Consider the following 113157-nt stretch of genomic DNA (forward strand, 5'->3'; position numbering starts at 1 on the left):
GTGTTTCTTGGGCTCACCTTCTAGCAGGGGAGGGAGACTCTAAATATAAAGAAGCTGATAAACTGACAATCACTGTGGTTGGGATGAGTCTTACGGTGGAAGTATGCAGGGGCTGTGGAGAGAAGAAGGGATGAGGGCGTGGGGTCATTGCTTTAGCCAGGAGGTCAGGGAGGGCTTCTCTGAGGAGGTGACATTATCTGAGAACGGCATGATAAGCAGGAGGCAGATACCGGAGAGAGAACAGGATGGGGGAGGGACTGAAGGTGGAAGGCTCTGTGACAGGGAGTGATAGAAGGTTGTGTGTCCAGAAGGTCATGAGTGAGGACAAGAAGGGCTTGGGGTGAAAGCTGGGCTTGAGGACATATGGAGGGGCTGGATATTGTCCTATGAGCAGCACAGAGACACTGAAGGTTTTAGGCATGGAGGTGACATGAGCAGATTTGCATTTTAGAAAGATTACTCTTAGCTGCTGCTGCTGCTGCTGTGTGTGTGTATGTGTGTGTGTGTGTGCGTGTGTGCATGCACATGTGTGCTGGGGGTGGGGTGGGGTTGCAGGTGAGTGTCAGAGAAGGCAGAGAGATGCTACTGTGGGGGCCCCAGCATGTCTGGACTAGGGTGGTGGTAACAAGACTGGAAGAAGGGGGCAGATTTGGGTCACATTTGAAAACAAAATTATCAGGACTTAGGGATGGTCTGAAAGTGAGCAGTGAGAGAGCAGGAGGTGTTCAGAATGACTTCCAGGCTCTGGGCTCAAGCATACAGGGTGTGGAATAGACCTTCTATTTTGGGGCTGTCAGGATGGGACCATGAGGGCAGGGACGGGGGAAGATCAAGGGCCCGGCTGGGAGGCTTGAGTTTTGAGTCCCACCCTGCCCTGGGAGCCCTTCCAGTAGCAACCAGACCCGTCCGCCCACAGAGCAGGCAGATAACCATCCTCACGGTGCCCAGAGCCTTCCGGGAGCCCCAGCCAGCCAGGCTCTGCAGCAGCCAGGGCACTGCACTCTCTAGATTGGGTTCCTGGAAAAACTGTTCAATTATTGATAAGGAGTCCTCCTGCCATCAGTGAAAGATGACGAAGCTCTCTCCTCGCTTAAGTAGTGCCTCTCTGCCCCGCAGATCTGGGTCCTCCAGCTGTGCAGTTGGAAGGTAGGGGTAGAGGGGGAAGAGGCAGTGAAACGGCCACAAGGAAACCCTCAGCACAGAATAATAACAGTGAGAATACTGGGATAACTAACAGCTTCTGAACACTTGCTGTGTGCTAGGCAGGGTTCCAAGGGCCACATGTTTGTTAAGAACTCTAAGAAGGAAGTCCTATAATTATTCCCACTCTACAGGTGAAAAAGTTGAGGCAAAGGGCAGTTAAGTAAGTTGTTCCAGGTCACTTGGCTTGCAAATGGCGAAGCCAGGTTTAAATCCCAGCAGTCTGGCTCCAGAGTCCCTAAAAGCCCCACTTCTCCCAATTGTCTCCATGTGCTAACCCCGGTGGGGAGCTGGAACTCACAGCTATGGGGACTATTTTGCCTCTCCTCATTTAAAGGGAATTCATTAGCTAGAACAATGTGGGAAATATTTAACTAGGCTCCTGTTAGGGGCTTATATTCACTATTTAATTTGATTTACTAGCCCTCCGTGAAATGAAGAATCTTGCCATGCCTATTTTGTAGATGAGGAAACTGAGGTTAAGAGACATAAGAGGTTTTATCAAAGATTGGGCAGCTAGGAAAGAACAGATCTAGAATTTGGGCCTTGGTTATTTAACTCCAAGAGCAGAAACCTCTAACTTCTATAGGTAGATGGATATCGCATCTATAAATTGGTCAGGTTCATTGAAAAGAATCTCACTGCTTGGACACAGAGCTAGGATATGCATTCTGATGCTGTGAGGTGGACCGCATGAGTGTGTCCATCCCCAGAGAAAGCCCAGGGAAAGATCCACTCAGAAGCTCAAATTCCAGCTGCTTCCTTGTTTTTGTTTTTCTGATTTTAGGGGCGTGCCTGTCTTTTCCTGGCCTTAGAAGAAAGGAAGTTAGACCCCAGACCCATTTCTCTAACCTTCCATCAATTTACTGCTTTGAAATAGCTTGTTGTTGCTCTTTATTTTGCTCTCTTCAACTATTTTCAATACCCCTCCTTCTCCTCCTCCCTTGCCTTCTTCCTCATTCAACCAAAGACACTGATGAAGCATTTTCTTGGCAGCAGCTTCAGTGTTGAGCAAAGATCACTCATAGTGGGGCTACACAGCCAGTGCTCAACTCCCAGCTCTGCCCGCGACCTTGGGCAAGTTCTTTCCTGCTCTGTGGCCTTGTGTAAATTCTCCCCCTCCTTGCTGCCCTGCTCCTAGCCTCAGTAGCTTCATCTGTAAGATGGGTTCATTGTACCGTTGTCTCCACATGGGTTGCTGCAAACAGGAAAGCTGGTTGTGACTGTGAAAATGTAGGATATGGAATGTGGTGTGCAACCAGTTCTCAGTCCGTGCTGATGAACGCTGAGACTGGGTGTGAGAGGAGACACAAGGGTCAGATACAGACACTGTCCTTGAAGAGCTCCCTGCCTGAAGTGGAGACAGGGCAGAAATTAACAAGGCGGAGTGTGACAAGGGCCCTAGGAAGAGGCACTTAAAGTGTCCTAAGGACTAGCAGGCATTCTCGTGGAAATGCCTCAGTTTCTAAACAGCCTAGAAACACATTCCTTCTCTCTCTGTGTGTGTGTGTGTGTGTCTCTCTCTCCCTCTCTGAGGGGTCAGGAAGATGTTTTTCTAGGCCAGATTCAAATCTGCCCTGAATCCTCTGTAAAATAGGGCAGAAGGTAATGAGCAGGAATCGAGGTGATCCTACCTGTGATTGGGGCCAGCAGGTTTAGAAGCAGCATAAAGCTCCCTTGGGCTGGTGTCATCTATGGGCAAGAGCCAGAAGTCCAGATCTGCTCTGAGTCCCCACTCTGCTGTGTGATGTTGGACCAAGAGCCCAGCACCCGGAAGCCCCCAGCGTATCACCTGTAAAGCACAGTTAACAACAACAGCTCTACCTACAGGGTTACTATGAGGATTGTGAGAGCTACATGCAAGTCCAGCACATATGGAATATGCGTAACAAGGACCACCTTTCATTCTGGTTTTGATGAGTGGGGGTGTGCCTGGGCCTCTTCTGAGACAGGTGGATATTATTGGCCAATTAGAATTTTGGCAGCTCCATTGCAGGACAACTAAAGGGTAGACACTTGACAATTTCATATTTTTAGTATTCGACAGAGGAAACTGTCAGCAATAGGTGTGCTCTGAATCAATGGGAGCAAGCCAATTATGCGACAGCCAGGCTCCTGTATCCAATGTAGAGCCAAGTTCAGGGGCAGAATCCAGCATCCATCTGACCTGATTTCATGATCATATTGCAGGGTGGGTTTTGGGGAGTCTAAACAGGAGGATACCCATGAGTAATGTAACTGGCAGCAGCCATCCAACTGGGATGAGCACCATGAACAGGCCAGCAGCATCAGTAATGTTCAGAGTTTAACAAAGCTCACACACACACACACACACACACACACACACACACACAAAAGCTCCACTGAGCTCATTCAAGCAGTCTGCTCATGCATAGGCATAAAGTTACTGTTCAGTGCCCAATCAAAGGATATCTTCCAAGCAGGAAAGGAAAGAGCATAGGCCAGGGAAGTGGAAGTCTGTTCGAATCCAGGCTCTACCTGTTTCATCTCCCTAAGCCTCAGCTTCCTCATTTGTAAAAATGGAGATGATAATGGGGGCTGTAGAGAATATTAAATTAGAGAATTGATGTGAAAATGACCTAACACTGAAATTGGAAAGTGGTAGAGATTTAATAAATGCCGGTTAAATTGGAACGCACTGAGGACTAGGAGGAGGACCTACAGATTTAACGAATATTTTTGAGATCCAACTATATGTCAGTTTCGTGTCGGGTACCAGGCATATGCAGATGAATAAAACATGCCATCGTGGGGTCTATATTTTAAATAGTGGGACACACGCATATAAACATCAGGAGAGACATCACAGAAGTGAAATTTATGCCAGGTTTGAAGGACACAAATGGGTTTGTAGTCAGAGACACTCCTACGCTTGTGTTTTGGGCTACTTCTAGCTTTTAAGAGCTCATAGCTGTAGAGAAAAAAAAAAATGAGGTTCAATAGTTGATTCAATTTGAACTGGTTAAGTGCTGACGGACAGAAGGTGAGGTCAGGCCCCCAGCCTGGCCAGTGGGAGTCTAGTGATGTACCAGCCATCCACCTCCACAGTCCCAGGAACAGACCATTAAGGTCCTAAACTATTCTTTGCCTTTCAATCTCCAGTCCTGGTGGTAAGGGGCAACAGCCTCTATGTGGTTCCAATTGAGAACTAGTGTTCCTGAAATCTTCCCTCTGCCCATCCAGACCACACTCCGCACTCTTTCACCCTGCTCTATGTCTGCTCCAGGTGGCTGACCTGGTGGATCTGAATCAATGAAGCGCCTTATCCTCTGGTTAGGCTACAAAAATGGGGAGCCTGAAGAGTAGATGGGGAGGCAGGAGGAAATTGAGGTTGGGGATATTTATTCCCCTGCCTCTGCCCTGCTGGGCTGTGTGGGTTGGGGGGAGTCCCTCTATCCAAGGCCACAGCTCCTCCCAGGTGGGACTCGCCACACAGTACTCTGTCTCAGGGTTCAGGTCACAACTTTGTCCCCTCTCCCTTCAGGCTTAGGGCAGGTGAGAGCACTCAGCTATTCCCAGCCTCCAGGGAACTGCACTATCTTTGTGGTTCCCCCACACCTTTGTAAATGGCTCCTTTATTAAACTCTCCTCGAGTCGCCTAATTTGAGCATGCCATCTGCTTCCTGCCAGCCCCTGACTGGCACCTCCAGGTTCTCAGCCTGGAGATCATTTTGCTCTGCGCATATATTTTTCCGGCCCAGTGGAAAATAAGGTTGGAAATTTGGCCTCGATGAAGCTGCCCTTCAAAATCTTTGCACATCCTGTTTGCTCTTTGGTTTGGACCAGCCAGAGTCTCTTTTCTTCCCAGCTCTAAGGAAAAGTGGTTTTCAAGCCTCGTCTGAGATTAGGAACCTCAAATGCGTGTGTGGACACAATTCACATGAACCACTGGGGCCTATTCAACTACCAAGCATGGATTCTCAGAATTAATTTGCAGTTATACATGCCAAGCCCTCAGGAGAACACCTGGTAAACAGTAGGCATTCTTAACCCGATTTGGTCGTATCACTGGCTTGACTTTATTCCCTAAGAACTCACAGATTCACACAGATACTGTCTCAAACATCCATTCTGCTCTGTCGCCTTGTCATTTTACATCTGCAACATGTAGAAATATAATTCACTTTTATTTGAACTCCTGTGGTAGAGTGGGATTGACAGTGACTAGACATGCTTACTCTACCCACTCCCTGCCTCATTTACCAACTTGTGACCTTGAGCCAGTTACTTAAGGCCCCTGTTAAAGCCTGTCTCCTCATGTGTAAAGTGTATACAATAAGGGTCCCAACCTTAGATTTGTGGTGAGGATTCAGTGAGTCAGTGTGTAGAAGAAGTTACATAGGCTTATTACAATTATTCAATCCTCACAGCCACCCCAGAGGTATATGTGATTGTCAGAGCTCTGCAGATCTCTCTGACTCCAAAGCCTGGTGATAGCACACTGCTTATAAGGCTGTGGGGATTATCTTTGGGAACAGAGTTCTAGGAGGGATGTAATGAATATATTAGCAATGGCTGCCCTACCATGCTTGCCAGGAATTATGCCAAGGACCTTGCATACGTTATCCTGATTTCAACTTCCAATGATGTAACCAGGAAACCATTATTAACCTCATTTTAAGTGAGGAAACTGGGGCACCGAGGGTTAAATTACACACGTAAGGTCATGCATATTAAGCAGCTCTGGCAGGATGATATCATGGTTTCCCTTGACTCAGACAGTCATGTTCTTAACCAAGAAACGACAGTACCATGCTTCTCAACTGACAAAACTCAGGGATCCTCCAGAAACCTGTCTGGGGGTATTCTGCCCTGCGAACTTGATCCTAATATAAACAAGGTTGGCATCAGCCTCTGCTGCAGCAGTGAGGTGCATAGCTTAGCACTGAGGCTGGCAAACGCAGCATCTGATGTAATCTATTCCATTACTGAATGCGCAGAAGCTCACTTTAAAAAAAAAAAAAGAAAGGCTGTAGAAATGGTACTAAGGCAGGAGGCCCAGAACCCAGCCAATTGCAGAGCAGCAGCTGGCATTATCCAAGCTGAGCATGATGGCCATCAAACAGGAAGCAGGGGAGGACCCTAACTGCCGAGCTCATCGTCATCACTGCCTGCAGGACAGTGAAGGATGAAGACACTTTGACAAGGCCCAGTTCAGCGGGGAGCCCATAGGCAGGCCCAGCTGTACAGAGCAGCGCCACTGCCCCAGAGGGGACCATATAAGGGGGCCCCAGTATACAGTCCATCCTCTGCGTGTGCCATCATCACCCCATTCTGCCTGCCTGGACCGGCTGCCTGTACCAGGGAAGGGGGAGATGACCCTGTGTCCCCCTGAAAAGCCTTCATTCACAGAGAACAGATGGACAAAAAGCAACAGGAAAATAAGATCTGGCTTCATCCAACACAAAAGAGGGACAGCGTGCGTCAATCCCAGCATGAGAGACCTGGGACAAGGCTGATAAGGGAAGGGCCCTCCTGCAAAGGAATGCCAGTAGGACCCAGCAGCGGGCAGCTGCCACTATGGAGGGCTGGAGTTTTGCTGGAACCAGCTCCAAAGGGGATGGACATCTTCCGGCCAGGTTGGCTTCAGGAACCGGAAGCTCTGGATTCCACAGCTAACTCGGCTTTCTGGCTGGGCTTCCAGCCATTGAGGTAGTCCTCTGTGACCCCGCACCTGGGCATGTTTGATTGGTCTAGGTGGGGAGAGTTCAGCTGACCAAGATAGACCAATCAGAATCTGGCTGGAAGGCACACCCCTCCCCCCAACATACACAAGGGCAGTGCTTGTTTTGGTTCTTTTCCCCCTATTTTGTGGATTGCTAAATCCCAAGTGCCTAAGATTATGCCAGGCACAGATACTTAGTATATATTGAACTGAATCTTTCTCTGCACTTGGAATCAGGCAGCCACGATCTGCAAAAGGATTGAGGACTGTGCAATGCAAAAAGGAGGAGAAGCAAAAAGCAGAAAGCAGGGATCCAGGCAGAGAGCATCGGAACAGGCTTCCAGAATATATCCCTGTATCCTTATGACAATGTTTCCCTCCCCTTGTTCTCCTTAAGCTAGCTTGAGTGGGTCTTGATATTTAAAACCAAGTCATTCTAACCCAAACATCATGTCCCCTTGAAGTCCTTCCCCAAAAGGATTTGTGAAAATTCCTGTGAACTCTTGAAGTATTTTTAGCTGCAGATACTTGGACAACCTTAGCCTTTGTCTGATCTGCCTCCTGAGACAGGGAGGTGGGAAGGCGTGATGGCACTCTAGAGCCTGACTGCCTGGCTCCCAGCCCTGGCTCCTCCCCATCCATCCTGCAACCTGCATCAGATTATCTAACTTTCCTGAACCTGTTTCTTCCCCTGCAAAATGGACATTATAACGGGACCTACTTCGTTGTGGGTTAGTCTGAAAATAGAAAGTGTTTTGCACAGTCCTTAGCCCATGGTTAGTGCTAGCTAAGTAAAAACAATGTATCTAATACATTGAACAAGCAGGATTCTTATAAAAGTAACTTGATTTTTGTCTCCAATTTTCCTTTAAACATATTCAGGGCATGCAATCTGTTCCTCACTCTAGAATCAGATTATGAGCAGTCTTACCAGTTTTCTAATCACTGTTAGGTAACAAAAAGCTCCTGTGGTCACTTCAAGTCAGGGCAACTGCCTTAATTCATTACTTCTCTCCTTTTTCTGCCAGGGCCTGGTGCCAGCAGGATCTTTTGGGTTAGGTCTATCTGCTCCTCCCCTAGCTGACTAACCTGATTTCTGGTCCCTGTAAGGATCACGTGGGGACAGAGAAGGAAAGTGAAGGGATAGGAAAATTCTCAATGGTCTGGTGTGTTGAAGACTGGTGTTCCCCTCTCTGAGTCTCACAGATGTTTGAGGTTGACAGTTTCGCACCCAGGTTTTCTGGAAAGGCTTCTGCTGGACCATCTATGATGACAAGTCCAAGCTTTCCACGTGGCCAGTACCTATCTTGGTCTCGGCCTTCAAGGACTTCCTTCAGGACAGGATCTCTTTCACAAAGTCCCCAGGCTGACATTCCTACTGCTGTTGTGAATGTAACAACTCCCCAGGCCCCAATACCCGGCCCCCACTTGTCTTATCTCTGACCTGCCATGGGCCATGTCCCTCCTTGCCCTTCTCTGCTGCCCCTGGAGCTTCCGTGAGCACAGGTCAGGCCCACGGGTGCTGCCTGACGCCTCTTCATTGCAGCACACAGCTTCCTGGGGAAGAAGGCTTGTGAGGGCTCTGTGCCTTGCCTTCTGCTGCCTGGCACTTGGGCTGTGGACCTTCCATGGCCCAGGGACACTCCTGACTCAAGGGATGTCCTAAAGGCCTGCCTGGAGAGGCAGTAGCCTCCTCGATACAGAGCTAAAGCACAGACGGGAGACTTCCTTGAAGCGGCTCGAGGCAGCCAGCTCTGTGACTGGCAGCTGGGTTCAGAGAAGCAGCCAAAGAAAAGCCTTGCTTCCTTTACACATAAAGCGTCCATTCTCAGCCACACACACTGGCACAGATACTCACGGACCAGCGCCTCAAAGGGCCGGACAATGAAACAGATACAGGCAAGAGCAAGAGACTTTTTTTCTCCCTTCCAAATGCAAAACTCAGAGAATACAAAACACATATACAATTTGCATGTGAGCTGACATTTTTATAGGAAAGGCAGAGATTTCTTGTACCAGAGTTTTGGGGCAGATGGCTGGGGGAGGTGTCTATAAAGACAGCTTTATAGCCTGTGGCCACTTCCTCATAGTGATCAGCACATGGACCAAAAATACACACCACAGCAGCTCCCTTTCTCCCCAGGTTTCTGATCTTCTACCCATCTCCCTCTCTCTCCATTACTGGTACTTTCTAGTGGCCAGCCCTGGGCTAGCTTTAGAGATGCATGACTTTCAAATTTGCCCTGCAGGGGCTCACAGTTATGTAGGGGAGATAGGAGAGGAAAAACTGAAGATGAAAATGCAGGATGATGAAGTAAAGATGGAGATGCATGCAGAGTTCTGTGGGAGCTCAGAGTAGGGTAAGGGAAGGAGGGACGGGGTGGGGCAGGGTGGGGGGAGGATTTTCATGGTATTATGAGGGCTTGGTCATTAGACAAACATACTTCAAGAGTGGGGATGGCGAGAGATTGAGGAGAACTATTGAGATCTCTTTATCTCTGGTCCCTTAGAGGCCCAGAGTGGTCAGGAGACATTTGTTGAATGAATGAAGTGGAGGCAGTGGGATGGGGAGGCATAGAGGATGATACTGAAGAGCATCAATAAGACAATAAGAATCCTGGAGTAGGTAGCCATTCCCTTCTCCAGAGGATCTTCCCAACCCAGGGATTGAACCCAGGTCTCCTGCATTGCAGGCAGATTCTCTACCGTCTGAGCCACCAGGGAAGCCCAAGACAATAATGGAACTGCTGTTTATTGTTGTCTACTGTGTTCTGTCTTGCCTGTCAGAGGGCAATGAATTGCCAAGATTAGAGGAGCGAAGATACATATGAAACACCTAAAACAGTCCCTGGCACATAGTAAGTGTTATATCGGTGTTAGTTACTGTCATTCCAAAGTTACAAATACACATGTGGAAACAGAGAAATATGATGACAGTCTGGACAGCTGGGCCTGTCTGACATCAAATCCCATTCTCTTAGCCCATACCCTGCAGTAGGACTGTTTCACGTATGTGAATTGTACTATACAAATTAAAACAACAACAACACTTTGATTTTCCATGGCCTGCTCCCTGGAGTATCTATGGGGTAGAAGCCTGACTCATCTCTGTTCCTACAGGCCTCTCATGGCCAAAGCAGTTCAGTGTGATTTCCACACAAGCTCCTAAATGAAAACCTATACTCCATTTGGGGCTCAATCAAAGAAACCATGGTTTGGCCCCCAAATGGAAGCTAAGCCATCTTACCATACTACGCACAAGTAAAGGTGTTTGCTAGGGTGGTTTTTACAATACACACTGCAGTACGAACTGTCACGTATTGTTAAGGGGCAGCTGTTCTGTGTACAGCCTCCTGGGTTAGGAATGGTCAGCTGGTACTGGGTTAAAGGTCCATGGCTTGATGATCATCCTTACCTGTCTTGGAGTATCCGGAATCTTCTGATTCCAAGTGGCCAAAGCACTTAGATTTTGTCTGAAACCCGGTATTGGTTTTCCCAGCTTGGGAATACAATGAAAACCTAATGAATCCCACCTGGATGCTACCCCTGGTTCTCCACTGCCAGTCTTTTTGTTATTAACCTTCGGACCTCAGAAATGAAGTCTCCTTAATGGAATTGGAAGATCCTCTCCAGGACAAGAAGGTACTTCTGGGCTGACACTCTTTCTCTTGACAATCTGAACATCAAAATTCAATCCAGGATTAATAGCCATCACCTGGACTCATATTTCCAAAGTGACTCAGACTGAGAGGCACCAAATAACATCCAAATTTTACCCTACATGGTGAGAAAGAAATAAAAATAAAATAAGGCTACTTCAACATTAGTCTCTCATGAATGTATCTTATATTTTTCTTTAAAAGACTAATGTGCGGAGGACCCAGGAAGCCGTATTTGTGTGCATTCATTAAGTCCCCTACTCTGAAACACATTCTGGGACTAATTATTTTTTAACTAACTAATCAGCATGTTTCATTCATAAATTGGGATTTATCAGTATAGCACATGAAAGCAGAGAACATATTATTCTTTTAATTTGGTTAATATGCAAAAAACACCCTGTGTTTGTAATGACCTGCTTTCACTGAATAGAGGCAGGCTGGAAATAGTAGCAGCTTCCTCTAATGAGGGTGCCAGCTCCAGGTCCCAGCTGTTCATCACCAGACGCTCCACGTGCTCCCTGACCTATGCATGCACGTGTTCCTCTGATGAGGATGCAGGAGCCATTTCCGCCGCAGGGGAAGGACTGGAAGCCTGTGTTTGCTCTGCTGATGGAACCAGTTATACCTGCTTTGTTAGTGGGGGGAAAAGGCCTAGGGCATGGGGGTGGAGGGTGGTGGGAAGGAGTGTTCACACACACAGACACACGCACAGTGGGAAGCACTGTACACACACACACCCCAACCTGTTCACACACACACACAGTGGGAAGCAGTGTTCACACACACACACACACACACACACACACACACACACCCCGCCCCTGAACCGTAACCTGTCAAGAGTTAGGTTCCAAATCTATTAATAAGAGATTCCATTGTGATATAGTAATTCTTGTCCTCGTGTGCAGCTTGTCTGCCACGCAAATAAATCCTCCGTTCTGAAGTCCCCTGATAAAGGGATTTATTTATCAGCCCGACCCGAGTGTCCCATTTGTTCCTGCAAATTTGCTCCTCCTGCTCTTGCGCACTCTGATTTAGAACCCGGGATGCAGGTTCCCCCGTGTTATCGGGATAATCGCCCCACCCCCTCCGGATCTGGCTTTGAACCCGAATCTTCTTGCCCCTCTGGCCTGCGGAACTGCTCTGGCCTCACCCAGAAGAGGTGGGGAGGGCGGGGCGGGCCTGCGTCGCGCTGGCCTTCCCGTGACACCCTGGAGCAGGGTCCAGCCGCATTCTTTCTGTCCAGCCCTGGTGCCAGCCTGCCGGAGGGCTCCGCCTCGGGACATCCTGAAGTGGCCCATTCTCGAGCCAGGCACTGCTTTTGTGTTTTAAAGGAGGACACTTCCTCTTCTGTTTTTTCGTGTTTTTGTTTTTTCTCCTGTTTGTGTTTAAAATTTTAACTCTAGGAGCTATCTTTTTATTATTATTATTGAAGTTAGTTAATTTACAGTGCTGTGTTAGTTGCAAAATGTACAGCAAGATGGTTCAGTTATACATATATATGTTTTTTATTATAGGTTATGACAAGATGTTGAATATAGTTCCCTGGGCTGTACAGTGGGTCGTTGTTTGCCTAGTTTATACATGGTATATACAACATATACATATTAACATGTATATGTTAATCCCAAACTCCTAATTTACCATGCTCATTGTAGAAAATTTAGGAAAAACAGAAAATGCTCCATTAAAAAATAATCTAAATCGCACTGCCAAGAGCTTCTACACTCCCATTTGGGGGTATTTCCTTCTGATCTTTTGTACTTGTGGCAGAACAGGTCCCTTCAGCCAGTGAGAACAGTCTGGGCTTCCTCTATTTGTGAAGCAAATGCTCAGGCAGGATGGAAAAACACATTGCTGTATTTTAAATATTTATATGCAACAATCAGAGTCACATGATATTAGCAAGAGTATATCTGTGACTGTGTGACTATGAGAGTATCCCTGTGTTTATTTATAGAACTGTATTTAGAGATCCTGTCAAAAATCTAAATTTGAGACCTTCAGTGAATGTGAGGCCAAGTCAAATCGCTCTCCTGGGTCCCTTACCTCACCCCCATGGGTCTTAGCTGTGTGTATTTGTGCTTATATCGTATTTGAGATCATTCTACCTTCACTTTTTATATTGATATTACTTTGGTCACATTTTTATAAATCAATAAAATTCCTCTTCAGTAAGTTTTGATGGCTACTCAGTATTCCATTATGTAAACTTACCATTTAAGCTTTTACCCATTATTGCACATTTCAGATAATTTTTTTTTTTACTATGTAAATAATACTGCATTGAACATCTCTCTATCAAAATCTTTGCAACTCTCTGGGATTATTTCCTTTGGATGGACTCCTGAAACGAAAATTACTGGGTCATAGGGTAGGAATATTTTAGTGTCTTGTTTCATGTTGCCCAATTTGATTGTAAATAAGTGGTACTGATTTACTCTGAAAGAACATTTTCATCATTTCAATTAACCTTTAATTGCAGAAGTCATTCACAGAATACAAGCTCCTTGTAAAAGGTTTTAAAAGGTAAGTCCTAGATCTCTTATCACCACTTCCTCTAGTCCCTGAACTCCTCAGAGGCAGCCATGGTTTTCAGTTAAAAAAGCCCTCAATCAATGCTTTTATATATGCATTTATAATGCATGTGCTTATATAAAATGTGTGTCTACAAACTAATACAAATTTGCATATCTCTGTAACTATGCAAAACATGGTGGTTTGGTGTGTGGATTTTTTTTTATGTGAATGATACTGTATGTATACTATGTGACTCCTTTTCCTCAGCTTTCTCCATAGCCTTTGCTGTATATATGTTATATAAATCAACCTATTCTTTCTAACTTTCCATACATTTCTGTGGGATAGATTCAGCCTCGTTTTGACAGCCATTCACCTATGCATAAATATTTGGGTTGATCCAATAGTTTTTCATTTTGACACAAATTACTGCAATGTACACCTTTTTTATACAAGTGATTTGAATAGGATTTTCCTCTATAGTAGAAATGAAGGAAGAGAATTTCTGGGTCATGTGCACACTTTTTATTTTTAATAGATATTCCTAAATTGTAGAGGACATTTTAAATTATTTTCATTAAGGATCTTCCAGAATGCCTTGGATTGGGGCTTTATTATCAGGATGTAGTTCTGAAGTGTTGCATCAGGTAGGATGTCACTGAAAGGTCTGCTCATGTATTCATTCACTAGCCTACCCACCTCTGTCTTCTGAGGATCCAGCATGGCCCCTGAAGAGTCCGTAAGTGCAGAGTCCATAAGTACCAGTTAGGTCCTTTCCTCTGCACCACCACACCCTCAAGGGGCCTCAACCCAACACCCGATTCCTTTCTGCAGCTGCCAATCCGCAGCTCATCTTTCCAGACAGCGCTCAAATATCCCCTCTTCTTGGAAACTCTCCCTGGAGCTGACTGAACATGGCAGCTTCTCTCTCATGTCCCCATGGCACCCTTATTTATTGACCTGTCATGCTTATTGAAATATGGAATTTAGTCACCTCATCCCTGTTACACTAGGTAGTCTCAGGATTTCAGTGGTGCATGACATTCAGGCATCACCTGATCAGTGTTTGTGGACTGTTGACAGAAAAAGCCTGTATGCATGGTAGTCTGTTGGCTTTGAAAGAGAGGGGGCCAAGTGTATGCAGCATTTTTCATATCAAGCTTAACAGCAAAAGGTTGTAAAAAATTAGATGGTGAAATTGACCCTTACCAGTGAATATGTTGATAAAAATGATGAATGGTGGGTAAGTAGGGTAAATCACAAACTCTTACACACAAATGTAGAACCAGGTCATTCACCTCTTGGGAAAACGTTTATAAGTCTCCTCACATCAGTATTTCTCCATGAAATCTAGAAGTTTTCTTATGCAATTTATCTTTTAAAGTGCATCACAGGGAGTGACAAACAGCAGCCAGAAAGCTGTTCAAATAGTTGGAGTATGGCAGCTTATTGTCATAAATCTCTGGGTAAGATCTCTACATTGAAAAGAAACATATGAAAGAAGACTGAAATAAATATGTCAACATGTTAATAATGGCTGCACCACTGAAGTTAGGGTGATGATGTGTGATGTTATTTTCTTTATCTTTTTACTCTTTTTTAAAAGCCTTCCAGATTATGTTATCACGTACGTACATTTTATGTCAGAAATACAGAAAAAACCAAAACCACTCCTAGCAATTAATGAAGTTTGTAAGGAGACGATTTGAAATAATTTGTGATGTGTGGACATGACAGAAGATAATTCCAAGAGGGCTCACCCGAACTAACCTCTCAGGTTAGATAGTCACTCATTCAGTATGAATCGGGTACCACAGCTGAGCACCATGCTAGGGATGAGGGGATAAGGTGCAACATCAGGTACACTCCCCACCCTCACAAAGCTCACAGTTCTAGTGGGAACTGCAAACTCAGGCAGGGATGGGGGCCAGGCAGCAAGGAGAACAAAGTGAAGTCCACCAGCAGACCCACTTCTAATATTTGCTAACATTTACAGGCCCTGGGAAAAAGTTTAAATGGAAGTCCATTTACCAGATAACTCAATACTTAAGTTAGAAATTAAGTTAACAAATTTAAATAACTTCTAGCCTCCTCCCTTGACAAATGTACCTTTATAATGACCTGGAAGGCCAAGTTCAAATGTAGAATTCTCAGACTCCTCAGAGTTCCTTACCTGAAGATGATGGCGAACACTGGTACCCATGCCAAAGGCCTCCCCAAGCCCGCTCAACACAGCGTGTCTGCTCTTCTTCTTGTCTCAGGCCTGACTTCATCCGCCACAGCTAGGAACTGTGTACAGGTGGATGGACCCTGGGACCTGTGCATTCAAGCTTCGGTCCTTGCCTCCACCCAACTTAGTCTTGGCCACCCCTTGGGAGAAGTAACTAAGGAAGAGATCTCTGCAGGCTCTGGAAGCGGGCTTGGGTCATGTGGGCAGGGAATCCCAGGTCTAGAAGGGGTAGTGCAGGGATCCCTTGGCTACATGGGGCCAAGGGCAGGGGCCCCGCGTGCCTGAGCCTTAGGGCAGCACCTCTGCCTTGGGAAGGTTGGGACTGTGTTGTGCTATAGAGCAAAAGTCCCAACAGCAGCAGCTGTTCAACGCTAGCCCTAAACTGCCATATGTGGGGAATGGATTCAGATGGCTGCCTCTTCCACTTTTTTAAAAGACAGACCACCAATCTGGGTTTTCTTATGAAACTGCCTAATTTTTACATTACCAAGTAATGATAATAATTTAAAAAAAACACAAAAATCATTCTGCCGGTCAAATTAAAAATATCTGTGAGCCACTGTGACCTCTATGAAAGGAAAGAAAATTAAGATTCCATTCACAAGTTGCTTGACCACCATTTGGTTTTGAAAATGATACACACCAATTCATTAATGTCACTTTAGCCCATAAGTAAATGATATGCCTCCATCACCATATATATGTTTGAATTTCGTGTACTTTCTGTTCCCCAGCAGAAATCTAATTTACTTGGTACCTCCTAGAACTGATGAATGTATGTCCCCTTAAGCTATCAGGAAAGGCCTGATTTTTGGATCTCTACTTTTTTTTTTTTTTCCTGACACTGACTTTCATCACGTTATCCTCTGGCATGCCATAATAACCTGCGCATATACCTCTCACTGTCATTAGCTCTATATACATCTGTCACTTCCAGAGTTACCTCCATGTCCCTAGGGCCTACCACAGAGCCCGTCATATGGTATATACCTAGCACATTTGTTGGTTCTGGACTGAATTCATTGGTGGTTGGTTCTTTGTGATGACCCACATCTCCCCAATCACAAATGAATAATCGTCATAGGTGACATTTCTTGGTTCCTTGCTATAGGTAAGCACCATGCTAAGAGCTTTACACGTATTACCTCATATAATCCTCTCAACTAATTTTTCTTCTCCATTTTCCAGATACAGAAATTGTGGCTCAGAGAGATGAAAAAATAAACAGATAAAAAAAAATTGAGTCCATTTACAAATGATGTTGGGTGAATAACAAATAAGATGGACATTCAGCTGACAAACGTCAGAAGTTGACTTGAACCAATCTTGCCTGATTTGAAATGAACTTTGTGCGGGTGGATGGACCCTGGGACCTGTGCATTCAAGCTTTAGCCCCTACCCTTCCCCCAGCTTTGTTTTGGCCACCCCTTGGGTACAGGTTATCCTCCTTAGCAGTACTATTACTCAACCAGTAAGCCAGGCTTCCTTAAAAGTGCCACTGACCATTCTCAAGATGTTTTTAGACAGCACAGAGGAACTCTTATTTCAATTACTCGGCATTTTCGGACTCAAATATGTATTTAGTGTGTGTTAGAAAAAAAAAATAAAGGACAGCATCTGTCTATGGCATGGTGTATTGATTTTTCTCTTTACGTTAGTGATACAGGATTTTCCTTTTAAATTTATTAAGTTCTAAAAAAATTGAGTCCATTTACAAATGATGTTGGGTGAATAATAAGTAAGATGGATCATATAACAATAAAGCAGAAATTATATGTCTTGAGTTTATATAAAGACTAAAATTTGAAAAGCACGCCTCATAAACTGGCACAAATGGATGAAACACACACACAATGAAACTAACTTTTAAACTCACACCATGCACTTTCAAGTTTGCAGAATGTTGCTTAAAAAACACATCCCAGAGCCTACCTAAGAGGACTCCAACTAGCCTCTAAAGTTCTAAATTTGAAGCGTGTTTATTTCTTTTTCCTCTTTCTATTTTTGGAACTTAAATAGCCAAATGGATGAAAAAAAACTGCCTCTAAATAAAAAATGAGCTAGGGGCCTGGAGCTCTCCTCTGCCTCATTTCAACTCTGAGCAAATGGTGAATTACAACACGCCTGGACATAGTGTTTCTAACTACCAAGCTGCCAGGCTTTTAAATAACAGCAGCACAGAAGTGCAGCCATAATGCTACCTATTTCCCTTGCTAAATTATTTATGCATTTATTATACTTCACATGGGCTGTTGAACCTGAAGGTACTTCTGCGGGGGCCAGGTCATTTCAAGAAACCCATTACTGAGAATCAACTCAGCTACATTAGAAACTGGCACATTCAATTGTATGAGATATTGCTCGTTAATATTACATAATTACCACCTCTGCTGTTGTTCTCAGGTGATAACTTTGTATATGTGTACATGTGTGTATGTGCACTATTTAATGGCTTCTAGGCAATTTGCTTCATTAAGAGGCGGTTTAACACTAAGGTATATCAATAAAGACTAGCTTAATGCAATCATGGAACTACACCTAAGATGACTCGGCCAAATGAAGCTATTACCCTGTATAATGTGCTTTACACGAGACTGAAATGGTTTACTAAGTTTATGAAAATCACCCGCCAGGATTTACAGTGATGGATTTGCTGTAAGATGAGCAGCATTTTAGAAGTTTTATGTCAGTAGAAACTTGATGTACATTATTAGGAAATTTCCCAAATTTTCCAAGGCTTGTTGTTAAAAGTCGACCTAACGTTCATTACGTTGAACTTTGTTATGACTCATATATCAAGAAGAAAGAAAATCGATTAATTAAACCTTAATTCAACAAGCACTCATTAAAGGCCTACTGTGTGCTGGGCATAATGCCAGGCTCAGGGGATACAAAAGAGAGAAGTTCCTGACTTGGAAGAGCAACTCCAGTGGGTGTGATCTAGTCAATTAAATAATATTCAGTTATGTGACCAAGTGTCTGTGCCAACCTAGGAGAAGATACCCACCTCTGCTGGGGCGGGGAGGCGGGCTCAGGGAAGGAAGTGGGGCTGCTTGAGTCCAAGCTTCCCTGGTAGGTGTCTGCTTAAGGAAGTTGTATGGTGAGCATAGGATATATTTGTTGATTCCTCCAGAAACTTTCCTACTCTTTTGCTAGGAGAATTCTGATTTGTTTATTTCACATTGGGGTCCTTGGATCTCAGGGAAGGTGGGCCCAGGTCTGGTCTAGATCAAAGCATGTGACCCCATCTTGAGCATAAAGATATAATAGGAAGTGTGCTTGGAGGGTCCTTGAGAAAGACCTTTCCTCCCTGATCAGAGGACAGCTCTTGACCAGAAATGCTCAGCTCTTTGAAGCCCTGTGTCTTGCTTCTGAATGCCATGGTGTGATGACTGGGGCTGTGGAAGACATCTTAAGACCCTGAAGGCAAGGGCAAGAACATCCAGAGATTCCAGCCTACAGCCTTGTCACACTTGACCAGCCAGCATCGGCAACTGCTCACCTCTAGACTTCTTCATGTGCAAGGAAAATCACCTCTTATTGTCCGTCTTATTCATACATTCTGTTACTTTCAGCAAATAGTATTCCTGACATTAAGTTCACGGAACCTCAGATTTTTCAGAATGGCTGGAACAGTGCTCTCAGAGAGTTGCAGGTGATGCTGCTGAAATGTCATGCAGGTACTAGTTCACCAGGTGCCTGGGGTACCACCTTCAGGGACCTGGCAGTGCTTTTCAGACAACGGGTCCCTTCCCACTGGCGCCCATGAGATGGTTGTAAATGGTACACAGACAAGACAGTATATAATCTTGAATCACACAATGAGAAATTTAGTTCCTTTTCCATTCTTTTTCAGACCTTCACAAGTAAAGACCTTTCCAGATTGGGTTGGCGAGTCTTTAGCACCTCTCTCTAACCTTATTAATCTTCCCTTTTAACAAAGAGAAAGAAAGTCTCAGACTTATGGCCTTTGATATATATACAGGATCTAGGAGCAATTCAATACCATTATTTTGTTTTCATTGTTTTAAATGTGATAATTACCTTTTGATTATAGCATTTTGGGTGGCAAATCAAGTTGCCTAGACTGTATATTTCTTTGCTTTTTAAAGCCAGTTTATAAACATGTTAAAGGAATGACAATGTAGGAACTACATCCATATCGCAAGAACTGGAAGGTTGGGATGAAAAACATTGAAGTTTGAAGAACAGAATTGAATACATCAGGAAGCTACTGAAAGATTTAAGCAATAGAGTAAGGTCAGTAGACTATTTAGAAAAATCCAGTGAGCAAGGCCAGGTATTAAACCTGGCTTCTGCAAAAAGAAAAAAAGAAAAAAGAAAAATTCTGGTGAGAAATAATCAGGTTTGAACCAAAGCAGAAGGTGGGGAGAAAAGGGAGATGCTGATGTAGCAAAATGAAGAAAACATGGGACCAATTATTAGCTGATGGAGAAGTAGGAGGAGCTTAAAATGACTCCTAAGTCTGGCTGAGGTAACCCAGAGAATGATCATGGCACCATTGAGTGAGCTAGAGAAAATGGAAAGAGCACCAGGGCTGGGGCGGTGGGGCGGGGTAGGGGAGTGAAGTGAAGGGTTCGGTTGGTCACATTCAATGGAAGGAGCTTGTTAAATTCAAATGGAGATGGCCTGTGGACCAGGGGCTCTCACAGTGATTTCAAGACACCAACAGCATTAGCATCACCTGAAAAGTCGTTAGATAGGCAGATTTGTGGCTTTACCCCAAAAGGAATAGGTTTTACCTCGTATCTATTCAATCAGAAATTCTGATTTAACTTGTTTTCCAAGTGATTCTAATGATTATTAAAATCTGAGGACCATTGAATAGAGGGCGGAGTTTTGAGTCAAGATACCTGGGCAAAATAACCTAATTATTTTAGACAAGGCCCTCCCCTGGACCTGTTTCCTCAACTGCAGAATGAGGTCATTGATTTGGCTCTAAGACCAAAAGCAAGTCATGAAACCTCTCTGGGCCTACATACCCAACCCCTGATATCTGCCTCCCTTTGCTTCTTTGGTAATAAAATATCACTTTTTAACATAATGCATACAGCATGAAATAAAAGACTATATTTCCCAACCTCTTTTGCCATTAGCTGTAGCCATATGCCAAATTCTGCCCAGTGAGAAGAGAATGAAAGTGATGTGTATGTCTTTTGAAAAGTTTCCTCAAAGAGAAGCATTGTGTTGTTCTTCTTTTTTCCTTTGGTCTGGAATACAGATGTGATTGGGGGCAGGAGAAGGGGACGACAGAGGATGAGATGGCTGGATGGCATCACCGACTCGATGGACGTGAGTCTGAGTGAACTCCGGGAGTTGGTGATGGACAGGGAGGCCTGGCGTGCTGCGATTCATGGGGTCGCAAAGAGTCGGACACGACTGAGCGACTGAACTGAACAGATGTGATGGCGGAAGCTTGATCAACTATCTTACATCCCAGGCAGAATTCCAAGCAAGGAAGAGCAATGAAATAAAAGGAACGCTGGTTCTGATGATTTCTTAAAACTACTTCACCAGCCCTATTATTGACTCTTGCAAACTTCTTTTATGTGAGAAAGGCACTTTTTGTGTTATTCTTCTTTTAGATTTTCTGTGCTCTTACATGATTATGAGAAAATCTTTTGTACTTTATAACTTTATGAGAAAATACTATGAAAAAACTTAATCAGAACATTGTGGGGGCAGGACCTGAGAATTTGCATTTGATGGGCTCTTATGGGGACTGATTGGAGAAGGCAATGGCACCCCACTCCAGTACTCTTGCCTGGAAAATCCCATGGATGGAGCAGCCTGATGGGCTGCAGTCCATGGGGTCGCTAAGAGTCGGACATGACTGAGCGACTTCACTTTCACTTCTCACTTCCATGCATTGGAGAAGGAAATGGCAACCCACTCCAGTGTTCTTGCCTGGAGAATCCCAGGGACGGGGGAGCCTATGGGCTGCCGTCTATGGGGTCGCACAGAGTTGGACACGACTGAAGCAACTTAGCAGCAGTAGCAGCAATATGGGGACTGACTATACTTTAAGGTTGGATGATTACGAATCTGGCTTCCCTTCCCAGGTGGTGGAGTGGTAAAGAATCCACTTGCCAATGCAGGAGACACAAGAGATGAGGGTTTAATCCCTGATTCAGGAAGATCCCCTGGAGAGGAAATGGCAACCTACTCCAGTATTCTTGCCTGGAAAATTCCATGGACAGAGGAGCCTAGTGGGCTGCAGTCCATAGGGTCGCAAAGAGTTGGACATGACTAAGCAGGCACAACATATAAATATACATACATATACATACACTCCAAGAATAGAGAATCAAGAAATTTGGACATAAAAGAAAAGGGCCATCTTTAGTGTTTTTTAGAAATATATATTAATAGATGACTTTCTTTGAAACTTTATTGCTTACCAGTTCCAATATGAAATTCCTTTGGTAGTAAATATTCTGGCTGAAAGGAAATCATCAAACTGGACCAGTGCCTGTTGGGTTCAAGGCTATACTGGGACTAGAATTTTGGTCTCTGACTCCTAGATCTCTGACCTCTGGACTCTGCATTCTCTGCAAGCTCCAAAAAGCTCTTCTTTTTCCAGCATTGCAGGTGAAAATCCCCTAGTCTAGCCACAGTGTGTGAGATGGCAGCAGTTCGGCTGCCTGGCTGTGGTTTTAATACAGGGAAGTGAAATGTGTCCAATTAAAACAGCCAGGGGTAATCTAGGTCAACTGCCCATCCACATAGGTGACTGGAGCCACAAAAGAATCCAAGTCATTCCATGTGATACAAGTCACAGTTTGGAAGGTCAACCTCTAAATCTCTGCCAGGATTTGGTGATTTCAAGTGAAGCATGTCTCTGTCCTAGACCTTTCCAAATCTTTCGTTCAGTAACAGTGCACTGGAAGAACTGGCTTCATCAGTCACCACACAATGGGTTGTTAACTATGGACTTCATATTAATGATAATATCAGAAATGGGAAAGTAGGAAGAAATAGTATTTAAAAAGCAGAGGGCTTGTGCAGGGTTATAAAACAATAAACAAAAGGAGAAAATGTAACCTAGCAATTAACTGCAAAAAAAAAAAAAAAATAATGGTGCTTTCCAAGTAAATATACCCACTTTCCAATACTGAAACAAGGTGAAGATCAGAGGTGAGTTTAATAAAATTTGCTTTCAGGACCTGGTTCTATTTCTGTCTAGGTTGCCTTCTGGTAGTGAGCTTCTACTCTTGGAAAAGAGGATATTCCACAAGTAATTTCATCTTTTTCTCTTCCCCTAACTTCACAGGACCTGCTTTAGAATGTAATTATTATATATATTTTTGTTTCAGTAACATATATATTCCTCTACTACATTAGAAAGCTTATTAATGCTGCTAGGCAAAATAACTGCTAGGTATTAATCTCTTAGGGGACTGGACCATATACTTGCCCGGACTTGTCTTCTCATTACAGCTCCCCACCCAGGACAACACCAAGGACACCGTGTCCTTCAGTTCCATTACAGAACTGGGCCACCAAATCTAAAAAGATCAACTGCTTTACATATTTCCGCATGTGATGAGCACATGTTCATGTAATATATGGTAGTATCTGTTGGCCTTGTGTATGTGTCATATTTCCATAATGTGCCTTGGTGTCTCATGGAAATGAACCAAAGCAGACCGCATTGTGCAACTCCAGGGGAGTGGCATTCACATCATAGTCTGTGGTGCTTTATGGAGTTGCACAGTGCACAACCTAGGCAACCTTGGGTGGTTGCTCTGATTGCTAGTCATCAAGACAGGCCCCTGAGGAGCTTGGGTGTGTGCTGTTGGGAGAAGACCATGTCTGCTTCAAGGGCAGTGGTGGAAGACATTAGCTAGCATGGGGCAGAGTTCACGCTGTGTGATTATGGGGTGAGGTTTATACTACTTGTCAAGTTTAAAAGAGACTGGTGAAGGAAATATTAGGGGGCTCTGAGTTTGGGTAAGGTTGACCTCAAACCCCAAAGGGGGCTGGGCCAGCAGAGTCCATTCACTAGCCTACAACTTCTTGGAAAGTATGTTGGCTCTCAGTGGACAGGAAGGGAGAGTTTGTTTTTTTTTAAGTTTTAATAAAAAATAATCTGGTAGCTCCTTAATGTTCAGGGATAGCTCCCTTTCTCTGCAACCTGAAAGCTTCCCAGTGAGCATGTTTCATGGGAGGGGCTCTCTTCTGCTAACAGTTTTCAAGCCAGCACTTATCTGCAACTGTTGATCTCTTTGGAAATCCTAAATAGAGCTGCTGAATTGTTGTCATGGTTACCTGGGGCAGTTTCTGAGCCAGAATGTTCTCAAGGAAGGCAGCCCTGAGCTCGGTATCCTGGGTTTCTGAGTAGTCAACTGACTCAAGAGAATTGTTTCCCTCTTCCTTCTCCCATGCTCTTAATTGCTACCCAGAAGTCTGATGTCTCCAGAGATCATCTTAGCTTCAGCCCAGCCCAAACCCTGATTTAGCTTTAAAAGATCAGGCTGACCAACCAGCATCCTGACTATGGTGCTGGTGTGCCTCCTCCCTCTACAAAGTGACCTAAGTTCCTAGATCACTCTGTAGTTCACTCATGCATGCAGCTTCTGGGAAAAAGACACTATTGAAGTAGTTCTCTATGCTTAACATGTCAATAAGGAACTGACATTTTTGAAAACCTCCTATGAGCCCAGCACTTCACTGTAATTTACTACTTTCTAGCCAGGGAGGAACTATCATTCATATTTTATTGATAAGGAACCAGGGTATTGTAGAGGTGATTCCTGCCCAGAGCTCTACAATTAGGCAGTAGAAGATCTGGGATTCAAATAATCAGTTTGGATAACCCTCTTTCCTTCAAGCATGGCAGCCATTTCAGCCACTAAGAATTGGCAGCCCCAAAAGATTCTCAACCATCTACTGAACACTGAACATTCATTCATTCATTCAATAAACGTATTCTGAGTCCACTCTGTGCCAAATCCTCTGATGGCCACTAGCGACACACAGATAAACCAGACAAAATCTCTGCCTGTGAAAAGAAACTAACTGACAACCAGCAGTAACCAAATGAGAAGAATCTACAAGATGCTACAAAAAGGAGAGTCAGGGAAACCATTCTGGAGGAAAGGACACCTAATTAAACCAGCTCAGTCTCAAGGTATGACCAATTATGGGGAATAAACAACAGAGTAAGACCCAATCCCTATCACTCAAGGAACTCAAAGAAGAGTTACAAAGACTCATGTTCAGGACATAAGACAATAAATAAATAAATAAAATCACTGACTAAGATCCCAAACGGGTGTTCTACATGGAAGTATGGGAGGATTGATAAACTGAGGCAGCAGAAGTTGGGGCCATTGAGGAAAGGCTAGGGAAAGGAAGTGGAAGTCATTTCTTTTCATGAGATCTTTCTTAAAAGTCTGTAATCTCTCCTTTTTACTCACTACTTTTGCCATAGTCACTTGTGGATCTACTCTGATTTCTTCATTTTTCATTTTCTACTAAAGGAAAACACTCACTATTCAACATATTTAGAACCTTTGCTGAGAGCAAGGCGTTAATCTAGGTCCTGATGGTGGTCATGTACAAATATGAACAAGACAAGGAACCCTTGAGTAGCAAAGGAATAACCTAAATGATGAAAGTTTGAGAGACATTAGCCCCAAACCAAATGGCAGACCTGAAAAGAGGATTCAGGAAAGACATCATTCTGGTTGGTTTGTTCACTCTTTTTTTTCAGCATCCATTCGCTAATGATTCCTATCTATCAATACAAGGTCCTCTCCTCAAAGAGCCCACAGGTGATCACAGGTCCAGGAGACATAAGTTACCATTACAAAGAGGGTGACAAGCATGAGAAATATACTGGGCCATGGATATTCATTCAAGAGGAATTTCAGAAGACAGAGTTGGTAGCTTTTGAACCGATTCCTAAAACTAAATAAGAGTTTACCTGGTGGAGGAGAGAGGAAACGGAAGGTAAAAAGGACCTGAGATTATATTTGGAGGAGCTTGGTGTGGGACGTTTGGAGGAGATGAGATGTTAAGATATACTGCCCCCAGAGTGCAAAACCCTTGAATATCAGGATAAAAAGTTTGGTCTTTTTCAAGGAGGTAGTGGGCAGTCGTAGAGAGAGCAGAACAGGTGAGGATCCTGGTTAAGATTCTTCGTTTCGGAAATGTCCCCCTAATAAGCGGGTAGGGTACATTAGAGCGGATAGGGACAAGGAGGGCTCGGCCACGGACGCCGACAGGAGCTGTATTTTTGTGCCTGAAACACTGCACCGGACGGGAGCCTAAACCAAGCAGGAGGAGTGGGGGTGGGGGGATGGAAGGTGAAGGGAGAGTCCCGTTTAAGATCCATTTTCAGGACAAGCACATACGCAATTCTAGACACCTTACAGCAGCTAGTAAAACCCGCCTCCTCTTCCAGATCCCTCTGGGGCGGAGCTCCAGCCAAAGCACGAGATGCCTGGGGAACCACGTTTACTCTGGGCAGTCCTCCTGTTCATCCGCGGTGTCATGGGTAGCCACTCCGATCTCCTACTCCTGGACTCTTTTTCACAGTGCTAGGGAAGTCCGTTCTCTTCCGCGCGTCCCTGTACGCTCCACCTGCAGAGCGTGGTTAAGCGAAATAAACAGCGCAGTAGTCCTTTGCCCACACTAAAGATGGCGACTCGCTGGGCTCCCTCTGGGTAGTAGAGCGAGTTCCAGGCTCCAGGCCTCACTGGGCGAGGCGCAGACGGAAGGGGCGTCTCTCGACGTAACTTTTCGACCTTCCTGGGAGGGGACCTGGGTTGTGGGCGTGGCCTTATCTGAATTCTAGCAGCTTATTGGCCTTTAGGCAGGTGGGCGGGGTGTCTGCCCTAACCCACCCCTCCCTTTTCGAACCGGAAGTGTCTCTCGGTCTTTCCAGCTGGTTGTCATTTCACTCGGCTAGGTCCTGAGGAGAAGGACTCAGCCGCGGCTGCTGGACCCGGGCACCGGGAGGCGGCGGCGGCAGCAGCAGCAGCGGCGGCGGCGGCGGCGGCGACAGCAGAAGAGGAAGAGGAGGAAGAAGGAGAGAAGAAGTAGAGCCAGGCGGAGTTCGCAGCTACGACAGCGGGGACTGCGGGACCGGGGTAAAGCGGCGGCGACGACGACGGCCCAGCAACCGTGAGGAGAAACAAAAGCCTTCTAAATTATAGTTTTAAAAAAAATCTGGGGGCAAAAAGAGAGAGAGCAAAGTAGGGAGGCCCTTCTCCTTTAGAACAACTAAGCTAGTGGGGTTTTCTTTTTTCCCCTCTCCCTCCCCCTCCCCGCACCCCCCACCCCCACCCCCTCCGCGGAGAATCGAACTGAGAGAACTGAACAAACCGCCCCTGGGTCCCATGAGGGAAAAAAACCCCGGAGCCGCAGAGAGGGGAAGAGGCCGAAACCGCAGGACCTTCCAGGTCGCCCCCTTGGTCCCCGCACCCCCGGGCCGCCAGCTCGTCCTCGTCGAGTGTCCCTAATCCATCCTGATCGCGACACCCCCACGAGGGAGAAACGGGTGTGTTTCCAAACCATTTCATGGGGGAGAGGAGGCCAGGGGGAGCCCAGGAACAGCGACCGCAGCAAGATCTGCACCCAGAGCTTCAGGAACAGCCCCAGAGGCCAAAACTGCACCCCGTGAAAGAGCAGAAACAGGATCAGGAAGAGCAGAAACCTCCCTGCAATCATCTTTCCATTAGTCAATGCTGATTTCCTCTCCGGCAACCAGGAATTTGCCCCCCACCCCAGATAACCTAATATAATCTATATATATAAATATATAATATATAATGTTCTTAAATTATTCCTGATTTTTTTTAACCAAGCTGCCAAGAAAAGAACCTATTCTCCTCATACCCTATTCTAATTTTTATGTGAGTGAATCTAAACTGCTGAAGAAGACCATATGTGATTGTTAAATTATATATATATATATATTTTTACTCCTCGCAATGCTTATTCTTCTACATCCATAGATGCTTGAGAAGCTGTGTTTTTGTCATTCATGTACGTTTTCCTTTGGAAAAAGAAAGCGCCTATTTTACTAACCAAAGACTTGATTTTTACCCTCTTCATTTTTATTCCCTTCTAGAAATAAGCCTAGTTGGATTCATGTCAGTGTTTTAAGGTTTTTTTTTTTAGTTTTTTTTTTTTTTTTTCTTTCAGAGACCAGAATTCCAAATCTGAACTATTTAGGGTGATAAGCTGCATTTTTGAGCTAGGTAAAAATAAGACGTTTCAAACAAGCAACTTACATTTGGAGTAGAGGATACAAAGGCTTGAGATACTAGTTTGTTGTTTTTTATCTTAAGATTCTGAGCCTAAAAATAATAAATGGGGGATTACGGGTTTGGAGTGCTAGTGCAAAGCAATACTGGGAATAAATCTGCTTTTCCAGTCAGATTCCATCCACATCTGCAGCCTCCACACCATCACCAAAATGCCACCCCCAGCCCTGCTGCTTTTATAAATAATAACACAGCTGCCAATGGCAGCAGTGCCGGGTCAGCTTGGCTCTTTCCTGCTCCGGCTACCCATAACATTCAGGATGAGATCTTGGGATCAGAAAAAGCAAAAAGTCAGCAACAGGAACCGCAAGACCCTTTGGAAAAGCAGCAGCTCTCCCCCAGTCCAGGTCAGGAAGCTGGAATACTGCCTGAAACTGAGAAGGCTAAATCTGAAGAAAATCAAGGGGACAATTCTTCAGAAAATGGCAACGGGAAGGAGAAAATAAGAATCGAATCACCAGTGTTGACAGGGTTTGATTATCAAGAAGCCACGGGGCTAGGTACTTCGACCCAACCCTTGACATCAAGCGCATCGTCTCTCACTGGTTTCAGTAACTGGTCAGCAGCGATAGCGCCTTCCTCCTCTACAATCATCAATGAAGATGCAAGTTTCTTTCACCAGGGAGGGGTCCCGGCTGCTTCGGCTAATAACGGTGCTCTGTTGTTTCAAAATTTCCCCCATCATGTCAGCCCTGGCTTCGGAGGCAGCTTCTCTCCTCAGATTGGGCCTCTCTCACAGCACCACCCTCATCACCCTCATTTCCAACATCATCACAGCCAGCATCAGCAGCAAAGGAGGTCTCCTGCCAGTCCCCATCCCCCACCTTTCACACATAGAAATGCTGCTTTTAACCAGCTGCCTCATTTGGCGAATAATCTTAACAAGCCCCCTTCTCCGTGGAGCAGCTACCAGAGTCCCTCTCCTACACCGTCTTCTTCCTGGAGCCCAGGAGGTGGAGGATACGGTGGCTGGGGAGGTTCCCAAGGCCGAGATCACCGTAGGGGGCTGAATGGAGGCATAACGCCCCTGAACTCCATCTCGCCTTTGAAGAAAAATTTTGCAAGCAATCATATTCAGCTCCAGAAGTATGCTCGCCCCAGCTCTGCCTTTGCTCCTAAATCCTGGATGGAAGATAGCTTGAACAGGGCTGACAACATTTTTCCTTTTCCGGTAAGATTATGTTCCATTAATAGATTAAGGTGAAATAAGGAAATGGCATGGTGTAATATCTATGTAACTAAGAGAGTTTGAATTGTCTGTATTCATATCAGAGCTCTTAGAAAAAGAGTTCATTGTCAAGACATTATTTTGGCAGGAGAGCAGTGTAATTTGGAACAAAATATTCAGCTGTTCTTTTTTTGTAATTTTCTAATTGTTATCTTTCCATAGATAACCATATAAATTAGCATAATTGTGAATACCAGGTAGCTAGTGATGTCATGATTATTAACTGCAGTACCTTTCTAGCCTGACAAGAAAATCGTGGTAGGTTTTTCCCTACTTATTTAAGTGAGAATAAATAATATAAATATATTTCATTATGGAAACTGATTAGCATTTTCTGCCCATATGCATAACTATATACCCTCCCAAATTTGTTTTTCACCACTGATTTGCTGAAAACCAACTACTGAAGTATAGTTTTCTCTCTGGTCATATTTTAAACTTGAAACCTCTCTGAACCATGCAGTCTGAACAGTTTGCAATTATCAATTTGGAAATTCCTATTAAACCTTTTTGCAAATTCTGGCTTGCCTTGTGTCAGTAAGGACTGCTAGAGAAATGATGTAAATATTTTCTCGATCCCCAATTATTTTTGAATACTATGAAACTGTTGGTCTCTGAGTGACTCTTATGATGCCTTTTCACCCATTTGTTTATTTCCCAGTGTTAACACTAGGGTTGTAGATAATTAAACCATTCCTAAAAATAGGTCCAGACAAAGATTACTTGTCTTTTTTGCCACCAGTGTATTCTTATTCTCCAACAGTCACATTGTTTGATGTTTTTGAATTAATGAGCAGCCAGTCTAGTTGATAGATATAAAGGGAATTTCAGAGTTAAATGAGCATCAGATGCCCTACTAAATTTGTTTTTTTTTGGGGGGTATGATCATTTATAAGTGTTTAGGAAATTTATATGGGTTATAAGCTAACATTGAATCAGTCCTCACAGTGAACCCCACAAGGTAAGTTTTATTATTACCCCCATTTTAGAGATGAGAAAATGGAGCATCAGCAAGATATAATAACTTGCCCTAGAGCACACAGCTGATATACAAACTCTAGGCTAAAAAGCAAAGATTAAAACATACTGTGCTATATCTAAAAAGTTATTTGAGAGATCTTTCTGCAAAGGCTAAAACAGATTTCAAAATAGTGATACTGTATCCAGACATGATGTCAGCACAAGTGGGAATTATCTGTTTTAATTAATAATTTGCTCAGAGGGAGGGAAATTTGCTAAGAGAACCCTGTGTCATTCCCAGGAATTAAATATCCATTCTCTAAGGATTCAGGTATAATAGTTAGGATGTATCAAAATGTTTGGTGAAACCTGGTTTTGAATTTTTTTTTAATATTTTTTTTTGCCCAGGTTGAAAAAAGATGTTGGCTTTTGTTTTTAGAAAGGGTTTTTACTCAAACTGAAGAGAGCAATTTTCATGCTTTAGTGATCAGGTAAAAGGCTGTTTAATACATTGGCAATTCCATGAAGTCTGTTTTTAAAAAGTTGGTTTTGATAGTCTTTTGAACATAAATTTAAGGGAAGTTTAATGCAAAGGTAACTTTTGCAAATTATTCATATATTCCAAATTAAAAAAAATCCAAGATGGCATTCTCGACATTTTAACTGGGTTAAGATTAGCTCACAATTGCAAATACTTTTCTTTTTTATTTTGCTACTAATCAAGTGACAGAATGGATTTATGTGACTGCATAGTTTGTTTTCCATTCTCAGTTTAACGACTTTTGATAAAGATTTGATTTGGGAAATTAATTTCAAAGTGACTAAATTATACGTATATGCACATTATTAATATTTTTATGGGGCTGCTGAGATGTGTTTAACATGTGAAATTTTTTCAGTCAGATGATTTCTTAAGAGATTAAGCTGATGTATGAAATAATAATGTAGTAGACTAAGACTGATACTAAAAGATACTGTTAGAAACCAGCTCTTCTCTTAGAATTGTTGTCTGTTATGCTGAGGGTGGAAAAAAGGAAGAGTCAATATACCTGGTTCAAATATGGTAGGATTAGAAACTAAGTTGTAGATTTCTGTTTACCATCCCCACCATTTTTAGGAGAATGTGTGTATTTGTGTGTGTGAGAGAAGAGGAGAGAGAGAGGTTGGAAGGTGGGGAGCTGAGAGAATGGTGATTTGAAAGTCACAATAAATATAAGTGATATGAAAAAATTCTTTATGAAAAAAATTCCTAATTGAGTTTTGAAAATATAAGAAATTAGTAAACTGAGTACCTTGGTGCTTACTTAAATGAATGCAGAGGTGTGTATGTGTGTGTGTTTAAAGAATTATTCTTTAGAAAAAATTTTTGGCCAAAAAAAATGCCATTTTGAGTTGATACGATTACTTGGTTAAATTTGATATGAAAACATTTGAAGGAATGTTTATTTGACTGGGAGCTCAGACACCTAGTTTGCGGTCTTTGCCCTATCAAAGTCATAGCATCTGGGGGCCTCAATTTCTTCATAAAATTGGAGTGGGGGATGACCTAGGTGATTTCTAAGTTCCTTATGATCCTAAAGCAAGCTACTGTGAAATTTAAATTGCTGCAATCACAGTCCATACTTTTTTCTAAACACTGCTATCTTATTTAACTTTATTAACTTAAACTATTAATTTTAGGAAAGATGTTTTAGACATTAGTAATTCAATTTCAGTCGCTATTGAAAAGAATTCCTTATTTATTATAGAGAGATCTTAAAATTTACCGCAGAAATTACAGGATAGAATTTACATGGTTATATTATAATATTGGTATTCAAAGTCTAGCATTGAATTATTATATAAAAAGGAAATAATTTACCTGAAATGTAACTAATACTGGGCAGTGTTTATTTTAGTTTGAAATGAATCAGAATGGTTTTTACATTTGTTTAATACAGGTTTGAGCACATACAGTGAATTAAAATTCATTATGACATTTTAAATTAATTTTTTGGGGGCCAGTCTTAATCTTCTCTTTTATCCATGTTTATGAAACCAGGAGCAAAGATTGAAAATATTGAATTATCTTCTAAATAAGTGATATGACAGGCATATCCTAGCATTTTCTTTGTATTAGTATATGTGCTGCTGAAGCGAGTTAAAGTTCTCATTACGTGAATTCAGATAACGTGCCTCAAATCCAGTTTTCAGATAACTAATGTATATTTAATAATTGCATGCTTATGATAATGTTTTTACATGTATTAATTCATTTCACTCAATAATCCTATGAAGTAAATATTATTGTTATTATTACTATTCACACATGAGATTAGGCTTTTAACCATTATACTACAGTATCTTTTCACATAGACATGATGCAGATGAGGAGTTGGGGAGTGGGGGTAAGAAATGCCTACCAGAAGCATGTAGGTAAGAAGAAAATTTTTACAGTGAATAATTGATATCTGATGATCAAAAGCTAATTATAAAGTTTTGAAAGTGGAAAGTAGTAGAATATATTTGTCAACTTCAAAATATTAAACTTAGAGAATAGTCCTCAAATCAGTGGTTTTTTTTTTTTTTTTTTTTTAGTACATGCTAGATATCAGGCACTGAGCTAGGTGCTTTCACATTTGTTATCTCACTTCCTATATAGGATTTTTCAACCCTATGAGGTTTAATTTTATTGTCTTAATTTCAAAATGAAGAAACAAGGTCCATATCTTGTGAAAAGACATGATTTGACCCTTACTTCAAGAGGAAAAGAATCCTACCTGTCCTGCTGAACACATCGTGTAATCCTGATGTCCAAACCAAATAATGTATTGGGGCACCTGCCAATAATTATATTTGAATATAGCACGTTTTTGGAGGGGTGCCTAGATTTTCTGTCCTTACAGGAAGTAAATGAGAATTGTGTGCTATAGATTCTAGTATTCTCTTACATTCAGCTCAGTTACGTCCCCATCTCTGTTAGCTAAGAACCAAGAAGTAGGCCAAAAAAGAAAAAGAAAACAAAATGAAAGAGGGGAGACAAAATCTGTCGCAAAGATGATCTTAAAACTGGGTTGTTAGGGAAGCATTTTAGGATTTAGAGTCCATTTGCTTTGGTCACCATGGATTTGTTAAGTTGTCTTAACCAGGCAAAATAATTCATGTCACTTTAATAACTCTCCTTGTGTTGTCAGTTTATTGATCTACAAAATTCTACATGGCATCTTATATTTGAAAACAGAGTTACTGCATTGCTTTGTCCAAAAGTCATGGTGAATTATTAAAATTATCTAAAGTGCAACTTTATTACATTACATATTTATCATGTAGTCCCAAGAGAGATCTTTGCATAGGAAACATTTTCTTTGACTTATTATATCTATTTATATTAGAAGAGGGGAAACTCATTATTTTTAAATGTAAAGCATGGGTTGGATGGTTCTGGCTCCAGCAGAATTGATATATTGGCAAAACTTTGGGAAAAATCTATCAGATGCAATTTTACTCCTTTTTGTAGAAAGGCTTTTAACTAGGTTTAATTGCTTTTATGATGAAATCAAAACTTGGGCAGGGTAGTTTTGAAAATTTTTATTTTCTGTTGTGTCTTCAGAAAAGCCATGGAATATCATCAACATACTGTTCAACATCTTTCAGGAAATGCCTCTTTATTTCAAGCCTAGTGAATGTGGTTGTGTTGCTAGTTGCAGTTGGAAAGATGCTGTTTATGAGTTTATGCTTTTGAGAGTAGTTTTTGTTGGTATTCATAAGAAAGAAATGGAAAAGTAGGCTTAAAGTTAACATATGCCTGTTTTGAATTTTGCAGTCTAAATTTATTTTCCGTATGACTTTTCTCTCTTGCTATAAGGAAAATAAGCTTGAAGTACCATTATCACATTTTTTTTCAGCACTACATTGTACTTTAGTTTTTGGTCCCAACATAGATAATATATATAAAATGCATTTCTCAGGGAGCTTGTAACATGAGCATTGATTTTCATTTTTCCTGACAGAAGTCATTTTATATTGTTCAAAGAAAATCGTTCTTGTAGAAATTAAAGTGTATTTTTGCCATGATAAATTTATAGTAATGTATAATTTTTTAGAAGGCTTTTTTTTTTCATGTTTCTCTGTTTTTTTTTTTTTTTAATTTTATTTTATTTTTAAACTTTACAATATTGTATTAGTTTTGCCAAATATCGAAATGAATCCGCCCCAGGTATACCTGTGTTCCCCATCCTGAACCCTCCTCCTTCCTCCCCGCCCCATACCCTCCCTCTGGGTCGTCCCAGTGCACCAGCCCCAAGCATCCAGTATTGTGCATCGAACCTGGACTGGCGACTCGTTTCATACATGATATTATACATGTTTCAATGCCATTCTCCCAAATCTCCCCACCCTCTCCCTCTCCCACAGAGTCCATAAGACTGATCTATACATCAGAAGGTGTTTATAATATTATAATACTTTATAATATTAGAAGGAGTTCCACTTTCAAGTTTTTAGAAAATTCTTAGTATATGGAAATATATAGGTATAGATCCTATTTTTAATCAGTTTTTGAAACTGACACTTGGATAATTACCGAGAAAGGCCATTGTGTGAGGCCAAAAATACAGTATACTGAAGCACAGGTTCTGGATCCAAACAGATTTAAATTTGACTCTGATCTCTATAATAGCTTGACCTTGAACAAGTCACTTAAATTTGGGAAGACAGTACCTCATCAAATATTAGTACCTATAAGTGAAGGGTTATTGTGAGGTACTTTATGTGGCCATATTAAGTAGCTTAGATTTTTTTGTTTAATTTAAAATTAAAATCTCTAATATTGAGTACAATCTTGAAATTAAAGTAATTACAAAAAGCTTTGGTATCTGTGACAGATTTTTGAGCAGTTCTTAATGTTGTATCTTATCATATATTCTACACTTCTCAGAATGTGTCTTTTTTTTTTTTCTTTTTGGCCATTCCACCTGGCATGCAAGAACTTTGTTCCCTGACCAGGGATCGAACCATACCTCCTACAAGGGAAGGGAAGAGTCCTAACTACTAAACTGTCAGGAAATTTCATCAGAATACTCCTTTTAAATAAGCTAGATGCAACCCAGGACAGATAAAACATTTAGCAGAATTATCAGTTTCCTTGAAGAGTTTAAATTGTTTATATACCTAAACTTTTATTAGCAATAGCAGTCTGCATTTTTCAGTAGTCTAAAAGATTTTGCCTATTTTTAAGAAATTTACAACATTTGATTATTTCTGTATACATTAGAGGATACTGTACTTTGATGGGGTTGGTTAAGAGACAGGAAAGGTATCATAGATTTAAATTAGATATGTTTTAACTTTTATCCTGGAATTAAGTTTTTTTTTTTAAATATATATTTTAATTAATTTGTATAATGGGCTTCCCTGGTGGCTCAGCTGGTGAAGAATCTGCCTGCAATGTGGGAGACCTGGATTTGATCCCTGGGTTGGGAAAATATCCTGGAGGAGGGAAAGGCTATCCACTTCAGTATTCTGGCCTGGAGAATTCCATGGAGTGTATAGCCCATGGGGTCACAAAAGTGTCGGATGCAACTGAGCAAATATAACACATTTATTGAGAACTTTCTATGTTATGAGCTAGGCACAGGACTGGATATCTCATAAAAATGGTTTTGATTTGATTTGTAATTATTTCTGATCTGTTCTAATCTTTTAGTTCAATCAGTTCAATCCCCCAGTCATGTCCAACTCTTTGCAACCCCATGAACTGCAGCATGCCAGGCCTCCCTGTCCATCACCAACTCCTGGAGTTCACCCAAACTCATGTCCATTGAGTCGGTGATGCCATCCAACCATCTCATCCTCTATTGATCCCTTCTCTTCCCGCCTTCAATCTTTCCCAGCATCAGGGTCTTTTCCAATGAGTCAGTTCTTTGCATCAGGTGGCCAAAGTATTGGAGTTTCAGCTTCAGCATCAGTCCTTCCAGTGAACACCCAGGACTGATCTCCTTTAGGATGATCTTTGCTAAGTCGCTTCAGTCATGTCCGACTCTTTGCTACCCCATAGACGGCAGCCCACCAGGCTTTCCCGTCCTGGGGATTCTCCAGGCAAGAACACTGGAGTGGATTGCCATTTCCTTCTCCAATGCATGAAAGTGAAAAGTGAAAGTGAAGTCACTCAGCCGTGTCCGACTCTAGCGACCCCATGGACTGCAGCCTACCAGGCTCCTCTATCCATGGGATTTTCTAGGCAAGAGTACTGGAATGATACTAAACCTGCTTTTTTTCTCATTATAAAAATATTAACAACTAGCCCAATAGTTATATTTCATCTTAATCCATGGGTTGTTTAAACTTTAAGGAAAACTAACAGGTTAAGCTTTAGGTATAACAGAAAAAATGTATAAATGGCATTTTAAAATATTTTATTGATGGTTACATTTATAAATATACACATACACATGTGCTTTTTTAAAATTCTGTGATAAAATGGTACCACAAAAGGCAAACTTTAACCTGTGAGTCACAGAATTCAGGTCTCATTATATGTCAAGGACCACTTACAGGTCCTCTCTCATGTTTGTAAACTGAATTTTTAAAGTCTTAAGCTAAACACGTATTTTTCATATTGTAGAATATTTAGATTGGGTAGTTACTGTTTGCTGAATAGTTGCCAGGTATATCCCCATCAGGCTTTCCTGGTGGCTTAGTCGGTAAAGAAACCGTTACCTGCGATGCAGAAGACTGTTTGACCCCTGGGTCGGGAGATCCCCTGGAGGAGGGCGTGGCAACCCACTCCAGTATTCTTGCCTGGAGAATCCCATGGACAGAGAAACCTGGCGGGCTGCAGTCCGTGGAGTTGCAAAGAGTCGGACATGACTGAATGACTAACACACACACACGTATCCCAATCATTGTTTTCTTGCAGATCTGTAATGAGTTATAGTTAATCCCTCAGTATTATACATTTTAAAGCCATGTTTATGTTTAAATATTATGCAGCATGTGCTGTGCTGTGCTTAGTCGCTCTGTTGTGTCCAACTCTTTGTGACCCTATGGACTGTAGGCTGCCAGGCTCCTCTGTCCATGGGAGTTCTCCAGACAACAATACTGGAATGGGTTGCTGTGCCCTCCTCAAGGGGATCTTCCCAACCCATGGATTAAACCCAGGTCTCCCGCACTGCAGATGGATTCTTTACTGTCTGAGCCACCAGGGTAGCCCCATTATACAACATACTTTTAATAATAGATCTTCCAGATGTTTTCAAGGAATGCATCTGCTGCTGGTCAGTAAAATAGTTGCTGTAGCCTTACTGTCTATCAGATCAGATCAGTCGCTCAGTCGTGTCCGACTGTTTGCAACCCCATGAATCGCAGCACATCAGGCCTCCCTGTCCATCACCAACTCCCGGAATTCACTCAGACTCACATCCATCGAGTCAGTGATGCCATCCAGCCATCTCATCCTCTGTTGTCCCCTTCTCCTCCTGCCCGCAATGCCTCCCAGCATCAGAGTCTTTTCCAATGAGTCAACTCTTCGCATGAGGTGGCCAAAGTACTGGAGTTTCAGCTTTAGCATCATTCCTTCCAGAGAAATCCCAGGGCTGATCTCCTTTAGAATGGACTGGTTGGATCTCCTTGCAGTCCAAGGGACTCTCAAGTCTTCTCCAACACCACAGTTCAAACGCATCAATTCTTCGGCACTCAGCCTTCTTCACAGTCCAACTCTCACATCCATACATGACCACAGGAAAAACCATAGCCTCGACTAGACGGACCTTTGTTGGCAAAGTAATGTCTCTGCTTTTGAATATGCTATCTAGGTTGGTCATAACTTTCTTTCCAAGGAGTAAGTGTCTTTTAATTTCATGGCTGCAGTCACCATCTGCAGCAGAAAAATAAAGTCTGACACTGTTTCCACTGTTTTCCCATCTATTTGCCATGAAGTGATGGGACCGGATGCCATGATCTTCGTTTTCTGAATGTCGAGCTTTAAGCCAAGTTTTTCACTCTCCACTTTCACTTTCATCAAGAGGCTTTTGAGTTCCTCTTCACTTTCTGCCATAAGGGTGGTGTCATCTGCATATCTGAGGTTATTGATATTTTTCCCGGCAATCTTGATTCCAGCTTGTGCTTCTTCCAGTCCAGCGTTTCTCATATTGTACTCTGCATAGAAGTTAAATAAACAGGATGAAAATATACAGCCTTGACGTACTTCTTTCCCTATTTGGAACCATTCTGTTGTTCCATGTCCAGTTCTAACTGTTGCTTCCTGACCTGCATACAAATTTCTCAAGAGGCAGGTCAGGTGGTCTGGTATTCCCATGTCTTTCAGAATTTTCCACAGTTTATTGTGATCCACACAGTCAAAGGCTTTGGCATAGTCAATAAAGCAGAAGTAGATGTTTTTCTGGAAATTTCTTGCTTTTTCCATGATCCAGCAGATGTTGGCAATTTGATCTCTGGTTCCTCTTCCTTTTCTAAAACCAGCTTGAACATCAGGAAGTTCATGGTTCACATATTGCTGAAGCCTGGCTTGGAGAATTTTGAGCATTACTTTACTAGCGTGTGAGATGAGTGCAAACTGTCTATAAGAACTTTAAAAAGAACCAAACAAAAAAAGTTGATGTAAGAACATTGCTACTCAGAAAAAGCTATTAATTATTGTATGGAAGTCAGATCTGAGTTTCAACTATGGCTGTGCCACTTGCTAGCTGTGTGACCTAAGGTAAGCTACTCAGCTTTCCTAATCCTTCATTTTCTCATTTCTTTGTCTTGTCTTTTAGAAATAAGATGAAGTATTTCTAATATTTGGCTTCCAAAAGATTCTGCTGATATAAGAGAGAAGGTCATCAACTAGAAATATTAATTCAAAAGTTGGAAATTGCACACATTCAAAATGTGAAAACTGTTGTTTAACTGTTGTGTGGTAATATGTGCTTAACTTTAAAGAAGAATTTTATAAGCTGAACTATAATTTTGTTTAGTAAACTCAGTGCACTAGGGAATCAGCCCAGATGATGCTCTCATTTTCTTGAACACTGCTGGAAAATTTGGTGACCAACTGGTTTTTTTGTTTGTTTCTTCTTTGGGTAAAGTCTCTCCCCTGACCCCCAAGTCTTTTAAATTTCTTACTATGGAAAAATTTAAACATATTCAATAATAGAATATATAGCAAAATCCCATGTACATGTCACCTGGCTTCCAACAATGATCAGCTCCTTGACAGTCCTCTTTCATCTATCTTCCTAACCCTCTCTTCCTGCTTTCATGTTATTTTGAAACATTTCCTAGGTACTGTATCATTTCATCTGTAAATGGTTTGGTATGTGTTTCTAAAAGATAGTCTTTTTTTCCCTCTTAAAAACACACAAATATATCTTCTAGTTGTTTTTTTAAAAAAAGACAGTGAGAAACTGAGGCAAGGCCCATATTTTTGTTGTACCTGCCCAGCCTGTTTTACTGCCCAACCTGATGCTAATCTCTAAAAAAGCCACTATTGGCCACATCTCCCTTCTCAGACAAGAAGAGTGCTGGTGGTCACATGTCTGTCAAAGAAAAGGGAGAGAGATCCAACAAAACACTAGAATATCAGCTGATGACCAGACACTCGGGAGGAGATTGTCCAGTTTTCTCTATGCCATCTCAGCTTTCTCCTGGGTTTATATTTCTGTGAATTTGTGAGAAGCTTCTCCAAAAGGAGAGAGAACAGGAAGGACTCAGAGCTTTTGGGCTATATTTTTGTTTGTTTTTCAGGGGAATTTAAAGGTTTGTGATCTTTTCCAGGCCTTTGGACTGCATCACACTTTTTCATCTCTTGTTTTTCAACCCACAAATGTTTTATGCCTTCTATGGACCGTATGGTGGGAGTGCATGACCAAGGTAGACACTCTCCTCCTCATGAACTGAGGTGTCGGTGACATCTTGCTTTGTGCCTGAATATTGAGAAGTGCTGCCTTCTCAGGAGACACTGGAGAGCTAAGGATCTGAGGGTGGTAGCTATGAGAGCCCAGAGGCTGACAGTGGGTACAGGCTGCCTTTTGATGTTATGGTCAAGGCTCATGGAAGAGAGAAATGTTATGGATTGTGTGGGTTACAGGATACAAACCTCACTTTAGGAATAAAGATTGTGTATTTGGGTGACCATTCTCTCTGATGACTCCGGACCCTGATCACACCCAGCAGATACATAGCAGAGGAATGCTGATTGCCAGTAAGCAGCCAAAGATAGAGGAATGGCCTGAGTTTTAATAGAACTTACTCACTTTCCTGAATTAATGATCTCTTGCCCCAAATAGTATATTAAGTAGGAAAGCTCTTTCCCCCCCCTTTTTTGTTTCTCTATGAAAATGAGCCATAGGAAGTAGCACAGAACAGCTGAATTATTAAGATACAAACAATACCTAATTTAATATGTTGGTTTGGGGCTCTTCTGCTATTGCACTGGAGAGAGAAGGAGCAGAGGGAATGTTTATTGAGTGGATCTCCTAACTGGTGGGTATTGTGCATGATCTATTATGGACTTTATTTCATTTCTCCTCAACCCAGTTTTTATAAGGGACATGTGTGAAGTAAGGGAGATCCTTATTTCACTGATGAAATCAAGGTTCAGAGATATGATGTCAAGACCATTTGTCTAGTAAGTGGTGATTTAAACACAAGTCTTAGAATAGATTTTAGTTATTTTCGTCTGCCAGGTAAAGTGGAAATGAACAAATGGTTAACAAGAAGAAGGGGTCTATTGATTTAGGAACTGACTAATCAAGTCTAGAATGCCAAGTTGTTTTTTTAATGTAGTCAAGTGGTGACAAGAAATATTTATCACTTTAAGGATTTCTAATACTGAACATGAATGTGGTTTATTTAGTGAAGGTGGAATAAAAGCAAATTTTCTCAAGGGCTTTCTGGAGAGATCTGATTCATCAGTTCACATGGGAGAAAATGGAGCTATTGATTCAATCAGGGTAATATACTAAAGACATTGATCCGTTTTGTTATAGTTTATTATTCTATTAGGAAACACTTGGTAGCCTAAGATCTGTAAGACTGTTTGCCTCATTATAAAGTGTTCATAACGAGAAAACACTGACTGAAGAGGGACCCTGCTAAGAAATATGAGATGCTAGTAACTGTAGTTTTTTCCTACTTGAGATAATTACTTCTTTCACTTTAACCTCTGACACTTGTTCTCTGCATTCAGACCCTGTATACAAGTGAAGGATATCATAGGTTGTGACAAAGTTCATTTAATAACGGACCACTTTTCTGAGCTTCTGCTATGAAGTAGACTCCACCACTTACTTGGTGACTTTGAGTGTAAGTAGTTAACATCTCATAGCTTCATGAGAAGCCTAAAATGGGGGCGATAATTGTACCCACTTTACATGATGGTTGTGAGGAACTAGTGTACAGAAATCATGCATCTTTTATCTGAGACACAGAGCCAGAAGAGATGTTAGCCATTTTAATAATGATGGCGGCAATGATGAGGAACTTACTTTGCCCTGCACAGTTGCTGCAGTCTGTGGCTTTGGGGATGAGTGGAGCTCACAGTCCAGGGAAGGAGGGAGTGGGTAGTCATCATAGACTTTGTTCATAAATATGGGCTGTCAGTGTGCTTGGCAGATACGGGAAAAGGGGACTTGTGTTTGCATAGGGATGGAAGGGTCATCTGACAGTGGAATCTTGAAAGTTGACTATATTGTCAACTTTTGATGTCTGTGGCCTTAAATATTTAATCCAAGAAAATATTTACGTTTTGGCAAATTTTGGATTAAAACTGTCATAGTTGCCTTTGATTAATTATGGGCTCTCCTGGCATCTCAAATTTCATATTTTTTTTGGCAGCTGTTATACTGGCACAGACTTTGCCTTTCAGACCAAAATGTTTTCCTTTCCCTTCTTCACCAGGGAGAAACTTCGAGAGTAAGCCAGAAAGAGAAACTTCCATAAGCTAGTACAGATACATAGCAATCTGAGAATGATGCTCACAGTCATGTATGTCTTTATAGGAAGACAGTGAGTAAAGGGTGTAGCTGAATTTTGGCTCTGGTTCTTAAGAATGTCAGTTCACTTCAATTGCTCAGTTGTGTCTGACTCTTTGCGACCCCATGGACTGTAGCATGCCGGGCCTCCCTATCCATCACCAACTCCTGGAGTTTACTCAAACTCATGTCCATTGAGTCGGTGATGCCATCCAACCATCTCATCCTCTGTCGTCCCCTTCTCCTCTTGCCTTCAGTCTTTCTCAGCATCAGGGTCTTTTCCAGTGAGTCAGTTCTTCGAATCAGGTGGCCGAAGTATTGGAATTTCAGCTTCAGCATCAGTCCTTCCAATGAATGTTCAGGATTTATTTCCTTTAGGATGGATTGGTTGGATCTCCTTGCAGTCCAAGGGACTCGTGCTTTAGTCAGGTCTAGTAATGCTAAAACATACTAACTCAAGTATGACAAGACAAGAACCAGTAATGGAGTGGTTATAGTGGTGGTTCTGTTGAAATTGAACTGAATTGTAATTTTTTGCCAATTTATGCATCTTAGAGCTTGGAAGAGAGGACTTTGTTTTTGATTTTGAGAGCAAAACCTTTCTCTTCAAAAGTAAACTGTAAAATAGTTGATATTTAAGCTAGACTGCATCATAATTGTTAAACAGGATGTAAGCTATAAATCACATCCCAAAGTATCTAATGAAATTAACCTGTGGAATGGAATTGCTTAACTCAGTAGTTCTCAAAGCGTGGTCCCCATCTTCACTTGGAAATTTAGTAGAAATGTGAATTCTTGGACCTACTGAGACCTACTGAATGAAAAAGTTTGGGTGTTGCCTCAGTAGGCTGTGTTTCAATAGGACCTCCAAATGATTTTGATATACTCTTAAATATGAGAAACACTGGCTTTTATTGTTCATCTGGATATATTTTTTGAAGTCTACGAAATAGTAATTTTGGTTTGTGGCACAATTGCAGTCAGGTTGTTCATCCTGGTAGTAATAGACCCACAGGTTCATGTGCTTCTTGTGGCTACTTCTGGGAAGTTACAAAAAGCCATGTCATCAGTTACTTGCTGATGTAAATCTTCCTATTTTGCTGTGGCAGTCAGGATTATTCAGGTGTATATTAAAAGGACAGATCTTGCTCTTTGAAATGCTAATTTGTTTTGTCAGAAGGTTATTTTTATCAACTTTGATTTTCATAGTGGCTTTTGTGGTTTTTCCTTTAGAAATTGCCCTGTGAAGTAGAGATGACATAAATTGAAACCAACCAGTTGCGATGCAACTCAATGTATTAAATACAACAACTCAGGTTACCAAAAAAAAGAAAAAAAAAAAGATCTCTGCATTGTAATTAAGTTTGCTTTGCTGAGCCTTGAAAATAATTGGTGGTCTTTTATTTTCATTCGTGGTTGTTAAGCTCACATTTCTAAAGTCAGGCTGGTGGTTCAAATTCTGCATTCTCTGCTTAACCTGACACTGATAAAGTTAGTTAATCATGCTAAGCTATGCCGTCTTATCTGTGAAATGGGATAATAACTGAACACTTACTGTATAGAATTTTTGTGAGGACTAAATGAGATTATGCATGTAAAGCATTCAGTTCAGTTCAGTCGCTCAGTCTTGTCCGACTCTTTGTGACTCCATGAATCACAGCATGCCAGGCCTCCCTGTCCATCACCAGCTCCTGGAGTTCACTCATACTGCATTAGATCTTGATAAATGTTACCTGATACTATTACTGTTACTACCATTTCTGCTCCTGTGGTTGGCTGTAGTTAACCTAGAGATGCAAGTTAGGTCTCTTAATTTGTGGACCACATCGATCTGTCATCTCAACAGGAAGAAGGAAGATAAGGCTTCTCTCTCTCTCATGTTTTTAGTGGCTCTGATATTATCCTATATTACCTATGTACATTTTGTTGTTTTTTTTTCATTTATTGAGTCATACTTGAGTGCCTCCTGTTTGCTAGGTACTAGCAATGGCACCCCACTCCAGTACTCTTGCCTGGAAAATCCCACAGAGGAGCCTGGTAGGCTGCAGTCCATAGGGTCGCTAAGAGTCGGACATGACTGAGCAACTTCACTTTCACTTTTCCCTTTCATGCATTGGAGAAGGAAATGGCGACCCACTCCAGTGTTCTTGCCTGGAGAATCCCAGGGACCGGGGAGCCTGGTGGGCTGCGTCTGTGGGGTCGCACAGAGTCGGACACGACTGAAGCGACTTAGCAGCAGCAGCAGCAGCCAGCATGTCCCTCACCCCAGGACCCTTAAGGCAGGCAGAGTGTCTCATTTATTCTAATACGTATCTTAATTAGTGTGGTCTTTTGACTGCCATGACCATTATTTTACCCAAGGTAGCGCCACCTGCTTTGGAGTGAAACTTGGGCTCTTGAATCCAGACTAAGCTGCTGAACTAAGCAGTAATCTATCTGTGCAATAAACTGTGTTTTTCCCTGGTCTTAGTTTTTATCATTAAATTGAGAATTGTTTAATTGCTCAGTTGTGTCCGACTCTTTTGTGACCCCATAGATTGTAGCCCCTCAGACTCCTGTCCATGGGATTCTCCAGGCAAGAATACTGAAGTGGGTTGCCATTTCCTTCTCCAAAATTGAGAATAATACAATCTAAATTATAAGGAGGTTTGAAGATTACTAATGACAGTATTTAAAAACTACCTAGAATATTGTCAGATACTTAGTAGATTCTCAATAAAGACTAGATCTGCTTTTCTCTGTGGGCTGCCAAGATAAACTGGCAGTGGCGGGTTGAAGCAAATAGAGTTGTCAGTGTTTTTGTTTTGTTTGAGCTTTTATTGGAAATCAGGACATTCCCCCTTTAACAAATTGTTTTTTTTACTTTTTTGATAAAGCTTGTTATTTTGCATTATGTATAGCATAATGAAAACATAGTGACTGTCCTTTTAAGACTTACAAGAGTTCATTTTCTTATTAATAAGATTAATTAACTCCCACCTTTTTGTGGGCAAGAAGTTATAAACTTTCATCAGTCATCCTCGTTCACATCTTAGATTCCTGCCAAACTCATTATAATTTAAACTGCAAATCTTGAAAGAGCACAGACTGTTTTAGGATATGGGAAAGCTAAAATACAGATGTATTTTGTTGCTGGGAAAGGAACCTTAGAGGTTTAATTAGACTCTTTCCTATTTCAGATCAGGAATGAGGTCTAGAGGATGAAAGTGCTCAAGCTCACATGACATGTCACACTTCCTAATGTCTAATGCTCCGCGGATTTAGGCTGATGTTCATATTTTGGTCACCATCTCAAGTTAAATTAAGAAGAGCTATTACTTAACAGAATTTCTATTTTATAGTTAGTTTACTTTCTGGGAAATGAATTCTAGAAAATAAATGATTATGATGTTTGGGTTAATTAGTAAGCCAAAAAGGCAAAATCAAAGGATGAAACATAGAAATCAGAACACTCTTGATTTGACACCCTGGTTTTTGGGCAGAAAAACCAGCATTGTTTGTCTACTCTTATTTCTTGGGTTTATTTGTGTCTGTTCCCCTCCATCTACTTCTTAATGGCACAGATGTTTACACTTTAGTCCTTTTGGTAAAATTGGGTATTTAAAATAGAAAAAAATCAGTGAGAGAGTAATCAAAAATGATAAACTTTGGACCCTGCCTGAGAACAGAACATTTGCTTGGCAAAATATGTGGCTTGAATTACTATAGCATCATAAGAAACAAAGTGTTATATAAGTGTAAAGTAGTTGTAATAATTATAATTTCAAATAAGATTGAATTGTGGGGAGAAGTATGTGTTAGACATATTAGGCAAGAATACTGGAATGGGTTGCCATTTTCTTCTCCAGGGGATCTTTACCACCCAGGGAATCGAACCCAGGCCTCCTGCATTGCAGGCAGATTGTTTACCCACTGACCTACAAAGAGAGTGAACATATTAGACCAGGGTTGGCAAAAATGTGGTACTTGTGCCAGTGGGACTTGTATCTTGCATTTACACATACGTGTCTTTTGAGACCCTGTTTTCTTCTAAATCCATTCAGAGCCTGAAAATTCTTCTTAACACATTGCATCTGAGAGTCAGAGTTTGTATATTGGTGTTTATTTATCAGATTTATATTGTGACAAATGAAAACTAGTAAAAGTATAAAAAGGATAGAGAGTTTTTTGTTTTTTAATTCCACCAAGCACTACTGAAAATTTAGATATTCATTTAGGGTTTTAGTTTTAATGTACTCTACCAATCATAAGTCAGTGGTGGTTAGTTTAGCAAAAACCTTTATGTTTTAGACAATAGTCTGGAGAGTCCTGGGGCAAGGCGGTATGAAGTGGCTTTGCTGAATTCCACTACATTTGGAAACCTCTAGGTGAAAAGGATGCTTCTTTACTTACCAGAAGCAGCTGTCATGAAACAAACCAAACAAAAACACTGATTTTTTTTTTTTACCAACTCATTCTCTTGGGTGCTTTTGTCATTCCGTGATTGGCAAAACGCAAGTCCTGAAGGTTCACAGGCTGCTCACTACTGTAGTTGCATTAAAAAAACAGGCTGAGGTCTCCTCTTATATCTCCCCCGTAGCCATCACAGTTTCATTTTGCTTACCTACCCCCCACCCCGCCCAGCTCTGAAAGGGGATTTAAAAAACAAACCTCAAGATAAGGAAATAGGAGAGAAAAAATGCTTTCAACACTTAATAAAAATTACTCAAAGAAACGCCTTCATTCATCAATTGAGGAAACGTGTGTGCTTTCTAAGCTGCCAGACCCTGTGTGAGGTACAGTGATACAGATACGTGGAACAAGGCTTTTCAGCCTGTTTCACATCATGGCATACATAGAAAATGAAAATACAGAAGCAGAAATCATCTGCCAGGGAGTTCCTGCCACACCAGGCCCTATGGACAGTCCTGTGTGTTGAGGAGATGAACATCTCAACATACCATCACCCTTTGGGAATTGTACACATGGGGAACATTTGATGTAAGACATACTTTCTACCCTTGGGAAACCCACAGTCAGAGGACATAGGCAAGTGAAGACTCTGAGCATTAGTGTCTCCAAGACTGGCTTTGTTGTGGAAATAGAGATAGTGGCTGGCCTGATTTTGAGTGTGGATTTTAGATTGTTGAAGGGAGGACAGATCCAGTGACTGCAGAATGAGATAGTGGAATTTGTTCTTAACTTCTTTCTCCAGTTATGCCTCAAATCCACTTGACTTCCAAAAGAATACGCATTAAAGTTTTGATTTAATTCAGTGCTTGAGATGAGGAAGGATAAAAACAGAAGAGTTTCTCCTTTTTGTGAACATTTACTCTTAGAAATTCTCATTCTGGCCACCTGTCCTCTTGCCTCTTTTTATTGACCATATTGAGAAGATGAGGACAATGAGGAAAGAATCAGGAGGAAAAGTGGGAAAGATATTCTGGAGGAGCCATACTAGTTTAGAGCAGAAGAGCATGTTAAGACATCTACTCCCCTTCCCATTTTTATCCCATGCCGTCCTAGGGGAAAAAACCTGTAACATTCTCTACTTTAAATATAGATGATATCCCAATATAACTACCCTTGGACCCTTCAGGTTGTGGAACTTAAAAAAAAAAGTTTGTGTTCCACCCATAAGAGTGAACATTTTTGGATATCTGTTTGGTGGGTGGGGTCAGAAGGAGTGGTCCCTGTTTCAGGGAAGAAGAGTAAGAGTGCAGCTGCCGTCTGTGGGGTCGCACAGGGTCAGACATGACTGAAGCGACTTAGCAGCAGGGTGAGTAGTCTTAGGGAAGGACAGAGGAGAAATGTCAGAATGATCGAAAGATGGGGGACATACTCTATCAAACATAAAGTTCTAAGTTAGCTGAAATGTGGAAAATGAGAGCCCAGCAAGTCTGAAAGAAAAGGGGCGGGGGTGGATAAAATTAGGCAAATTCTTTTAAAAAGCCAAAGCTTTGAATTAAGAAGTAATGAGAGAAAAATATCATTGAAGAGAGAGTTCTGAAATCACGCTTCTGAAATTCCTTTGGAAGCCCCCCTTTCTTTCTTTCTTTATTTTTTTTTGGTTTCTTCACTTTTATTTAGGTAACGTAATTTAATGCATACATTAAACTGTTAAAAAAAAAATCAGTAAATGGAATCACACCAAGGAAAATCTGCATACTATTTCCACTAGAAAAATTTTATCTATATAAAATTTGGTCCCGTTTCTTCTCCTTTATCTCTGCCATTCAAATTTAAATGCTTTAATTTTATTCAAGCAAAGATCACATATCTGACATAATAAAATACTTCACGTCATTAAATTAATAGGGTTTAGTTGAATTAGGTGTGCTCATCTTTCCTATGTTATTTCTCTACTTTTATTCTTCTGAGTTAACTCAGTAAGGCATGTCTGTTTTCCCACATCCAGCAATACAAGTGTTATAGAAGTATAATTTGTAACATTAGTAACTAGATTCATCATTAATCTTCATGTTGTTTCCCTTATTATATGGTATTTCCATATTTCTAGATATTTCAGTCTTACACTTTCCAACAAGGATTAAGCCATTAGTTTAAAAATACTATTAAATTTCCAGACTAAATAACACTTGGCCCACTTAGAGCGATGCTGTCGTGAGAGGTCCTTGCACAGCTATTGCTTCAGTCTCAACACAGCCTCCTTTGGGCAAAGCAGCAACCTGGTAAGCAGCTCTTGCAGGAAAACTACTCTGAAAATATTGTTTGTAGACATCATTGACAGTACTGAAGTCATTTATGTCAGCCAGCAAAACAGTTGCTTTTACCACATTCGTGAAGTCATAGCCTGCTGCTTTCAGAATTTCACCTATGTTTGTAAGAGCCTGTTTAGCCTCTTCTGCCACCCCTCCTGGCACAAGCTGTCCACTTGCAGGGTCCATGCCTAGCTGTGCTGAAATGTAAATGGTCCTGTCGACTAACACAGCCTGACTGTAGGGACCAGTGGCCGCGGGGGCTTTCGTGGTGCTGATTATCTTTCTGACCAAAGACAACATGGTTAACCCTTCCCCCTTGCTGCCCCTCGGAAACAACTACACAGAACTCGGTTCTCGCTCGCTCTTCACCTCCCCCTTTTCTTTAATAACCTTGCTGTGGTCTTTGTAAGTATATATTTATTCTCAAGATGGGTCAGAAACAGGTATTACACTGCTTTCCCTTTAGTATTTAATTTGAAAATGTTTTCATTTCCTTTTCACTGTCGAGCTAAACTTTGGTTTTAATGATGTCTAATACCCTGAAGAATGCCGCAGCATCAGCATGGTTGTGTATTTTCAGATTCCTCACCCATTCATGAAGTCCATTTTGTTAAGCCAGGGTTGAGACCAGCAGTGTTCTCCATATCCTGTCTTCCTTTTATTCTAATGGCAGAAAAATCAAGACTACTTTGCTACTTAGTGGTCTTGTAGACATTTGATGACTATTTTCAGATCTTGGCTTATAAGTAAATATAGCTATTCTGAATAGAACATGTAGATGTCACCTTAACAGAATACTGCTGAAACAAGTTTGGGAAGCTTTGCCACATTACTGAAATCTTAAGTGACAGAAAAAGATTATGAATTCTGTTTTTATATATGTTTAATATTCTTAACCATATGGAAATTAGTTTTTGCTTTGTTTTTGAAAGTAATGCTTTTATTGAAAATTATTATTGGAAATCAAGTCAGTCTTTGCTGAGCCCTGGGTACTTGTGATTTTGATATTTTGCAAGTGTTAAAAATAAAATGTAGTAATAATGTGCCTTACATGGAGAGGGAAGAAAATTCCTGCTTTTTGATCTGTGTCTCATCAGATGCAGCTTATTATTTTCTTTTATAATTATATGCTATTTTAAAAGTGGTTTGTGGCTGTTTGTGTTTACAGGATCGCCCCAGGACTTTTGACATGCACTCATTGGAGAGTTCACTCATTGACATAATGAGAGCTGAAAATGATTCAATTAAAGGTAATTTTCCAAATATAACTGTTTGATTTTAGTAAATAGTGTAAAATGTGTATTATTATCGGAGTAACTTGATGAGCAATATGGCGAATATTATAGGTTCACATTTTGTATCCAGTTCCATCTATTTTATACATGTATCTCATTGTGTTCAAAAATCAAACTTACTTGATAGACATCCACTGTAAGCCCTTTACAGTACCAATTAAGGGAACTACAAGAGTACTGATTGCTAAGGGAGGGCAGTTAACTGGAAAGATGGGAACCATACTTCTCATTTTTTTTTAATCTTTCAGGCAAAACCTGCTTAGTATTGCTCACCTGTATGTCTGCTCACCAATGACAATAATCATACACTAGGAAGAGTTCAAATGTTGATAGAGCTTTCAGCCTAGTTTCACATTTTTTTTAAATTGCTAACAGTTTCAAAGTTAAAATGAAGCTTTGTAGTTCTTGAAATCCTTTTTATATATTATGTTAAAAAAGTCATGCTATTCCCACTTGGATTCTGGTATAAATTCTTGTACTGAATAAGATATTGCAGTTTGACTAGGCCTCAATTTCTTCATTTTTAATAAAGTACTTAGAACCACTCTTATAATAAGGGACTTAATAATGGGGAACTTGAAAAACACAGATGCCTGGGCCCCATTCCAGGTGTGGGGTGAAGCTTATGATTTTTTTTAATATCTCAGGTGATGTTCATGTGTAGCCAGAGATGAGAATGACCAGATTAGGTGTTCTTTAAGGGCCATTCTATCTCTGATGTTATGAAAACTACCCCACAAAATAAATATTTTTCTGCAAAAAATCTCGTTTTACTATACTGCAGAGTTTTCCTGTTTGTTTTTAAAAACATTTGGGTTGTTTGGTATATTTGGTCCTGTCACTTAAGTTGTTCATTCATTCACTGTTTATGAGCCTGCTTTTTGCCAAGACAGCTTTGTACTGGGATCAAAGGTGGCAAGGAGCCTATATGACTTTAAGTGGTAACTATCTTGGCCTAGTTTTCTTTGTGTTTGGTTTACCATATTACTGATGCAGTAAAACTGTTTTTCAGCAGACCTATAACAGAAAATTTTTTAATGAGGATTTTTTTTAAGTCTGGAAAGATGAAAACTAATATGTGAAAAAATATGTATCTCTCTGATGAACAAAGTTTGAAATAGGATTATTTTGAATGTCTTTACTGAATTCCTCATGGACTTCTGATGGCTTCTAATGGGGTTGTATACTTTGTTTCTGAGGAAAGATGGTCTTTCAGAATTGGCTTTTTATTTTGTCACTTCTTAGCGCTCTGACTTTGGCTAGTCTTTCAGCCTCTTTGACCCTTTGTTCTCCCAACAGAAAAATGAAGCACCAGAAAAACTGCACACTTTGAAGTAGCTAAAGGAGAAATAGGAATATAGTTTGTGGATTGTACAGTCTCACTTTCCTGGTTTTGTAGTATAGTTACATAAGACGTTCCCAATTGGGGACACTGAATAAAGGGTACACAGAATCTCTCTGTACTACTGTTTGTAACTTGCTGTGAATCTGTGGTTGTTTCCTTAATTGATTTATATTGATTTAATCAGCAACTTCTTTTAAGAGCCTCTTCTCTTATGTAGTAGATACTAGGGATAATAATTAGAACTCATTTTCATGATAAGTGCCTGTGTCTTTTATCAGAGAAAACCGTTTACAAATGGCAGCAGTCATAAACCCTTTATTATGTCATGCTTCTAAGAAGTAGGGCTTCCCTTGTGGCTCACCTGGTAAAGAATACACCTGTAATGTGGGAGACCTGAGTTTCATCCCTGGGCTGGGAAGATCCCCTAGAGAAGAGAAAGGCTCCAGTATTCCTTTCAGAATACCCACTCCGGTGTTCTGGCCTGGAAAATTCCATGGACTGTATAGTCCATGGGGTCGCAAAGAGTCAGACACGACTGAGTGACCTTCACTTCACTTCTAAGAAGTAAGCCTCTAGTATTTTTATAAGAGTTTGTACACATTTTTCCAATAGGATTAACAACATTTGCTTGGTTTATCAGATATAGTCAGGACAACGCAGATTTATTTTTTCTTTCCTAGTTCACTAAGTGGCTTATTGTATAAACTTCTGCCTTTATTGTATGAAAAGAAAGTGTTAGTCGCTCAGTCACGTCTGACTCTCTGCCACCTACCTCATGGACTGCAGCCCATCAGGCTTCTCTGTCCATGTGATTCTCCAGGCAAGAATACTGGAGTGGTTAGCCATTCCCTTCTGAGGAGATCTTCCTGATCCAGGGATTGAACATGGGTCTTCTCCACTGCAGGCAGGTAATCTTTACTATCTGAGTCACCATATTCCCTTTTTAATTTCTTCTTACCAATATTTACCTAAATAATTACCTAGACTAATTTTCTAGAGATAATTAAAAGATAAGTCTGGTGACAGAATTAAACCTGATTGACCTAATACGGGAACACAAAGATTTTGTAAAATTGTGATTTATAAGAGGAAATATGCCAGAATGAAAGACCATGGGTTTTCAAGTCAGATGGACTGGGATTTAAATTGCCATTCTGCCACTAATTTGTGGTATGATATGATGTGTCTATAAAATCCAGCATACTGCCCAGTTCATTGAGAAAACACTCAATACATGGTATCGATTTTTATTGCTAAACATCTATTTGTCTGTTTTCATGCTTATCAAATGAGAAAACCAGTTTCAATATAAGGTGCCAAGGTGACTTAAGCATATTAAATGAATTTGTGTATTTTTTCCTTTTAAGAGCAGTAAGTACTTCATAGATGAGTTCATGGTCCTAAAATGTCAGACAGTAGTTATGCTTTTTTTTTTTTTAAACCAAGATGATGAACTATGTACCATTGTAGTCCATTGTAATGCAGTTTTGCTCATGGGAATACTTTATTTCTTGTCAGACTCTCCTCTCTCCTTTTAAAGTAATAATGCCTATCCATTTTGAATAAGTGGCCTCTTCATGTGCTCTGCTTCCTTAGAAATAGAGTAAACAGAAAATAGGCATTATTTCTGTGAGATGAGTATAGAACAATATGGCTTTCAGAAAAGTGGTATAAAGATGCAATTAAAAGAATTAATTTGAAAATTATTTTTAAAAAACTATCATGTGGAGGCAGATTTTATATTTGGGTTCATTTTATTTTAAAATGATTTTATAAAATGTATGTTGAATGACTTCATTTATTTTTATTTTCATTTGCAATCCCACATAGAAATGTGGTTTGTGTGTATATGTTTAAATAATAGAGCCTAAATTGATACAAGATCTGTCAACTGAATGAATTTGTAAGGCTGTATTATTTATTTACATAAAAATTAAATTTGCTTATTTTTTGGGGGGAAAAAGAAACTCCCTTAATAAAGTGGGTTCAAAATTTTATTTTTGCCATCAACAGACAAGATGTTAATATGTCTATGTCTCAAAACTTTCAACTTTCAAATATAATTTTTCAGTTTTTTATGAATATGCTGTTGATTCCAGTTGGCTTGTTTAGCAGCCTTTAAAAAGAAAAGAAATGTGCAAATGGAATAGCTAACTTTCATTTCATAATTTACATTGTTTTTTTTTAATTTTATGGTTTATTTAAAAATAGTTTTTCTAAGAATTTTAAGGCTTCTTATCATCTTCTCCATGTACAGAGGTTTACCTCTTTGAGAGGAAAAGGTCCTCCCTCTGCCTTATCTCTAGGTCCTTTCACTGATCAGCTGGCATGTCTGTATGTTATTTTTACCCATGAAATTATGTATTGCCTTCTCCATAACTAACACCAGTGACAATCTGTAACAGTTCTTCCCTGGAGACCGATTTCATTTTCCTCGTTGTACACCCAGTCTCATAAGCTAAGAGCCTGTGCTGTACACCAATTCTTGAGTTATCTCCGAGATGGCAGCTTGTGCATTGCTACAATAATTATTAGGCTTATCAAGTAATTCCTTCACCTGGACAGGAAAATCTTTTACCATTGTAGATGCTGAGATGTTTCCTTGGGAAATATTGTATCTTAGTGCTATTTGTGTTTTCTCTTGCCTGTGAAATTGGTACTTACTGTTTAGAAATGGAGCAGCATGAAATAGATTAAAATCACGTGCCAGTGCATCTGCTTTCAGTCTCTCAAGCATAGCTAGAAATAAAGATTCATGAAGTGGTATTATTTTCAGTATACGTAGAAGAGTCCTCTAAAAATTAAGGGGCCTTTTTTTTTTTTTCTTTTGTGTATATGAATGGAATAAAGGAATATATGCATAAACCAGTTTATGGAATGGAATCAGAGGGAGACAGCACTGGAATAAAGAGACAAATTATCAGAAATAAAATTACCAGATATCACACAGTTGAACAATCCATAGTTTCATATTAGCGGTTGAGTGTTTTAAATCCTATATATTAAAACAACTTAATATCCAATTTGCTTCATTTCATTGGAAAGCCTAATGAAACAGCAAAATTATTGAGTGAACAAAGGCAATCTGTAAATTGTCAAAACATTATATAGTTGTTCTTCAGATATTAATTAAGTTATAATCAGAATACTGTTTTAATTTTCCTCAATATATTATGAAATTAGAGTCTTTTACTCTTCATGTTGTTATAGAATGCATCTTGCTTCCAGGTTTTGGAAGGGGGAGCTCAGTGTTATCTAAACCAGTCTCTCTGAGTTTCAGGCATTTTAAAATACTTAATTTGCATGTGGGCAATGATGATCGAATTCAGAAATGCAAGTTGTTTAAAGTGCCAGTCTTTTACATATTCCCATGGTGCCCAAGAAACCTATTGCATATGTTGAGTAAGTGTGGGAGTGTGTTGTACAGTTAAACCTTCGTGCCTTACGTGCTTCATGTTTTCATTTAATAAGAACTTATTTGAAGAGCTGGACCTATCCCCCAAATGCTATGTATTTAATTCCTGACTGCTTAAGGTATTGTGACCTTGCATTTTAAAATAACTTTTGGGAATTTTTTTCTTTATCTGCACATTAAATTAGAGGGCTCTTCCCCAACTATTTTTCATATGTGTGAACTTGTTTGAAACAAATGCTTAAACGAGTGCGCAAGTGATGATTCCATCTGTGCCTCTTTTCTTTGTTGCTAAGAAAAGCCATTTATAATAATCTCTCTAGGAGAAAATCATGAAAATCAGTTGAAAGTTTAGTACACAAAGCCAGTTTTGCTAATTTTGAGTAAGATTTTCTGTGTCACTGTGAGAGAGAGAGTGACTGTTGGAATAATTACTTAAATTCTGTATCTCTACAACAGTGGAAGGAGTAACGTTAGTCTACTTTAAAAAGATATCATAAATAATAACCAGAAAACCTTAAATTTTCCTTGGATCAGCAGTTCTTTTCATATTCCTATACGTAAAATTGCAGTCACGTAGTTCTGTATTTTCAAGAACAGGTGTTATATACTGATACAGATGTTTTGAACAGATATTGTATATGACTTTATGTACACTGAGAAAGCTCTAGAACCTTTCATCAGAGTTTCTGAAAATAGGACTAAATTTTATATTCAGTTATAAATGTGAGTTTCAGAGTACATAGTTTTAAATATAAAAGGGACTTTTACAAAGTAATTTCTATTGCTATACTATTAAAATGATTTATTTGAAATAGTGGTGTAGGGATATAATTTCTTATAGTATTTCATCTTTTTCTGTTTAAATCAGTGGCAATTTGTGGAAAGACAGCTATGTACTACTATGCAACCCAATCCCCAGTCACATTTTTAAAGGATTAGGTGGACATTTTTCTTCAAGGGATATTTAATGGTCCTTGATACAAAGTACCATAGAGAAGACACGGATAATGCAAAGCAACTAAATTATGTTTGGATTCATAGTCAAATTTCTCTTTCCTAGCAAATTACCACTGTGTGGTATCAAATGTCTTCTGGTGAATTGGAGCATCTTTAAATACTACAAGCCTTGAAGACTCAAGAGTCTTCCAGGCAGCTGCCCTGCAAACCTGGCTGGTTCTTTCTTGCTCTGTTTGGATGATACCAAATGTTTCAAAGCAGCGTAGCAGGGGAGTGAGTAGTGGAGGGCCCTAGGGAGGAGAAAATTCCTTACTCTTAGAAGCCTCATGAGTAATGGAGTAAGGCACACAGCAGAGAGTGCAGTTTATAAACTTGGTTATAATGAACTTTGCGTGTGGCTGTTGAGAAGCGAAGTGATTTCCTTTCCTTCCACACCCTCCCGTTCCTGACTGCTGAAATGGAACATCCTAAACAGTCTTTTTCTTTTGCTTAGTTGTGCTGAAGGATGGGACCTGGGCTTCTGCGTTGAGGTAACTTCCTTTGTGAGGAAGGAGGGGACTAGAGTGGTGGACCATGATTGTCTGTCGCTGGTGCAGGCTGAGTTCTGACTTCAGACCCACTCCTTTCTGGTTCACTGTTGCTCAGGATTCTTTTGATTCCTCATAGCACTGTGTAGGCAAGAGTTTACAAAGGTGTGGGTTTCAAACTGTGTGACCGTACTTTTCCAGGTTGGAGGATTGCTGTTGTTTCAGGTTTGTTTTGTTTTAAAATTTTCAAGGGAAGGAGGGGAAAGGGAAATGCCTGCGAGAACAGAATGGGATGTCTGTGAACACTGATGTGATGGTAGCCTGAGACTGAAGTCTTCCTTATTCTAAGCTCTGAACTGAAACCAACCTGGTTCATACTAAATGCCCCTTGTTCCTTGGCCAGATTCTCATCTGCCGGACTTTTTATATAACATGTGCTGGTAAATACAAAGTAGTGATCCTTTGCCCTACACGTGTTGGTGATGAAATATTGACCCTTGTTCTTATTTGTTCTGAAAATCATATAAGCAGTTGTCACAAAAGGGGAATTTGTCTTATGTCATCCATGATCGGTCCATAATTACTCAAGCAATCTCCATATCTTAATCCTGAATACTGAATACAAAGAATCTTATTTGAGTCCAGGAAAATTGAGTAGGCATCTTAAAACATTATTGTAACTCTGTTTTTACCTGGATGAGAAGTGAGGGTAAAGGGGGCCAGAGGGGAAAGTGACAGTAAACTTTTTATGTTATTTAAAAGGTTAAAAAGCCTAACTGTTTCTAAAGATGCTTTTAACTCATACAGCTTTTTCTTTTCTTTGCAGCTGTATATTGCAGCTCACATATTTTATGACTGTTGTGATTTACTTTTGTTAGACTCACATTCAGGGCAGGGATTGGTAAAGAAATAAACATTGGTAGTATTTATTGGTAAAGAAATTGGTAAATTTCTTGATAAATTGGTAATATTTATTGGTAAAGAAATAAATATATGTGACAATTTACAGTTAGAAATACCATATCAAAACCCAAGCAGCAATCAGGTAGCAAATTTATCAGTGCTTTTCTAAAATCTTGTACATTTTCACATTAAGTATTTTGTAAGTAAGTGCTCAGTTGTGTCTGACTCTTTGCGACCCCATGGACTGTAGCCTACCAGGCTCCTCCGTCTATGTACAACGTAATAAATATAGATATTACAATATGGACAGATAATATTATTTTCCATTCAGAAGTGAAATCTGAATAGCATTTAAGTAGTAAGGTTTTCAGACTTTGTCAGCAGGTTGTCATTGTCAAAATATTAGGGATCTCCCTACAGTATAAAAAGTAGAAGGAGGTCCAGAACATTTATAGAGATCCATTTTGTTCATGCACCATGTCTAAATTAACAATAGTATATTGTACCTTTTGATAGTATCACTTATTATTTTCTATTTTTTCCTTCTATATGGTAAAATTCTATAGAGAGGTGACTTGCTATTTCATTTCCTGATAGCTACTAGAACAGCCCTATGTGCTATAAATCTGCATAATGAAAGCCCCTTTGATTATGGAGTAATACAATGGTGAGTTGTCTGTGAAGGTTTAAGACTTTCCTTAATCCTGTTATATAATCCTAGAATATGTTATTTGCTGACATTGAGGGAGGGGAGGCCATGCCACTTGATTCATAGCTCTCATAAGAATATCCAAGATTCTCTTTGCATTCAATTTAACAACAGGAAGCAGAACAGTTGCACAACTGTGCCACGTTGGAATTTCTTCCTGACACGTATGGAATCTCAACCTAAATATTGTAGGCAGTTGATTCATTTATCAGTTGTGTATACCTGATTTGTGAATTTCTTTATTTGCTGATCCTTATTGTTTCCCCTCATGTTGCCACTCTCCTCACTACCAAATTTAAAAGAAAGAAAAGAGAAAAGCGTTGATGAACTTGTTGCTGTTCTGCAGTAAAAATTTGCAAAAGGAGTAACTTTAAACTAGTTTTAAACTAGTTCAGTTACGTTCAGTCGCTCAGTAGTGACCGGCTCTGCAACCCCATGGACTGCAGCACGCCAGGCCTCCCTGTCCATCACTGATTCCCGGAGTTTATTCAAACTCATGTCCATTGAGTCAGTGATGCCATCCCACCATCTCATCCTCTGTTGTCCCCTGCTCCTCCTGCTTTCAACCTTTCCCAGCTTCAGGATCTTTTCAAATGAGTCAGTTCTTCACATCAGGTGGCCAAAATATTGGAGTTTCAGCTTCAGCATCTGTCCTTCCAATGAATATTCAGGACTGATCTCCTTTAGGATGGACTGGTTGGATCTCCTTGCAGTCCAAGTGACTCTCAAAAGTCTTCTCCAACACCACAGTTCAAAAGCATCAATTCTTTGGCGCTCAGCTTTCTTTATGGTCCAACTCTCACATTCATACATGACTATTGGAAAAACCATAGCCTTGAGACAGACCTTTGTTGGCAAAGTAATGTCTCTGTTTTCTAATATGCTGTCTAGGTTGGTCATAGCTTTTCTTCCAAGGAGCAAGCATCTTTTAATTTCATGGCCTCAGTCACCATCTGCAGTGATTTTGGAGCCACACAAAATAGTCTGTCACTGTTTCCACTGTTTCCCCATCTATTTGCCATGAAGTGATGAGACCAGATGCCATGATCTTAGTTTTCTGAATGTTGAGTTTTAAGCCAACCTTTTCACTCTCCTCTTTCACTTTCCTCTTTCACTTTTAAACTAGTTACTACTTTTCAAGTCAGGTATGGAGATGGCCTGGCTGCCTCTGGGCTTCATTATTTTGTCTGATTTGTCTGACAGACTTAGTCTGAGCTCAGTCCCACATCAGTGCACTCCGTTCTAAAAGCAGGGCTCTTTTTTATTCTGCTTATTACCTGGTAACCATTAAATTAAGAACATTAGTGAAACTCTGAACAGAAAGTAGTTCCATAATCTCTTTGGTATCCGGTTGAGCTGATGCCAGTTGCTGTACTTTGGGAAAGAGAAGGAGGAATCAACCAATTAGAGGAACCTTTTTTAATTCTTGAGAACCAGCACTGAAGTGCAGATCTTCTGAAGAGCAGCCATGGTTAATTACTCTTAATTTGTATAAAGAATCTAAAAAAAAGTCTTAACTTCTACTGGCTATAATATGCCAAATAATAAATGTCTGTCATGGTTAATTAAATGGAGATACTTAAATTGGCCACTTGATGTCTTTATTGTAAAAGATCAGAAGTTGTTAGCTTATAATAGACTTTCCCAAAGTGTAAGAAATAAAGAGAAGCATTGAGGAGTGTATTAAGACCTGGTTTTGCCATTAGCAGTTACATGGCTTAAGTTGGTCACTTCTCTCTAGATCTTGGTGTCTTCATTTAAAAGAGGAAGTGCAGGGATTGAACTTAGTAAACTTTAAGTTACTATCAGCAATTCCACACAGTCTCTGGCATGGTATTCCTAAATGTCAAGGTTGAAGGTTTAATGACTGAAAGTAGCATATGGGTTTCATGTGAGCATTTAATATTGAGTAGCTTGTAAGAAGGCAATGGCACCCCACTCCAGTACTCTTGCCTGGAAAATCCCATGGGCAGAGGAGCCTGGTAGGCTGCCGTCCATGGGGTCGCTAAGAGTCGGACACGACTGAGCGACTTCACTTTCACTTTTCACTTTCATGCATTGGAGAAGGAAATGGTAACCCACTCCAGTGTTCTTGCCTGGAGAATCCCAGGGACGGGGGAGCCTTGTGGGCTCCCGTCTGTGGGGTTGCACAGAGTCGGACACGCAGCAGCAGCAGCAGCAGCAGCTTGTAAGAAAGGATATAACCAGAAATCAGTCAGATCTGCTCAGTTGAGTCGAGGCTTTGTTTCTAGAGTGCATTTTTTCTTTTTGAGATAGGCCTAAAAATGCTATGTCTCGGAAGCAATTGTTTAAACTTGGCTTTATGTAATGTTTCTGTTCTTAATTTGTGGATCATGGGCCTCTTCAGACATGGTAATTATTTGATGGGATCCAGCGTTGGAGAAGGAAATGGCAACCCACTCGAGTCTTCTTGCCTGGAGAATCCCAGGGATGGGGGAGCCTGGTGGGCTGCCGTCTATGGGGTCGCACAGAGTCGGACATGACTGAAGTGACTTAGCAGCAGCAGCAGCAGCAGGAACCTATTAGGACCAAACATTCCAGTTAGATGATAGATTTGTCATGTGTGTGTTGCATGATTATCTTTTAAAGCATGCAGATGCTGATGTAACACAATGAAAATACATTTAAAGGTGTTGCTGAATTCATAGTAGCCTTTTATTATTAAAGGGTTTTCTTGTAGTTGTTTTACTTGTAATATCCACTGGAGTGGGGCTTGAGGGCTTCAGTTATGGTGGGGAGCCTCTGCGAAATATTTTGATTAGCGTAGGTCTTAATAATTATGAAATGTTATGAAACACTGCTGTGGAGAACTTCTCTAATTGTTCAGCTTTAAACTCCTGCCATTAGAATGTTCCCCATTACCAAAAAGAACATAACTAAAAAAGGAATTCCATAGAGGAAAATGGTGAGGATGAGGACAAAGGGGGAGTGAGGAGTCACTTACCTTATCCTAGCTTATCATCTCCACCAAGTATTAATAGCATTTTGGAATGTTGACTCTGGGGGCATCTGTAGCCATCTTTTTGCTTTTTGAAGCATAGCTGGGGGTGTGGACTGTTCAGATTACAACTGGCACAGTGCCAGGGTCACGGGGAGCCCTGTCACAATAGGGGTGCCCCCTGGTGTGGGGTAACACAGCAGCTCTTGTAGGAGGGGGAGATGGCCTTCTTCAAGCCACATAGTACTTTACGTTTTAGCTTCAGCTTAAATTCCAGCTCCACACACATTTGAGCATATTCCGTGTATTGGGTAGTAGTAGGTCACAGTGCACATTTGATGCTGGTCTATATGTTTCTCTTTTGACGTGGACCTGGACATTCTGTATAGGAAGCAGTGTTAACAACAACTTTCAAGTGAAAGGGTAATTACTTCTGATATCATTTCTCTGACTTTTATGCTTTGCCCCTTCTGAAAATTATCTCTAATTTAAATCCTTGAGATAACCTTCCACGTGAGTTTTGTGGTCTCCAATTTATGGTTGAAGAGACTATAGTTCCGAGAGATATAATAGCTTTGGAAGTCAGTCGACTAACTGGTGCCTGGAGAATCAGGATGGGACACAGAGCCTCTGGCTGATGGTCCAGTAGCCACACAATAGATATTTATGTGCAGCATTTATGAGGAGACAAACATTAGAAATGTTTATTTTAGTACACTTTAGGCATTCAGGTGTCTTAACGTAGGGAACTGGGGACAGAGTTTAGAATCTGTATTTTATCATGCTGCTGCTGCTGCTGCTAAGTCACTTCAGTCGTGTCCGACTCTGTGTGACCCCATAGACAGCAGCCCACCAGGCTCCCCCATCCCTGGGATTCTCCAGGCAAGAACACTGGAGTGGGTTGCCATTTCCTTCTCCAATGCAGGAAAGTGAAAAGTGAAAGTGAAGTCGCTCAGTCGTGTCCGACTCTTAGCGATCCCATGGACTGCAGCCCACCAGGCTCCTCCGTCCATGGGATTTTCCAGGCAAGAGTACTGGAGTGGGGTGCCATTGCCTTCTCTGGTATTTTATCATAATCTTCTGTAAAAGATTCAGATTTTGCACACCTACTGATTTCTTATTGGAGGGTACCTTTCAGAGGGTGAAGATCTGGAATCACTGAGCGAACTTTTCCAAGCTGGCTTTTTCTTTTTCCTCATTCTGATTCACCAGGTCTGTCGTGAGACTTAAGCATGTGTATTCCAGAAGTGATTCAGATAGACGGCTTTCCCTCCTCACCCCACCCTCATACGGCTTTGAGAATCACTCGGAATATATATGTAAAGTCTAAAGTTATGGGAGGCTGTTCATAAAACAAATATATTATCAAGCAGATAGTGCCAAGCACTATTTTAGCCTGTTGGGGTATATAAGGAAATAAAAAATAAGACTCTTGACCTCGTGCAGCTTATCCTCCAGATAATTTGCAGACATCTTCGAACAGCCTGTTTGTTATTTAGTTTTGAAGACTAATGAATAAGAGGAAGACTAAGTGCCTTTAGTATTAATAAAGGAAAATAAGAACGGGGCCTTTTGAGAAATAACAAATGAAATTAGATATGAAATTCAAGTGAATGTTAAAGTTCAATCAAGTCATCAGAATTTATATTAAGTAAGTGATTAGTGTTGTTGATAGGTGTGTATGCAGAATGCCAGTTACTGACTTTGCTGATTGCTTTTGGGGTTTGGACTTCAGTAACCAGTGTTAAGGGGCTTCCCAGGTAGCACTAGTGATAAAGAACCCACCTGCGAATGCAGAAGACATAAGAGACTTGGGTTTGATCCCTGGATCGGGAAGATCCCCTGGAGGAGGGCATGAAAACCCACTCCAGTATTCTTATCTGGAGAATCCCACGGACAGAGGAGCTTGCAGGCTGCAGACCATAGTGTCACAGAGTCGAACACAACTGAAGTGACTTAGCACGCATGCAACCAATGTTAAGAGTGGCTTGTCTCTGAAGTTCTCAATCATTTGCAAGCAACTTACTTTATAGTTCCTAGGAACTCCATAAATTAGTCTTGATCTTCATGTTAGTGCAGAGAGCCACTTCTCAAAATCTTTACCTTCAGGTCAGTTCTACAATTATTTATTTTAATCCACTGGTTCTTTTAAAATAGGTCTCTTATAACACATGCTTGTTTTAATCAACATTTTTACAAGATAGGAGAATTTTAATTAATTAAATTTTAATTTTAACTGCCTTGGCTTTGTTTCTAGATTGCTTAAAACTTTTTTAATACCCATTGGTCTGTTTTCCCACTTTTCCTTCCATTATATTATCTTTTCTTTTTTTAACTGGCTTTGGCTCGTTTACTTTGAATAAAAAACTATGCCTAATATTTTAAAGCTTGAAAAGTTGCCATTAATCGCTGGTATCATAACATCCTCTTAAGGCAAGTTATCTTGTTGCTCTGTCCTCTAAATGTAGCATCCAGAGTCAGAAGGCCTCTGGCAAGGATAAAAATAGCCTTCCTGCTTGCTGGTTTGTTGTTAGGTTTACTGGCAGTAGGAAATCTTTTGAATTCCTTAATTGGGTCAGCTCTTTGCTGGTGTCTCTCTAGACATTCCCGTCTGCCTGAAATTCTTAGATGCTTTTAGATCTTCCACCTTTATACCTGCCCTCAGTTAGAGTTAAAGCAATCCTTATGAAACCTTCCTCAATCTGTAGAAACATAGCCCATTGACTTTACTTATCTTAAAGACAAAATGTTATTTTCTCTCTGTCTTTTTTTTTTGCCACTCTGTATTCTGATTTTCAGCTACCATATCACAATTGAAAAATGAAATCTGAGCTATTGGTGCAAAAAGAAGTTCCTCTTTGGCTTTTATTGAAAATAATATTTTTAAGTTGAATTTCCAAAGTTTTCATTTCCTAAAATACTGATGCTACTTTACCAGTTTGGCTATCATAAAAGAAAAGAGTTAGCTTTTTTTTCTCTTAACTCCTGAAAGAAGAATTATATCCCTGTTTGTAACTTAGAACATTAGCAAACTCATTTCTCTGAAGCTGAAAAATCCCCCAGATGGCCACTCCTTTCTTCAGGGTTCCAGTTTGGGTCTTACTTGGCAAGGAGGAATCCTTCCTCTTTGTTTCTCTCACAAGTGGGAAACTGTTAGTTGTCTCTGGCTTTTAAGTTACTGAAGGGAAAGGAATTACTGTTAATTGAACACATACTCTATCCAGGGGGACTTTTCTGGGCATTTTGCAAAAATTATGAATTTCTCACATGTACATGGAAATAGCTCTGTTTTTACTTCAGAGGAACTAAGTAACTTGAACCTACCTCACTAGATGAGATTGGTCCAGCTCCACACTTTGCACTGCGTGTTTCATGCCAGAGAGACCACTAGCTGCTAGCTTTGTTTTATTTATTCAACAGCTATTTATCGAGTGCCTTTCTCTGCTCTAAGCTCTGGGATGTGAGACCCAAAACCTGTCCTCAAAGATTTTGTTGTCCTAGAGGAAGAGAGTTTAGAAATAGGTGATTTAAATACAGTTTATAATAAGTGTACGGAGAAGGCAATGGCACCCTACTCCAGTACTCTTGCCTGGAAAATCCCATGGACGGAGGAGCCTGGTGGGCTGCAGTCCATGGGGTCGTTGAGAGTTGGACACGACTGAGTGACTTCACTTTCACTTTTCACTTTCCTGCATTGGAGAAGGAAATGGCAACCCACTCCAGTGTTCTTGCCTGGAGAATCCCAGGGATGGGGGAGCCTGGTGGGCTGCTGTCTATGGGGTCACACAGAGTCGGACACAACTGAAGTGACTTAGCATAGCATAGCATAGTAAGTGTAAAGAGTGTTGCATGGAGCCAGTAGGGCTGTCTGAACCAAGGAGCAGGTGGCTTTGGGCAAGTACTTTCCGTAGGATGTGAGGCCTAAGAAAGAAGCCACCTGGGTAAAAGGGAGGGGGCTTGAGTGGTGAAACACTGGAGACAGAGAGAAAGGAAGGCATTCCAGACAGAGGAAGGGACCCAGATGAGAAAGTTAATGGGCCAGTAGCTCTGAATATCTAGAGTGTCTAGAAGGGAAATGGCAGTGAGTTAAGAGAATTCAAGTATTTTTTACAAGCTCCAGCCTTTAAACTGAAAGTCAAATCTATCCTGGAAAGGGGTTTTGTGTAGTCTAGATTCTACGTGTATGCGTGTGTGTGTGTGTGTGTGTGTGTGTGTGTGTGTGTAGTTTAAATGGCTTTTTGGGGAGGAGGGCAAGACTCTCCATCCAGTTGATGTCAGTCCCAGCTGGTGTCTCCTTCATAATTTTGCACGGAAACATCTTTACTGGCAGTTGATTGTATCACAGATAGGTCATGGGGTAGAATAAGGTTACTGATTATGCTTTGTGGAGTTACTTTTAGGTCAGTGGAAGAAATTATTAAAAATGATCATCTCTGGGGACTTGCCTGGGGATCTGGTGGTTAAAACTCTAAATTTCAAATGCCGGGGATCACAGCGGGTCTAATCCCTGGTCGGGGAATTAAGATTCCCACATATCAACAATAAAGTAGAAAATGATCTTTGTATCATTAAGTGATAAAACATAATAAGCACATTTTTATTAGTTCATATTTATATGTATTCTGCATTTGTTTTAGTATAAAGTTAGTATTCAGAAACTGAATTTATCATTTCTTGGACCTTGCTTACATCATGCAGGCCCCCACAGTGCCATCTTGCTGCAAATCTGACAATATTGGTAGAAACAGCAAATGTAGAAAGGCAGGAACAGCACCTCCTTTAAACAATTATTTATGGCAGTAAGAGCAGAACCAGGAGAAACATCTCTAGTTAAACAACAACAAATAATGTGTATTTATATGTATGAGTGTTGTGCTGTGTTCATAAACCTTTTTATCTATCTTAGAAATGGACCTAAGTCCATGCTTATCCTTTCCCTGTGAGAAATTTTTAATGATGTTCAATGAAAAGAAAGAAACTTGAAGTCACTAAGTCATGTCTGACTCTTTGCAACCCCATGGACTGTAGCCTACCAAGCTCCTCCGTCTCTGGGATTTTCTAGGCAAGAGTTCTGGAGTAGATTGCCATTTCCTTCTCCAGGGGATCTTCCCAAACCAGGGATCGAACCCAGGTCTCCCACATTGCAAGGAGACACTTTACCATCTGAGCCATCAGGGAAGCCTGTCCACTGGAAACCTCTCCCTTTTTGTTAGTATCTAACAAAATTAACTCAGCATTTCAGGCTGCTTGTCACTCTTTTGGTCAGCATGGCTATATTTTACACAGCCTTGCAGAGCTGTCCCCTGTTATCATTCCTTGCCCTACCATGCCCCCAACAATGCTGCATGACTGAGAAAGAGAAGGCCATAGCATGAAATCTAATAGCACTAGAGAACATTTGATATTTTTTATTGCTTGTGTGTTTGAAATGGCAGCATTTATTATATCATTTCCTGCTGAGTCATCAGTAGCAATACTATCTGGGTTAGTTTTTAGAAAATAACTTATTTTACCTATTTCTGAAAGTAAGAGATACTAATTTATTAGAGTATTTCCTTCTAGTTTTTTACCTCCTTTGATCTTATTAACTCGGTTACTTTAGCTAGTGTCTTAATATGAGAGTTATGATAGTGCATACTGTTCTTTTGAGCACCTCCTCCCCCCAGTAATTCTTAGTCATTCTGGTTGGTAAATATTGGTTCTTTCCAACTCGCAAATGCCTACTTGGAATCTGAATCTTTTCTAGGCTGTAGAATTTGGTAGTGTAGTTCCCCAGAGTCACACTGTATCAGTTGCCTATATTTGGCTAGGTTGAGTCATGTCACCAAATATAGTCTATGCCTTCTGCAAGATGCATGCCAGGCTTCTGGCTCCAAATGCCACAGCTGGCCTCCAGGGACAACTACTTTTCCTGTCATAGCGTCCCTTAAGGTTAGGACTGCTGATCTGGCAGTATTTCTTTGTGTTTATAACATAATCAATACTAAGACCCTCAAAGACTGAATTTTATCCACGAAATAGATTCACTTGCCAGAAGTCCTAATGCTCTCCTTCTCCCTTGAGGAATTCAATTCTAAATGTACCAAAGCCTGGGTTATGTTTATAGGTAAATGAGTTATCAAAAAGCAAAAAACAAAACTCAAAAACACTGGGTTATATTCATATTTAGATATCTCAGTGATTTTTATTTTACTTCAGTGTATTCATTTGTGAAATGATGGTGTTTTAAGTTCAGTGGAGTAAACTCATTGAATACTTATTTGGTGCCCAAACAGGAAACTCAAGATACCTAGGTTCAATGGCAGCAACAACAGCAATGAAGCTTTAGATCTTAAAGAGGGGGGCTGTTACTTAAGAGATAAGACAGTTAGCAAGTAGCTGAGATGATTACCTAAGATGGTTGTCTATTGCAGTATAGATAGAAATAAAATTTGGTGAGTTAATCTAAAAAGGGGGGTTCTTTTTTGGGAAAGGTGCCCTAGGGAAAATAATTGGAAAAAAGACAAGTAAACAAACAAAAAAGATTTGAAAATATTCTCCATTGGAAACAAAGAGGTCTTGAAGGGACGGAGGGGGTTGTCAGTAATCTAGCCATGGACTAGAAAACGCAAAACTCCTGGTGAAAATTGACATCTGTAGAGCAGAAATAAAAGGGGCACAAGGAGAATGTGAAAGGCTTGTAGAAGACTTTAGAGTAACATGGAACTTATAACGGGAGTTTTCAGAGGACTTGCAGAAAGGAAGGAGTCTGTGTTCTTCATATTAGATGTCATGAATGGATGACTCGAAATATTTTAATTATAGAAAGAATTTATAGGATAGGGCAGGTAGGGTGGGGAAGCATTATGAAAGTTTTTTCCAAAAGTTTTCTCATGTCACTGCTAATATTTTAAAATTGAAATAGAAAGCATTGCTATTTGTTTAACAAAATATTTAGCAGGTGTATTTACCATACAGAGGGCATAACGGATTTCAGACCAACAGGACTTATCATAAGAACAGGTCAAGTATCACTTTCAGAGTTAAACTGCAAATTTTGTCAGTGCCCTATTGTCTTAGCTAAAGGATAGAATTACAGTATTTAGAAGTCTGAGGAACAGAAAAAGTCTCAAAGGATACCTACTTTGTGAGTGCAGGGTGGCATCTCAGGACGTGTGTGTCGAGGCAGACTGAGAGAACTGAGTGAGGGGGTATTTTTGTGCCTGTTTTGTTGAACTGTTCTTATCTCTTTCTCCTTAAAAGGTACCCCAAAAGTCAGTTTCTGATAAGGTGGAACTTGACTAGTTAAATTGGGCCAGCTAGTTTGGGAATTTATCTTTGGATTCTCATTGTTATTTATCCTTTTTTAGTATCGAATAAGAGGCATTATAGTTCATATAGAACAGCCTTGGTTTCATTAATGTTACCTTTTAAAAAAATTAACAGTATCTTCTTCGAAATAGCAGAAACTTAACTTCAGTTAATATCATTAAATATTTTTGTTCCTGTGTTGATTTATAACATCTTTTTAAAATGTGTTTTATGATAAAAATGGTATGAGTGATAACTATTAGTTCACTGACTATAAGGTTTTACAGCTACAAAAGTAATCCAAGTGTTCCATCACAGAAAATCAGCTGCTACTCTGAGTTAAGTGATTTAGAAACACTATTCCCTCCCTCCCAAGTTTTTAACAGTTAAGGTCATGTTCTTGTTCCAGCATCTCAAGTCTATGCTTTTTTAAAGATATTCTTGTGACAGGTCATATGATCTGGGCTTGCAGTTAAAGCAGTTAAGCTGGAATTCACTGGATTTAGCTCCTTGGTTGTGTATATAAACATTAAGTAACAAAGCCAATTTTTAGGAAGAAATTGAAATATCAAAGTTAATTTTCACCTCCTCCTTGCCGGTCTCCATCCCTACCTTTCTTCCCTAAACAGGAACACACTGAAATTTTAAGTGAAGCAATTTACAATTTAAAAAATCCTTGTATTTGGTTTTAAATTGTAGAAAAATTTTCAGATTTTGTTTCATATTAGACTCCCAAGTTTCACATGTGGATTAATTAAAGCTATTAGCAACAGACAACACTTTTCTCTTTTCATGGCATGAGTTTATTTCTGTGGAGACTATTTGAAAGAGGATTTTGAGAGATTGAAGGATAGCTGTGGTCTAAAGTTCCTTTCTAAATAATTTTAAATGTGTGGCTGGTGGTGGATAGGACCACATACTAGCCCTGGCTCCCATAGTGTTCATCGGAACTAGGTGGGGTCTGGAGTCTTCCCGGCATCCTGAAAGGCTTGCTCCAGTCATGGGAGAAGCTCTGCTTACCCACCGTTTTTATTGTCTTGGAGAGTCTGTTATGGTTCTGTGGGGTCAGAGTTTAAACTGCTGTTTCCTAATTGGAATGTTTGTAATTCTGAGTCAATTTTATATTCTCACACTACTCCTGATGCATAGAGTGCTGAACTCTGGTAGGTAATTAACTGTTAAGTTCCCCTTTCCATTGCTTAAATGAACAAGACTTGAGGGTTCTTTACCATTCTTACGAAGGGCATGTGGAATATGGAGACATAAAAATGTTGTAATAATGAGTTTTATAATTTATAGCATAGATCTAGGCTTAAGTATGTGCAGTCTGGATACCTCAACTTACATGTAGAAACTCTTCCAGAGTAGAAATGCATTCCCCCCTTTATTTGTGGAAGATGGTGCATCCTCCACAAATTTTAGACTTTCATAAGCCCTTTTCTCATGGGTATCTTGCGTGCCCATTTTAGGTTCAAATTCAGAGAAAATTAACCCAGCATTTATTGAATGCTCTTCTGCCTCTGTGCGTTTTGCTGTGTGCTTTGCTATTTTTTTCATGTGTAAGTACAGTGAAATGTGTTCCTTTACTTTCTGTACTTATTCCCCCAGATATGAATTTAAACCTACTGGCATGGCTGTACATGTAGGCATAAAACTGGCACCTTTGGTATGATTCATATAAAAAATACTACTGCTAGCTACATACTTTTAAATAGCAGTAAAGAACTACACATGAAAGAAAACTTGAACACTGATGGGGAAAAAACATGAAGATTGTTATTAGGAGTTGATATGAGAACATAATGGTGTAAAGATTACTTTGGATGGGGATTTGGAAATTAGAATAACTGAATAGTGAAATATAAGGGATATTTTATTTTCCCACTTTCAGGCTTTCCCTTTTTTAATGTTTGTGAACATGCTGTTTGATATGTCCTGTAACTCTTTGTGTTTATTAGCACAGCTAAGTTTTATTCCCATAATATGGTTTTTAAAATACCTATTAAGCAATTAATTCAGCTTTGTTGTTGAATACATTTAAATCATCTATGAATAAAGTATAGTAACGGCCTTCTTCTACCCTTAGGTCGTCTAAACTATTCATATCCAGGATCCGATAGCTCTCTGCTTATTAATGGTAAGTGATAATAATTGATTCACCCTAGTGAAATTCAGAGAATTGAAACAAGTTAGTACTGGTTAGAAAATGTAGTAGCTGTGCTTCAGCAGGTGGAGAAACGACATTAGTTTGCTCTGCAGTGATAACTGCAAGTTGCTATTAATCTGTCAGATATTTTGTGAATAATTACTGTTCCTCCAAATTAGAGCAGAAACTTTTTTTAAACTATGAGAGCCAACTAATTTGCTGTCTTAAAACTGGTGACAATGAAAATAAATGAGGATCCCATAATGACACATAAAGAATGGCTTAATTCAAGTGTTTGCTTCTGTAGCGTGACCTTTGAAATGTCAACACGAAAACCATTTCTGTGTAGTTGGAAAAGGAAAGGGAAGGTAATCAGAGATCTAAAATCAGAAAAAACAGCCTAAGACCACAGGGCTTGACTTTGCAAAGGACAAGGTCATTCACTATTTGCTATCTAATGACAACAAGAAAAATGAAGTTTTATTACCCTTTGCAGTGCCTTCAGTAAATTCTCCTTGCCTATTCTAAATATTACCACTGAGCTGTTCTCTTTTTATATGTGTATTCTGAAGCAGACTATATTTATTAAGGAAGGAGGGGCCATCTACTCACAGAAGGAATTAAAGAATTAAAGGAATTAAAGAATTTTTAAAAAGTCTTTTTTATAAGACGATAGTTTAATTGGGTGGGATACAGAAGTCTTGTTTACTTCTTTTTCACTCTTTTCCTATTGTATATGGATTTCAAATTTGTGTATTCATAGTGCCATCACTATGAATGAGTTGCTAAATGAGTTGCTAAAACTCATTTTAAGTCCCACCACTTCTATGAAATATTCTTGACCAAATAACCATATTCTCCACATTCCCTAAACAAAGCAAAACTAAAAAAAAAAAATCCTCCTCCTTGTCCATGGTCTAGTATGAATGAGGAGTTGAAACTTACTTTTTTAACTGGATTTCTTTTCTGTAGTGTTTAAAAATCAATGTTCTGTAGACTATAGGATTATAGAGCCAAGAAAAGTTAGAACGAGATTTGATTTATGAGAGTTGCTGCATGCATTAAATCCTCTGGAGACCATGTGGCTTGTAAAAACCTCCCTTGTTCATCAGTCTTTGGTCTTTACATGCTACAGTGCCAGAAATAATGCCAAAATACAGTATTTTAGCATAAATGTGTATAGACTGAAATCCAAAGCTGGTGAGTGGCGTCAGGATAAGGCGGAGTAATGTAAGAGGTGCCCTCGTAGTGTGGTTTCATCTTCTCCTGTGGAATGAGTTCCAGAGGCAGGTGCTAGAAATTGCAGGCAACCAAGATCTGAGATACTGTTGTTCTGTCCTAGGCAAAGGGATCAACTCTTCGTTCTCCCAATTGTTTCATTCCTGCTAAATTATTAATAGGTCACTTGCCCCTGGGGTATCTTTGTTGAGTTGAGAAAAAGAAACATTCTCTGGTGGGTTTTCCTTGAAGCCAAATTCACTTAATTTTTTAGAGTCTAGTATAAGATTTTTTTCCTTTTATACCCCCCACCCCCCTTAATATCCTTTCTTTCAAGATTAGATTATTTTTTAATGACCCTCACTTGGCAAAGGAAAAATAAATATTTATGTTTTGAATTTTACTACCCACATCCTCTAGAAGTAGACTAGATGGTTTTTACTGTTGTATACATGGAGATTTTATTCTAGAAGTAAACGGACTGAGGTTAGCACTAGCTCAAACTGAAAGATAGGAAGATAAAGAACAAAGAGATGTCAAAGAGGGGAAACTTGCTGCCTCCTCAGGCAAGACCCAGAGTATGGGGCTGTGGCTGCCATGGTCTCGGATCCAGTATTCAGCTTTGCAGGGTCCCAGAACTTGATTTTGTCAGTATGAGCAAGTGTTAGTTCTTAATAACAAGCTGACTTGTATGGATGCCAATTTATACATTCATGATCTGGCAATGCTTCCAGTATCTCTAGATACTGGAGTTTACTGATAGACCCATTCCCTCTCTGACAGCAGAGTCCAGATTATAGAAGGTTGTTTAAAAATCTTGAAATTAATGCAGGGTGGAGGTGGAGGGATGTTAAGACAGTTCTTGAGTCACCTTGATTTAGGCATGCAGGAGACTCGAGTTTGATCCCTGGGTCGGGAAGATCCCCTGGAGAAGGAAGTGGCAACCTACTCCAGTATTCTTGCTTGGGAAGTCCCACGGTCAGAGGAACCTGGCAGGGTTGCAGAAGAGTTGGATATGACTGGGCAACTAAACCACAGTAATAAATTGCCTATTCTCTTCAGTCAAATTTTTGAAACATCTTCCATGGTGGATTGCTTCTATAGATAAAGTGGTCGCATTCGTATGATAATTCTTAGTAGCACTTTGTTCTCACTATAGCTCAGGTTTTGGGGGCTCCTGTATTGCAGAGCTAGTTTAATGCATTACTTGTGTTTAATGAAGAGAAACTCAAAAATCACAAATGATACCCATCTTGTAGGATTGTGGTGGAGATTGAGTACATGTAAAATAATTTAGCATAGCACCTGGCATGTAGTCAAACTAAATTAATTAGAAGATCATTATGGGAATATTAGTGCTAAAGATTTGTAAGGGGAAAAAGAAACACAAACCAAGAGATTATGATTAGTTGAAAAAATTATCTAATATTGAACATGCTTTATTTGTCTCTTATTAGGATAGATAGCCTGAAACTTAATTTATTTACTTTTAAATGCAGTCTCTTTACATCTTACATCCATTCAGCCTTTTCTTAAAGCTGAAAATAAGCCTAATATGTTGTGTTGTTTTGTATTCATTATTCAACGTTGAAACTTAAATGAACCAGCAGGAGCTGTTCTTTTCTGTCCATCACAAGTAGTCTATTCAGGCTTTTAAAAACCTTTAGAAAGGTGATTATATAGCTACTTTACTTTGCTTCAATTAATAACTTTCAGAGCTTTTTCTTCCAAGCCTCTGTTGAATTGAGAACCATTTCTTGCTTTATTTGAATAAAAATATGAAAGAATTGTTTCCTCTCTTAAATGTACTTTTGAATTTCAATGTGACTTTTATTGTATAACTTGTTTTGAAATTTTCAAGCAATCAGAGATTTGGGGGAAGAAGTGCGGTTTAAATTCTAAATAAATAAAAAGGAAAAGATTCTAAATACTTAGTCTACTAGCTTCAGCAGTTATATTGGAATAATATCAGCATTTACATGTACAAAGATAAAAAAGGGCTCGCTTACCCAGCAGATCAGATTGCTTTCTTTTTTCCCCTGGCTATACTTAATCATCAGTTTTCAGACTGCAATTACCTTCATATTACCATTCAAGACTTTTAAAAGACATTGCCAGTATAATTCAACAATATTAATTGTGTATTCTAGGGAATTACTATTGTTGTATTACTAGTTGTAGAGATTTTTTTTTGAGGGGAATCCTTAGGGGGAGATTCTTGGATTTTAAATGTACTAAAAAAACAAAGCAACTTTCTGGCTACATTTTGGATATTGTAATTAGTTCTCTAGGACTGCCATAACAGGTACCACTGACTGGATGGCTTAAACTGAAATTTATTTCTAGTCTTCGAAGCTTGAAGTCTGACATCAAAGGGTGAGCAAGGTTGGTTTCTTCTGAGGCTCCCCTCCTTGGCTTGTAGAGAGCTGTCTTTTCCTTGTCTTTACATGGTTTTCCCCTCTGTGAAAGTCTGTGTCCTAATCTCTTATAAGGACACTGGTCATATTGGATCAGGGCCAGCCTGGTGACCTCTTTTAACTTTAACCACCTCTTTAAAGCCCCTGTTGGAAATAGCCACATTCTGAGGTTCTGAGGATCAGGACTTTAGCATATGGATTTTGAGGAGGAAACACTATTCATCCCTTAACAGATAACCATTTCCTAGTTAATCTTATGTAGTAGGAATATAGTTAGAATATCCATTTTATAGTTATGAAAAGCAACCCTAAAACAGTTTCTCAGCTAAGTCAGAAAGCAGTGCTAAGCATAGGCCGATTCATCTCATATTTCTCTGGTGTGTTTTGGTTTAGCTCTGAGCTAGATATTAGATTGAATGATTAGTTTTCCTTTTATCCAACTTGAAATTTTATTTTATCCAAGAAAACTAACATTTAACCACTACCACCACCTCTGTATAAAAGTGCTTGTGTGTGGTACTTTTTTCTTCAACCTCCCACTTTACAGCTTTAGTATTTAGTTTGGTATTTAGTTCAAAAAGTACTGGTTTTGAACAGATGCATGTATCTATGTATTTCCTTTCCTCTGTGGTTGTCTCTCATATAGAAGCATTAGCTAAAGTACTTGTTTGTCTCAGAAGAGATTAGTAAGAAATCTTTTAAAAGTTAGCATAGAAAAATACCTCTTAATTATAGTTCTTTTAAAGGGAGAAGATTGTTTGCTTAAGGAGGGTAGGGGACAGAAATCTATGAAAAGGGAGGGCATAATTTACCCAGGAGAAATGTGGATTATAGTCACTTGCTGAAAATGTATGTAATATGGTTCATAGTTGCTACAGGAAAGAGCATGTTGAAAGATCCTTTCATGAAAAAGACAATATGAAAACCTATTGTAAACTCTATAAAGTGGTCTACAGTTGTTATCCTGGGAGTAGTAATGAAGAGCTGAAAGTAACTGTTGAAGATCAGCCTAAGAATATATACATATGAGGTTACCTTTGAGGAAGGAAGAAAATTATTATTTACTGAGCACCTGTCAGACCATCATATATATGTGTGGTATCTTTTGTTATTCATTTTTGCATTTTTATAAATAATAAACAGGGTTTGTGAAATACAGAAACTGAATTACATTCAATCTCTGCCCTTCTGTAAGGCAATTTAAACAATCCTCTCATATCTGTATTATATCTTGTCAACATTCTTTGAATTAGTATAGCAAGCTAGTATAAACACAAGCCAATGTGACATAGGAAATTCTATAAATCGTATGAAAGTGAAAGTTGCTCAGTTGTGTCCGACTCTTTGCGACCCCATAGACTGTATAGTCCATGAAATTCTCCAGGCCAGAATACTGGAGTGGGTAGCCGTTCCCTTCTCCAGGGGATCTTCCCAACCCAGGGATCGAACCCAGGTCTCCTGCATTGCAGGTGGATTCGTTACCAGCTGAGCCACTACTGAAGCCCAAGAATACTGGAGTGGGTAGCCTATTCCTTCTCCAGGGGATCTTCCCGACCCAGGAATCGAACTGGGGTCTCTGGAATTGCAGGCGGATTCTTTACCAGCTGAGCTACCAGGGAAGCCCATAAAGCATATATCTAAAATAATTTTGTGACAGTGAACCCATTAAGAAATTAGGGGATGATCTATAAAATCGTTTGAAATGATTCTTTGTGTCTTTGTTGGATTATATACTTTGGCCTTTGTGATGATTGTCTGCTTTTTGGTTCTGGCACCTTTATTCTCTTGTTTACAGATGGACTCAGCATCCAGTCTTTGATTTCTGTCTTTAACTGGCTTACTAATCTGACTGATTCTCCCCCATACTCTTTTTTTTTTTTTTGGGTCCTACTGGAAAAACAAGTTAGTTGATAACATCTTCTAATCCGACCTACCTCCCCTTGTTTTTCCAAGTAGCACTGCTGTCCGCCTTCTCACAGCGGGCAGAGAGAGGTAGATGGAGGTAGACCAGCCTGAGGCCGCATAAGTAGCACAGGTCTTTTACTGCCCACCAAAAGCTAGTCGTATTTTATTCTTTACAGCTTAAAGTCCTATTCTTTTTTTTAAATTTATTTTTAATTGGAGGAAAATTGCTTTACAATGTTGTGTTGGTTTCTGCCATACAACGTCAGCCAGCCGTAAGTATGCACACATCTCCTCTGTCTTGAGCCTGCCCCCACCAGCATTCCATCCCACCCACCTAGGCCATTACAGGGCACTGAGCTGAGCGCCTGTGCTGCATCAGCAGCTCGCCACCAGCTCTCTGTTTTACACATGGTAATGTGTGCGCTTTCAATGCTACTCTCAATTCGTTCTGCCCTCTCCTTCCCCTGCTGTGTCCGCAAGTCTGTTCTCTACATCTGTGTCTCTATCCTGCCCTGCAGATAGATTCATCAGTAACATATTTGTAGACTCCATAAATGTGCATTAATACACGGTATTTGTTTTTACTTCACTCTGTGTAACAGGCTCTAGGTTCAGTTACCTCAGTTCAACTGGCTCAAATTCTTTCCTTTTTATTAAAGTCCTATTTACAGAATTAGATGTAGGAAAGGATGCTTTTAATATATCATTTGTTTTTTTTTAATTATTTATTTTTACTTGATGTTTGGTTTGCAGTATTGGTTTGATTTCTGTCATGTATCAACATGAATTAACCATAGTGTACATATGTGCCCTCCCTCTTGAATCTCCCTCCCAGCTTCCACCCATGCCCACCCCTCTAGGTTACTACAGAGCCCCCGTGTGAGTCCCCTGAGCCATACAGCAAATTCTCATTGGCTGTATGTTTACATATGTTGGTGTATATGCATCCATGGTACTCTTTCTATTCATCTCACCCTCTCCCTCTTCTCCTCCACCCTTGTCCATAAGTCTCTTCACTATGTCTGTGTCTCCATTGCTGCTCTGCAAACAGATTCATTAGTACCATCCTTCTAGATTCCATGTATATGTGTTAATACACAATATTTGTTTTTCTGTTTCTGACTACTTTACTCTGTATGATAGGCTCTAGGCTCATCCACTTCATTACAACTGACTCAAATGTATTCGTTTTGATGGCTGAGCAGTATTATATTGTGTATATGTACCACAATTTCTTTATCTATTCATTTGTTGATGGACATCTAGGTTGCTTCTATGTCTTGGCTATTGTAAATAGTGCTGCAGTGAACATTGGGGTACATGTGTCTTTTTCAGTTTTGATTTCTTCAGGGCATATACCTAGAAGTGGTATTGCTGGGTGATATGGTGGTTTTATTCCTAGTTTTTTAAGGAATTTCCATACTGTTTTGCATAGTGGCTGTATCAATTTACATTTCTACCAGCAGTGTAGGCGGGTTCCCTTTTCTTCACACCCTCTCCAGCACTTGTTTGTAGATTTTTTGATTATGGCCATCCTGTCTGGGGTGAAGGAGATACCTCACTGTAGTTTTAATTTGCGTTGAAGTAGTGATGTTGACCATCTCTTCATATGTTTATTAGCCATCTGTATGTCTAATTTGGAGAAATGTCTGTTTAAGTCTTGTTTTTAATATAAGTACCAAGAAGAAAACTCAAAAGGATCCATTAACAAATATGGTAATTCAGTGCACATAAGATTGTAAATTTGAATACAACAGAAAAGGATAAAATAAGAAGTGGAATCAGTTTTTTTTTTATCATTCTAGTTCCTGTCCCCAAAGGTTCTTGTGGTGGTTTCTAGAAAAAATATTTGAGTACATTCCCATGTATCTATTTCTATTTCCTTTATTGTTAAGTTCACACAATAAGAATCATACAATATACACTTAGGTACCTCATGCAAGCTACATTTTAGAGATGTTTAGTATCAGCACATGAATATGTACCATATTTTTAAAATAACTATTTTTTGTGATATATTTTGTAAATATACCACTATTATATCTAATTTGTTCCTTTTCTAACAAATGTTACAACCAAATAAGAAAAAGATACTTTTTAAGAGATAAATATTTTCATTTTTATTATATATATATATATATATATAAATAAATGTGTGTTGAAAAAGACCTCATAAGAGTCTTTCTGTACATTTTTGCAAGTCTAGAATGCCAGACTACTGAAATATTTTACTAGAGAAAATTTACTGATGAATATAGGGCATTTGTAAGCAATCTTGTAAAGATATTTTGGAAATAATGTATTTATCAATACATCTAATAGCAATATTCACCCAAAAGTTATAAAAATTTATAGCTATAATGTTTCCAGCCCATTTAGAACATTCTTGAATTATTTTAGTACTGAACACCAAATTATATAGATCAAACCAAGTAATATAAATGATAAACATATAAATAGTATTCACCTTAACTCTCGTGGGAACCAGAGGGTTTTATTCAATACTAACATAGGTCTTTTAAAACTAACAGTGTATATGCTGTGCTGTGCCTGGTCACTCAGTCGTGTCCAGCTCTTTTGGACCCCATGGATTGTAGATCGCCAGGCTTCTCTTTGCATGGGATTCTCCAGACCAGAATACTGGAGTGGGTAGCCTTTCCCTTCTCCAGGGGATCTTCCAAACGCAGGGATCGAACCTGGGTCTCCTGCATTGCTGGTGGATTTTTTACTAGCTGAGCTGTCAGGGAAGTCTTAACAGTGCATATTCTTTGGTAATTACAGGAAAATTCTAAGCAGAGTTTATTTCTGCTGACTTAGCTAGAAGTTTTCCAAAATACAGGTTTCTTTAAACATTGTTTTTTTTAATTTAAATTTATTTATTTTAATTGGAGGCTAATTACTTTACAATATTGTATTGGTTTTGCCATACATCAACATGAATCCGCCACAGGTGTACACGTGTTCCCCATCCTGAACCCTCCTCCCACCTCCCTCCCCGTACCATCCCTCTCGGTCATCCAAGTGCACCAGCCCCAAGCATCCTGTATCCTGCATCGAACCTAGACTGGTGATTCGTTTCTTATATGATATTATACATGTTTCAATGCCATTCTCTCAAATCATCCCACCCTCTCCCTCTCCTACAGAGTCCAAAAGACTGTTCTATTTAAGTGATTTTTTAAACTGCCACTACCTCTAGTGTTTGTAAAGTGTCAAATAATGTGCAATGCTTGATAGTCTTGAGATTGGAAATCTGTCTGACATTTTCCTCAGGAAACTGATGAAGATATGTGTTACAAGCATTTCATCATAATACTGTTTGCACCAAGTGTAATTTGAAACTAGTGAGAAAACAATGCTTTAGTACCTCTTTCATACATAGAGGAAGTGGCATCACTTACCGTTCCTTTCATACCTGAGTTCTGGTTACATAGGTGTGTTTATGTTATGGAAAGTTCATTGAAGTATACGCTTATGATTTCCTATATATACATATAGGAAAGTACACAAATATATATATATATATATCATACATCCAAATATATATTAAAATAATGTATATCATTGGAAATAAAAAATTTAAGCATTCTTATTTTCTTTGCTCCAGAATGTCATTGTTTTTATTTTTTGGTACTAGTTTATATTGATTTGCTTATTTAATTGGGCAGTTTTTGTTGCTTTAAGCATTATATGCCTGTATCCTAAATGTGGGAAAATGTTTCTAAATAGTTTTTGGCATTTAATCTCTGAATTTAATAGTGAATTCTTTTGTGTTAACCAGCTTAATTTTGTAGTATAGAATGAAAGTTTGAAAGTATACATTTGAAGACTTTAAGATTCTTCAATTTTTGCTTTTGATGTATAGGCTTTACTGTTCTTGAAACTTACTTTTGAAATAGTGAAAACTATTTGGACTTCCCAGGTGGGGCCAGTGGTAAGGAACCCGCCTGTCAATGCAGGAGACGTAAGAGACATGGGTTCGGTCCCTGGGTCAGGAAGATCCCCTGGAGAAGGAAATGGCAACCCACTCCAGTATTCCTGCCTGGAAAATCCCATGGACAGAGGAGTCTGGTGGGCTACAGTCCACGCGGCTCCAAAATGTTGGATTCAACTGAAACAACTTAGCACGCAACATGCCCGTGAGAATTTTTAATGTTAATTTTGTAGCTTCTAAATGCCTACTCTTTTTCAAATAACTGTTTTCTCAGAAATCCAAGCAGTATCAATCAACTTTTTAAGATTGACAGAACCAAGATTTTCAAATCATTCGTTTCCCCAAACTCCATTGTCTTTGAAGTAGTCATATGAATAGAATATTCTTAAACAAACATCTACTTCTGTGATATCTTTCTCTTCCTAACCTCTGTCAAGTTCACTAAGGAAGAAAATACCTCCACCCTCACCCCAAATTTAAGAATTACTAAAGTGAAAAACCTAACTGCAGAGGGAGATTTTATTGGTTTTAATCCATTTGTCCAAGTACTTTGGTGAAATTCAATATTATCTAATAATGTTAGAAATTATTTTAGTATGAGACATGATTTCATTTTGGAAAATAGGCACATGGTACTTCTAAGTTATATTTGTAACTCAGTTATAACTGAGTTGTACTTAGCATTTATCTAGAGAGCTAAGAGTGAAAACCTTGACCAGTTTATATAATGATCTCTTAAACAGTTTCTAACTGGAAAACCTATCCCAGCTTCCTGTTTAAATTTTCTCTCTAGCCAAGACCTCACTTGTTCCATATGCTTCTGTTCTGGGCATCTTTCCCTGAGTATTATAGCACCCCTAAGTGCCATTGCCAGGTCTGCAGTGCCCTTTCTCTATTTTACGTTTAAGATCTATCTCAGAGCCATACCCACTCCTCTCTGACTCTTTAATCAGAACCAGTTTCTCCTCCTCCTCTGCTCCCATTGCACCTAACACTTAACAGGCTTATTGCTGTAATAGTCAGATTATCATTATTTGCTTATCTGGCTGAATAGCCTATAAGTTCCCTGCAGCCAGAGCAGTGTGTTATAGTGCTTAGCAAGGTCACGCATTCAGGAAGTGTATGTTGAATGGAATTAAGAGTAACTACACATACAAGTTCAGTTCATTTGAGGAAAACATTTTCTCAAGTTTCCTGATTTGAAATTTATGCTGCCATTTTCCAAGTATTCAGATATATACTTATAGTCATATGTCTATATTATTTTGTATTCTTTTTCTTCTCTTCTTAGTTGGAATCTACTTCATGATAAAATGCCAAACTTTTTAATACTTTTCAACTTCTGGGCCATGGTGGAAGATTTAATTAGGGACAAGAAACTGGCTAAAAGGAAGTTTATAAATTGCCTAAAGATTTCATTTGTTATAAGTTTCTTCATTAGGGAATAATTGAGAAATAGTACAGAATTGCTGTTTATCCTGTCGTGATAAAAAAAAAAAGTCACGAATTAAATGGCTAGTTAGCAGGAAATTCTGAGAGAAATTAAGATCAATATGGTGGAACTTGATTTAAACTATGTTATATACTCCTTTAGTTTCATACTAGTTTGGACCTTGGGTGACAGTTACAGCAGAAGGCTTCCCCTTAATACAAGTAATGCTCGATAGATTTTTACAGTGTCCTTGAAGAACTTAAAGAATGCATTGACCTCTCGGCATCAAAATTCCATATTTTTTTGAGATATTTACCAGGAAACAAGGAATATAGCCAGTTTTTTTGTTTTTTTGTTCTGTTTTGTTTTTTCAGTTTCTTAAGCTGGTAGATGAAATCACAGTTGATTCTTTTGACAATGTTTGAAAGGTTTTTTTTTTGTTTTTTTGTTTTCTCATTTGACATGCAGCAAGGACATATGGGCGGAGGAGAGGTAACATTATTATTTCTAACTTTTGAATGTATCAGTTGTATTTGGAGAGGACCCAAGTTTGCTCAATTTCTAACCCTTATTGGGAAGCGGGGAGGGGGAGTGATATGTAGCTGTGATCGATATATACTTTATGTGTTATAGTTAGCATCATAGACATTCTAATTTGAGGGAGTTGGAATGGTAGGATTTGGATTTGAATTGAAATAATTTCAAACTCATTTATATCTGAAGATTTGTTTCTCTGTTTTCCTTTCTGAAAGGAATATCTTAGAATAAAATTAAGAATATTTAAAAAGGAAAATATGGTATAACTAGTCTCAAAACACCTGATTATATTGGAGGTACAAGTTATGCTTGAATACCTTATATCAACTTTCAGATTTTTTAATTTATTTATTTATTACTAAGCATAGTTCTGTGTTTTGTTTAAAATTAGATTAAGTAGACACCTAATCCTATAAATTTCAAACATTAGGGGGGAAAGCTCTAGACATTTTAGAGAATTTTTTGAAGAATCATTTCCTAGAGGTACGTGAATAAACTTTATTTTTGCCTCCTGTATTAGTTTTGCCTTTTTATAAGAAAGTCAGTTAAATAAGGTAGCTTTAAAATAAAAGTGACTTTTGAAAATCCAGAAATAACATCCAATTTTAGAGTCATTTTTTATCTTTATTATATAACTTTTGAACTGTGATTTTATAGGGTAAATTCGTAATAAATATACTGTTAAGGAAGGCAGGTGTGACAGAAAGACATTGGAATGTTTCAGTGAAGGAAGAGCACTTAAGATATATTTCTGCAGGATCCATTAACAAATTCCTTATGCAGAACCTAGAAGTAAATTGGCAGCCTGAAAAGTGACAAAACAGTTTTTGAGAGATTCTACAGTTCTTTGTAGCTCTCTGTTTTGCTTATGATTTATAAGTTTGTATCTTGCTGGCAGGTAAGTATGGCAAGAATATTAACCACAACTGGCATCTCTGATCTTTTCTGCTTTTATGTTCTATATAATAGGATTTTCTAACAGCAAATTTAATGACTAGTTTTTAGAATTAGATACTACCTTTACCAGCTGATGATTACTCAACTAAAAGAAAATTTATCTTCAGCATACCTAAAAATCTTAAATTCTGTCAGAGTAGCCAGTGAAGTTAGGAAACAGCATAAATGGGTTTTCATGACCTTCCATTAGTTAAGGTAAACCAAGATGAGTGCTTACTTTAAAAATCAACTTGTTCATTTTAGGGGCGGTCTTAAAGGAAATTGGGCAGGCTATATTGTATGATGTCTTAAAGAAATTTAAATCATCTAGCATCTGATGGTCAAACTTAATACTTAGTGTATGTATCTAGATTGCCAGTGGCCATGGGGCCCTGCCAAGGCAGTGCAGTCTCTGCCAACGCCTTTCAAAAGACTGCTCTCTTCTACTGTACTTCCATTTCACCTCTCTCAAGTTTCTGGATCCCAGTGGGATGGTTGAGCAGCCCTCTATTTAACCATGTACTTTCTCTCTGACTCAGTTGGGACCTTAAGGTGATGGAAATTCAAGAGCATATCTAAGTGATTTATTATTCAGTGAGAAATACAAAAGCAGCAGCGATACTGGATCTGCTGTTTCCCTTGTTTCTTGTCTAAGATAATCAGTGGCAAGGAGCATTTTCTGTTAGCTTTTTTTTTTTTCTTCCTGCTTTCTCTTCCAGGTCAGTCCTCGCTATTTCCAATGGAAGATGGATTCTTGGATGATGGCCGTGGGGATCAGCCTCTTCACAGTGGTCTGGGTTCGCCTCACTGCTTCACTCACCAGAATGGAGAAAGAGTGGAGCGATACTCTCGCAAGGTGTTTGTGGGTGGCTTGCCTCCTGACATCGATGAAGGTATGTTTAGAAAGAGCTGTTCATAGCACAGTGCCCAGACTGGCACATAGTAGGTAATGCATAGGTAATGTTGCTGTTAGTATAATACTAATATTATCTGGCTCCAGGTGTTCAGTTGTGATTACATCGTTCCCTTGTCCTGTCTTCCTAGTACAGTGTATAAAATCAGTTCTCGAAAGGAAGGGGAGTAGGACTTTGGAAACTAGCTGAGGCAAGTGGTTGGACTAAATCAAAGAGCGTAAACCCTATTTGGAAAACTCTAGGATTCTGTTGTGGGCAAACAGCTGCTAAGTGCACTGTCTGTGTGTCCTGCCTTGGCTAAATTCAGTTATACATTTTCCTATTTCCTACCTTTTATGACTGCTGCTTCCCTCATAGCTCAGTTGGTAAAGAATCTGCCTGCAACACAGGAGACCCCAGTTCAATTTTTGGGTCAGGAAGACCCTCTGGAGAAAGGATTAGGCTACCCACTCCAGTATTCTTGGGCTTTCCTTGTGGCTCAGCTAGTAAAGAATCTGCCTGCAATGCAGGAGACCTGGGTTCGACCCCTGGGTTGGGAAGAGCCCCTGGAGAAGGGAAAGGCTACTTACTCCAGTAGTTTGGCCTGGAGAATTCCATGAACTATATAGTGTATAGTTAATTATTTAAAAGTTTAAAATCTTAGATTAAGGGACTTCCCTGGTGGTCCAGTGGTTAAGACTCTGCCCTTCCACTGCAGCAGACTTGGGTTCCATTCCTGGTTGGGGAACTAAGATCCCATATGCCCTACAGTGTGCCAAAAAAATAAATTATTAAAAAAAAAAAAATCTTAGATTAAGTCTGAATTTTTGAAAAATATAACTAGAGTTGTAGGGAATCTTGAAGAATTGTGTCATTTTCTGAATATTTTTTCACTCATCAAATGCTTTCTGAATGCTGTGCACTGTACTTAGGATTATTTAGTAAATAAGATTGTGAAAGAAAGCCCCTGCTCACACAGAGTTGATATTCTAGTGGGCGAAGGGAGATAAGTGTGAAAATATTACTGAATAAGTCCTGAAAAGAAAGCAGATTGATGTGATAGTCAAAATCTCAAAAGAGAGACTTGTGATATTTGTTGGCTAAATAAATCCTCTTTGCAGATGTAATACTTGAGCTCTGATGGCTGAATGAGAAGCCAATCGTGCAAAAAGACAGAGAACTAGTTATCCAGAAGTATTTCATTTAACTGTGGGTCTAAGTGACCCTGACAGAAATCAAAGTAGCAGACCATATAGCAACCATATATCCTTGCTTGCTTTTTTCCCTTATCTATTTTGTCTTGGTTTCCTGAATGGAAATAGAAACGTTATGGAGGATAGAAAAGTTTTCTCTAAAAACCTACAAGGTCTAATAATGAGGTTTAATAATGTCCCATTTAGATTGAGATTTAATTTACTGTGACACTACATTTTCCTTAAAATGCTCAGTCTTTTGGAAGGTTGAGGCAAAATGGCTTCCAAACAACTAAAGATTGAAATAAACACCAGAATTTTATTTTTTAATCTTTAATAAAGTGTCCTGGAGGAAGCTGTGCTGAGATTTCAGGCCAGGCTGACTCAGTCTCCATTCTCTCCTCAGAAAGCATATCTTCTGTTCAGAGTGTTCATCTGGGGCTAAACAGTTCATCATGGTGTTGTCCAGTAAGCTCCCAGATGCAGCCTCCTCATTCTCTAGCTGGAATCCTCACTTTCCTTAGTATAATGGATTCTAGGTTTTATGACCCTTTAGGGGTCAAATCCTTAACACTTTTGAGCCCTGGATGGACTTCAGTGAGGAAACTATATGCTTTATACAAAAAAAAGAAGACTGAATTTTATCTGACGTTGCTTAGGATAAACTTCTCCTCTTGCCCAGATAGCCTATATCTTTTTGGAAAATTACCAAGAAATCATCACAGGAAGTGGTTTAAACTGAGCAGAATTAATGGGGATTGTGTTAATCATCCTGTTTTAGCCTCATACCACATATGTCGATAAGTCAGTAGCAGTTTAGGTGGACAGGCCTTTATATTAAAATGTGAAATATGTATTTATGAAAAATACTATGTTCTGTAGAATTATATGCTAAGAATCACAGAGTTTATGGGGCAGATGGGGCTAGAGGCAGATCACTTAGAACCTAATGAATTTTGTACCAGAAGCACTAACAAAAAGAGAATTAATACTTTGAAAAATAACTTGGACAGTTAGGCAAGTAGCTTACTATATGACCTACTAGAGGCTGCCTCAAAGAATATTGAAAAGCACAAAACCAATAGAGCAGAAATTCTGGCTTCCGAGCTTGGAGACGACACAGATGAAAGTGGACCTCTGGGCCCTGAGGAGTGCAAATTCTTGGGAGCTAGCCCTGAAAGCTTGCAGGGACACCTCTGACTAGAGAGCCTTGCTTGTTGTGCTCATTTTAATTTTCTTGTAATAGAGCTGAGGAGGTTCCTGCCTGCACATCACATAGGCTGGAGGCTTTTTCCCTTCTGCTGAAGATTATGGTTCTCCTACTAGGCTGGCCCACCTTGCTTACAAAGAGTCATTTGTGAACCCAGTATGTCTAGGTTACACTGATATCACTCCCTTATTTAGTGGTCTCACAGGGCTGAATGTAGACACAGGCACTGTAGCAGTTCATACAGACAACTTTGTCACAATCTGGAGGAGGGGAAAACAGTCCTAGCAGACTGGAATTTCAAAATGCTTCTCATCTCTCTTCTCTGTTCCCCTGTCCCACCCTACTCCCAGATCTTCTCTGCACAGCTCACCTACTCTTTCTTAGAAGTTCCTTGGAAATTTATTTTCCTATGAAGTGACTTAGCAGCAAAGTCTGTTCATTGATTGTCCACATATATAGTACAGCATGACTGGTGTCATTTACATTAATAGTAAAATATGATTAAGTCTTCCGTCCATCCCATGTCCCCTTCCTTTTCCTTCCTTGTAAGACTCAGAGGTGTTGATGTCCAAGGAGGATGGTTGGTGAGCAGGAAGAGGGTGCCAAGTGGAGGTGTGTCATAGACATACACGTGGAGGGGGCCTGTGCCGAGGCCGTGGCAGCAGTGTGTGTGGGACCAGTAGATCAGGGCAGCACGGGCTCTGTGCAGAGGTGGAGGGCAGAGGAGTCTGCCAGGGCAGCTCGCTGAAAGATGGGCTACGTTGATCAAGGAAGCAAAAAATTGAGGATAGTGAGAGCTTGGTTTCTCATAGTAAGAAGGGAATTTACAAACAGGAGAAGGGGAAAGGCTAGAAGATGACATGAGATGTTGGAATGGACTTACAAGTACCAATATGAACTCATTTTTATAAATGTACACAGATACAGAAACAGTTATAAATATGTCTGTGTATGTTCATGTATTTCCTAGCTTTGTCCTCTGAGAAGACTTAGAAATAATAAATACCCGCTAACAATGACTATAGGGAATACCCAAATCGGAGTTTCTAAGTATCTTTTGTCACTGAAAGGAACCAGGATATCTTGGAGGGGGAAAAAGGCTGATTCTGGGGCTAGGCCAGAGAAAGAACAAGATGAAAGCCTGGGGTATCTTCTTGGGTCAGATAGTATGGAAGCACTTGAAGAATGATGGGGGGAGGGGGTAAGTCAAAGGACACAGGAACCCCTCCACTGGCTGAATCAGGGGCAGTTTTGAGGACAAACTGAATAAATGAAAGAGAATCAAGTTCTGCTGCTGCTGCTTCTGAGTCGCGTCAGTCGTGTCCAACTCTGTGCAACCCCATAGACGGCAGCCCACCAGGTTCCCCTGTCCCTGGGATCCTCCAGGCAAGAACACTGGAGTGGGTTGCCATTTCCTTCTCCAGTGCATGAAAGTGAAAAGGGAACGTGAAGTCGCTCAGTCGTGTCTGACTCTTCGCGACGCCATAGACTGTAGCCTACCAGGCTCCTCTGTCCATGGGATTTTCCAGGCAAGAGTACTGGAGTGGGGTGCCACTTCCTTCTCCAGAATCAGGTTATAGTCCATTGAATAAAATAGGTCCACACTGATATAAATAAATGCATGACTAAATAAATGGAGGAGAGGGGAACACTCTTCCTTACTGAATTATACTAACTAGTAAATGTAGAAGGGTTGATAGAAATAGATAACCAGCATTTGGCAGTTATCATTGTGGTAGTTGATATAGGCAGGAATCTTCAGTAAATGCCAGGCCTAATGAGGGAACAGGATATTGATGGTTAACACAGTATTCCCCCACAAAATATTGATCATATCCAAAGGGAAATGGTTTCCTTTTGGTGGAAAAATACAGACACTTATCAACTCGACTAGCAGATCAAGATTAACATATCTTGTGAAAGGACAGGATGACATAGCATCATTATGATAGTATTCCTGGTTGGAATACATAGGTCATGAGGAAACAAGTACAGACCTAGGTTGAGAGCCATCCTACAGAAGGAATGACCTGTATATTTTGAAGCTATCAGTTATAGAAAAGACAGGAAAGAATGAAGAACTATTGTAAACTGAAAAAAATAGATACCCTCAGAACATGACATCTAAATGTAGCATGGTTCTAGATAGGATTCTGGATCAGAAAGGAAAAGAGAAGTATTACTGTGACAGTTAAAAATTTGGATGGAGTCTGTGAATTGGGAGAATGTTGTATCACTGTTGATTTCCTTATTGGAGGGGAGTTGTATGTTGGTACATAAGGGAGTGACCTTGCTTTGAGCAGGTACCAGTAGTTGTATTTTGTGGTACTAGAGCATCACATCAGAAAAAGATGGTAGACCAGTTGGTAGACTCGTGCATCAGTAGAAGGAGAAAAGGGAAGAGGGGGAAGACAAATGCACAGATGTTAACAGTGGGGGGATCCAGATGAAGAGATGCAGGGGTTCTTGGTGTACTGTTCTTGTAAATAGTAGATTTGAGACTGTTTTTTCTAAACTATTTCCCAAAATGGTCATAAGAATATTTACATCTACTTTTTTGGTTTGTTGTTCATTAGATGAGATCACAGCCAGTTTTCGTCGCTTTGGCCCTTTGATTGTGGATTGGCCTCATAAAGCAGAGAGCAAATCCTATTTTCCTCCTAAAGGTAATTTCTAAGGATTCAAATACATGTGTAGTTTATCCTTATATTTTTTTCATAAGTGTTTGCCTTCAGTGTACAACTGTTTGTTGCTAAACTAACATTTTCCCAAATGTGTTTTTAAAATTTCTACTTAATGTATACTTTTAATTCAAATTTGATTTTACTCTAAAAGAGGTTTCAAGATAATACCAAATTGAACTTAATGTTGATACTGTCAGACTTTGGGTGAGATTAAGTTTTAGGGGTTTTTGTTTATTTGTTTAATTTTTTTCTAACCTTTTCCTTACTTTTATGCTTCCTTTCACTTGAAGAATTATGAAAAAAATGGGAAAAATAAAAGTCTTTCAAAATTGTTTTTATTAGGCTATGCATTCCTGCTATTTCAAGATGAAAGCTCTGTTCAGGCTCTCATTGATGCGTGTATTGAAGAAGATGGAAAACTCTACCTGTGTGTATCAAGTCCCACTATCAAGGACAAGCCAGTAAGTGCAGTCTAGTATGAAAATAGCTTCTCATTTTTGCCTCTGTTCATTTTTCCTGAAAAATACACAGACATCTTAATGTATCTGTTAATTGAAACATTTGTAAGTAGAATCAAAATGAAAAAGTTTTGTTGTTGTCATTTTCCTAACCTTGACATTCTATATATTTGTGCACATTATTCTGACATTGAGTTTTTGGTTAACTAAAGTATTGGTGAATCTTTCTATTAAAAGATGTCATCTAGTATGCATTTGATAAATATAAAGTAGCTGAATTTCCTCTGAATAATAGAACTCAGAATCACAAATATACCTGTCTTTCTCCTTCCTCTCTTTGGTCAAGATTTTACCCAGTACCATATGCAGCAAGTTATGTTATACAAATAACTTGCTGCCTATGGTACTCTTGCCAAGTATTAATAAAATAAACTATGTATATACGTAAATGTACATTACATGTTGTTTCTTTTTGAAAGAGTTTTTATTATAAAATTTAGTCTTTTGGGAAGATCCCCTGGAGGAGGAAATGGCAACCCACTCCAGTATTCTTGCCTAGAAAATGCCATGGACAGAGGAGCCTGACAGCCTACTGTCCATGGGGTCACAGAGTTGGATATGACTTGAGCACATGCTCACTCAGTCTTTAGGAATAGTAGCAATAGCAATTGGCCTATTTTGACAAATCTGACAAACCACAATCTTTTATCCCTTGACCAGTACCTAGTGGTAGGGTCCATTTTGGGATGGAGGCTCCAGTACGCTTAGCTCAAGCAGTAATTTGTGGAGCTCCTCTTGGTGTCTTGGGGTTGTCCCCAATTTTCTGTGTGGCTAGACTCTATTTGACTTTTTTGTCCCCTGCTGGTCCCCATAGGTATTTAATTTTGAAAACTTTGGGCCTTGGGACCTGGTTGGTATACCTGTTGAGAATACCCTGATGTTAATCCCTTAGCCTTTGGTATGGGCATTTGTAATGGTTATATAAATGCAAACAGTTAAATAGAGGTACTTGATTCTTGGTGTTGAAAAAGGCAAAAGATTTATATGACCTGAAGAGAAACCAGAGTATTGGTTAGTTTTAATGGACACACTGAAGTGTTTTATCATAAAACATTTACTGTAGGTATCCATATTTTTATTTTGAAATGCTTTACAATGCACTAGATTTGTTAATATCAGGAGTAGTTTGCATTTCCTGGACATAGGTTTGGACACACAACCCTAGTTTCTTAGCACTGTATACTAATCAACATCAAATACCATGCTAAATTTAAATTATATGGCTGCTGAGGGGTTGGGTAGGATAGAAGCCCAAATAAGCTGTAAAATAGTTAATTAACTTACAGATAATTAAGGTCGTATTACTGTTAAGCAGTTTGGTTTATAATAGGCAATTAAATTGAACTTTCCAGCCTTGGTTAGATTACTTTTAAAAAGTAAATGAAGTGTTGGGATATGCTTTTAAATCTTCTTTGGTTTTCCAGTTTTATTGATTTTTAATTATATAAATTACAGCTTTGTAAAGTAAAATATTCTGTAATAATTGTAAACTTGATTTCCACATAAATTGCCTGTGTTGAGACTGAGACACTTTGGTTTGCATGCTCCCTAGGTACAGATTCGACCTTGGAATCTCAGTGACAGTGACTTCGTGATGGATGGTTCACAGCCTCTTGACCCACGAAAAACTATATTTGTTGGTGGTGTTCCCCGACCATTGCGAGCTGGTATGATTCAACAGAGCAACAAAAACTCTGTTTATCCTTTAGCATAAGAAATAGCTTATAAAGATTTTTTTAGGATAAGTTTTCCATAAACATTTGAGTTAATGTCTTAATAGTGAGAGTCCTGGACTCCAAGTGTCTTAGCTTGAATTCATGTGTTCTGTTCCAGTTTAACAGCTGAGTAACTTTGGACAAATTGATTTCTCTAATTCTCAGTTTCCTCATCTGTCAATGAAATTAAAAGTATGTCCTTTATGTAGAGTTGTTCTGAGGATTAAATGAGGTAGCAGATGCCCGGTGCTTAGTGCAGGGTCCCGTCATGCTCATGCTCATCACTCTCATCATCATCCAAGAGAGAAAGCCCTTCCGGGACGGGCTAGGTATCGAGATGTTCACTGTTTGTTCCCATGACCCCATGTGCTCAACAGCTACTTGCTGAGCACTGAACTTTACAACAAGGTTCTCAGCAGTGCATCATGTTTTTAGAGCAGTACTCACAGAAGAAATTTCATCCTTAACTTCAAATAATATGAGTTTTAATATTATCAGAGAGATGAAGAACATAAAATGAACAAGAATGCCATTTCAAAGTTGTAACATTTCGTGGAGAATAAGATTCATTTATTACTTCAAATTTAAATTTGGCAAATAGCTAGACTATAGGGAAAGGTAAAGGGTTTTAATGGAAATCTTCTCAAAGGACTCCCAGAGAGTCTACCAGTTAGCTTTCTAGTGTTAAATGATTATTAAGCATTACATTGTTAACTGGTAAATTTACGGTGGCATTGTGGTATGGAGCAGATAGACCAGGGTACCGAGTCCAGCACAACCACTTTACTTGCCGTGACCTTGCTTAGGTTGATCATCCTCTCTGTGCCTCAGTTTCTCCAGGAAATCACTACGTACGTCATACGGTTGTTTAGATTATATGTGAAACACTCAGCAGAGTCCCTGTCCTTAGTCACAGTAGATTAAAATGAACACAACGGACAACTGATTATAATAACTAGTTTCATTTTAATAATTACTATAATGATGAATAGATGAGCTTCTTTCGATGAAACCTTTGGTGAGCAAAATGATGTTTCCTGGTCTCAAATGTCCTTTCTACTCCTTCCATATGTAGTGGAGCTCGCCATGATAATGGACCGGCTGTACGGAGGCGTGTGCTATGCTGGGATTGATACCGACCCTGAGCTGAAATACCCCAAAGGAGCTGGGCGAGTCGCATTCTCTAATCAACAGAGTTACATAGCTGCTATCAGTGCCCGCTTCGTGCAGCTGCAGCATGGAGAGATAGATAAACGGGTAAGTCCTGGACTGCATTCTGGGGAGTTCTCAGAAGGGCCCTCCGTGTCATTGCCAAGCTCGGAATGGGTGAATTTTACATGACAGTGAAGTGACAGCTGACTTACGCCCATTGGGTCCACTAGATGCAAGTTCTAGAGCGTATCTAAGAATTTCCTGTGGATTTTTTTCGTCTCTTAGTGTTCTGAGTAGCCTAACAAAATACTAAAGTCACTTTGCTTGAGTCTACTTAATCTTTCCTAAGCTATCACCTCCATCCATTCATTTACTCAGTTAGTCACTCAATAAATATTTAACAGATCCTTTGTACTTCATTATATTAAGTATATAGACTTGAATGCCTTTGACATCTCCTCACCTTTTTTTTTTTAAACCTGGGATATCAAGAATACCTCAACAAGCCCTATTTTCCTATTCACTATGTAACAAATGATTGAATAATTCACTTCAAGGACTGTGTCTAAGAAATAATATTTCATTATAACAGATTAATTAGAAGAACTCAGAATGGAGTAATTTGTAATCTCTTCCATTTGTAATCTCTTTTACCACCTGAAATTTGGTGGTAGTTCATTAGAATTATTTTCACACTTTAAATTCCTCTTTGTTGTGTTTATCCTCTGCATCAGAAAGCTGGAGAAAACCTCAGAGAGAACTCTTCTGTTTTTTAATGTATTGTATTTGAGACTCTGTGTTCCCTATATGTCTTCTTTGCATTCACAAATTTCTTAGCTTTGTGTTTCATTCATTCAACAAATACTTTAGTGCCTAGGGTAAGAAGTCTCTGTACTCATGGGTTTATGTTCTGGTGGACGGAGTGTGGCCTGTGAATCGACTGCTTGTCAGTAAATGGTTTGCTGTGAGTTTGTGTTGAGATAAAAATCCACTGCACTAGGGAGCACAGTGTTTAGTTCAGTTGAGACTTTTTCACAGAAAGACCTTCTTGAAGAAAGCAGTGTGTTGATTTTCATTCTGGTGTCAGCTCCTTATTTCATGCCAGACTGGTACTTTGGTTAGGGCTGACTGAGATATCCAGCGCTCCAAAGCCCTATGCTCAAAAGTCTTTAGTGATTGACCATATTGTGACTTTCTCAATTTAGTACGTAAAAACTGTCAGTCGCTAGTGGTTTACATGGGAGAAGGAAATGGCAACCCACTCCAGTATTCTTGTCTGGAGAATCCTGTGGACAGAGGAGCCTGGTGGGCTGCCGTCCATAGGGTCGCACAGAGTCGGACACGACTGAAGCGACTTAGCAGCAGCAGCAGCAGCAGCAGTGGTTTACGTTTACTGCTTATTATCCATTTCATGTACATTCCACATAAGTGGTAGCTGAAAATTTCTCATCCTAGTGGTCATCATACTGTGAACATGTTAAAGGGAAAGGTATAGATCTGTTAATAAACATGGAGGAAGGGGGCAGGATTAGTTGCTGTATGTATTAACATACCTCCTTGATTTTTATTTGCACTAAAAAATATGTACATTTGAGTAAACAGTGTCTCCCACCTCATTGCTTCATTCCATCATCAGTTTAGGAGTTGTAAGTTTAGCCATTAGAAATTCAGACTTAATTTGTATTCCGCTAGGATCTCCAGTTCTTTGGCCAGTTTTCTTGCCACACTGTAGATGTTATGGAATGGCCTCGGGGCCAGAAGCCTAATCTTCTTGTTACATCTGCTCTTTGGGCCTTCTGTGTCACTCCTCTTTTTGTTCATGGTCTGCCTTCATCAGGATTCCTTGTCAGAAATGGATGGCAGCAGTGGTAGTGATAGCCTGGTGTAAGGGAGTTTCAATAGTGAGTCTCTCCAAGACTAAAAATAACCAACTCTTTTTCTCACTGGAGAATTAAGAGCCAGGTTATTTTTAATGCTTGAGAGGCTCAAATGACAGATCGGCCTATTGAACACTGGAACAGACCCAGTTTTATAAATTTACCTCTGACTTTTAGACTGAAGTAAACCATTCTTCCTGACAAAGAACAAAGCAAGGTTTTAGATTATGAGTACTATGGCTGTGTCTTGTTTTCCTGGAGTTGGAGGTTTGTGATTATAACCCAAGATGTGTACACTGTAAATAGAAACCATGACCTTCTTACAGCTCAGAGGCTTACGGTGTAGAAGTCAGGCAGCTTCCCTCTGATTGGTACATTGAAGTGGTATTTTGTGGCTCTGGGAATCTCTTAGTTGGTCTTCTGCAAATTATAATTCCACGTATGACGAGAATCCAGATCCACTAATTAAAGTGATGGTTTGTGTCTATGAAAACTCTCCCGTGGGTTTAACCTTGTAATGTTCTTAAACATTAAGTTGGCTTCACTTTTAAATTTATGCTGGAACCTTGTCTTTCATTTGAAAACTCTTTAATTAATAAGACAAAAATGTAAAATAATGGGCATAAAAAACTTGCTAGTTGCTTAAAAGATGATAATTTAATTTCAGTAGAGTAGTTATTGACCCTTCCTTTTGGACACCTTGGCACAGATTCATTCAGACAGTGGATGGAAATGTACACACACAGTCTGAGTTGCTAGGTCCATTCACTGAGAAGTGTTCAACGCCTTTCTTTTATTTTTGATTGCAGGTGGAAGTTAAGCCATATGTCTTGGATGATCAGCTGTGTGATGAATGTCAGGGGGCCCGTTGTGGGGGAAAATTTGCTCCATTTTTCTGTGCTAATGTTACCTGTCTGCAGTATTACTGTGAATATTGCTGGGCTGCTATTCATTCTCGTGCTGGCAGGGAATTCCACAAGCCCCTGGTGAAGGAAGGTGGTGACCGTCCTCGACATATTTCATTCCGCTGGAACTAAAGGATAACTACAGTGCTCATTTTCAGGCCTCAGAATAAGTGCACTCTTCTGTTAATTCTGCCCCCTTCCTCAACCTCTTCACGCTGGCATGTCCTTTTGTGCAGTCTGTAACTTAACAGTAGTCTAACAGAGAGAATGACCTATAATATAGGTGTTTTGTAGATTCCCGTGTCACTGAAAACAAGATGTATGAACTCCTTTTTTGTATTGCCATCATGTTGCATGGAAGTTTCATTCTCTTGTTTCGCTGGAGACTAAGAGGATCCAAACTTCCTGCAGCATTTTCTTAGAGGAGAGAGAGAATTATTAAAAGAAAAATGAAACAATAGAGTATTTTGGGTTTTTAATTAAATTATTGTTGATAATATAACAGATAAGAATACTTTTATTAAAATAACCACGTAACAATAACACTATCAGTCTCTCCTGATGCGGGGTTTCCCCCAGGGAAGTGCTTTTGCCTTTCTCTTTCTTTTCTTTCATCTTTTTTGCCTTTTTTTCCCATCCCCTTTCTGTTCTTTCAACAGCAGTGGAGGAAGTTAACAATTATTAACAGGAAAGAGCATGTTAAAGCAAACACAAATGCATGAGCAAGATTGAAGCAGCATTATAACTAACTTTAAGGGTTTAGAGGCAGAATATCATTTCATTATGCCTCAAAGTTACTACCACATCAGAAAAAAAAAGTAAAGTAGGCAGAGCTAGATTTATTTTCTTTTAAACAGGTTTTTAAATTTAGAATGTAAAAGTTGGGTACATTTATTTCTGAGGGGAGTGCACTTATTTATTTTTAAACTTTTACTTATCCGGTCACAGCCCCAGGAAACCTACCAAAGCTAGAGTTAACGACAACTGGTGGGAAAACTAGCATTTCCTCTCCTAAAGAACAAATGTATAAATTTTATTTTTGATGTTATATATAAACTCTATATCCTAATTTCCTAACACTCATCAGGTGTCAGCCTTTGCTCTCCATTTTGACATTAAAAAAAAGCAAGCAAACAGATCAAGAGATACCTCAAGGATATCATTTTTGATTTTGTTAGACTACCATGTGTAGCCAAAACTAGAAGACAAAACCAATATTCAAATTGGCTCCTGATTGGCTTACTTTTAGATTTAAAGTTACTTTGGATATCCTGTAATTTAGTTGTAACATAGAAAATGAAAACAAAAAGTAGTTGCAAAGTGTTTTGCACTGTTGAACTAAGTAACTGTGTAAATCTGTGCAAAGGTACGTATGTTTATCTTACTCTTCCTATAAAATAAAATAACATTACAGTTTCAGAATTTAGCATGGGACATAGTCAGTGTTTGAAGTGCCAACTTCATCAAGTAATGCATGCTTTATTATAAATAAAACTCTAGCTTTTGAAAGGCGTTATTATGTGTTGAACAGTATGCTTCAGGGGTAAATTGAAAAATAGTCTCTTGAAGCCCTGGTCATTGGAAGTAACTTTTATTTTAATGGACATTTTCTTATGAAATGCCCTATCCACCATGAAAAGGATTATTATCATCAGTGTGCAAAACATTAAAAACAAAAATCTAATGGCAATCTTGCTAGTTGTGCTACCTATCAGTACCATCTTGGATCCTTCAAAACCAAAGACTTGCCCTAGCACTGCGGTGAAACCACCTGACTGATGACCCCTACTGATCATGTTTAGGAAAAGCAATCCTTTATTTTTAATCCAGGCTTTAATGAACTGTATACCTGTTAAGTTCCAAAGGTCAAAATGGAGGCATTTGCTGTCTAACAGTCAGACACAAGAAAGGGAGCTGCTTATTAAAGAATCCCCTGCAAATATTGAAAGCGGTCATGTGAACGGAGGGTGCTCTTGTGTAGCTGGTCAGGGACTTTTTCTTTTCTCCTGAGTGACATAATTCTAATTGGAATGCTCATTTGCCTCTTCTTCTTTTCAATGCTTGTAGGTGGCTTGGGGTGTGCTGTCGTGCTGTTCCTACTCAGTAAACAGGTGTGATGAGCTAACAAGAAATAACACTGTTTGAGAACTAGCTTTGAATAATAATTTTTCCCTTTGTACATGACCTGCTGAATTTCGGTACAGTGTTTTTGTAGCTAACTTATTTTGTCATGCACATAATGTATATTTGTTATGCACTACTTTTGTATATCTTGTTTTTCCAACAGTGAACATTTTTAGGCACACTTTTCACTGACGGGATATCTCTTTATGCAATACCTCAATTTTTCATATTGCAAAGAGTAGCTTTTTGTACTTTTATTACTGAGAGATCTTCATATACTTCATTTTTTAATATAAATAATTTTAATAAATTTTATTTTCTTATATTCTGCTTTTTATACATTTCAGTGCTCTGCATACATTTTAAATTATGAATGTTGTGCACTGGCAATGCTATTTTAGAGTCTGCAGAGAAGAGAAAGCATGTTGCTTAAACATCCTTCCCCAACACCAGCTATTGGTGTACCTATAATTTAAGAGATAGTCTATGTAAAGTAACAAATTAATGAAAAAAAATTCGCATGAAAATGACAGATAACACTGTAGTTCCTAAAAAAAAAGATTAAATGCATAAGCATAGGGTAGAAATTTAAAATAACAAAATTGTCTACAGCTTCTTACTAAGTTTTTAAAATTATTCATAATGCAGACATTTTTGGTGAATGTTTAGCCATTTTTAATATTAATAAATTGATGTTAAGTGTTTGATTCAGAGATGTCTGCTCTTTTAAATTATATATAAAGAAAAAAAATAGCCTGCCGTGGGACAGGTGTGTAATGTTAGTATGCATGACTAATGTAAGAAATTGTTATTCTACTAATATTTACTTGTGATTGTGTGACAAGCGTGTTTACAGATTATTTGGTTACACTTCAATTTACAGGGCATAAACAATTATTATCTATTACTCTGAACTTTATTGATTACATGTCCTTCAGATTACATGGGATTGTAGTTGGGAGTTACCATGTAACTCAAAACATAATTAACATGTAATTAGTTTACAGATTTTAGGGTATCACTTCAATTTACCAAGCATGTAGTTCTAGCGCACTAGCATGGCACCAGCCATGTACTTACAATGTAGTTACAGAGTAATTACATGGTTATTTTTGCAATGTAAAATAAAGTGTTTCTGATTATTTTCTATGTAAAGGAACCCTCTCCCTTCCTCTTCTGGTCCCCACGCTTTGGTATAATATATATACTTCTCCATACACAGACCTCTGCAGAATGCAAAATAAAACTTGCAGTGAATGAATTTAGCATTTTATGAGAGTGCTGTTGGAAAGACTTGATAATTCACCCTTTTTGTTTTGAAGAGTTGAATCTTCTGTTAAAAGGTGATTTAAAACTTGAATGTGATGAATTGTGGCAAGTTAACTTCAAGTTATGTGCAATACTTATTTCAAACTTTTGAAAGATCTTTGCAGTGTAATTCTTTGTTTTTAATTGCAGACATTTAAAAATGTCATTTTCTACTGTTAAGAGTAATCCTCTTTCTTGCTGGTGTTTCTAAAGAAAAGAATCAGAAATCAATCTTTCTACTAATGTAAATTTGAGATTATTTTTAAAAATGGAATAAAAAGAGGTTTTGGTCATTTGCTTTATTTTATTATCTTATTTTAAAGCTACTGTGATTGATAGCATTGTAAGAATTGGGACAATATTGTATTCAACTGTTTTATTTTTTATATTTTTAAAATTTAAAGTATAATTAGTTTTTATAATTTTCATCAGATTTTTGTTATATTTTTTGGAAGTGAAACTTTTAGCAAGTGGGTGTCTAGTTTTTACTAATCCCTAATGTTTTTTTTCCAGTGTATTGCTCATATTATCAGAAGGAAAAGTTATTTAAGTATGTCAGTTAATTGTACTACTTGGCTGAATTTCCATATAGTTTTTACTGTGTATGGGGAGGTTGTAGTATTTATTATAGCATTTTAAATAAGGGTAATTCATTTTTTATTAAAGTCATTTTCACGTTAAGTTCCTATTTTTGTATGTTCTACTCTTAAGTTATATAACACAGTTCCTTTTTTAAAAGAGTTCATTTGTTGAAGTGCTAGTGGAAAATTAATGTTATTAAATAGTTTGCAAATGACTATTTATACCAGTATGCGTATAATTTTTAAATATTTGTAATGTGAGATGTTGAATGAATAAAACTTTTAACTCAGCTTTCTTTTAATATACTTATTTATTTTCAACATAAGTAGATTGTGCTTCCAGGGTTGGGAATATAACATTTAAAAAATATTTGGAACATATTCTTTGGCCAAAGCAGAAGAAACTGAAATGAAAAGATGTTGGTCATGTAAGTGCTCCTGGCAGATGTGCCTTGCTTATGCAGACACCTAAATGGCAGTGGTTGTTGTCTTTGGCCTGCACAGTTACTTCACATGCTGCCCTGCAGAGGTCTTTTTGTCTGTGGTCTTCAGTGTGTGTGTGAGGCCTGAGCCTGCGACCCCAGTGTTCAGTCATCTGCTTAAGGCCAACTGTCTGATGAAAGTAGGGGAACACATGTTTACTTAACAGGGAAAGTCAGTATCTGAGAGGGTCAGTTTTGAGTCTTTGTCAGTGAAGAGCCTCGATTTCTGGCCATGCCAGCAAGAGGATCTGGGTTAACAAGTCTCTCTTGAATGTTAACCCTCCAGTTCCTCCGTATATCCTCACACCACAGGATGTGGCCTCTGGGATTATATTCTCTACAGCATGTGAATTGAAAATATTATCTTTGGGTTGGTCCATAAATCATGTGGACCATTGAGTACTGTGGTGTTTTAGTCATTTATATGTTAGACTGCATTTTCAAGCTTTTAAAGGTTTTGTTTTTGTTGTTTAGTCACTGACTCTTTGTGACCCCATGGTCGGTAGCCCACCAGACTCCTCTGACCATGGGATTTCCCAGCTAGAATACTTGAGTGGGTTGCCATTTCCTTCTCCAGGGGATCTTCCCGACCAAGGGATTGAACCCACATACCTAGAACCTAATACTAAAATATATCCCATTGTGTAAAATTTAATTTCTACTCCTTCTTACTTGGAGCATAGTATTCTTAAGACTGGAAGAAGCAGTTCTTGTCCTTAGACAAATGGACTTGGGGAGTCTTTTGTTTCTAAATTGCCTAAATATTCCCAGTATGCAACTCTTTCAACTATAGGGGTTTTTGATAGTAGTAACCAAACCCAGCAGTGTGTAGGACCCCCCAAGAATACTGGGTCACAGAAGCTTTGGCTGACAGTATGTTCAGAATTCAGTGACGTAGGAGCATGTGGGTGACGTTTGGTTGCCACCTCTGCAATATCCCTGGACTTTCTGGCATGGTTTCAGCACTGTAGGGGTAGGGGGAAGACATAGGTAGATTTAGCTTCTTTATTTCAGGAAATACTTAACTTCGGCAAGTGCTATATCAACTATAAGTGATGTAACAACTATATCTTGAGATAATATATAGGTGAAATACTTCTGGTGTCCTAAGTCTCAGAATGGTGAATCTGGAAAGAGCAAGGTTATAAGGGTTGCATTTTCTTATATTATTCACTGGTCACTTACCTAAATCCAGCCAACAAGGAAAGCTCTATTCCATTCTTAACTGTTCTTAACAGTGAAGTTATTTCATAACTTCTTTGGTAACAGGTTTATAGTCACACCCAGTCCAGAAGGAAAATAAGTCATTTTGTTAGGATTTTTGTTTTCAAGTTTGAGAAATACTTAAAAGTTGGCTCAAAAGTCTGTGAAAGTAAATCCCTGATGATAAAAATTAAGGAGCATTGAAGATGTCAATGAAGTGAGTCAAACACATTTCAGGGATTATTTTTCTGAAGTATGTACTGATAGAAAAATAAAAAACTTTTAATATTTGTTTCCCAAATTCTGATCTTCAGAGCACTAAGATAGTCCTTACCATGAGAAAAGGACAAAAAAAAAAAAAATTATTAAATTAGCTTAGAAAGTAAAGCATCCTGTTTCTTAGAAAATAGGCAGTTGGGTTGGCTTTGAGAAGTTCTGCAGTGAAGAAAACCTATTTGCTTTGTTTCAAATGTTTTTCCCCTAAAATTGCTCAGACTGTGGAACACTGTCTCCAGGTAATACAGGATCCCGTGGCACTTGGGTATTTGGGGGTACCCTGCTTTACATGTTATTATGTTTGCTGGCATCAGCCTTCGAACCCCACTTTGGCGTTCTACAAGGGCTCCTGTTCCTGCCCTGGCCGAGTCTTATCCTCGCCTGTTACCACGTTCTGCACTGAACTTAACTGGGACTCGACGTACTTGCCTAACCTCTAACCCCTGTCCCATTCCCAGTTGAGCTCCTTCTCCCCTTCTCCCCCTGTTCCCACCCCAGGAGAAAAAGAGGAGATTAGTCTGCAGCATGAACTATCAGCTTGCAAAGCTATTTTGATTATGCTCCTCTCTGGCTCAGATCAAGTCTTATGTCTCATGAGTGCCACAAATACCATGTCACCCACAAAACCTGTGCTCTGAATCGGCCTTCTGTGGGATGCTGTCTGCCTTTCTGGGAAAGCCTATCACTTCTCTCCTTTAAAAATGTCCTTTGCCAACTTCCGTCAGCACATACTCCCACCCCATGCTCAGAATAGGGACCACAAGCTTCAGATAAATGAGAAATCAGAACACGCACATTTGTGCCCCACTATGACCTCCTTATCTGGCAGCACTCATCCAGCCTCTTTTATTAGAGAACATTTTGTTTTGGCATGCCTGAGTCTTTTTTGGTGTTTTTTAACTTCGAATCTTTTTCTAGTCAAATCAGGTGGTGTTGGCTGGCTGGGGGAAAAAAAGTGTCACTGTGATTCATTATGGTGACCAGAGTTGGACAGGTACAGTTTGTCTCAAAGAAGTTAAAAATGAACAGCAGCATCAAAATGCAGTGTGTACCCAAACACACAGTATTTTCTATTGCATACAATCTAAGTGTCAGTAAAAACCTGCTTGTGGATAGGTGGGAGGTAGAGTGTGGTGAGTCAGTGAATACCATGCCAGAAATTCAGCCTCCGCCTGCTTCATCCTTTTCATTGGCGTTCTATTTCAGTAAGCAGGGACTTAACACCATCAAAATGTCAATGCAGTCAAGCAGATGTCACCATTTTTAAAAAGACTATTTTCAACATTTCTCTAGCCCCACCCCCAACACCAAAAGACACAAGAAAAGAACCAAACATATCCACGAAGGATCCCCACCAAACTCAAGCGTCTTTAACTTGTTACCAGGAAGAGAACTGGCAGTGATACGTCAGTGAAGCAGTATAAGGTTTTAGATAGAATCCAGGAAAGACCTGAGCCCTCTTATTTTACCGAATCGAGGCATAATTCACCTCTCATTGGAGGGAAAAGTCAAGTGGCCCCTTGTGTGTCTAACTGCATGGGTGGGGAATGGATGTGGAATGGCTTCATGACTACAACAATGATGGTTGGTTCTGGGAAGAGGCAACTAGCAATTGCTCATCAATTGTGATGGGTCAGGCACTTACATATGTTGGCAGGTTACACACTTCCACTTCTCGCCCATGAGGTACTGAACAAAATACTGAAAACTCTGTCCTGTAATGGTTGGGTGACCTAGAAGCTTACACAGCTAGTGTGTGGTAAAGCCTGGACTCCAGTTCCCACCTACCACATCCTCAGTTCTTCCCCTGTAACCCTCATCTGGTCCCATCACTTCATGGCAAATAGATGGGGAAACAATGGAAACAGTGACAGACTTTATTTTCTTGGGCTCCAAAATCACTGCAGATGGTGACTACAGCCATGAAATTAAAAGATGCTTGCTCCTTGGAAGAAAAGCTATGACCAACCTAGACAGCTTATTAAAAAGCAGAGACATTACTTTGCCTACAAAGGTCTGTCTAGTCAAAGCTATGGTTTTTCCAGTGATCATGTATGCATGTGAGAGTTGGACTATAAAGAAAGCTGAGCACCAAAAAATTGATGCTTTTGAACTGTGGTGTTGGAGAAGACTCTTGAGAGTCCCTTGGACTGCTAAGAGATCAAATTAGTCAATCTTAAAGGAAATCAGTCTTTAAATATTCATTGGAAGGACTGATGCTAAAGCTGAAGCTCCAATATTTTGGCCACCTGATGTGGGAAGAACTGACTCCTTAGAAAAGACTCTGATGCTGGGAAAGATTGAAGGCGGGAGGAGAAGGGGACAACAGAGGATGATGAGATGGTTGGATGGCATCACCAACTCAATGGACATGAGTTTGAGCAAGCTCTGAGAGTTAGTGATGGACAGGGAAGCCTGGTGTGCTGCAGTCCATGCGGTCACACAGAGTCAGACATGACTGAACGACTGAACTCAACGGAATGCTCATTGCTCCTAGAATAGCGATGTACAGAATTTTTTGTTGTTGTTGTTAGGTTTGTTTTTAAGACAAAAAATTTCATTCCTAAACATAATCTGGGTGCAAGCTCTCATATTTGAAAGTATATAGAGAGGATGATGAATCAGTTCTCTAGAGAGAAGGTGAGTTTTGATTGTGAATCCAGACATGAGGCCACTTGCTCCTCAAGCACTACTTCTTGGTTAAAGGATCTGCTTAAGGTCATATAGGTGAGTAGCAGAGGCCAGGGAAGGAAGCCAGATCTCTTCTGTCAAGCATGGGTGACTCCATGTACAATTCGTGCCTGCCCCACTGGCCTTCCTTAAAAGTGTGTCTGATTCAGCAGTCAGACTGGGTTATACATTTCTAGGAGTAGGGGCAAAGGAATTGAAACCTTGTCATTTCTTTTATGTCAGAGAACTCCAGATTCCTTAGAGCGTATCTTTTCTCTTTGACTTCACTACCAGGAAAAGACAAATATCAGTTTGAAGGCAGGAAAGAAGGAAAAGGGAAGGACCTTTTCTCTAGCACAGTGAAGTCCCAATCCCAGAAACACAAGCAATCCGTAGGTGTGAGAATAATAGTCATGTACCGATAACAACATCTACTAACACAGATGGAGAGCTCACCAGGTGCAGGCATCATGCCTCCCTGCATGCCCCCACAGCCCGATGAGGCAACTGCTGTTGGCATGCTCATTTTAAAGGTGGCCAACATTCAGAAAGGGTAATCGGTTTGCAAAGTTAGGGTTCACACACACATGCTGTTTCACTTCACCCTCTGTAAGTTTCTAACAAGAAAAATTTTATTAAACCTTTATCCTCCACCTTCCCCACTGCGTTGACTAAGAAGTCACCAAGAAGTTATACTAAAAGGATACATCAGTTCAGTTCAGTCGCTCAGTGGTGTCAAACTCTGCAACCCCACGGACTGCAGCACACCAAGCTTCCCTATCCATCACCAACTCCTGGAGCTTGCTCAAACTCATGTCTGTTGAGTCGGTGATGCCATCCAACCATCTCATCCTCTGTCATCCCCTTCTCCTGCCCTCAGTCTTTCCCGGCATCAGGATCTTTTCCAGTGAGTCAGTTCTTCCACCTCGGGTAGCCAAAGTATTGGAGCTTCAGCTTCAGCATCAGTCCTTCCTATGAAAAAAGTTATTTTATTTTGTTTGACAGGGATGTCTTTAACAATAAGGTGATGGCTATTCTTTATGGTTGTTACATTGTCTGCTAAATTGTCATGGGCCTAAGAAGTGGTCCAGCCAATCATAATCACATGGGTGCTAAGGAAGGATCTCCAGTTAGCTGGCTGGCTGGATGGATTCAATGGGTAGATGGATGGAGGGGCACATGGATGAATGGATGAAGGATGAATGGATAAATGGATAGGTAAGTACGCAGACAGACAAACACAGATAAGATATACTTGTATATATTTATAAATCATTTTTTCAAATTCAAAGAAAATTCCACCAAAATGAAAGGGTTTCACTTCTTTCTATAGAGCTATAATTGAACACATTCTATATAGAAATCAAGCCTCCTTGTGAATCTTTTCCTTTGAGACTCTGCACCATCTCTGTCATCAGAACCAAAATAGTCTTGAAAATCCAAAGGAGAGAGGGAGAGGCTTTCTTACTGCTGCATCCTGTCAAATTTCAAAACAGCACTTGAATATTTTGCTTCTGGGCTGGGCTGAGATGTCAGAATCATTAAAATAGATTTCTACTGAGAATTTATGTTCCATATATATATATATATAGAAAGAAAGAAAGAAGAAGTGTTTGCCATTTTTAGAGCACCAGAGCTCTGGAATGCAGAGCTTTGATCATTACTGCAGCCTGAACAGCTGTTCCTGAACAGATGTGATGCTGTGGAGCCTGGAAGAATCAACTTAGAATTCTGGAACATAGGTTTGCGGCAAAAAGGTCCTTCTGAGGGAGACATTAAGGCAATAGTCAAATACAGTCATCAGCAACTTCCTTTTCACTTGCCACCCAAAGTCTTCAAATCTAACAAAGACCAGAAGCAAAATTCTGCAATTGGAAGGGATGCAAATGGGGACTCAAATTTAGTGCCCTGAAGTGTCCTACTTGAAACAGGATCAACAGTCCCCTACAAGGGGCAGCAGAAGGTGGTGGGGAAGCGGGTACGTGAAGGGGCGTATACAGGGTATGGAAGGAAAGGACAGGAAGAGAAGGACAGCAGAATTCAGCTGTCAAGTGCAATGTAGTGTCCAGAAGCCAATGGCACCTCCGTCAACACACACCACACCCTAACCAGGATTCAGCCTCCCACACTCCTGATGAAAATCTCATCTTTTTCCTAGGGTGAGGCAATTTTGTAGTGTAGTCACCCATAAAGGGGGGAAATTGGAATCTTGTTTGACTTTCCTTATACTTGTTTTCCTCAATGGCTCAGCGAGTAAAGAATGTGCTTGCAATGCAGGAGACACAGGAGGCTTGGGTTCAATCCCTGGGTTGGGAAGATCCCCTGGAGGAGGAGACTTCCCTGTAGCTCAAACGGTAAAGAATCGGCCCGTGAGGCAGGAGACTAGGGTTTGATCCCTGGGTTGGGGAGTTCCTCTGGAGAAGGGAATAGCAATCCACTCCAGTATTCTTGCCTGGAGGATTCTATGGACAGAGAAGCCTGGTGGGCTACAGTCCATGGGGTTGCAAAGAGTTGGACACGACTGAGCGACTAACACAATCCACACAGTCCTGGAGGGGGAAACAGCAACCCACTCCAGTATTCTTGCCTGAAAAATCCCAGGGACAGAGGAGCCTGGCAGACTACAGCCCTAAGGGTCACAGAAAGTCAGACACGACTGAGTGACTGAGAGTGCACACATACTTGTTTTATATCATTATAGTTTCTTCTTTAAATTATTAATACATATGGAGAGTGGAGCGCCATAATTCTCAAAAGTTGGGGTTATACATGTCTGTTTCTGATAAGAGTTACTGCCGTGCTATCACAGAGTAAGTACTCAATGCATTTACCTGTTATTAGTAGCAACATAATGACGTATTATTAGTAGTATCATAATAATGACTATCTACACTGTTACAGATTGCAGGTCCCTGTGCTGGGTGGGAGGCAGGAGTGGGCGGCAGGGTCACTGGCAGCAGGGGGAACCCTCTGATGCTGTCTTCCCACCTCCTGCTTATTCTCACATTTCCACAGGATCTAGCCTGACAGAGTTGCCATGGTGACGGAGAAAGCAGAGACTCCAGGCCCAGCACCACATCGCCTAGTTCCTGCTTTCTTCCTCCTACTGGGTGGGGGTTGGGGAATCCATACTCTGTAGCAGAGGGTCTGAGCCTATGCTACCAATGTGAGCAAAACTCCAAGGGGCCATGAGCTGGGACTTGTTTTCTGGAATCTTTCAGTTTAGGGAAAGAAGCAGGAAAAGAGGAGTGGGAGCTAGAAAGTAGGCCTTTTGTCTCCCAGGTGACTGCTCCATTATCCTGCCTTTGAGGAAATATGATTTTCAGTTCCTCAGTTATTTCCCTTTTGCCCTCACAAATAGCAAATCTCAGGCAAATGTGACCCAGGCACGGTGTGGGATAGTAGAGACCACTTGGGATCCGTAGGGTTAATGGTGTGGCTTTGGGTGAGATTAAGGGTGAGACCCCCTTCCCCCAGCCCAGGATTTCTGTCCCTTTGCCACGTCTGGCTGAGTGATTTCAGCCACACTAGGTAACCTCTGAGTATTGGTCATCTCATCCATCAGAAGGGGCAAATAACGTCTCCATCATTAGGCTGAAGTGAGGATTAAATGAGGCAATCATGAAAAAAAAAAAAAAGAAACCCACAAACTATAAACATGAGTGACTCTTATTATCATGACCGTTATTGTCATAGATATTGACATTGTGGCCAGTAACTATCTTGGGGAAGTCCGTTCCCCTCTGTGATATTACACCCAACCCCACCCAGAGGGGACAGTGATCCTCAGCTACGATGACTGGATCAAGTGCCGTGAAAGCCTAGTGCTCTGCCTGATGCAACTAGAGTACAACAGAAATCTGGCCTCGCCAAGCCTTGATAAACCCTTCCAACAGCTTCCCAAGGCCCTGGAAATAAAATCAGCACATTTTCCCAGGTGTGGGTGACCTGAATGATCTAGCCCCACTCCCACCCCAACTTCCTCTCCTAACCCTTCTCCATCACACCTTCCTGGCACAGGACAGACCCCTCTCTTTCCTCCAGGGCAAGCCACCTTTCATGGGGCAGCATCTTCCCACTCCTTTTTACCTCCAGTAAGAAATTATCTGCCTGCCCTGCTCCACCCTCTCCCTGTCTTCAGCTCAGCTCAGAACAGAACTGGTTCCTCCTTCACCCTTTGGGGCTTAGATTAAACATCACCTCCTCTGAGATAAATTCCTGAATCACTCTTTCTAAACGCCCTGTGTTCCTGCACTCATCGTCATCACACTTGATTTGTTGTCAGAAGCTCTCCTGACTGGTATTCAGTACAGTGTCTAATTATCTCGATATATAGTTTGTGTACTTGCTTTTTCAGGCGAGGCAGACAAGTGCTGCCCGAATCCTATTTGCGTCCTCAGGACTTGTCTGAGCCTTCCATACCGTAAGTGCTTGTTAAATGTTTGCCGAGTGGGTGACTCATAGGATCCTGACGTTCGTTCTCTTTCCAAGGCTAGCTCTCAAAACTGCCGCCAAGAGGATGGCTGGGCTGCAGCGGGGCCTCAAGGCTCAGGTATTTCCCAAGCAGGATAGAGATGGGAATGCTTGATAAAGGCAGCTCAGAGTCCTCAAATGCCAGTGGGTGCCAGGTTCAACTGGGGATATTGTTCAAATGCGGGTTTTAGTTCTGCCCCGAGAGAGCCCGAGACTGCATTTCTAACAAGCTTCTCTGAACACGCTGGAGAAGCCAACACCGAGTCCCTGCAGAAACCTGGGAGAAACAAGGACTGGGAGAGTGTGGGCGCCAGAAGAGAGTCTGACTGGGTTGTGGGTGCAGCTCCCGGATTGGAAGTGGGGGCATCCAGGACCTGGAAGGGAGGGTAGAGGACAAGAAAGACCTGGCCTCCTCTGATGCCAGAGCAGACGACTCAGATACCGCGAGAGGAGGGGAGCTGCTGTGTCTGAGAATCTGCTTTAGCCCCAGAGAGAGAGTGCTATCCATGAGTTTGTTCATTCATTTATTTCTTCAACAATTATTTTCATATTATTTATTCTAAGGATACTGTGGGGATGTGTGTATGTGTGCTCAGTTGTGTCCGACTCCTTGCAACTCCATGGACTGTAGCCCGCCAGGCTCCTCTGTCCCTGAGATTCTCCAGGCAAGAATACTGGAGGGGGTTGCCATGCCCTCCTCCAGGGGATCTTCCCAACCCAGAGACGGAATCCATGTCTCCTGCATTGGCAGGTGGATTCTTTACCACTGCACCACCTGGGGATAAGACACAAAATCTCTGTCCTCTTGGCATTTACATCCTAGAGACAAAGACCTACATTTTGAGGCCTCAGCTGTTTGTGTGTGTGTGTGTGTGTGTGTGTCTGTGTGATTTTGGTGACTCATTTCAGCGATCTGAGCCCTAGTGAAATGTGATGCCCACACCTAGTGTTGGAAGTTGTTGGGTGGATCTTAAGAGAGAATGCCTTACGAAGATAAGGGATTATTATTGTTCACAGAATCACTAACCTGAGTTTTGAACTTGCATTCTGTTAACCAAAGGTGGAAATTTGCAAAGAAGAATCATATCAAGGAATTTTCTTATTCATTCAATCATTTATACAAGTGTTTGCCCTGTCCTAGGCTCTAAAAGTATTGGAGAGGCAAAGCCAGCAAAGTCCCTGTCTGTTGGCAGTTATAGTTCAGAAGATGAAATCAGACAATCCACAAGCAGACATATACATAAACCAGAAAAAAATAGTGCTGTTAGTGCTACAAGAAAAACAAAATGATAATATGGTGGAGACTGAGAATGGGGCTACTTGAACTGGGAGATTAGAGAAGTTATCTCTGACAGGTGAGATTTAAGCTGAGATGTGAATAGTGAAAGAAAAAACAAACCATGCCAAAATCTGAGGGAAACATATTCTAGGCAAAGGAAACAGCATATGCGAAGGTCCTGAGGCAATACTGGGTTTGATATATCCAAGGCAGAGTAGTGCAGCTGGGCTTAGTGACAAGAGAAAAAGGGTCAGGAGATGAGTTCAGAGATGTCAAGGGGCCAGATAAGGAAAGGCATTCCTAGCAAGGGCGCAGGCTTTGGATTTTATCTTTAAATTAAATGGAGAGCCACTGAAGAGTAGCTGAAGTAGAGGGATAGGAACTGATTTTGTGACCACTCTGTGTCTAGTCAAGGCTCTGGTTTTTCCAGTGGTCATGTATAGATGTGAGAGTTGGACTATAAAGAAACCTGAGTGCCGAAGAATTGTTGCTTTTGAACTGTGGTGTTGGAGAAGACTCTTGAGAGTCCCTTGGACTGCAAGGAGATCCAACCAGTCCATCCTAAAGGAGATCAGTCCTGGGTGTTCATTGGAAGGACTGATGTTGAAGCTGAAACTCCAATACTTTGGCCACCTGATGAGAAGAGCTGACTCTTTGGAAAAGACCCTGATGCTGGGAAAGATTGAGGGGAGGAGGAGAAGGGGACGACAGAGGATGAGATGGCTGGATGGCATCACTGACTCAATGGACATGAGTTTGGGTGGACTCCGGCAGTTGGTGATGGACAGGGAGGCCTGGTGTGCTGCAGTCCATGGGGTCGCAAAGAGTTGGACATGACTGAGCAACTGAACTGAACTGGCAATTGCATGGAGAACAGATTGTAGGGGAGGAAGCATGGGAGCAGAAGAACCATTTAGGAGGGGATGGCAGCAGGCCTGTGAATGATGTTGGTGGGTGACAAAGCCTTTGAGACAGGACAGTGATAGGGCACAACCTTTAAAAGAATGACAGCCATCAAGAACACTACATAAACTGGTTAGAACCAACTTGCTCCAGGAGGGCAAACAGCTGACTTCCACTAGGCCTTGAGCCTCAGTATACTGTTTGTAACATATTAGCAAGCTAAGTGACACACCCACAGGTGCCTTGCCAGTCCCGAGGCTGACCATAAAAGGCCAAATAGTGGGCGCTGGCCCAGTTCCTGGAAGTGTCCATCCTTCCCCAAAATAGTTGGGATAATCCTCCCAGTCTTTAGCCTATGAAATTATCCACCCTATAAAAGCTGACAACCCCATACCCTGGTGCCTCTCACCTGAGATGGCCCCCACTCTGTGGAGTGTGTACCTCCCTAAATAAACCTTTCGCATTACTCTGGCTCACTCCTGAATTCTTTCCTGTGCGAAGCCAAGAACCCACGCTCAGTGGCCATTCCAGGGACTCGCCGGAGACTTGGGGTGTGACCATCCTCCCTGGCTCCACTTTCTTCCCTACAACAGCTTGAGCTAGGATGAGCGCAGGAGAAGGGACAGAGCGGGGCATGTTAGGGCTGTGTGTGTGGGGAAACGTGGGGAGGAAGATAGACGAGGACTTGGGCTTTGGCAAAACCCCACATGCTGCACTCTTTTGGGAGGAGACACAATTTACCCTGCAGTGCTAACCCCATTTCCTTGGGCCACACAGCAGCAAAGATAAAACCTTCATGAAAGGAGAGGGAAGCAAGACCTGTTCTAATCCTACCGGGAGACACAGAAGCTTCAGAAAGAGGGTATCGATTGCAAAGGATGATCTTTACCCCAGTCCCCTCCTTGTCCTCTGAAGTCTCATTGAAATGCTTGGCTTGTTCGAAAGGGCACGGAGATCCTGCTTTAACAAGTACTGAGTGGCACTTAGCAGCATTGAACAGGCTCTAATTCTGATTAAGCGTTATTTTGATTCAGAGAGGGTATATGAAAGGAAGATGAGATAGATGGAGGACGTAGGCAATTAATCTTAGGGATTGGGCTCAAAAACCAGGAGCTGAAGGGGGGTGTGTGTGTGTGTGTGTGTGTGTGTGTGTGTGCGCGCGCGTGTGTGTATTGGGTTAGTGTGGTGAGGCGGCAAGGGAAGTGGAAAAGGCTCAATTTCCCTACTATGAAGTCTAGAGTTTCTCTCTCCTCTCCCCATAAGGTGAGGTCCTCCCATCCATTCTGTCCAAACAAATTCAATGTTAGTCTAGGCCCCCAGGGATCCAAGTCCTTTCAGACACAGAGGGCCCCAAATGGAGACAGTTGACATTAAACAGTGGCCGCAGAGATCCAGCGACAGGTATGGGAACAGGTCAAGCCATCACACACCTTTAAGCTTGAGTGCCATGATCATACCTGCTGCTTACAACACACAAAGAATTCAGTCTTAAAAATAATTCCTGGAATTTCCTGGAGAAAAGGATAATTCTGTTACATTGTATTTTGGGGGTTAATGCCATTTATTGGTTTGATGTAAACATTTTAAACATATCACAATTTCTTCATTAAAAAAAATATATTTTCTCTTGTATCCCTCCTCTTGCCATAGTATTGGCCTGGGTTTCTTTGTTTCTTGAAGTCCTGTGGTTAGCTTTTCGAAAGTCAGGGCGGGTTTGGCATCAAGGACCATTCCAGCCCCCAAGCCCATCCCACTCTCAGGAACACAGTGGAAGCTGCCAGAAGCACACGGCAGAGCCTGGAGAGCAAAGGAACATTTCAGGCACAGACCAGGTGGAAAGGCCCTTTTCTGACAGTCATCTGCGGTTATCTCCTCAGGGGACCATATGTCCCCGTGCCTGCTGCTGGCCAAATGAAATTCATGACTAGGAATATGCATCCTTTGGTTTTCTGCTCCTGCAGCTGTTTGATGAGAGGTGGCGGAGGGAAGAGCAAATCATCTCTTTTTCGTGCTGAAACGACATCTTGCACAATTGCTCCCGGCTTCCCTATGCAGGGCACCCCCCCAAGCAGGTGCTGAACTTCTCCTCCTGCCCTGGCTGAGCAGTGCTGGCCACGCACCCTAGGGTGCCTAGGGATGGGAAACACACTTTCTCCAAGTGCCATTTTCAAAAAGCTCAACTGAGAAGAGTCGAGGTTTGAATTCAGACTACTCATTCCTTGGCAAAAAATAAAAATGGAGTTCTTTATTTCTCAAAGTGGAGGGAAGTAAAGGGAGAGACGATTTTATCTGGGAGGTGCGACTGCCACCTGGTGGATAATGTTAGCTGAGCAGCTAAAAAGGCTGCTTACTTTTAAAAGTTAGCCCTTCATCCATTTGGTTCCTCTCCTGTTGTTGTCTTCATGGGAAGAAGCTCTGGGGATGTGGGGGGTGGGGCACGGGCGGGGGGTGGGAGTTGGAGTGGAGGAGAGGCCAGACATCACACAGAGCGAAGTGATAGGGAGAGTCCTGAGGAGGGGTAAAGGGCGTGGGTGCTGGAGCCACATGGCCCAGGTTTGATCTCTGCTGTAGGACTTTAATGGGATTCCCTGGTGGCTCAGACAGTAGAGTCTTCCTGCAGTGTGGGAGACCTGGGTTCCATCCCTGGGTTGGGAAGATCCCTTGGAGAAGGAAATGGCAACTCATTCCAGTATTCTTGCCTGGAAAATCCCATGGTCGGAGGAGCCTGGAGGGCTATAGTCCATGGGGGTTGCAAAGAGTCGGACATAACTGAGCAACTTTAGTCACTCACTCACTAGGACTTTAATATTGTCAGTTTGGCTGAGTTGCTAAACCTCTCCTGTGTCTACATTTCCTCAACTGTGAAGTGGGCCTGATAATCCTATCTTACAGAGTGACTGTGAGAAATAAACTGTTACCCCATGCAAATGTTTACCAGAAGTCTGGTACATAGAAAACATTCAGTAAAAGTTAGTTGCTGGTATGGAGGAAAACGTGGGGCTGTGGGCACCTTTGGACTGACCACACCTACTACATGCTGGGCATGCGGTGGTGCAGGAAGGTGAACAGAAACACTGCCTTAGTCTCATCAAGTTCATTGTCTGGAGGGAGACAGGCACGAGCCAACTAACAGCCGCTCGAAGAGCAAATAGATATGGTCCCTGTCCAGGGTCTAGCTAGGGAGTTAGACCTGTAAACTGGTGATTCTAATTTGTAATAAGCTTATTCCACAATGGTCCTCAGTGCCATAGGAGAACATAAGGGGCAACTAAGTCACCTGCTGAGGGGGATGTTTTGTGAAGAAGGAACCTATAAGATGAGTTCTGAAGGATGAGAAAGAGTAGCCAAC

The 113157-nt window shown here is 40.3% G+C and overlaps 2 protein-coding genes across 4 annotated transcripts; one reads left to right on the forward strand and one right to left on the reverse strand.

Annotated features, from left to right (window-relative positions):
• Window positions 1-26220: 26220 nt before the first annotated feature.
• CPEB4 (cytoplasmic polyadenylation element binding protein 4) lies at window positions 26221-98813 on the forward strand. 3 transcript variants are annotated; one of them, XM_061393236.1, is made up of 10 exons: window positions 26222-28768; window positions 49606-49687; window positions 69924-69974; window positions 81358-81381; window positions 83082-83255; window positions 88235-88324; window positions 88685-88803; window positions 90413-90527; window positions 91651-91832; window positions 94414-98813. In XM_061393236.1, the coding sequence occupies exons 1-10, from the start codon at window positions 27644-27646 to the stop codon at window positions 94639-94641; spliced, it is 2190 nt and encodes a 729-aa protein (XP_061249220.1). In that variant the 5' UTR covers window positions 26222-27643; the 3' UTR covers window positions 94642-98813. The 3 variants fall into 3 exon arrangements, with proteins under 3 accessions (XP_061249221.1, XP_061249222.1, XP_061249220.1); XM_061393237.1 differs by lacking the exon at window positions 81358-81381 and having other exon boundaries at window positions 26221-28768; XM_061393238.1 differs by lacking the exons at window positions 69924-69974; window positions 81358-81381 and having other exon boundaries at window positions 26221-28768.
• On the reverse strand, window positions 47891-48798 carry LOC133233439 (2-iminobutanoate/2-iminopropanoate deaminase-like). The gene has a single exon (XM_061393240.1). It carries the CDS (start codon window positions 48735-48737, stop codon window positions 48324-48326), a length of 414 nt encoding a protein of 137 aa, XP_061249224.1. The 5' UTR covers window positions 48738-48798; the 3' UTR covers window positions 47891-48323.
• Window positions 98814-113157: the final 14344 nt, after the last annotated feature.

The sequence above is a fragment of the Bos javanicus genome, chromosome 20 (genome assembly GCF_032452875.1).
Source record: "Bos javanicus breed banteng chromosome 20, ARS-OSU_banteng_1.0, whole genome shotgun sequence".
Lineage (NCBI taxonomy): Eukaryota > Metazoa > Chordata > Mammalia > Artiodactyla > Bovidae > Bos > Bos javanicus.

What these genes read in the sequence shown, in the direction of transcription:
- CPEB4 (XM_061393236.1), top strand. Translation starts at nt 27,644, where the DNA reads ATGGGGGATTACGGGTTTGGAGTGCTAGTGCAAAGCAATACTGGGAAT. An exon ending in TGAAAATGATTCAATTAAAG is followed by an intron (nt 49,688 to 69,923) that starts GTAATTTTCCAA and finishes TTCTACCCTTAG; the next exon opens with GTCGTCTAAACTATTCATAT. An exon ending in GCCTCCTGACATCGATGAAG is followed by an intron (nt 83,256 to 88,234) that starts GTATGTTTAGAA and finishes GTTGTTCATTAG; the next exon opens with ATGAGATCACAGCCAGTTTT.
- LOC133233439 (XM_061393240.1), bottom strand. Translation starts at nt 48,737, where the DNA reads ATGTTGTCTTTGGTCAGAAAGATAATCAGCACCACGAAAGCCCCCGCG.